Raw genomic sequence first — 143,197 nt, 5'->3', positions numbered from 1 at the left:
TGCCTTCCTAGGCTGACGAGTCCCATCTACCCGGTGGCTGTTTAGTCGCCTCTTACGACAAGTACAGCCAAACTGAGGGCCTATTCTTGGCCCCCAGCCCCCAGGGGTAATGCCTATCTAGCACCTATCTAATGCCTATCTAGTGCCAATGCAACACCTATCTAGCACCTATATAGTGCCTAACACCTAACACCTATCTAGCGCCTACATAACACCTATCTAGTGCCTATATAACACCTACTTAACGCCTACTTAGCGCCTATCTAACGCCTATTTAACACCTAGCTAACGCCTACATAACACCTACATAGCGCCTACATAACGCCTATCTAGCACTTATATAATGCCTAACACCTATATAGTGCCTGTCTAGCACCTATCTATCACCTATATAATGCTATATAACTCCTGTCTAGCACCTATATAACATTTGTTGATGACACATTGCTGATGCATTGATACATATGAAAAAAAATGTATTTACTTTACATCAAAGCAAGAGGAAAGATATGCTAGTCAAATACAGTCACATCATTAGAGTACTAGTTTTTTTTTTACAATATTCATTACTTTTAAAAAGCAAAGTACAGCAGATCTGAATTTACTGAATCTACCTGGTTGAGCCGAATCCTCCCAGCTTTCTGAGAGTTGAATCTCCTTAGAACCAGGGATGGATCCAGTGTCTGTATTTGGGAGAGGGCTGTGAGCACTACCTTCAGAGCCCAGGTCAACCAGGCAGGTAGACCCAGGCTCTCGACTTGGAGCCCAGGTCTACCAGCTGGGTAGACCTGGGCTCCCGCTTGAGCTTATCGCCTCTGTAGCCATTTGCTGAGCAGGCAGACTTGGTTCTGGGCTCCCACCTGGACTTGGAGCCCAGGTCCACCTGCTTGGGTAGACCTGGGCTCCTAATTGAGCTTATAGCCTACATCAGAACATCAGAAGAGCCCTGCTGAATCAGGCCAAAAGCCCATCTAGTCCAGCTTCCTTTATCTCACAGTGGCCAACCAAATGCTTCAGGGAGCACAAAAGACAGCAAGACACAACCTGCATCCTGGTGTCCTCTCCTGCATCTGGCATTGAGGTAGCCTACTTCTAAAATCAGAAGCTTGCACAGACCGATCATGACTTGTAACCTGTGATGGACTTTCCTCCAGAAATTTGTCCACTCCCCTCTTAAAGGTATCTAAGCAAGTTGCCATCACCACTTCCTGTGGCAAGGGGTTCCACAGACTAATTACACACTGGGTAAAGAAATATTTTCTTTTTTCCGTCCTAACTCTCCCAACACTCAATTTTAGTGGATGTCCCCTGGTTCTGGTGTTATGTGAAAGGGAAAAGAACATCTCTCTAGCCATCCCTTGCATAATTTTATATGTCTCAATCATGTCCCTCCTCAGGCCTCTGTGGCTATTTGCTGGGTGGGTCGACCTGGGCTCCAAGTCCAGGCAGGAGACTTGGAGCCCAGGTCCACCTTGGGTGGGTAGACTCGGAGCCCAGGTCTAGCTATTTGGGTAGACCTGGGGCTCCTGATCGAGCTTAAAGCCTCTGTGGCTGTTTGCTGGGTAAGTAGACCTGGGCTCCCATTCCAGCCAATCTCCTTGACACCCACCCAAAGGGTGTTCCCTGACACCTGATTTTGCTCTCCATCCTGGCAGGCACCCTTCCCTGCTGACAGGACAGTTGGGGGGGGGGGTTTGCACCCATGACCTCCCCCAGATCCGTCCCTGCTTAGAACCTTTCCCACAGTCAAGTTCTTGGTTCTCTTTAGCTCAAATACTTTCCATGTTTTCTCCCACCAGAAAAAGGGTCTCCCCAGCCCCCAAGCAGCAGCCATTAATTTTAAAAGTATATCTGAAAGGCAAGAACCTGCCCCCAGGATTTCTCCAAACAGAAATATCTCTCCCTGTCCCCCCCCCAGCAGTATCATGATAGTAATTAGCATGTTCCACAGTAGAAGACACAGCCCCCTCCCTTCCCCCAGCCAGTACAAGGAGAAATCTCTCCCCACCTTCTTGTAGCTGCTCTTGACCAGCCCCTCTCTGGATGGAGACAGAGTGACCAGAGGTCATAACCAGAGCCCCCCCAGGACCCTGTTCTACACACGTGAAATCTCTCTCTCCTCCCCAATCCCTGCCAGAAGCACCTTCCTGTGCACAAAAAATGTGGCAAAAAGGGCTTCAAATCACCCCCAACTGACGCCAGGTTAGATAGAGGACAGGTTTGGAAAAAATGCTGGAGGGGGGGGGAGCAAAGTGCTGGCTCATGCTGGTCGGTTTGCTGTGCCAACACAGAACTCCATGGCCACAGAAGTCTCCCAAGTTCTAGCTCACCACAGTTCTAAGGCAGAAAGTCTAAATGACAGCAGGATTGTCCAGTCTCAAGGTTAGACCCAAAACTAAGGTCTGATTTGGGATTTGAGCTTCCTTCTCAGAGTCTTCAGGAGAAATATTGTGAGAAAGAGAACCCCCCCCCCCCACACACACACACACACTGTTCCCTCCACACTATACATGATTTTATAAGTCTTGGGCTGAATCCCAACTAAAGCCTCCCCAACCAACATAGCCCTGGGATGCATCCTGCAGGAGGGCAATCTAGAGGTCTCCTCAGGGTAGCATTCATTCCCTTTCCTAGAGGTAGGCCTCCATTACTCCAATGGGTCTCCTCCGCTCTGCACAAGCTATTTTTCTGGCACAGAACCCGGAGAGTAAAGGAGAGGGAAGGGAGGAAGGAGGCTCCAGATACCAGGGTTCGCAAGTGCAGCTGGTAACCGCCTCCTCTGTTCCACCCCCCTCCCCACCCAGATCCCCCCCAGTCCTTCTCCATACCTGCCTTCGTCACCAGCTTACCTGTGCTACTGGCAGGAAGCCTCCCCACCAGTCTGTGCATGGTGCCGCCAGCCATCTGAGCTGGCAGCCTTGTCACACGTGCTAGCAGAACATCACTTCCACCGGTGGAATGCATGTTCCACCAGTGGGCAGCCCATTCGGATCAGGCTGTCATGTCTGCCCAAGGTTGCATATATGCAACAGGGACCAAATGTGTACACCTGTGGGCCCAGCAAAAAAACGGGCTAATTGCCTTCTTTCCAAACCCAGGGTGACCAGATACAAGAGAGGACAGAGTGCCTGTACCTTTAAGCATTATATAGAAGAGGAAATTTTGGCAGGCAACTTTTTAAACCCTTCCATGTTGAGCTGCACCTGTCAAAATTACCTCTTCTGTACAACGGTTAAAGGTACACACACTCGGACCTCCACTGTATCTGGTCACCCTGTCCAAGTGAAAAGGCCCCAAATGATGGCCTTTTCTTACAAGGAAGGCGCTCCTCTGATTGCGTTGTCTTTTCCAGCTCTACAATATCCTCTTGGAGGTGTAGTGCTGCAATGAGGCTGAATTGGCACTGGAACGTTGGGTAGGATTGAACCCTAAGACACACATGCTCCCTTTCTGTCTGTAGTGGCACAGCCGAGGCACAGACAGGCCATGTCTGTGACAACTAGTCCTTACTCACCCTTCTGGGAGTTTTGACAGGGGTGGGGGAGGCATAGCTGAAAAATTGTGGGGAGCAACACTTGAGCCTCCCCTAAACAGCTTTGCTTCTCTCCTTTGCGGAAGACCCATTCCTGAGAGCTGGAAAGTTACTGAGCGCCAAGTGAATTGAGGCACACACACATCCCTGGTCCCAAATCCCCCCTGCCCAGGTTGCATTAGTGTGCTTCTTCCTGGCCCAGCTCTACTCGGCCCCCCTACCCCGCCTGCAAGCAACTTCTCCTCGGATGCACCACACCACCCCTGCGGTGCGGTTCCCATAGGAAGAAGCGTCCCAGGTCTGACAACAGCGGGGAGTGACCCCAGAAACGTGAGATGAATATGCAAAGGGGAGTCTTGATTGTAATGAGCACGTCAGCAAAGCCCCCTCTGAGGGCTCCTGGCTGCCCCAGTACATCAGCACGGAGACATTTTTCGTCCTCCAGACGCAATTATGAAAGGTCACCTTCCCTGCTTCATTAGAAAGAAATGAGACACAGAGGGGGCAAAAATACTCACGACTGAGCAGAGACAGCCGGCAGAACAGCACATCCAAAATGCTCTAGATTGGCACGGAGGGAACGGAAGAAGTTACGGGCAGACCATTAAGGAAGGTATTCATTTTAAGAAGGAAAAAATGAGGGAGCAGATGAGAAGGTAGGGAGTGGGGCAGGTGCTGCTGCTTGGGGAAAGGCTGGTGTAGATCTATGGCGTGCAGCCCCCCAGCCCAGCAAGAGAGAGCTGCACCCAGAGGTAGAGAATCCCTTGCTGGGTGGAGAACTGCAGGCACAGATTGGATTGGGAATGCTCGAACGCGGGATGACCCAGTGAAAAGGCTGGCAGTGGTTCCAGGCGGCCACAAGAAAGAGTATCTTCGCCTACAGGCATCCCCCGTGTGTGTATGGTAAAGGTGTGCGTTTAAACAGACATCAACGAAATACGAGGTCAGTTCTTCTGGGACTGTGCATGGGTTGGTTCTCAATGGGAACTGCATATGGGCTCTGAATGTGCCAACTACACAATATGCACAACCTCCTGTATATGTACAACCCCAGATCTTACCTCCATGCTATCATACCTTGGTTGGCAACCTTCAGTCTCGAAAGACTCTGGTATACGCCTACAGCACCCGGTATTCCCAGGCGGTCTCCCATCCAAGTACTAACCAGGCCTGACCCTGCTTAGCTTCCGAGATCGGGCATGTGCAGTACCTTAATCATGTTCTAAGGCTGAGCTTGACTGAACATGGTTTTGAACATGGCGATTGAGCTTGACGTTCAAGGACTGAACACGAACACGATCCTGTTCGAGAACTGAGCTTGGATTTGGAGACGTCAACAGGAACCCTTTGAAAGAACTTGTTGGATGTATTCTCCCAGATGCCTTTGTGAAGACAAAGTTGGCTGAGGGATTCAAAGAGTTGCCCACAATGCCATCTGATACCTCTAACAGTAGTGCCACCAGTGATGGGATGTGCAGCACATGTTCCTCACATATTAAATCCATATCTGATGTGTGTCCCAAAAGTGATGTGTCCTTCACCATAAAGAGACCATTATGCAAATTTACTCCTCAGGATTCCATGGACTTCAGTGACTCTTTTCTGCCCCATCTGGGCTGCGTGAGTTACTTCCGGATGTTTTGCAGACATCCATGTGCATTCATCTTCTGCCTGTTGACAGTGCAGCATTTTTTACACTGTTCCTGCACTAGAAGGTGGTTTGGCTCCTTCTCAGACATCTGGGGGGAAATGAGAGCTGGAGCTGTCATTGTCACAAACAGTGACATTAAATTATTGCCACTTAATGTTCCTGCAGTGGATGAAGTTAGATGAGAGAGAGAGAGAGATCTTTGGCAGTTCCAACAGGGCATTACTGTACCTGACAAGTGGCTGAGAGATCCATTTGACAGGGAGATGGGGAAATTAATAGACATTACTCCTGAAATTGTTTCTCAAATGTACTTTCACCATTTACATCCAAGAACACTGGCCTTTTTTATTTTTTAAAACAGCCACATACATCGAGAGGGAAATGGCCAAAAAACCATATAGGTGGCATTTCTAGGAATTTTACAGTGGATGGTGGGGTGGCAGCGGAGACGAGAGGTGCCAATGAGCACCCATGTCACCGTGACCCAGGAATAGCACTCCACGGCCGCCTTGAAGCAGAATTTCCACTGCACTTTCTTCAGGATGACACTGATGCCAATGGGCAAACATCTGTTGCAGGGGCCCCATCCAGATTGGGAGGGGGGGCTAATCCAGCTGCTACTTATGGAATAAAAAACAAATTCCAATCATAAGCCTCATGTAAATCCTCGACTCTTCCTTATTGATCCTTTGAACGTAGGAGTTGCTCTGGGTCACTGATCTCCACGCAGCACATCACAAGTACCTAAACTGAATAAACGGCTCCTGGGAGCCCAGATAACCCATTCCTGGTGGGAGGGGTCTTCCCACTGAAATGCATCTGGACTTTAGTGCACACGCCTGCCAACTAAAGTTCTTATTTATATCTCACATCCACACAATTCAGTGGCGTAGCTAGAGGGGGTGCAAAGTACTACATTTCGCAGGGAGCCTCTCTGCAGCATGCAAGTGGACTCTGCCCCAGGAAGCTATTCTGGGTGGGTGGGTGGGAACAAAACAGAGCAAACGCAGGATGGAGAGCATGGGCGGTCAAGGTGAATGCCCCCAGAATGGCTCCAAGGTGAAGGGTGTGCTCTTGCAGGCTGCGGAGAGGCTCCCTGCAAAACTTAGTGCTTTGCACCCAGATCTGATGGTCAATCTGTGCAGACAGGCAGACTTTAGGATTTTTAATGTCAGTTTAACTTATTTGTTTTAATGATTTTACATTGACATGGTAGCTGTCTTGGGGTCACGTGACAAAAGGCAGCTAAACATTACACATACATTTGATTAACAGTTATACACGCGTCACGTCCAGTGTATGTGCACCAGGGTCCAGTCCAGCGTTGACTTTGAAAACTGACGCATGTTCAGTCATTCACACAGAAACATCTATGTGTTCTGACACTTGTATGTGCATCCAATGCAACATGCTAATAGCCCTAATAGACAATGCAACATGTCTTCTCGTAAAATGCCCCAGAGTGCCAAGACATTCCTTTCACTTCCAGGCCCTAAAGTGCTTCCAAGGTAAGTACCAGAGCTTTAAATTATGCTCAGAATTGGACTGGCAGACACTGACGGGCATGTTTTCAAACCTGGCACCCTGTATTCTCTAGGGTCAGTCTCAGCCTAGTGTCTGTATTCTGAACGACTTAACATTTCTATGGGCCTTAGCGCTGGCGGTATGTTTGTACCACCGCCTCGGGTGTTCCAAACGTGCCCTAAAGCACATTAGTGGCACCCTGTGAGCAAGTAGCACTGGCGGGAAGGCTACAACAGCGCCACAAAAGAGGCCTCGGCCCCCACCGGCAATAAATTAAGCACTTGCAGGCATGGGGGTGTGAGGAGGGTGGCAGGAGGGTGTGGGGGGAGGTGTTCCTAGATAAGGGGAGGGTGGAATGCGGCAGGGAGTAGCCCAGGAGGGGATGGGTCTGGCAGAGGCCTCCTCTACTGGATCCTACACTCTGTGTTGGGCTCGGAAGCCTGACATAGAGCTTCTCATCTGCACCAGTGATTTAGCGGGCACAGACTTGAGTAGCCCTGTTGTGGGGGCTGGGGCTTTACTCAGGGTAAAGGGACAATTGTCTGCTTCCCTCCAGGAAACCTCCAGCTGCCTCCCAGACCCCACAGGATATAGCAGTGGCCATTTCAGTGTGACTGTCGCCAGCAGTGCTGGGAGGGATAGGATTGGGCTACCCAAAGTCTTCAAGGTCAGCCCCATGTATAACATATTGCAGCAATCAAGATTACTACAGTGTGTGAATCACTGTGGCCATTCTTTCCAAGGTAGGAGACACTGCAGTTGGTATAAGCTTGTTGCCTATGTAATGAAATGTATTTCTATGTGGTTTTCAGTCTGACCTGCCTCTGTGATTAACTAAACAAAGGAACAAATGTCAAAGGTTAAAACAACTCTAAGATCTAGTTATCTTCATCTTAGAATATATCATTTTCTGCCAGTCTTCAATGGAGACTCCAACCCTAAAGTGCTGGCAGAGGGTATCGTTAAAGTGCTGTAACGCACGTTGTGACACCTGGAGAGTGGGCAGCACCGGTGGGGAGGTCTGTGCCACCCCACCAGCACTGTGTCCACAGGACCAGTTGCTGCTGGTGGAGGTAAGTACACTACCAAGCAATGCCTGGGTTTGGGGAGAGTGACAGGAGGGTGTTCTGGAGGTTAGGGGGGTGGAATGGGGGGTTGGAACAGTGAAGTGGGCCTCTGCCATATCCTAACCCCCTTCCTAGAACTTGTGTCATTACACCAGGCCTTCCGGATTGAACCAAGGGCAGGTTGGGGCTTTACCCTATGTAAGGGGAAAATATCCCCTTATCCCAAGTAGACCTTTAGCCACCTCCTAACGTTTGCTGCTTACAGCGCAGGCCATGCAGTTAGGTTAGGACTGGGCTGCCTGTCAGTAAAATTATGATGGAAACAGAGAACTTTTCTCTCTAAAGACAGCCAGCCCACCAGGGTCACTTCTCCAGATTACTGTATTTTAAAATTACATTAGCAAAAATTATCCACCCTCAAGCAACTCAGTGTCTGGCATGATAATACAGGAATAAAAGATTAAAAGGCAATTACGCACTTTTAAAGTTGGGGAAGGCTAATGAGCTGTTTTTCAAGTTGGGGCGGATTCGCACACCCAGCATGGAATCGCTTAGTGAAATCAGCCAACGTATCAGCTCAGGCGCAAAAGGCATCAAGCGACCACGAAGCCCAACAGAGAGGGCGGCAAAAGGGCAGCAAAATTGGAGGATCCAGTTTGATCATCGGACCACAGCTTCCTGGGCAGTGGCTGTGAATGGTGCCAACAACCACCTTAGGGGCTTAGTTTCTCAGAGAGCTGCCCGAATGTAACCTCCTAGGGCAATGTTGCTTTGGAAGCTGGAGATGCACGTAAACATTATGAAGCATGAATAGTGGGGCGGACTCTTTCAATTCTGATATCTCCAAATTCTTACCTGAAACCCTGGAAAGCTGCTGCCATTCAGTACCTGCAATCCTGAGCTAGATGAACCCCTGGTCTGAAGACAGCTGCCTATGAGCTTCTGACTGGCAGAGATTGCACTTTAAGAGCTGCTATAGACCTTACGGACAAGACACACCAACAGTCTTGACTCTAAACAGGGCCCTTCATACCTTCCTGTAATAAAGTAGCTGAAGAGGTGTGCTCAGCAGGGCACAGAAGAAACAGCCATCCAGCCCTGCCCTGCTAACATCACATTTCCTTACGTGGCACCAGAATGGCACCAGGCTGCTCTTAAACATGCTGTGGACGAAGAGCCACTTCACACGGCTGGTGTTACTACTTGCCCTCTGCCATGCTAGTTGCCTGCACCATCTATATAAAGTTCCTCTCCTCAAATTATTCCTCCATTCAGGCAGATGAGTAGCTGTGCGATGTTCTGACTTTATCTTTTTCCCTACAAAAATGAGAAGTGCAGAAAGCAGTGTTGTGTGTTTTATTATAGTAAATTATACAGGTCTATATGAAACCTTTCAGGTGTTTCAGGTGCAGTAAGATGTTTCAAGCAACAGGCTCCCTGGTAGCAATGACTTCATGCACTGATCAAGAGACTACAGGGACCTTGGTCTGATCAACAGGTCTTGTCTGATGTTCTTATGCAATTTAATTTTGACCCTATCCAAAAGCAGGTCTTTGATCCTATCTGTGAATCCCTTCGCCCCTCCCCCAATCACGTCCTTAATGGGGGTTCCAGAGAGAAACGGTTAGTCTGAGGAAGGCACCATTAGCAGCGTAAGTCAAGAAGCAACAATAGGGGGAAAAAATTGCAATCGAGGAATTGTTCCAACGATGAGGGGTTCATTACCTTGACATCACAGTTTGGGCCACTGATTTCTTGTGCACCAGGCAGGCGTGCGGTCTCCATGTAACAGCAAACACATCTAATCTCGACATGCCCACATAGGTAAAATGTCATAACTGAGTCCACCTCCGAGGTTTTATTGGATGTGTCTGAGGAGCTGCATTTTACTTCCCCTTGCGCCAGACACACAAGCAAAATGGAACACACCAATTGAAAGCCGGAAAGAGATCTGTGATTTCTGACCATACTTTTATTAAGGCTTAATTTTTTTATTCGCCAGACAGGGGGGGTGAGCTGACCAGCTCTGTTCCCAAGCTGCACAACAGAAATCAAGAGGGACAACATATCCGATTGCACCACTAACGGACATCACCACAGCAGCACGGTCCATGCATCAACCAAGTGCTCCTCTCTCCCAGGCAGTGACTTGGTCTTCGGAACAGGCAACCTCTGTGCTTGTTTTCTGGGTGCTTAGATGGCACATGGGGGATACCCCTTCCCATCTACTTTTCACTATAATAAAGAAAGCTCTCTTATTGAACGGACGACATGGGAGGTGGGACTTCAGCTCCTCCACCCCCACAAGAAGCCATATATGCTTGGGCCACTTGAAAGATGGCAAAATAATGCTGCGCAGTTACATGTATGCCACTTTTATATATAAATGCGCTTTTTTTTAAATTAGAGAAGCGTTATGGCTTTATTATCCTTTGATCGCTTTAGCTCTGGCACAATACTACAGCCCCATCCTTTCTCTCTAAGGGCCAAAAGTCCTCTTCAAAACCTGACAGTTTCCTTTAGCAAGGTTATATAGGATCCCGTCCTTGTACGACTCAAAAGGATGATGAACAGTCGCATCTCGTCCTCCTTGGCCCCCCTCAGCTCGTGCACTTCTGATCACCCATTCCAGAGACAGCGTCACAAAAAAAGGTTAGAAATGGACCCTCATGACATCATGCGTGGCGACCAACCTTTTACAATTCATACACAGTATCGATAAAGACTTCTGCTTCTCAGCCAAGCAAGGGCGACACACAAGGTGGCCGCAAGGAAGCTGGTAAACAGGCTCTGTTTTGAAGTACAAAGAAAAGGTCCGACAGCAGGAAGAACATCCTTGAGGGTTGCCACTTCTGTTGTGCTCTGGGGGGAAAAAAGACACACACACAGAGGGAAGACATGCCTGTGAGTGTCCACAAAAACATTAGCTATGCATTCAGCTATAGTTACTGTCAGTTATGTATTCCTGGAGACTGTCCTCCATGGTGAGACCCCTTCCCAAATTAGAGAGGGGCTATAGTTCAGGTCCAAAGCATCTGCTTTGCATGCGATCTTCCACATCTCCAGGAAAGACCTGCCTGAAACCATGAAGAATTACTGCCTCTGTAGACCAGGGGCTTCCAACAGGAGGATAAGATTGGGCCCTAAGCTACCCCTCTGGAAGAAACCTTAAAGCCAGAATGATCTGTGTAGTCTGGTACTTTTGTAGTCAGGCAAACTTGCAGAAGACAGAATGTTCAGCAGGGTCAGGGGATGGCTACCTCTCTCATTCGGTTTCTCCTCCTCTGGGGAAGGTGAAAAATGCATAATTTATAGAATAAAGTTACCAGTCACAGGATGCGGTGATAGCCACTGGCTTAGATGGCTGTTAAAGAGGGTTAGACACATTCATGGAGGACTCGTCTGCCAATGGCCACCTCCAAGTTCAGAGGCAGCCAGCATACACCTGAGTATCAGTTACTAGAAGGCAATAGCAGGAGAGGGCTGCTTGTCTACATGACTCACTTTTAGGCTTTCCAGAGGCAGATGTCTGGTCACTTTTGAAAACCCTGTTTTAGCTGGTTAATAATTGAAATGATCTCATCCACTGAGACAGCAGGCCAGTCTGGGAGGTCTGGCGGGATGGATGCCTGAACAGCAGAGGACGATTTGGATTCATAAAAAAAAAAATTGAAAACAGAATGCTAGACTAGGTGGACCTTTGGGCTCTTCTTATGGATGGACAGTGGGAAGGAAGGAAGGCAGACTGGCCAGCTCACCACTGCATGTCCCAGTGAGGCAAAGCCCCACATCCAGCTGTACTTGGGGACGGGGGCAGGAAGATCCATGAGGCCGTGTATGTTCCTCCCCCAACCTATTACACAAAGGACATTTCAAGAACTTTTACAAACCCACAGCTTGAAATGACATTTTTAAGACATGTGTAGGATGTTACAAAGCCGGGGAACCTTCATCTACACCCTGCTCCATAGCTCTGGGTTCCTGGCCTCCTCCAGAAACAGAAAGCCTCAACTGGCATGCAGACCAAGATCCCCTAAATACACCCTGTCTTTTTACCATGTCCGCTGCTGGCATTCCAGGGGCTGCTGCAGCTGCTGCCACCGTGTGGTGGCTGTTGGCCTTTTGTCAGGCTAGCTGTGAACAGTGGCATAGAGCTGAGTGCAGAGTTCAAGGCGCTATCCAAACTCTCTGAAAGCCTTTGTTCGTGAGAAACCAAATCTGCAAAAAGAGATGAAAAACCTAGAAAGACATGCTGGCTTTTATAAAACATTTTCAAACCAAAACTCAACAGACAATTCAACTGTGGGAGGGTGGGTGGGGGATATCACACACATTTTAATAGAAAAAGCCCACAAATACCTCACTTTCTCCCTCACTGAAATCCCTAACCATTTGGATTTTTCAATTAGTTACCTGTGATATTCAGCACAGGTCACAGGTGCAAAACTGACACAAATGCAGCCCTCAATTTTGATTAGACCACTCCCTCAAGCTCAGCATTCTGGTTGCAATAGCAGCCAGCCCAATGTTCCTGGGCATGAAGCGCCAGCATCGGACACTCCAAGGAATGCCTCAGTTTTGCTTCCACCACCCGGAATGGCTCCAAGGAGGAGGGGCTGCTTGCATGCTAAGGGTGAGGCTCCCTGCAAAACTTAGTTCTTTGCACCCCCCTCTAGCTATGCCACTCCTTCTGTCTGAACATGGAAGCTCGGTGTGGTCAGCATGACTATACAGACCAATCCTCTCTTCAGCAATCCTGTGAACTGCAGACAGTCCTCTACTGTGGCAGATGTGCATGGAGACAAACTGGAACTGAACTAGCAAAGAAGCCCTCAGGGATTCGCAAGCAGCACTTCACTGCAAGGCATTTAAAGACAGATCCCTACCCACTAGGAAGAAAGCAAACTTCTGACTCTTCCGTTTTCTTTCCTCCCAATGGTAGCTTTGGCACCAACAGTATTGTTATGTGGCAACTGTGTGCTTTACGTGCTTTGAAAAACATTTTTAAATTTCTGATGTGTTCAACATTGCTCTAGAGAAAAGTAATATCCGGCCACTGCCAGTGGTGCAGGCTGTGGGGGCAAACCAAAGAATCAGTGTGGGTAAGAGAGCCTTCCGTCCAGGCTACATTCAAATTACCTGCATGTAATCAAAAAGCTATCCAGACACCGATCAAAGGGTAATTACCACTGAAATTATTTCTCTGCCAGTACTGAAACAGCTGGACAGTGAATCAGAGTCAGTATGCAGTCACGTGAGGCATTCCTTCCTTTCCTACACAGCTCTAGCAATGACTGCTGAAGCTCCGAAATACTTTTAGTGAAGGGTATGTTAAGGACTCTGGCTTTCAAAGGGCAATCCTTTCTTGGCAGAACTGGAAGAGGCACTTACTGCGGCCACCAGGGGAAAGATTCACTTCAGTCAGAAAATCTGCTGAACTAGTCTACAAGGAGAGAGGGGTTAAATAAAGACTGTGATGTACTGATTAGGGCAACTAGCTACAGAGCAATACTGGAAAGAAGTGCATAAGTTGGTTGGAAAATACTCTTGGCCGGTGCTGACAAAATCATAAACATAAAATGACTGGATTATGATGCTCCAAGGAGCCTCTCGGCAAATGCACACATCATGCACGAACAGCTCCGAAAAGATAGTTTAGAAAAATGACTTCCCTGAGTCCTTCAGTAAACACTGTTCACAGTATTTGGTCTGCAACAAGGAAGACCAAATACTTACATCTGCAGAGTTCTCAGAAAGTCACAGCTGAAATTGTAGACCAAATTCCATGCTGCCCAATGCAGAACCAACAATGCCAGGAAATATCAGACATAACTAAAATTAACCCCAAATTAGGCAAACGGGTAATGGAGCAGTACATTTAACACTGGAACAGAAAAATGAAGACCAATCCAGATGGAAGTTCATCCCATGAAGTCAACACAGGACGACCCTGTACTCAAATCACCTCACTGTGGCAATGATGCAACTATTCCCATCCCACCTAACCCTGTGTGCCTTGTGAAGAGTCATGTGGTTCTGGGTAGCCAGTCATCTGCAAATGGTTTCAAATATATAACATAAAACAATATTAGCAACCTGGTTGTGGACCAATGGGGGTGGTGTGTGTGGGGGGGAGGCCTCCTGCTACAGATTAAGAGAACAGAGCAGTCCAGGTACCTGTTGAGCAGTCCATTTGGGAGGAGTTCGACTCGCACTCCATTTTCATTTTTTTAGCTCGGGACTCAGAGGTAGACGAGACTACAAAGTCTGCTGCAGAAAAGTGGAGCGGCTCCACACTGTGGTGGCTGCCAGGATTCTGTTCCATAAGGTCTATTTTCCTTTTGAGAGAAGACAAAGCTATAGAAGAGGCTACCACTGTCCCTAAGGCCTGAGCCCTCCCAAGTAGGTTAGTGCCGGGAATGCTGTGCTGGAGAAGGAAGTGGTCTATCCTTGCCTTCAGAGAAGGGTGGGGAAGGGGCTGAGAGTGCTGGCTGAAGGCCACCCCTGTGAAAGGATCGCTGGGCACTCGCCCCCAGGAAGCCTCACTCCGGTTGCATTTCTCCAGGGTGCCTTGGTCGATCACCTTGCCTGAAGGCAGCAGCATGGGGAGAGTCATTACCTCAAGAGTAATGGGGTCCAAGAACTCTTCCGGGACATCCTGCATGGCTTCCACCAGCTTCTGCTCCTGGCTGTCTGGGTTGCCAAACGGCACAATGTCACTCTCCATCGGTGACGGGAGGCTGGCAGCCTGCCCCCCAAAACCCTGCATCGAGGATTCCAAGGCGACCTGCAGCACGTCATCGACAACCTCGTGAGAACAGGATTTGGCTGGCTGGCCCCAAACCTCTACTTTCTTAATGCATGGCAGACCACCACCTGCCACATGGGTGATACAGATTTTTAAGTGTGAGACGCTGCTCAGGGAGGTGGGCCCTTTATTCCACAAGTCCAGAGATGCAGACCCAGAGAAAGAGGAGAGAGTGTCCATCTGATGATGGAACGGAGGCCTTGGTTTGAAGCCCCGGTGGCTGAAGGTCACTTTGCTCTGATTCTTCAGCACAGCTTTGCCCACCAGCGTGAAAACCTCTTTGTCCAATGCAGGCTGGCTAGCCAGATCTGAGAACGGAGACTCTGGGCTGTTCGAAGAAGCTTTACTGGATGAGGTAGATGTGCAAATATCCAGCCCAGTGATGTTCTGAGAGCCACCTGAGGAGATGTCTATATTAATACGGCAGATTTCTATGTTGAAAGGGAAAGAGAGAGTCACATGGATTGGGGGCTTGATGAAATATTCAGAGCGGAATCCCCGATTCCTCTTGGCAAGATCTTCTGAGATCAGGTTTTCTACTTCATAACCATCAGCAGAGATCTAAAATTAAAAAAAAAATTGACACCATTCAACTGTTTTTGTACGTCAGTGTAACGAACAGAGGGGGCTAGAATCCTCGAACCAAGAAAATCAAGGTATTCTGCTAAGGGTCAGAAATGTGACTTGTGCTAAGGTTGTCAGTAGCTGCTCTCAAATGGATTTCTAAATTGTACAAGGTTACATGTGCACACATTTCTGAGGTTATGAACAGAGCAGTAGCACTACTCAAGACCTGAAAGAACCGCTAACACAGGTAAATATTCCTCCTCATGACAGCCTTGAACTCATGTCCCAGCCAACATCCCCTTTCAAGAGCAGGTCTGTGAGCTACGCAAGAAGACTGCTGGACTTATTCCTGCAGCATAAATCCACCTGCCTATAAGGGAACCACTGAGCAGCTATAAAGTAGCAGGCCTATTGGCCTGTCCTCCTAGCACCCTGGTTTCTGGTCTTCATTATGATGTCATCACCCTGCCAGCTGACTCTGCCAGAGAAAAAGGGAGAACCACAAGGAACAAAAAGATCCTCAGAGTAACTTTTGGTGGGTCCATTTCTTGGAAGACCTTTGCTCATCTATGGATGATTAAAAATACCATTTTTGGCTATCTGATCAACACTACTGATCAGACATGGGGGGAAAGGGGCACAGGCCAATCCAGTTTTACACTGGCTATTTAGCAAACTGGTTTTATTTTGCAATTGTGTGATGCTTTTGCAGTACAGGATGTCAAAATTCAACTGCCTATCAAGGCGGGATCTGCTGGGAAATACTGCTGGATGACACCTGTTGAGAGGCATGAGTCCTATTTCTCAGAAAGGATTTGCATAAGCAGCAGGGAGCCCAAGTACATTAGCATCAATGATTTTGTCTGGCAATGAGCTATTGAGTCAAAGAGTTGGTTGTTCCCTAGAACGTTAACTTCTTCAACCCCAAGTTGCTGCATTGAGCCACAGCCTGCTGCTGCTTTCATCCCAGGTGAAGTACCTTGCTGCAGTGAATTCTTGGCTTGAATTGTGGGAGGCAGACATTTATCACCATCTTTATGGCTTGACGTGGAGATCAGCTTCCCAACATTCAATCAGGTTCTTAAAAAAAGAAAAGACAACAGCTGTAAAAAAAAATTGTAGTTAAAAGAGACTCCACATCTAAGACCTACTAGATGCTCCTGGGACTGCTGTCATAGCAGCAGCATATCAATTTATATGACCTTGTTTAATCCAAATAGTTACTCCACAATTTTGGGCAAGCCCTGGTAGCTAGCCATAATGTGTAGTTGCTCTGATACTGCTCAACACAGAAGTCTCTGAAGAATGGTCAGTCTCGCTTGACAGCAGGCATCAAAAGAAGAAACTCAAAAGGAGCAGCCAGAACAGTTCTTGCTGCTTCCAAAGCCTCCGGAACATGGTGTGAAGTCCGCGAATGACCTTTACCTTTCCCCGAACAATTTGAACAAGCCGAAAGACTCAGAGAAGGAGGTGGAAACCAGAAATAATGGCTGGTTTAATATGGCAGCCAACACTTGCAAAGCCCATGCGTATATGAAAGTGCACAAAAAAGACGTACCATCCTGAACTACTCCTAGATAAGTATTTAAGGTCATTTTAAAGTTTAACCATATTATTTTAAAATTACTCAAAATAGTTATTCACATGAATGCAGCAACGAGTTGTATTATTGCACATGAGGAACTGATAAACCCAATAGCTATCCCCCTTTTACTTTTCCTTAAGAAACCATATTCTGTTGGGTGGGTCAAAGATGTTGAATCTAATGCAAGACCAAGACAAACTTGAATCCACAACCAGAGTCGGTTAGCAGAAATGCTTCACTTCTGTCTTCAGGGCTGCATTTCATATCATATCGTTTATAGTTAACTCAGACAATTAGGGGCCAAAGCGAAGCACGTGCATGGTATCTGGAGGGTTCCAGATTCAGTTCCTGGTATCTGCAGTTGAAAAGTTCCCAGGAAGGAGAATGGGAAAGCCTCCGGCCCAACACCTTGGAGAGACCTAACCAGTCAGAGACTAACAGGCCAGTACAGTCTACAAAGAACAGTGGACTGACTCAGTACATTCCAAATCATTCATTTCTGCAGCTCATGAGGATATCGTATTCGTTCTGCACAGTTTCCTGACCAGTTCATTAATTATGTAAGAGAATCCTTAATGGTTCAGATCAAAGAAATCCAGCACCCCATTTTCCACATCAACCAACAAGGTGCCTCTCCACAATAAAGACAGTGTATACCACCTTTTTGCCTGGGATCCCATAAACATTTCACCAACAGCCTCCCATTTAAGAATCTGCAGCCATTATTAACAAACAAATGGCCCCAAGATTGATACAAGGGATTCTATGGGTTATTTCCACTCCCAGGTTGGAAGCCTGCCTTTTAATGTCCTCCAACTCCTTCCCTGTAACAAGGGTCCTACTCATTGTGATGGGGGTGGGGAGAGAAACCACAGGGTCCAAGAAGTCAGGTATGTGCTGTTATATGGGCAGCTGCAAGACTCCAGCAGGTGAAGAAGGATGACAGACAACAGCCAGGTCTCACCAAGTATTAGGAGCAGATCTTGGAAGGTTTCTGAATGGTAGCTCAGAAATTCCATGAGACTGCAAGGGAATGGGGAAGCTGCTGAGGTTGTGTATTGCCATCTTTAAGAGGTACTGAAGGCTGGGGAAAGGGGAGCTCATATAGAACACGGAGAAAGGTCCACGCTGAGAGAGCAGGTTCATAACCAGGAAAGCATCCTCCCAGCCCCCATTAGTACACAGAAAAGTTCTTCAGAAGAATGGAGTATTGTATTTTCCATTCGGGGCTCAGGGGGAGAGAAGGAAGGATGAAGGTCCCCCAACAGGGCTCCTCCCTTACACTCATACGTACCAATATTTATTTCCAGTTTGAGCAATAGTTTCTTGTGCGGTGCTGAATCAAATATTTCATTCAATAGTTATCTATACGGGCTAAAATCTACCTTCTAAAAAGCCACATCTTCTCCAGATAGGATATCAGGTTAGGCTGGCATGACCTACCTTTCCCATGTTGCCTTATTACATGGCAAGAAGTCATGTTACAATGATGAGGGACACACAGTGGCCAAAACTATAGATTTACTTGCACATCTCCAATTTCCCTCCCTCGCCAAGTCATTTGTATGATTGTCTGTTGCAGCCCCAAAATGAGTCCCATGAGACTGATTCAGTAGAATTTTCTTAGTCCTACAGTAGAAGATGCCATGGTAATTCCCCCAAAGTTATGGCTACCCATTTCCAGCTGTTGAAAGCCCGAGGAGGGCCAGAGACAGACAACAAGATTCTGTTCTGAAAGTTTTTGGGTGTATTCATGAAGCATCACAGTTTATGACAGAGATTATTCCAAGCAAGGGCGCAATCCTAACCCACTTTCCAGGACTGACATAAGGGCAATGCAGCTCTGAGGTAAGGAAACAAACATCCCCTTACTTTGAGGAGGCCTCCGTGAGTGCCCCCCAACTGCAGGATGCAGCACATGTCCCATTGGCACAGCTATGCCAGTGCTGGAAAGTGGGTTAGGATTTGGGCCTTGCAATACATTTATAAAGTATTCTAACCCACACAGAGTACTTTACTCATCTGCACAAAATCACCCAAAGGTCCTTCCCATATCAGATTGTTTCTCAGGCATTACTGTATCAAAGCTAAGCGTACGGTTTAAGACAGAACATTTAAAGTGCCAATCTCTCTCACTTGCACTTACTTACAAAACCACTCAGTGTAAACCTTATTTTAAAGATGGAGAACCAAGAGAGTGGTGGTGGTGGTGGGTTAAATGATTCTGAACCAAATGCAGTGAATCATGGACCTGCACTTCTCTTTCTCACACGTGGGAAGGAGAGTGAATGCTTCCACATCTGGCTTTGAATAAATCAACAGTTTTCTCTTTTACCCACAGTTAGAAAACTGTGCTTTATTGCAGCTGCATTTAATTCAAGCAACCCAAGATGAAACAGTGGTCCAGATCCAGGTTTGTCTGAACTAAACATAGTTGAGTTTTGTGTTTATTTTGAGTTTCAGACATACCAGGGAACTGTGGCATTATTTATCTGAGAACTGAAGTGGAAGCTTTCAATTTCCTCTCCTTGTGAAAAAAGGTGATGGAGTGGCAATGGGTGAACTGAGATTTAAATCTAGACCTTGTCACTGGAGTACACTATCATCAATACTAACACAGGCCTACAAAATTGAGGGTCAGAAAAGTTTTTCCCAAACTCTATGATGGTTTGATATGAATTTGGGATGCCGATTCCAAAAATGGCATCCGTTTTGCCCTATATCACGGCTAGTTTTGGAGATATAGTATAGCCTCTTTAGTGAATGGTTCAAGCAGCTTCCTCATGAGGAAGCCATGGTGTAGGCTTCCTCATGAGGAAGCTGCTTGAACCATTCACTAAAGAGGCTATGCCGTGTCTCCAAAACTAGACGTGATAGGGCAGAACGGAAGCCATTTTTGGAATCAGCACCCCAAATATACCCAGGAATTGGTGTAACATTTAAGGAAGCAAAATGTGTGTTGGCCTGTGTAATTGAAGGGTATTACCCCAGCCTGGTGACTTTCATAATAGTTGCCGCTTTAGTAAAAAAATCAAAAAATAACCTTATGTTAGAGGAAATGTTTTATTTACAAAAGAATCACCAATATAGACCTAAATAAATTAGCAATTAAGCAGCTTAGGGAACGTGTCAGTTTATATCCAATGGGAAAAAGCAAAGTATATGCTGCCGCACAAAACATTGTTGGGTCCACAATTTGATCCTGCTTGACATTTTGGTTCTTTCCTACGCCACAGAGTCAAACACCTTGTGGTGCAAATAGCTCAGTTTTTCTGAGCGGCTACGTCTGAGCAATAAAAACCATTCCCAGAAGGGCAGCTCTATCACTGTGTATCCAAGCTGGTGCAGTTGCCTTCTTTTCAAATGGTGGAGCCCCAGCAGGGATTTCGAGTTATAGCAGTATTGGTTCCTATTTGTCACCTGAATGGCCAGCTTCTTGACCTGAAGATGCTGCCCCTTCAGGGGATGCGCGGGAGTTTCACAAGAGGTTGTTGAATTAGTCAGTGCATCCAAAATTTTACCAGTGAGCTGAACTCCACTGGAAAATGCAGAATGATCCCAAGTAGGCCCAGTCTGCTCCTGCCGCACTGCAATTTTCTGGAGGCACATTTCAACTGGGCTTTCACAAACATTCAGAGGGGATTGGTTGCTAGACTTCCCCTTTAAAAGTTGATTCATTAAGTCATCTGTTAAAGACACTACATTCTCATTCAGTTCTAGTTTTACTTTTGGAGCAGCTTCTGTATTAAATGGCAACGGTTTTTGGTTTGGATCTAAATGAATCTCCAGATCAATTGATCGGGTATGGGGCAAGATCATGTGGCTTTTGACATACTGGGGTCCACCCAACATGTGTTCCAGTAGACAGACTGCTTCTGTGACTTCCGGCTTCAAACAGATCTCCTTTTTAGCCAACTTCCATAGCATCTCAGTTGCCTCTTGCCTAAGCTGTGGCTCAAGGCGACAGCCAGTGTACTGGGGACATTCAATCTCCACTGTGCCATCAAGGGTAAACAAGTCATTTAGGAGATCAAATTTACTCTCTCTAGTTAATTTGACAAACTCAGGGCTCAGAGCATAATCTATCAAGTCATTTGGGAACCGCTCTGCAAATGCCAGAGCCAACAAGGAGGTGAGGAGATGCTCGGGGAATTTCTGAAATTCCTGCATCCTCGTGGGCATCTGTTTCTCAAGGCTGGCATAAAATTCCTCCGCATTGGGTGGCTCATAGTTCAGGCATCCAAATGACCACAAGAACTTGGCGATGTCTTTGCTCCGGCAATAAGCTGTCCTGGAAGGCACAGAGGCAGCAACGGCATTCATAATTCTTTCATCAAGGTAATGCAAAGCTGATAAGGCCAGCGTTATGTGCATGACACCTTGGGTACCTATAGCTGGTATCCGTGAAGGGACAATACTCCCAAGTTGCTTCAAAAGGTCAATATGATCAACGTGGGTGAAACGATACATCTTGAGGACGTTCACCAAGGCATAATTGCTCATTTCTGCCATGCGGGCACACACTTTATCTCCAATTTTTCGCATTGTGTGTTCTGAAAGTCCACTGTGTGACTTGAAGAACCCTAAGCAAATGGCTCCCACTTCCTCTAGGTTGAGAGAATCCAAGTACTTCAGAACCAAGATGTCCAGTTTCTTCATTAAATCTTCAGGGGCTTTGCGGCCTTCGCCAATGATGTACACTAGCTGAACCAGCTGGGGTAAAGTGAGGTTTTTCCAATGTAAGTTAATACAGCTTAATGCAATCTCTAAATATCGAGGGACACTGCGCCCTAAACAACGCCACAGGTCAGCCACCAACAGCTGCTGATCCAGGCTCATGTCCCAGGCTCGATGGCAACACTCCGTTTCAAACACATTCAACATGGAATGAGTGGATGGAATAGTTAAACCCACAAATGCTTTTAAAACCATAGTAAGCTCAGAAATATCAAACAGCTGGACATTCTCCACTCCGTAGCGACACAGCATAGCAAATTTGGTATTGGACCTCAGGCTTAAGTGCTGTTCTGCTGGTAAGCAGCTCAGCCTAAAGAAATACACTGCAATCATTCCTGGTTTAAGGCTACGTTTGAACACAGTGACGTTCTGTAAAATTAGATCACCTTCCTCTAAGGAAAGGGGCTGAAGGGGCTCACTTCTGTTATAACACAGAGATTCATATTCTGGCCTTTGCTTCTGGAACACTCTGGGGTCTTCCTTAGTATTGTAGGCCTCCACATTAGCTGCCTGTCCATCACCTTCCATAGGGTGGCTGTGGAATTTAGCTGGCTGTATCAAGGCAGCCTGGGGGGAGATGGCCTTTTTGCTTTCCAAATCCAGCAGTACGTTCTTTGTGCTCGAAAGCCTTCGCGAACAGGTAATGCTGTACGTGTTCTGGATCTGCCTGGCACCAACTCCGGAGTAGTCACTTTCAGGTGATCCTTCTTCTAAACCTCTTACCGCTTCTTCACTACATTCACATTTTGTCCCAATGTAGGCAGATGGATTAAGAGATACCTTGTATTCTGGAGGATTTGAAAGTCTGAGTATGACAGCAGATTTAGCTCTTTTGTCTGTCTCTGGGGAATTCTGGTACTGTTCTGCTTTACTGGAGCACATCCTCTTGTCCGCAGCCTTCACTGCAGTAGAATATGCAGCTGTCCTATATGATTGTCCTGCAAATCTTCGGCATAGTATCCCCATAGCCATGGTCACAACTACTGAGTCAGAACTGGTTCCAGGTACTGAAAAAAGGGCAGATGAAGAATGAGTGGCTTTGACAGCTTCTCTTTTCTTTTCCTTTTTTAAATAATTAGCCCTTTAACACTATAGTAAGAAAGGCAACATTTACATAGTGCTTCAAACAAAACACAACACCTGTGCACTGGAAAGCTGACTAACTTAAACAGCAAATCTAGCCACTTACCTAGAAGTAGACCCCACTGTACTACTTACTTCTAGCAGACACTTGTAGAATCGCACACCACACAGCCAGCTAACAGTCCCCTCCCCTGGACAACAACAAGAGATTATTCACTCAGTACTAGAGGTTGCCCTTACAAGACTAGAAACATACAATATGTTTTGTGCACATACAATAATGTGTAAGCATGTAGTATTTGTGTCTTAATTATATGCTTGAATAATTAAGTGTTGAGCAAATCTTTCCTGTGACTGAGGACATAATAAAATAAGAGCAATTCCACCTAACTGAGTAAGACCTAAACCAGTGGCTCTCAAACACTGTACTGAAGAGATTCACCAACAAGATTCAAAATGACCTTGTTGAATCCAACTCTTTAAGTAAAAGTTCTATGAAGTAAAAGTTCTGTCCTAATCTCTGGCAACACAAATGATTACAATCCAACTCACAACTTTCATAACCAACAATCTATTTATTTATTTTATTAATTTTTATCCCGCCTTTATGCTCAAAGGGCACACAAGGCGGCTTACAGCAATAAACAATACAACATTAAAAACAATAATTAAAACAATTTACAAAAATCTAAAAACAAACCCCGTGGACTCTCATATAAAAAGCAAGGAAGCCAGCCAGCCTGTCAACAATTAACAGCTTTTTGAAATAAAAAGGTCTTCAGTCCACGCCAAAATGTTAGCAAAGAGGGAGCAGTTCTCAATTCTAAGGGGAGGGTATTCCAAAGTTCGGGGGCCACCACCAAGAAGGCCCTCTTCCTGGCCGCCGCTCTCACATCTCTTGGTGGTGGCACAGTCAAAAGGGCCCCTCCAGATGATCTAAGAGCCCGGGCAGGATTGTAAGATAGGAGGCGGTCCCTCAAATACCCCGGACCCAAGCCGTAAAGGGCTTTAAAAGTCAAAACTAGCACCTTGAATTGGGCCCGGAACAGAACCGGCAGCCAATGTAGCTGCCGAAGCAACGGCTCGACAGAGTCAAACCAACGTGCTCCAGCCACCACACGAGCAGCCGCATTCTGTACTAATCATAATTTCCGGACTGTCTTCAAAGGCAGCCCCAAGTAGAGCGCATTGCAATAATCTAATCTAGATGTCACTAAGGCATGGGTTACTGTGGCCAGGTCCGCACAGCTCAGGTACTGTCACAGCTGGCGAATCTAAAAGACGTGGCACAAATGGGCAGCTATAAAGAGCTTTTAACTAGAGCTGTCACCTGGTTAAAGATACTTTATCTGATGGATCAGTATTTTGCATGCAAGTAAAGACATTAGTTTTGGAGTAATTAGTGCATTTTTAAAATGGTTTTCATGTCTGTTGTAGCAGTCATCACCTTGACATTATGTAATACCTCTCTTAAGGTGGTGTCTGCCATATGTAGTTGTTAAAAGTACATGTATAGAAAATTACATGTTTAGAAAAATATGCCCAGTTAATCAGAGCACCTTTTTAGTTAACCAGAATTCTGATAATTGATTAAACATTGCTTTTTAGCACTTTTTGATTTTGCATTTATTTGACTGAGCTGAGAATAGTGTAGATTTTTAACATCTGCATGAAGCTGCTGGGAGAGGTCATCTGGGGGTTTGGAGTGGGTTGCCATCAGTATGCTGATGACACCCAGCTTTATCTCACTTTTCCCCCTGATTCTGAGGAGGTGGTTGGGGTCCTGGATCACTGTCTGGAGGCGGTTAGGGGCTGGATGTGGGCGAACAAGCTGAAATTAAATCCGGATAAGACAGAGGTGCTCTTTGTTCGGAAATCCACAGCTCAGGTACTGGACTATCGTCCTGCTCTGAATGGGGTTGCACTCCCTCTGAAGGAGCAGGTCCGCAGCTTGGGGGTTCTCCTGGATCCACAGCTGCACCTGGAGTCCCGGGTGGTGGTGACGGCATCTGGCCTAGATGCCTTTAAAAGGGGATTGGACAAGTTTCTGGAGGAAAAATCCATTAGGGGTTACAAGCCATGGTGTGTATGTGGAACTTCCTGATTTTAGAAATGGGTTATGTCAGAATGGCAGATGCAAGGGAGGGCACCAGGATGCAGGTCTCTTGTTACCTGGTGTGCTCCCTGGGGCATTTGGTGGGCCTGGGGCATTCTCTCTCACATAACACCAGAACCAGGGGACATCCACTAAAATTGAGTGTTGGGAGAGTTAGGACGGACAAAAGAAAATATTTCTTTACCCAGTGTGTAATTAGTCTGTGGAACCCCTTGCCACAGGAAGTAGTGATGGCAACTTGCTTAGATACCTTTAAGAGGGGAGTGGACAAATTTCTGTAGGAAAGTCCATCACAGGTTACAAGTCATGATCGGTCTGTGCAAGCTTCTGATTTTAGAAGTAGGCTACCTCAATGCCAGATACAGGAGAGGACACCAGGATGCAGGTTGTGTCTTGCTGTCTTTTGTGCTCCCTGAAGCATTTGGTTGGCCACTGTGAGATACAGGAAGCTGGACTAGATGGGCCTGTGGCCTGATCCGGTGGGGCTGTTCTTATGTTCAGCAATACTTAGCCTGTATCACTTACTGGAAACAAACACCTCTAGAAATAGGTTAAAATGCCTTTTACTGGTTCACTCCACAAAAAGTTGTTAACTTTCAAACTTTGCCACAGTCTTCTTCAGACAGAGATGTTTCAAAAAGCAGGATAATAAAATCGAAGGCCAGCTAGATGTCCCAGAACACTGGCAGGATTGGACAGGCAATGATACTGATTCAGTTACAGTCCATATGGCTCTGGCAAGAGCAGACAGTTTTGGGTTCATGCCTGAGGAATCAACTCACAGTATTCAGAAACATCCAGCTTTTGAACAAACTGGCTGTTCAAACAAAAAGTATTCTTCCAGCCAAAGTGCTGTGACTCTAGAAGTGGCAGAAAGGAGACTTCCAACCCAATCACACATTTGCCGCAAAGGAGTTTGCTACAGGTCTGACTCAGAAGTTACGTTTTCTGATCTCCAACCTAGAGTTTGATAGAGACCTTTCCACAGGCATACCTGCTACCCTGTCATCTCCTTCTGTGGACAGATTTCTCCCCACCTTCTGCTTTGTGATAACCATTACTAGCAGCTCTGTTGAAGTCACAGTTTATGAGAGCTGGTGCTAGCCAGAAACAACTCCAAGCCATGATTTCAAACTATGGTTTGAAGGGGGTTTTCAAACCATGATCCAGGGATATCCTGGCAATTGCTAACTCCAATTCAGACATGAGTAGCATTATAGCACAGCACAGGAGGAATCCATAGGTGAGGGAGGAGGACCAGAAAAGGGCACATTCCCAATTTCCAACGTAGGGATTGGAGATGAGGAAACAAGACATATGAACTGGACCCACTTTGGTAAAAGCAGCAGGAAACGTTCTGACATAACAAGGTTTTCAGCTGGTTTTTTAGAACTGCCCTTACTCTAAGAAAGAACTTTTCAAAGTCACACCACTGAAAAACAGAAGCACCAGAGAAGACTGGAAATGTGCAATATTTCTTAGAGGCCCTACTGCAGGGTTTTTCAAACTGGGGTGTTGTTTCGCCCCAGCCAGAGAGCCCTGGCCACTTTCCCCTTAAGGGGAGGGGGTGGGGGGAGACAGCAACATGATCCCCAGGATCACATCGCTAAGGGGGCTGCAGGGATTGGGATGTACTCACCGGTCCCTGCAGCAGTCTGTTGGGGGTGCAGGGAGACCTGTGCAACCTTCTGCAGGGCTCCCTGCAGCTTAAAAAGTGAAAGCGCAGCGATCACGCTCCATTTCTGGTTTTGCTGCCTCCCCCCACCCCTACAAGAACTTACTGCAGTTCAAACTTTCCTAGAGAGTTTGAAAACCGCTACCCTACTTGGGCCAAAAGTTCATCCTACATCCTGTTTCCCAGAGTGGAAAACCAGAACCTCACAACAAAGACAATATCCCTCTCCTGGTACTGAGAGGGGGAAATTGCCTCTGGATCTGAAGGGAGCATATCATCATCATGAAAGCAGACATTTATAGACATGGTCCCCCAAGAATTCATCTAACTCTCTTTAAAGTCCTCTAAAGCTAGCAATAATTACCACGTTTTCTCTCTTACAAAGCCTAATTAGTCTGAGGAAAGAGCTGAATAACTGGCAGTTTATCAAGAATAATTAGTAAGGTAAGAATGAATGAAAGGTAATGACTATAGCATAACCAGAAGACTCGTTCCCTAAATAATGAGGGGAAAGAATAAGTCACTATTCTAGGAAGGGGTTGCAGCCCACACAGAGTACAGAACTTGTTTGCAAAAGGATCTCCAGGTTCAATTCTTGTCACCACTAGTTAGGGCTGGGACAGGCCCTTTCTGCCCCAAAGTCTGAAAGCTGCTGCCTGTCAGTGTGGAGTGAGAATAACTAACAGTCTGGTTCAGGAAAAGAGCACTTCTGATATTCACTAGAATGTAATTCAGAACTCCAACAAGGTTGTGGGGAGAATAAACTGGGACAAGGAAGGGAAGAAAAATGCACACCAAGCTGAGTTCCTTTGAGAAAGGGTGGAATATAAACACGATAAAATAACACATTTCCCCTCACACTGTGTACCCAGTGAAACTCATCCCCTGCAAAGAAAAATGTACTGATCTTTTGGTAAAATAAAAAACAATTTGCAAAAAGGATTGTGGAACTTTAAAATGGACCTTGGATTAAAGAAGTCTGTTGCTGCCACCTGGTGCTTAGTAAGTGAAGTCACTAATGAGCGAGAAAGGCTCAAACGGAGCACACACTTTGAGGGAAATAGCTCTAGTTTTGAATTCATCATGCAGCTGACAAAGGAAAAGCATGTCAGCATGATGCACCATGCTTGGGCTTTGTGGATAAAACCTGTGGATTACCTGCACTCCCTTCAGTCTGGTTTCAGACCTGGTTCTGAGATAGAAAGGGCTTTGATTGTCCTAGTGCGGCAGTTGCCAGCCTTGCAACCGCTGCAGCTGGAAAAAGCCATCCTTGCTCAGACCGTTCCACTGCGCTGCTCACAAGCAGCTCACCTGATCTCTACTGAGCAATGCTCTGGGCAGACACGTTTGTAGCCCACTACCCCAGCAGGCTTTGCACCCAGATTTCCAGGCACAGGCAACTGAGAAGAGGGTCACTCTGCAGAAATCAGGTGTGCTGTTTGTTTCCTACCTTCGTGTTGTTAAACTGCACTGGTTGCAGACTTTTGGGGTTCTAAATATTTGTTGTAGTCCATGCATAGCAAAGGCCAACCCTGCCAACCTAAGTGGGAGGGGGCTACAGCAACACCTACAAGTTTCAGTAAACAGTCTTGCCCATGGTAATGCAACCTGCCTATTTTCTCATACTGTAGATGAATAAATCCTATGTCAAGTATCTGTGTGATTGTTTTAAAAGCAACTGCAATCTGACAGTATGCACCATGTTCTGAAGTTCCATTATTTGCTAGTTCACATTCATAAGCTAGTCTGGAATAAAAGGACATTCTTCCTTAAAGCCAAAGTGAACCCTCTTTATACGATACACCTTCTCCAGTTAAATTCTGCTTGCACAGGAGAGGCTGCACGCCAGTATGAACTCAGCCCTGATGAAAGAGTACGCAAAACATCAATGACAGAATCCAGTTCAGTACCAATGACAGGCAGATCTAATATAAACAGTGCGTGTGGGGAGAGGAAATGCGTTTGGATGCCGTACTCAGGGCAAACATAGTTGTCCTACAACTTTTAAGGCCTCATCCTATCCACTTTTCCAGCACCAATGGAGCTACAATGCAGCCCATATGTACGGAAACACATGTTCCCTTATCCTGAGGAGGTCTCTGTGACTGCTATTCACCAGAGGATGCAGCACACACCCTACTGGCACAGCTGCATCAGCGCTAGAAAGCTGGATAGGATTGGGACCTTACCATAATAGCCTGCAACTGTGACTGCAGTTCAGTGGCACTGATCTGATGAAGATGTAGAATAGAAAGGTGTTCCTCTTACCTTCCTGTGCTTCTCATCTCACTTAGGTTGTACACCTGAAGGCATGGACTATGCCTTTTACTTTATGTATAGTGCCTAGATTACAGAAGCTATTTCAAAGCACATTCTTCCCTCTTTCTCCACAGGTTCACTATATGGATTTTCACATTCATACTGTGCATATTGGGCACTTTGGGTGAACTCAGAATTGCTCTGGTATGAATTAGAATTTGTATCATTGAAACTAATGTAATGATTGTATTTGTTATTCATATTTTTGCCATAAGGCCCATTTCCGAATTAGGTAAGGAGAACGAAGTGCCCACAATTTCATTATCATCACCAAGATACAAGTTTGCTCACTACCCTCCCTCATAGCAAACGTGTCATCAACCTCAGGAGAACATGAGAAGCCCCAGCCTTCCTCCAATCCTCAAAGCCTCAGAGATCACCCTTCCAGTTGCACTGCACCTCTCAGGCCTCCTAAAGCCCAGAGCAACTGTGGGGGCAACACCTGCATGCTCCACAGTCCAGTGGCAGACCTGCCATTCACTTGATGGGGCAAATGCCCTTAGTGCGGAGTCTCGCATGCCTCTGGGACCATGTGGAAACCTCACTGAGGCTCTCAACACAGTTGGAAACTGTGCTTCCTGTTTGCCAGAAACACAGTTTAAGAGCCCAGGGAAGCTACAGGAGGCGTCCCTGGTGTGTCTTGGAGTCACCTGAGGTTCCGTGCACTCCAAGGACATGGGGGGGGGAAGGAGTTGCATGCCAGGGGGGGCGCCATCCTGTGGGGGGGAACCACTGCAAAACTTTGCCACGGGACTGCGGAGGTTCGCTACTGCTAAGTCCTTCTGGTTAGAAAAGCTGGCTGGGAGTTGATTGCCTGTCTTTATCCTTTTTACTATAGTGTGGGGTGGGAGGGACACTTTCTGAGCTCCGCGTTCACTGCATTAGGACCACTGCGGCAGCTTTTCGCTCCTTCACCTGGCCTTCCGTAAGAGCCAAGACGTGCTTGTCTGCTGCCCTACGCGCAAGTAAGTGCGCCTGGCTCAGCTCCACTTCCCAGAGAGCTCAACACCTTTTCTCTGCCAGTCATGAGCCTGTCAGTTAGGGTTTTCCGCCAAAAATGAGGTCGTGACTCACTGGTGGGTCCTGACCCACAGCTTGGGAAACAGGGTTTAAAATAAACAAATAAAATAATATACGTATAATGTAATATAATAAAACTACACATATAATATACATTATATACATATAGTAATATATATATTACACATAAATAATGTTACTATATATATTACACGTATAGATAGTAACAAATATATGGCAATGTTCCAGAACCACCATTCAGAGCGCAATACCACAGTCTTTCGAGACTGAAGGTTGCCAACTAATACTAACATATTGCAATAATGTATATGTACATTATTCATTCACTTTATATATATATATAAATATAAAATGTGCACACAGCATATAATGTATTGGGGGAAGGGGGAGCAGGAGCTGCAGGGAGAGGCACGTGCCTGACACCCATGACGTCAGCAGCGAGGGGCGTGGCCAAGGAGGGGAGGGGCCGCGCGAGGGGGCGTGACCTGCGAGCTGGGCGCGGCCGAGAAGCCCACTATGCCTGACGGCGGGAGAGGGGGGTTCCACGCGCCCTGCCCCCACTCTCAGGGGGGCCTGCCCCCTTTCCTGCCGGGGGTTCCTCTCCCCCCGCCCTCCCCTCACTCACCACTCGCCCGTCCTTCTCCGCAGCGGCTCCCAGCGAGCCTCCTTTAACCCTCTCACAGGCACTCTTCCGGTCACATAGCGCCACCCACTGTCGCACTTCCGGAATCAGCCTACGGAAGCCGCGCGGGGCCAAACACCTTCACGGAAGCAGAAAGGCCTTCCGCAGACAGGGAGGAGGAGCAGGGGCTGCGCATGCGCAGTAGGAGGCAACGAAGACCGCCAGGGGGCGTCGCGCGCTGACGCGGCTTTTTCTTGTTCCCAATGCGCATGCTCCCAGTGAAGCGCGGGGCGGGGCGGCACCCGCTGTTGCCAGGGCGACGCTCCCTCGTGCTCTTGGCAGGGAGGTCTTTGTGGAGGCCAGTGGCCTACCGTGCAGGGCTGTTGTGAGGAGCAGGGCTCATGCAAATAAAGGCACTACCTCCACCCAAGCTCCTTAGAGACCCATCCTGTGCATGTCTACTCGGAAGGAAGCCCCATTAGAGTCAACGGGGCTTACTCCCAGGAAAGTGTGGACAGTATGTTAGCCTAAGTGCTTTAGCGCATCAGAACAGCCTCCTTTCTGGATCAGGCCGAAGGCCCGTCTAGTCCGGCATCCTGTGGCAGGGTGTTCCACAGGCTAATCGCATGCTGGGTCAAGCAGCATTTCCTTTTGTCTGTCCCAACACTCAACTTTAGTGGCTGTCCCTGGTTCTGGGGTTGCGTGAGAGGGAAAAAGCCTCCCTCCAACCGCTCCATCCAGCCCCTGCATCATTTTGTGCGTCTCAATCATGTCCCCCTCAGGCGACCTGCCTGTGGAACTCCCTGCCACAAGACATGATGGCACCTGAAGTCCTGGGTGCCTTTGAAGAGGACTGGACAGATGGATGGAGGAAAAGTCCGTCCCAGGTTACAAGTCGTGATGGGAGTGTGCAACCTCCGGGTTCTGCAAGCAGGCTGCCCCAGAGTGCCTGACGCAAGGGAGGGCACCAGGATGCCAGTCTCTTGTGCCTGCTGTGCTCCCTGAGGCACCTGGTGGGCCACTGTGAGATGTAGGATGCTGGACTAGATGGGCCCCCTTTGCCCTGGTCTAGCAGAGCACTTCTTTCTGATCACACGCTGGGTAAAGAAGTAGTGCTGAATCATGCACGCACACATCTGTGGGCCCAATCCTATCCAATTTTCCAGTGCTGGTGCAGCTGTGCCAGTGGGGTTTGCGCTGCATCCTGTGGTGGAGGGGCAGTCACTGGGGCCTTCTTAAGGTATGGGAACATGTGTTCCCTTCTCATGGGGCTGCATTGTGGCTACAAAGGAGCTGGAAAGTTGGATAGGATTGGGCCCTGTGTCGTGAAACCAAAAAAAGCTCCTATGCACAGATGGGATGTGCTCCTAACACCCCTGACCTTCTGCCACTTTGCAATGCTCACTCACTCCCACTGTTGCGCGCAGCTGACAGCTCTTTGCTGTAGATGGTCTCATTCACCCTGCCTGAGTCTGGCCTCCATGGACTGACATCTTGTAAAGCCGAGATGTTGAGACCATCTTTTGGTAAAGATGTACTAGGAAAAAAATTGCGTTTATATTCCCAACAGGTGAAGAATGGCCTCAGCAGCTGCTTCAGGGTGTGAAACGGCTCCCATGTTTGTGCTCAGTGTGGCAAAAGGAGGAACAACTATGACATTTAGAAACCGACTCCCCCCCTTTTCTCCAGTCACATCCTGAATTTGAAATTCTCAAGTACTGGGGGATTTTCGTATATGCTGCCACCAGGTGGGGGCCTTTTAATATTACAAGAGCCAAAGGTGAGCCCCCCCCCCCAAGCAGGGCTTCCAGTAGGACCCCACAGGTCACTGTTGACCCAGCCGTCTTTTAGAGCTGTTGGCAAAGCTCTGCCGTGGTTGCAAGCAGCCAGCCAGAGAGGGGATGATGAATAAAGCATGAAAAAGAATTTTATTCTGAACAAAACAGGGATGGGGAAAAGCTGCAAAATGTGCCTTGGGTCACACATATGCCAAAACAAAGCAAAAGAAAGCAAAATATCACTGATGTTGTGACTGTTTCACCCCATTAGTCAAGGAAGGATCCCCTGACCATCTTTACCTGGCTTCTGACCTCTGTCAGGTGAGCAAGGATGCCCAGCTAATGCCCCCACAGGATGTAGTGCACACTCTGGTGGCACGGCTGCTTTGGCAAGGGTGGGATTTAATTAGAATTGGGCTGGAAATGTATGAAAGTATCAGGGCACCTTAAAGGTCAATTGATTTAAAGGCTTTCATGGATTAAAGGCTAATGAGCCAAGATGGTGTAGTGGTATAGGAGTTGGACTTAAGACCTGGAAGATTCAGGTTCATGACCCCTGCTCAGCCATGAAGCTTCCTGGGTGATCTTGGGCCAGTCAAACCTACCAGCCGAACCTACCTCACAGGGTTGTTGTGATGACAAAGAATAAGCCATTAGTTGTTGGTTTGATTTTCTCTGTAAACCGCTTTGTGAACTTTCCGTTGAAAAGCGGTATAAATATTGTTAATAATAATAATTAATAATAATATGAAACCCTGAGCTCCTTGGAGGAAAGGCAGTATAAAACTGTGGAAAATAAAAATTTACTGTAGCATCCACTTTTGGGCCCATGATGCTTATGCCATAATATATCTATATAAGGTACAGCAAGACTCCTTGTTATTTTTAATGCAGGTTAGAATCAAACCTCAACACTGATCAGCTACTAACAGCCTCCTTAGCAGCAGAAGATACATATGAAATACAGCGAAGAGAGAGAGAGAGAGAGAGAGAGAGAGAGAGAGAGCATCTCCACCCACATTGCATGCTTGCTGATCACATCAATAACGATGAAGAACAGCAGATGAAGGGAATGAACTGGAGGACAGATGGCCCAGGTCACTAGTAATTCTGAAGCACTGAGGACGTGGTTCAGCACGCAGGCGCTTCTGTTGTGGACGGGATAAAATGACGAGGAAAACCATGCTGAATTGGACCAAAAGCCCATTTAGTACAGCATCCTGTTTTCAGCTGCAGCAAGCCAGGTGCCTCTGAGAAGCCCGTAAGCAAGACCTGAAGACAATAGCTGCCCTCTCTTTTTCCCCAGCAGTGAATATTTGGCAGCAGAGCAACACTCAGGGCTGGTGCATCCACAAGCACAACTGAAGCAGGGGTCTCAGGCAGGAGGCACCCCCCTCCACATACCTGCTGGCATTCACTCCTCCTCCTGTCTTCCTGGATTTGAAAAGAAAGGAACAGAGTGTAAGAGGAAGTGTGGCAGAGCAGGGAGTTGGGGCCAGAGCATCTCAAACACTTCAGCCCCCCTTATTCCTCTCCGCCACGCTTCCTTCTCTGTTCCATTCCCCTTCTTCCTTCTCAGATTCCAGGAGGAGGAACAACTGTAGATGCAGTTATTGGACAGAGGTAGACACTGTCTCAGGTGCTGGTCTTGGGCTGGCTCTGGCTACACGGCTCCTGAAGGTGACGGTTTCATTCCGCTCTATCTATTGATAGGCCTTTGTCACATCTTACGTGTCTAGTTCCTTTTTGTGGCAGTGATTTCTGTGCTTTAAAAATGTGCAGTGTGAAGAGGCAGAGACATAACTAGGGCAGAGTCTGAGGGGCACCTGCCCTGGGCGCTATGCCAAGGGCGTGCGTGTCTGCCCTTCAGGCTCTTTCCTAGTGACACCCCAGTTCCTCCTCCTCCTCCATGGGAGAAGGGGAGAATCCAGAGGAGGAGGTGCTGGTGGCCTCGCACCCCACTGTCCTTCAAAGGGGAGCCTCTGCAGTGAAAAGCCACTGCAGCGAGTGCTCCCTTCTCTGGGGAGAATCCAGACTGCCTTGCAACACGAACAGGAGATACTGGTGGCTTTGTGCCCCATTCCTTGTCCTGGGGAGGTTCCCCTTCAAGGAAAGGGGTATGTGAAACCACCACAGTGAGTTGTTCCTCCTCCAGGGAGAACCTGGAAGTGATATAACATGATGGCTCCAGGGCAGTGTGTTTTACCTCTGAGAAGAGGTATTTCCTATCTTTGCCTGTCCTGAGCCTACTGTGGGCTTGACTGAGCATTCCCAAATTCTTGTACTACGCGAGAGAAGGAATAATCCCTTTGTTTCTTAACAGTATACATTGTTTTGGATCCCTCTATGCCTCCCGTATCATCTTTTCTCGTAAAACTAAAATCCCCCAATGCTTTTGCTTTTCTTTGTCGGGAAAGTCATTCAGGTGTCCTTTTGTAGTCTTCCCATCTCTAGAATATCCTTTTGGAGATGGGGGTGAACAGAGCTGCACCCAGTTTTTCAGCCTCGATCACAGCATGAGCCTGCACAGTGTACCACTTCAACAGGAGTGTGATGGCAAGCCTGTCCCTGCTCCCACCTGGCACAGGTCTAGTCTGCAGATGGAAGGCCGAGGATTCTGGCACAGACGCTCTCTCCTTTTGATACTTCCATTGAGGGTAAAATAATTCAGCAACTGGGACCTCCTCTCATACAGAAATGCCATGCAGGGAAAGTCTCTGTGTGTGGGGGGGGGGGGGTGGGTCTACTCTGGCCTTCTCCAGAGGCATCCAACAATCCTGCATTTGACGCTTGCATGGAGAACCCTGTACCTGCCTGTGTAGCCCAGAGCTTGCCAAAATGTGACTGTCTTATCTATGGTTTCCACATTCTGCAATCTGGGCAATGCCGTGTCAGGAGCTGGGGTGTGGGCAGCCTGAGTGAGCCTGGCAGCACCTTCTGCCAGGGCCAAGTAGGCAAACAAGCATAGTCAACTTTGAATTTTGTACAAGCCTGATTTTGTAAGTCTTGGTATGTGGGAATGAGGCACTGACAAGGGTGGAGAATCCAGGGGGAAGATGTGCCAAGGCAGGGATCAGGCATAAGAAGAGCCGTGCTGGATCAGGCCAAGTCCAACTGCCTGTATCTCACAGTGGCTAACCAGATGCCTCCGAAACCACTCAAGATAACAAGATGCCCATATCCTGTTGCCACTCTCTTGCATCCAGCATTCAGAGACAGGTCACTTCTCTGAATTCCAGGAAGTTGCAAATACCCATCATGGCTTGTAACCTACCTCCATAAATCTGTCCAATTCCCTTTCAAAGGTAGCTAGGCCAGGTCAATCAATAAAACGAGGAGCACTGGTTAAGATGTACGCAAGACTTGATACACAGCAAGAAGGTCCTTCTCAAGCTGCCCTGTGTTTGTTTGGGGGAGGACCCAGAGGAGGGCTTCTCATGATCCAGTCCAGGCATGGAGCACCCTAGGCAGGCAACTGGGCTCATTGTTGAGTGGCAAGCCTCAAGAGGTGGTCTAGTGTATACACAGGGATACACAACCATTCATCCAACTTTTTTCTAATAGCGCCCGAAAAGGATCAATCCAGCAGAAATTCATTTTCCACTTTTTTAGGTGCCACCTAAACCCATTCACTATGAAGTAAACCTTGTTGAAAACAGTAAAACCTATATCCGTGCAAGTATACATAGGATTGTGCTGTTTGGGTTTACCCATTTCCTATACAGATGCTCCCAGAAAATAAAATGGTCCTTTTTTAAATGCATGCAGTGTTGAGACTCAGGAGAGGAAGCCTGTTCTGGGGTCAATAATAATAATAATAACTAGGTATTTATAATCCGCCTTTCTGGTTATCGGATTACTCCTCTGACTTTATTCAAGGCGGTTTACATAGGCAGGTGTTTCTAAATCCCTCAAGGGGATTTTTACAGTCCTAGAGGTTCTCTCTTTCAAGAACCAACCACATTTCAGAATGGATCTTCCTGGTTTGGTCTCACTTCTGGCCTCCAGTTCTCCCAGGCAGGCTGAGAAGCAGCTCCATCTCTCACATGGAGGGCAGCCAAGACGCTTCTTGCTCACACCAAGAGCAGGTGGAATCACTCAGCTGGGCTTGTCATCTGCTTCAAGGTCTCGCCATTCTCAGTCGATCAGGGAGCTGCCGGTGTCCTCGGACTGGCGACCTTCTGATGTTATCTTTGGGCTAACGGAGGCTCTGCCCTCTAGACCAGATCTCCTGCCCTGTCGGCAGGAGGTAGAAGTACCTTTCGGCCTCCTGACCATTGCTCTGGTTCCACAAATGGCAAGCTGCTAACAGTCTATCCACCGAACCCAGCTCCGCACAAGCATACAGCCACAACTGTGACTAAATGCCATGGAAATGCTTAGGCAGCCCCCTTAATTAAATCAGCTGTTTAGCAAAGGCTTTAATTGGGCTGTGACAAGCTCCCTGAACAATTGTGACGGGAGTGATTCCTCCACTGTTTTTCTTATTAACCACCACTTCCCCTGAAGGGCGGCAAACTGCTAGAAGCATTCAGAATTTAGGAACAGCCCTGATGGAGGAGACCAATGGCCCATCGTTCTGTTTCCAGTGAAATGCTTCTGGAAAGCTTACAGACAGGGCATGAATACAACAGCCCTCTCTCGTGGTTTGAACCCAGCACCTGGTGCTCACTGGGATTTTGCCTCTGAACCTGGAAGTTCCACTTAGCCAACATGTCTAGTCAGAGAGACCTCTCCTCAATAGAATTCTCTCCATGAATGTGTCTAATCCCCCTGGAAGGTTATCCCTGGAAGGTTATCAATATCCTGGAAGTGGATACTGCTGCATTTAGTTAATTATGCACGGGCTGCTTTCAGATGTCACAAGAAGCCAGGGTTCATTGTGATGAGAATGTACCAGTGTGAGCTTCAAGTAAACATGGCCCAGCCTCCCCTCCCTCCCTCCTTCACATGAGGGTCTATCCCTCCAAGCTTTGATTTCACTGTAACAGCATTCTAAGAACATAAGAACAGCCCCACTGGATCAGGCCATAGGCCCATCTAGTCCAGCTTCCTGTATCTCACAGCGGCCCACCAAATGCCCCAGGGAGCACACCAGATAACAAGAGACCTCATCCTGGTGCCCTCCCCTACATCTGGCATTCTGACTTAACCCATTTCTAAAATCAGGAGGTTGTGCATACACATCATGGCTTGTAACCCATAATGGATTCTTCCTCCAGAAACTTGTCCAATCCCCTTTTAAAGGCGTCTAGGCTAGACGCCAACACCACATCCTGCGGCAAGGCATTCCACAGACCGACCACATGCTGAGTAAAGAAATATTTTCTTTTGTCTGTCCTAACCCGCCCAACACTCAATTTTAGTGGATGTCCCCTGGTTCTGGTGTTATGTGAGAGTGTAAAGAGCATCTCCCTATCCACTCTGTCCATCCCCTGCATAAATTTGTATGTCTCAATCATGTCCCCCCTCAGGCATCTCTTTTCTAGGCTGAAGAGGCCCAAACGCCATAGCCTTTCCTCATAAGGAAGGTGTCCCAGCCCAGTAATCATCTTAGTCGCTCTCTTTTGCACCTTTTCCATTTCCACTATGTCTTTTTTGAGATGCGGCGACCAGAACTGGACACAATACTCCAGGTGTGGCCTTACCATCGATTTGTACAACGGCATTATAATACTAGCCGTTTTGTTCTCAATACCCTTCCTAATGATCCCAAGCATAGAATTGGCCTTCTTCACTGCCGCCGCACACTGGGTCGACAGTGGATTCTCAAGAACAGCAATTGGGTTGATTCTCAAGAACAGCACTTTCTCCATAAGTGGCAACCATTCACTTGTCTTATAGGGAGGAAGTAAAGGACTCCATCCGGGCACATCCGAGATCTGGAGCTTAAGCTGCTTCCTATTGAGCATCAGGCCAACTCCTGTCTGCATCACCAATAGTACTGGTACTGCCATGTGATGGGATCTTGGGGTCTGTGCCTTTAACAGACACAAGACAATTCACCACACTTTTATCCTGTCTGTTCTCCAAGGAGGTCAGACTGGCATCTATAAAATGGGATATCCCCGCCACAACCCTGTGAGGTAGGTTGAATGCATGGCTTGTCCAAGGCCATCTTGTGAATTTTTTTGGCTGAGAGAAGCCCACTCTCTCTAGCATCAGTCCATCAGCTTCACCTCACCGGCTCTCCAAACCGCAAAGCAATTCTGGGAATTTGGGAATCTGAAGCGGCTTTCGATTCAGTCATACCGTGAGTTCACATCTTTCCATCAATGAAAAGATCACAAGAGCATCCGGTTTTTAAAGGGGTTCTTTCTCCATTTTTATTTTTCCTCAAATAAAAACCTTTCACAGTCAGATGGAGATATAGACAGATAGATACATGTATAATGTATTTATATATATATATGTACACACACATATATACACATAGTCTATACCGATATATATATGTACACTATCAAAAAAACCACCACCCCCCCCAAAGGCAATAGCTTTTCCTTGTCTTTGTACCCCAATGAAGATGTACAGGAGAATCAAAGTCGAGTGTGGAATGTGCCCTAGGTTGAAACGACAGATTTTTTTTTTTAATGATTACATCTCTGCTATACAAAAAGAAAGTGATCTGGAAAAAAAAAAATACAACAACCAGCAAGGCAAGTTGATAGAACAATGTCTGAATGCAAGAGTAGGAGAGGAGATGTTAGGGTGTTAACTTGGAAAAGTTCTTTTTACCCCTTATTAAAAATTGTGTGTGTTCCACTCTCCCTCTCTCTTTTTGCAAATCTCAGACATAGTTCAAAGAACCATCAACAGTCAACGCTTGACAAAAAAGATTAACAGTTTTGATTCAGTACACTTCTGGCTTGAATTCACAGTAAAAGCAGATAAATAAAGCGATTGAGGCTTTTTTTAAAAAAATAAAAATTAAAAACATCAAGGCAGTTTTGCTTCCAAAGTGCTGACCCAGGGGCCAGTCTAGTTGTGTCCTTGTGTGTGTGTGTGTGTGTGTGTAGTTTTTAAAGATATAACGTTCAGTAAATCTGAAACCTGTTAGGCTGGCAGAGTTATTATTATTATTGCTGGTGAAATCACTACACACCGAGTTTCAACTGTTTCAGAAGTGCAACTTCACGGGCATTTTACTCTGACCTGCTTTTTAAATAGTCACATCTGCTGTACTCCAATCCCTTGCCATCCCCCCACCAGCTAGGAATGATTTCCCCCTTATCCTGTGAAGCTGGGACTATCCTGCCCATGAAACAGTGGCCAGGAGATAGTGGTCTCAGGAGGCAGATTTTGGGTGCCACTAAAGGAAAGGCCTTGGTTGTACCAAGCAAACTATTTCTGGTGGGATAGGAGGTACTGAAGTCATTGCACTGAGCCATGTACAATAATAATATACCAGCTGAAGTCCTACTTCTATTCATTCTCCCTGGAACAGCTGCAATACACACATCAAAAATGAGCAAGGTGCATCCATTTCATTTTAAAACAAGTGTGAGCACAACTCAGATGAAGTCTGCTGTGGCTCACTGACTCCTTCCCTGGGAGTTCCTTGCTCCCGGAGCTATGAAAGCCTAAGCCTTTCTGTGCAAAAGAATTCCATATCCCCGAATTCCACAAGGCCGGCAAGAAAAAATGTCCAGGGGGGCCCTTTCCGGCTCTTTTTCCTCTTTGGTAACTCACTGACAACATTAACTGGGGATAAAACCCCAGTGCAAATTGCTTGTTATCAACTGTGACCAGGATCTGGGCAACAGTATGCAGGCCAATGGCGTGTGCAAATATGGTTGTGGATGTACAGCCATCTGAGATTTCAGTGGTCAGCAAATCATCATTGTGGTTGTTAAAAAATTCCTCCCAGCTCCCTGGTTCATGCAGGGATGAGAGCAGCAGCCCCTCTTGCAGGGGATGGGAATCTTTTCAGGCAAAGGGGCTGGACGTCCGACGATGACGTCATCATCAAACTTCTGGGGTGCTGAGCACCCGGAAGGGGCTGTGGAGAGCTCAGTTTTACCAAGCTCTGTGTGGGTCAAATGACTTTGAGTGGTAGGCCGGATCTGGCCCATGGGCTGTAGGTTGCCAACCCCTGCCCTACTGAAATGTCCTTCTATTCAACTGCCAAAGACAGAGGAACACAAGCTCTTTTGCACCTGACCACTAACTAGGGGCCCGATCCTATCCAACTTCCAGCACTGATGCAGTCACAACGCAGCCTCAAGGGAACAAACGTTCCCTTAGCTTGAGGAGGCCTCCATGATGGTCTCTACACCACAGGATGAAGCACACACCCCATTGCCATGGCTGCATAAGTTCTGGAAAGCTGGATAGGATTGGGCCCAAAACTAGGTCTTTCATCAGCACTATAAATGTGTCTTGGTTTCCTGCTTCCCCCCCCCAATTGTGGAACGCACATTTGCAGACCCTTTTATAGGGCTAACGCGCAGCAGCTAATCCTACTTGACTTCTGTAGCAATGACCGTAACCTCATACTCTAGATCTTGACCACAGTGCCCTTCCTGCTTCTTCCTTACTTTTCTGAAGTACCATAGCACTGAATGTTGGGAAGCAACCTCAAACCTCTCTAGGGGTTTTCGCCCATAGATCAGACTGGTAGAGAGTTCCACCACTTGTGAGGACATTTTGGACCTGTTCTATCACACACACTGACCCTTTGGAGAAGCTCTAATGGTACGGTACCTATTTTTGCTGGGGATACTTTGAGGAGGGGGTTCTGGGTGTTGGGCTAGGGTTTCACCTGACTCCCAGAAAGAGGATCACTGGATAGTTTCATAGCCACTGGTTATATAGGCACATGCCTTCTTGCCTTTGGGTGACAACTGAGGAACTGGAGTATGCGTGATGTGTATATAGAGTATAACCAGTGGCTATGAAACTATCCAGTGATCTCCTTTCTGTGGGCCAGGCAGTGGCATAGCTAGAGGGTGTGTAAAGCACACCTCCTGGTGTGCGAGCAGCCCCTCCCCCTCAGAGCCATTCCAATGTATGCTTCCATTTTGCTCCCCTGCCTGGAATGGCTCTGAAGGGGGGGAGGGGGCCACTTGCATACTGCAGGGAGACTCCCTGCAAGGCTTTGCACCCCCTCTAGCTATGCCCCTATGGGACTATAGCTGACCACCCAGGTTTGGCTCTGTAGGCTGCTTATCTCACTCCAACCTTCATGGAAGAAAAAAAAAAAATCTGCAGGCTTCTTATATCCTTATTCCTTTTTACTAGCAATCTCTGCAGAAACTTCCTCCAGGTGAAATCCTGAAACACCTCTCTGAACACAGTAACATCCACTCCTGAAAAAAAGCTTATGGCTGCCACTTCTGAAACAATACCATTTTCTGAACTTATAACCAAAAATACCACCTTTCTCTGACCTTGCGACTGGATCCTTTGACCAAGAGCAACACAACTGACAACAGAAATACAGTGAAAGAAATAGTCTATCGTTGTCCCCAAGTCTCTTGTACACCCACATCAAGTTGTGTGAGGCAAACAAATTAAAAGGCTCGCTGTCCACTTAAGCTCAAATCACAGTGGTTATTCCCCAGAAACAGGTATTTTGAAACAGTGTCATACTTGTAGCTTCCAGATTTAGCAGTTGTCCCCAACTGTTTAAATCTAGGAAGAGTCTATTATACTTTGGACCAATTCACATGGCACCTATATGGGCTGGACATTGGTTTTTCCAGCCCAGACAGTGCTGTGTGTGTGGCAACACAGGCCGTCTGAATGAATAATTTGTCACCAGCTCAAGCCACCCTTGGACAGAGTGCCACAAGCCTTGAGTGGCCCGCAGACCAACTGGAGGTTTTACGGTCGTGAAAAATGATTCCGATGGGCCCAGTCTGGTGCAGCATCTGACTACCTGAGAATTTCAGCTTTTGCTTGAAAGAAGAGTAAGCTATTAGCCCTCATGGTCATGAAGAGAAACAATTGAAAGCAGGCAGGCAGCATCTGCCCGTGTCTCGGCAAACAAGAGAGGCTAATTGATCAGAGCTTGAGAGGGTGCCCTCACAGGTGAACTGAGAGAGCGTCAAAGCCAGCAGCTGTTATGTCGATCAGTAAGACGTCATGGCCCAGAATCCATGTAGTGCCACACAAACGTGGAAGAACACACATTTAATTCCTTATTAAAATTTTAGAGCTACCCACATTACAGCAGCAGCATGAACTGTCAAGATGTTTCCAAACACATCCTAAGGGACCTCCACTCAGGTCTTTGGTCACATTGGCCAGGAATTGGAAGCAAAGATTATAAAGTGCCATTGCAACAGAGGGATCCTCTTGGCTCATTTTTCGTTTTCTCGGCTGCTTCAGTCAACAAGGCATCTGCCGGAAATGGTCATCTCTTCTTGGGGATTCTTCCAGGCACGGATGCAAATGAAGCAGGGGGCAAGGGGTCTCCATGCCTTCATTCAAGTGAACTTTTCTTTAAAGTCACAAATCAAAGAAACAATACACTGACATTTCAAAATAGATCAAACCCTCAGGTCCCCCACAAGACTATCGACGGGTAGACAAAACAGACACCAAAACAAGACTGCCATGTTTAACCCTGGGAAGGTACACAGTGACCTCAATTCCCTAAGAAGTCTGTGGGGCTTTTGAAAATCCCCCCCCCCCAAGATTTTGTGTCCTTGTCAGAAACTCAGTTCTAAACATCTGCTCTCACTGTAAAACCCAGTCACTAACAGTTCTCTCTCTATTTTTTTTTGTTCGTGTGTTTTGCTTTAATAATCATATATACATATACAGGACAGTTATTTACATCCAAGTACACTTGTCTTTGTATAACTTAGCAGCATATAAGTAAATGATTTGCTTCCTATTTCAGTTTTTAAGCACTTTACCTCCAGAAAACCTGGCAGTAATTCTCCTAGGTTGCTGCTAGCCATGGCATTGTGTGGTTACTGGCGCCAGCGCGACCATTAGGCAGAGAGGGCAACTTTCACAGGTAGCAGATCCTGGCAATCATTAGAGTGGCAAATTGTTTGCTTTTTAAAAAAATTCATGATTATTTTTTATACTCTGTGATCTGGTTCAGGTGTAACAAAAAGCCTGGTTTGTTATGAGCAACTAGCCAGCATGACCTTTAGGTTCACACATTTTCTCCTCCCCTTCATGTAACGTTCCTGCTCTCGATTTGTGATGAATGGGCAGTTCCCCATTCTGTCTGAGCTCAAGAGTGGCTTGTTTAAGGATCAGATCCTGGTTTGATATCATGGCTTGCTAACCAATTGTGGTTTGCGCAAATCAGTTTCTGAATTTGAATGCCACTGCCATTTATAAAGAATCTGGATCAAGTTATAAATGGGCTAATGTGTGCTTTTGAAAGTGTAGCTTCAGCTCCGGGCATTAAAATGTCTCAGGACCAGCCCTGTATCTTGCTGCAAGGTTTACAGGTTGGGAAGTCTTGTGGAAGGGGAATAGCAGATTTTGATTATCTAAATGCAAAGGCGTGCCATGTTGTAAATCCTTAATAAAAGCATCACGTACCTCCTATTCTAGAGGCGAGTCAAAATGTGGATGTTGAAAAGCTACCAAAGGAATGGCCTCTAAAACATTCAAATTACAGGATCCAAACAAATATCATAAGAACATAAGAACAGCCCCACTGGATCAGGCCATAGGCCCATCTAGTCCAGCTTCCTGTATCTCACAGCGGCCCACCAAATGCCCCAGGGAGCACACCAGATAACAAGAGACCTCATCCTGGTGCCCTCCCCTACATCTGGCATTCTGACTTAACCCATTCCTAAAATCAGGAGGTTGCGCATACACATCATGGCTTGTACCCCATAATGGATTTTTCCTCCAGAAACTCGTCCAATCCCCTTTTAAAGGCGTCTAGGCTAGACGCCAGCACCACATCCTGTGGCAAGGAGTTCCACAGACCGACCACGCGCTGAGTAAAGAAATATTTTCTTTTGTCTGTCCTAACCCGCTCAACACTCAATTTTAGTGGATGTCCCCTGGTTCTGGTAGTATGTGAGAGTGTAAAGAGCATCTCCCTATCCACTCTGTCCATCCCCTGCATAATTCGTAGTCACTGATTTGTTGTGGGAGATCTAGGGACACATCTGCACTTCAAATATAAGCCATCAGGAAACCAGATAAACTCTCATGTCTTCTCCTTATATCATGGAAGGGGTAGTTTTGTAGACCTGCACGTAAGAGTCCCCTATTCATGATACAAAGCTCAATGTTTCTCTTTTTCTCATAAAAGAAGAATTAGGGGTCCAGCATTGGACACAAATTAAGGAAATAAAATTGATTTGCAATTCTAGCCAACTTTCCAGGGCTGATGCAGCCACAGTGCATCAAATGTTCCCTTACCTTGAGGAGGACTCGGTGACTGCCCCCAAAGCAGGATGCAGTGGACCTGTTGGCATGGCTGCATCAGCGCAAGAAAGTTGGAAAGGATTGGACCCATGTAGCACAATGTATCATTATGGAATTCACTGCCAGAAGATGTGGTAATAGCCACTGGCTTTTAAAGTGGATTTGAGCATTCATGAAGGCGAACCAACCTATCATCAATTGTTTAATCATGTCAGCTAGATGGAACCTCCATGCTACCTCTGAATATTCGTTGCTCCAGAAGGAAAAACGGGGAGAGCTCTTGCCCCAGAACCTGCTTATGGGCAGCCCACAATCGGGTGTCCACTGTTGGAAAGAGGAGGCTGATGGATCCTTGCCCTGATATCAGAAGAGCCCTGTGGTGTCTTCTCTGATTTGCTGGGAGCCACAATAATTAAACTGACTTGAAACAGGATTAGCTTTGAGAGCACAGCTGCTCTAAATATCTTTTTACCAGGTACATCTTCTATTCCAGGCAATGTCACATTTTCTCAGTGCTCACTTGGCAATATTTACTGGTGGGAAAAATGGCACTCTCTCTGCCACCCCAGCTAGCACCCCACTGCTAACATCATCCTTTAATGCAAACCCAGAAAGGATTGATTAGGTCTAAGGAGCTACTTTGGGTAATTCTTCCTTGGTGTAAGTTATCAGAGTTCAATTTCTCTGCTATTTGCATTAAACATTGTTTTTTATCAGACCGGTGTAGCCTACATTCCTTTCCTGCCCTGGGACTGATAAGAAGGACCTTTAGGGAGTGTGGGAAAGCCCAGACAGGGGAAACTAATGCTGGTCAGCAAAACATGACCTTGATCAGCAAGTCCAGGCCCACAGACATGGATGCTCAACAAATGGCACTAAGACATAACTGGTGATTTAACTTTCTTTCTCCTTAGTCCTCTCTCTTGGTTGTATTGACCAGATCACTTTCCACTTAAAATGGTGACTACCAGTATTTGGATGAATCATTTCTCAGCCATGAAATCCCACTGCGTCCCCTTTTCCTGCTTGTTTGACCTTTGGATACAGTATACTCTTTGCTGACTCAAAACCTAGTGATACCCTCAAGCTGAAAACTGTCTATCCAGGGCCATGATCAACAGGGCTTCCAGCAATGGGCACAGAACCAAAGGTCCAACTAGCTGAGGGCAGCCACATTTGTGTATTAATATTTTTGTCATCTATGTACTGTATATATCAGTGGTTCTCAAAGTTTTTTGACTGGCAGCTCCCTTGAACTATGGGGCCATTGGCCACGGCTCCTATAGGACAGTGGGTGTTTCATGAGTAGCCCGCGGCTTCCTGGCTGGTTTCCGCGGCTTCCCAGGGAGCCACAGCTCATAGTTTGGGAACCACTAGTATATATGATAGATAGAGAATGGGGAGGGGGGCAAAGCTGGACCACCCCCTGCTTTCATGCACTTTGATTGTATCAGACTTTGCCCTGCAGGGCTCTGATATCAGAAGTGAACCAGGCTGAAGAGAAAAGCACTTGAAACAATGAAGCATGGGGGGATAAGGCAACTGTTACCCTGCACATGCCCAATCTTGTCTGATCTTGGAAGCTAAGCAGGGTCAGGCCTGGTTAGTACTTGGATGGGAGACCGCCTGGGAATACCGGGTGCTGTAGGCTTATACCATGATCTCGGAAGCTAAGCAGGGTCAGGCCTGGTTAGTACCTGGATGGGAGACCGCCTGGGAATACCGGGTGCTGTAGGCTTATACCATGATCTCGGAAGCTATGCAGGGTCAGGCCTGGTTAGTACCTGGATGGGAGACCACCTGGGAATAGCGGGTGCTGAAGGCTTATACCATGATCTCGGAAGCTAAGCAGGGTCAGGCCTGGTTAGTACTTGGATGGGAGACCGCCTGGGAATACAGGGTGCTGTAGGCTTATACCATGATCTCGGAAGCTAAGCAGGGTCAGGCCTGGTTAGTACTTGGATGGGAGACCGCCTGGGAATACCGGGTGCTGTAGGCTTATACCAGAGTCTTTCGAGACTGAAGGTTGCCAACCATTTTTACCTGCACCTGTGCTTCCCTTTTGGTGTAAAGATTAGACCTTCCCTGCCTGCTTTATATGTGAATGGGAAAGATGGAGGGGGAAAAAAAACATAGCTGCCCCCATCACTTCTAGTTTGGCCCCAACAAGTAGGTTCATTATCTTCATGCCATCTCCAGGCTTCTTCACAGTTAGTCTCTGAACAGGCCTCTGCTATGCTTAACTGTTTATTTTAAATTCATTTTCTCTCACAGAGCTTCCAGCAACAGCACAGACCCAAGATGGAAACACTGGGGCTGAGACCAGTCCACATCCCTTTCAAATTGCTGGGATCATGAAGTTATCTATTGTGTGCTTATCCTACCCAAGTATGTTTATTCTGAAGCTTAATCCTGAAAGCAAGAAAGTACGTCCAGATGTTTTCCACCCCCCATATTTCAATAGTCCAAATCCAGCTACAGCTGCGTACATCAACGGCCTGAGACCCTTTCAAATCCATTTTACAAGGCAGATGTATATCAAGACGTGCCCCTGCAAGAAAAACCACACACAGATCTAGAAACTTTACTAATTCTAACCCTTCTGGGTGGACTAAGCCATCTTCCCATGAAAAACAGGAGAAGAAAGTTCTATGCCTAGCTGTGTTCTGGGAAAAACAGAACAGCATTCACTACCTAAGCAAATTTCCATGGTCCTGCTACCCAATCCATTTTGGAGGCAGCAGATATTTAGGAAGAAGGAAGCACAGGGGGTGTTTGCAGTTGGATTTTGTGTCTCAGAATATCCCTTCTAAGTGCAGGAGATCCATGGTGCTTCCCTTCCTACAACCACACTTGCTATTTCACCCAGGAAATGAGAACTGGGGCGGCGGATTTAATAAACAATATTAAATAGTGGTCAGTGTAACAACTATCTGAATGTTCATGGTCCTTCTGGGCCAACAATATATGCCAATTTATGCCACCTGAGTTCAGGATTCCCCTATCTGGAAATGGGTCACATCACGTTTGTGACAAGGGAAGTGCCCCTTGTCCTCATATGCACTCCCCCCACCCCTGCAATCCATAGAACCTCTAGTATAACTTGAGCCTGTGTGGTAAATGTTGAGGTGAGCAGGTCTCACTTACAGGCTTCACCTGTTCTAGCTGTCCGCATAGCCTACGCACCAGGGTGCCATGTGAGCCAGAATTTATCCAGAAAAGAGACCCGCTGAAATAAAACAGGACTTGATTCTGAATAAATAGGATTGGTCTGAATGGGGTACAAATGAAACCCATCTTTGTGGATTGGAACTGGCTTTTAATCCGACATATATCACATTTACATTGGTTTAACTGTCATGGTTTCCTGCAAAGAAACCAGGGCATCATAGTTTCCTGACTGTACTGGGTCATCTTCTTTTTTGAAATTTCTAAGTCCCATCACAAAACACACAGGGCTCCCTGTGGAGAAAGAACTGCTATTTAGCCAGTCTCGGATGTAAACATGACCAAGGATATGGCAAAGATGAGGCAAACTTGCACGTGACACGGCTTTGAGAGCTTCATCTTTACTAAGCAATGTGGTTCAAATGTCCTGGTCAAAGATGGTTTGGCTGCCTGCAGGAACAAGGTGGGATTTGGAAGTTCCAGGATTTAAATCCTCAACATTTTCCTCTTTTGCAAAAAGCGGTCATGGCGTTTAGGGGCTTGGATTGGGGCTGTGGTGTGGAGGGAGGGGGGTCTAACCCTTTCCACAGACACTACAGTCCTAATCCGAAACTGCCTCCCTTCCCTCCCAAGGTGCTATTAGCTGTAGACAGGGAAATGGATGGACGTGGTGTCCATTTGTTTTCTCCTGCACAGCAAATAGCAGTGGGGAGGGATTCAAGTCCGAGAATCACCATGGGGCAAAGAGTTAACCATTTTGTGGGCCCAATCAAAACTGCCTCAAACTGCCCCCCCCCCAGCGGCTCTTTTAAAAAGATGTCAGGAGTTCTAGGGGAGGGTAGTAACAGCAGGATCTGTGGTGCCCTTGTCAGTGGAGCAAGCAAAGAAAGTATCCTGATATCCAATCATCCCTAGCACACAAAACCACCTGTGGCTAATCCTTTTTTCTTTTTTCTTTTTAAATAACCTGTAGAGCACTGACACACATTGGAGGGGACCAGTGCAAAGGAACTTACGCTGCTGGTTCTATAGCACATTGTCCTTAGGAAGATCACCGGCTGAAGTACATGCACAGGAGTTAAAAAAAAAGGCGTACTCTAAATGCCTCGGTTATTTTCCTTAGATCTCTGTAGACTCTATCCTCTCCAGTCGGGATGGAGTCCACGTTTTTTTCTCTTCGGAGTGTGGTGGGCTGGTGGCCTTGCTAGACATTTCATTCACCTTGTGCTCCAGAATCTGGTTCTTCTGGTACATCTCCACATAGTTCAGCTGCAGCTGCTTCTGGTACTTGATGACCTTCTCCTTCTCTTCCTGCCATGTGCGGCGCTCTTCCTCAAAGTCCACTACCTGTTGCTCTCGCTGCTGCTGCTCAGCCTTCAGCTCTGCCTGGAGCCTCTCAACCTCCTTCTTGAGGGCATGAAGGCTCTCCTCGTTCTGCCGTTTCATCTTGGCCTCATCGCTCTCACAAGCCAGGGTGTCCCTCACAAGCTTCTCAGTGAGCTCTGCGTTCAAGTGGCCATGATGTCCCTCTAGGTTGCTCAAGGTCTGCTTCAGGTTAGAGACCTCCAGCTCACACTGACTGAGCTTCTCCCTCAACATCTGCACCTCACCCATCTTCCGCTGAAGGTCATTCTCACAGATCTCTAGGCTGACGCTTTTGGTGCTAAAGGAGTCTTTTAAAGTCAGGATCTGCTCCTCCTTTTCTCGGAGGAAGCTCTTACCCTCCTTCAGCTGGGTCCGCAATCCAACGATCTCGTTCAGCTTCTGGGAGACATCTGCTTGGGAGTCCTTCAGCTGCTGCTTCAATAGAGAGATCTCTCCAGCCTTTTGGCACACCTGGAATAGAGATGTGCTTGTAAGGCAATTTCAACACCAATTATTCCCAATTAGTGCTTTAAAATGCTGCATCAGCCTCATTGAACAAAAACATGAAATGTCACAGGGATTCTACTCCATATTCCGCACTCTGTCCCTTTAGAGTTCTTACATTCATGTGCAGAAACACCTCCCACACCTCTGGCTGCAAACACCTGGCACTCCTACCTCTCAAGGTTGACTCACACCAAAAGAGCACAAGAGTATATTTGTATCTCCCTCAAGTTCTGTTGGAGTGCTGAAGAAGCCCTTCCACCAGCAGCCACTACCAGCAATTGGACAGGAGAGGCTTTGTGGGGGATTTCTCAGCTACGGCTCCTGTATGCCAATCAAGGAGAAGTCTGTTGAGGCTTCCAAATGAGGCTGTGTCCTCAGCCAGACAACCTGACAACATTTCAGTTGGATCTGAAGTGCAGCCAAAGTCCAGGATGGTCTAGGAGGAGGAGATGACAGGAAGGCCGCACTCTATGGCTGGCACAGTGGAGACACTTTGTTTCCGACCAGGAAAACCAGCTATTTCAGAGTTGTGTGTGGTCAGGAGCTCCATGAAGTCAGTTCATAAGGTAGCCAAGCCTCAGCCAATAAAGTTCAGCCTCTTTCCAGCAGCCCAGAAAGTAAGAAAGAGGGTGAAAGCTTGAGAGGAGGACGCCTCAAGGTGATTGAGGTGCCACAAACATGCTTTATATGTTTGCAATACCCCATGTGGCCGCTGTGCCAGGACAGCCAGTGATTAAGACTGGACTGTTAGCGTACTGCCATTTTAAACAAAGCAAAGGGCTGCTCTTGTTTTTTCAAAGGACATCAAAAAAGCCCTGCTGGATTGGGCCAAGGGGCCATCTAGTTCAGCTTCCTGTATTGAGTGGCCCACCAGATGCCTTGGGGAGCACAGATAGCAACAAGAGACCTGTATCCTCTTGTCACTCCCTTGCATCAGGTACTCAGAGACAGGTTACTTCTAATACCCAGAGGTTGCATACCATGATTTGTAACCTGTGATGGATTCCTCCTCCATAAATCTGACCAGTCCCCTTTTAAAAGATGGGGCTGCTTCCTGATTCCTCTGGGTAAGTAAGGCAAGCCAAGACAAGCCAGTTCCGCAAATCATCTGCTTGTTACGGCATACAAGGGTGTCTGCTTCTTTTTCCAGCAGTCCACACAGACTGAGGGCAATCCAAATGCATGCCTCCCTGCACTGAGAGTCCTACCAGTTTCCCAGACCCCTGGATTAGTGCCAAAGCATCACGAACACCAAGACTCCTATAGTCCCATGCAAAATTAGCCCTTCCAAAACAACAGCCGCACACCTTGCATTGACTTAAGCTACGTTGTATTCTCACCTCCCACTTAGTCTCCTCAATCTTGGGAAGAAACTCAGCCTGCTCTTTCTTGAAAGCGACAAATTTCTTCTCCAGCTCTTCCCGTTGCTGAAGCAGCTGGCCGATGTCATCCTGGAGCTTCTTCTTCTCTTGCTGGAGCTTAAAGATCTGGAGCTGCAACGCTTGTTGGGCCCTCTGGGCCTTTTTGGAGACCTGCTGCAGTTTATTGGCGTAGTTTTGCCGGAGGTCCTCCATCTCGCGTTCCCAGATCTTTTGCTTCTCTTCAAAGACCTGATAAATGGCTGCTTCGCTCTTATCTAGGTTTCTCCTCATCTGGAGAACCTCCTGCTCTTTCTCCCACAGTCTGTCCTCCAAGTCCTGAATGATGTCATCTGTCGAAGGAGAGTGGAAAGGCATCGTTTCGTTGAGGTGGTTGAGCCTATTGAACGAAGACGTGCTTTTGCTCGACGACCGTCCGCTGTCTGAGGTAGATATCCCGTTGTATCCCACAATGTTCTTTTCGGTGTAGGTCGTTCCTATGCGGTTTATGTGACTGGTTGAAGCGCTCATCGGGCCAACGTGCTGGCTGTAGCCCGTGCCGTAGGTGGGCAAGCTGGTCAAGGAGTTGCGGCCGGAATCAGAGAGGCCACCTGCTTGGGTGGTAGTCCTGTTAAGGCTGGGCTTCTCCAGGCCGCTTTTGACGGTGGAAGGGCTATTGCTGTTGGCATGGCTCAAGGTCTTTCGGCACTCCGTGACCCCGTTGTTCTGGGGTGGACACAGATTCTGCATGGAATGGAAGTTTTTAGGAACGACAGGCTTAAAGGCTGAAGGTCTAACTAAGGGCTCGTTGCTCTGTGGCGAGAAAAGAAAATAGGAAAGCAAACTATTAATATGCAATTGGATGAAACAGAACAGCTGGATTTGGTGGGGCTTGGCAGGATATTGGACTATAGCTTCCCAAAGTGGGGCCCACAGAGGTGTCCAGAAGTGCCTGCCCGCCCTCCTACTGCTGCTTTCACTGTCCAGCCTACTCTGCAGGGTTGATTTATTATCATCATCAAATTTATATACCATATTTCCAAAAGCACTCCATGCAGTACACAACGCAACTGCAATTTAAAAAAAAACCCATGAAAAAATACAACAATTTTATTTTTGTGAAGAGCAGAGGAGAGAAGCAAGGAAAGCGTATCACCCGTCTCTAGCCCACTCTCACTTTTCCACTTCCTTGCTCTCAAAACACAAGTGCTTTTGAGCCAGGCAATGATTTCAAAGAGCAGCGTGCTGCGTTGGAGAGCAGGAGAAAAGATGAGGCAACCGCAGCGGCAAGGCCCCTGGCAAAATGGCAGGAAAGTGCATGCCTGGATGGGTGAGTGGATACGATGTATGGCTGGATGGAAAGTGGGTGCCTGTGTGCGAGACTCAACCCCTGCTCCCTGGGCAAAGAGGAACTATTTAGAGTGGGGGTGCCCTTATGTTGGCATATGGAGGGCAACTGTCTTTACTCTGCTACTATGTCTTATCTGGTGGCTATTCACTAGTGCTTCTTCTACATCTTTTAAAAATTGGGAGCCCTTTGGGGACAGGGTCCCATTTATTTAATTTGCCATGTAAACTGCTTCGCGAACGTTTTTTGTTTATATACAGGTACATGCCACTGAATGACTGGGATGCGTTCTGCCAATCCCATAGTTGGCACATCCATCATTGTCTAGACAATCACGCAGTTGGGTCCATTCCCCCAAATGCCCTGCAACACCCCAGAATACTTGTGGGGCTCAGAAACAGGAAGGAGGCAGCTAGCTGATGAAAGCGTACACAGGAAGTGTGCAAAGCACCAGTTGGCTAGTGAAGCTGACAAGGAAGGAGCGAAGAACACTAGGCCAGTGAGTTTGGCAGGATCACCGTCATAGATGTGGTCCGTAATTCACCAGAATGTCACTATGCAGTGCATACCGGTACTGCTCTTACAACAACCCTGTGAGGGAGTTTAGGCCAAGATATAATAACTGCTCCAAGGTCACCCACTAAGCTTCATGCCTGGGCAGGAGTTCGTACCTGAATCTTCCTGGTCCAACGTTCTTACACCACACTGGCCCTACCCCACGGCAGCTATTTTGCTGTGATACGTATCATCCCCTCTCATATACTACACAAGTTTGGGGGCACCGGACTGTCGGCTCTTTATTGGTAGCTCTTGGTGGTTCCAAGAAAGGTATTACAGGTGAGAGTACAGATATCTCTCTCTCTCTCTCTCTCTCTCTCTCTCTCAGCATCCAGTTTCCAGCAAACACAAGCCTCTGGAAAGCAAGGTGGTTGTGAAGGCAACACCCCCCCCCCCTTTCCATGTTAATTATTCTCCTGCATTTAGTACTCCAGTGTGAGTTTCATTTAAGCTCTCACAATTAATCACGGTCAATGGCTGACCAAAGCACTGGAATTTGTCGCATCCATCAGCCTGGACTGAAACTATTTTTACAATATAGATGGCAAGAAAGAGAAAAAAGGGGGGGGGGGGAAACACACAGTGTAAGTGCAGAGCTGAATGGAAAAGGATGCCAAAAGATTCCGGCTGGCAGATGCAGTTTCTAGGATATTGGGGAGCTGACTTGATATTCTTTGGGGTCTACAACTGCCACCATACAAACAAGCTTGCTTCTCATCGAGTCGACCCGCAAATTTGAAGCCAAGGTGTTCTGCTTTTTGCATTTTACCAAAAAAACTTAATTCATGGCTCAATCCTACCCAACTTTCCAGCGCTGATGTAGCCGCAATGCAGGCCTGAGGTAAGGGAACAAACATCCCTTTACCTTGAGGAGGCCTCCGTGACACCCCCCCCCACTTCAGCACACACCAGCCAGATTACTCAAGTGGCAGGAACATGTTACTCCCATCCCGTTGGATCTAAAGGGGTTTTCTCACACATTCTAGGGTCCAATTCAAGGTGCTGATCATTACCTCTAAAGCCATAACAGCCCCACTGGATCTGGCCATAGGCCCATCTGGTCCAGCTTCCTGTATCTCACAGCGGCCCACCAAATGCCCCAGGGAGCACACCAGGTAACAAGAGACCTGCAAGGCCTCCTGGGAATCGTAGTTAAGAACATAAGAACAGCCCCACTGGATCAGGCCACAGGCCCATCTAGTCCAGCTTCCTGTATCTCACAGCGGCCCACCAAATGCCCCAGGGAGCACACCAGGTAACAAGAGACCTGCAAGGCCTCCTGGGAATCGTAGTTAAGAACATAAGAACAGCCCCACTGAATCAGGCCATAGGCCCATCTGGTCCAGCTTCCTGTATCTCACAGCGGCCCACCAAATGCCTCAGGGAGCACACCTGATAACAAGAGACCTGCAAGGCTTCCTGGGAATTGTAGTTAAGAACATAAGAACAGCCCCACTGGTTCAGGCCATAGGCCCATCTAGTCCAGCTTCCTGTATCTCACAGCGGCCCACCAAATGCCCCAGGGAGCACACCAGATAACAAGAGACCTGCAAGGCCTCCTGGGAATTGTAGTTAAGAACATAAGAACAGCCCCACTGGATCAGGCCATAGGCCCATCTGGTCCAGCTTCCTGTATCTCACAGCGGCCCACCAAATGCCCCAGGGAGCACACTAGATAACAAGAGACCTGCAAGGCTTCCTTGGAATTGTAGTTAAGAACATAAGAACAGCCCCACTGGATCAGGCCAAAGGCCCATCTGGTCCAGCTTCCCGCATCTCACAGCGGCCCACCAAATGCCCCAGGGAGCACACCAGATAACAAGAGACCTGCAAGGCCTCCTGGGAATTGTAGTTAAGAACATAAGAACAGCCCCACTGGATCAGGCCATAGGCCCATCTGGTCCAGCTTTGTGTATCTCACAGCGGCCCACCAAATGCCCCAGGGAGCACACCAGATAACAAGAGACCTGCAAGGCTTCCTGGGAATTGTAGTTAAGAACATAAGAACAGCCCCACTGGATCAGGCCACAGGCCCATCTAGTCCAGCTTCCTGTATCTCACAGCGGGCCACCAAATGCCCCAGGGAGCACACCAGATAACAAGAGACCTGCAAGGCTTCCTGGGAATTGTAGTTTAAGAACATAAGAACAGCCCCACTGGATCAGGCCAGAGGCCCATCTAGTCCAGCTTCCTGTATCTCACAGCGGCCCACCAAATGCCCCAGGGAGCACACTAGATAACAAGAGACCTGCAAGGCTTCCTTGGAATTGTAGTTAAGAACATAAGAACAGCCCCACTGGATCAGGCCATAGGCCCTTCTAGTCCAGCTTCCTGTATCTCACAGAGGCCCACCAAATGCCCCAGGGAGCACACCAGATAACAAGAGACCTGCAAGGCCTCCTGGGAATTGTAGTTAAGAACATAAGAACAGCCCCACTGGATCAGGCCATAGGCCCATCTGGTCCAGCTTTCTGTATCTCACAGCGGCCCACCAAATGCCCCAGGGAGCACACCACATAACAAGAGACCTCATCCTGGTGCCCTCCCTTGCATCTGGTGCCATCCCTTGCACCAGCCCTACACAGGTTGGACCTTCAATACCTGAAGGACCACCTTTTATCATATGTAACTATTAAGATCTTCAAGAAATTCTATGCTTCATGTGCTGCCCCGGAGCGAGGCTCACATCCAGACATAACAAAACTTTCTCCATGACAGGCCCCCTGCTGTGGAACTCCTTGCCTCGGGGAGTTTGAAAAGCTTCCTCTTTGTCTACTTTTAAAAAAGGAACCTACAAACCTTCTGGCTTGTGAGCTGCTGTTAAAGAATTTTATTCTTTCCTTTTTAAAAAAAATTATTTCTGTAGATCTTATATCATTGTAAACTGGTTAGGTTTAGCCTTGGGACTATTTGTGAAAGACAGGATTAAAAAAAAATGAATGAACGAACAAATAAAAACAACCTTTGACACTCCCTGTTCAGGGAGATTTGCCTGGTCCTCTTTCTGCTGACTTTTTTTGAAGATGTTCAGACAAGCTTTCAGTCAGGGGTTTCCTATGACTAACTGCTCTATTCCCCATGCTCTGGCTTGTTTTTTCAAGTATCTTTTGTAAGGTGCTTTGGTGTTTTGAAAGCAGAAAGGTAAGTTACACATTTTTTCAACAAGCAGGCAAGCACACATCCCTTTAACAGAGTGCTGCCCTCTTCTCTTTGCTTGCCCCATAACCTTTAGTTCATTTGTCATAGTGACTATTGAACTGGCGATGCTTTCCAGCCATCAGAGAAGGGTTGACACTATACGAGAAGATACAGACACTCACCTGGTCTAATTTACCAGAGATTGGCAATATCTTTGGTGGGTTACTGGGTTCTCTGTACTGGGGAGGAGGCAAATTTTTCTCATTGTTGGCTGCAACATTCCCGCAAAGGTCAGCTTTCACTTTCTCATTCTTGCGCAGGTCCCCATTGATGTAGATGGAGTTGGAGATCTTTTCCAACTTGTAGGTCTTCTCTTCCCCAGAATAGCGGTTGGAGAACTCCCGGGTGGAGTAGTTATTCCGGGATCCGTCAACCTGTCGGCTGCTGTTCTGAGTCCTGGTGCCCACGCTCTTCATGGCAAACTCTTGTTCGTTGGCCACTCCGCTTCCAACACTTCCCATACTGCCCTGGGATGTGGGTTCAGAGAGCCTGGGGTCGAAAGAGTGGAATGATTCCTGGCTGTGAAAACTGGGGTCGCTGAGGACAGGGATGGTCTCTAATTTGGCCATGGCAAGATCTGGAAGTTGAGGCACGTCAGTGGCACTAGAAGAGAAGGAAAAGTAGATGAGACAACCTGTTCAAGAGAGACTTTGGCTTCCTAATGTTTCAGTATTAAGCAACAATGGACACAAGAGAAGCACAACAAATGCAAAGGGGAAACCAAGGACAGGAAAATTCCTTGCCAGGCTGGGATAAGGGGCTAAACAACTGCTGCAGCTTTTGCCCACCCTCCAAAAAAACCCAAGGATATGAGAACGAAACAGGCAATGAACCAGCATCTTCCTGGTTCCCCCTTGGAATGAGTCATTTGAGACCAAAAGTGGTCTCAAGGAGTTTTGATGGAGAAGCAGTTTTGTCCCGAACTTACAGGGCAAGAGGGGAGAGGAACAGCATGGAGTGAAAACTAGGAAGACCAGAGGCACACTCCAGAAGGTGCTGCAACCATTTTTGGGAATGTATAAAACGCTCCAGTTTGCACTGGGATAGTTGGGATCTTTGTGAGTGTCCAGCACTCAGTGGCAGAGCCCTGCTTTATATGCAGAGGCTTAATCTCTGGCTGGGAACATCTCCCATTAGGGCTGGGAAGCGGTAGTGTAGCTACAGGGGGTGCAAAGCACTAAGTTTTGCAGGGAGCCTCACCGTAGCATGCAGGTGGCCCCTCCCCCTCGGAGCAATTCCTGGTGGTGGGAGCAAAACGGAGGTGTTTGTTAGTAGTACTGAAGCTTAGTAGTGAAGCTGCAGCACTTTGCGCATGGTCTGAGGCACTCTCTATTTTACTGCTTCACATTTTCCAGGCTGTGTCCATTCAAAAGAACTGCCTGCAGGAATCAACCCCTCGCAAAAGGGAACGGCCACCGAGCAGAGCTAAGGCAACACTTTCAAAACAGCACAGTGCGACAGCCTCCCAAGCTAATGGCTGAAAACGGCACAGCAACCAGCCTTGCACCCAGTATGGCAGAAACACAAACACAGCTGGCCCACAAACAGCTACGGGGCACACCCACTTCACATTCTCATGCTTTCTTTCATTCCAAGACGGAACCCCAACCCACCCCAACCGTACCACAACGACGCATGTTCAAAGACACCACACACACAGACCTTCCAAGAGCAGCAGGCATTTTCACCACAGTAGTGCCACACGCATGCCGCAATGACACAATGCACACAGCAGGCAACGCCACAGCAAGTGTGACTGCACAGGGCAGCTGAAAATGGCAAAGAGGGACCAAAGATGTTGTGACTTTTTTTCCTTCTCAACTGTGCCTCTGAGAGCAGTCGGTGAGGCAGGGATTCAACAGGCGCAGGTTTCCCCAATGCGAAGATGTGCTGACGAAGAAAACATAACCTGTTGAAGCTCTGCCTCCCTGCCAGAAGAAAGGCAGCCAGCAATCATACATTGTGGGATTTCGTGCGAGAACAAAGTGTTCCTTGCATACCACAACTATCCAACTGGGCACCTGTTTTCTACACTCTTGAGCATTTGGTTAGGGGACTGTCAGTCCTAGAAGGGGCACATTTGGAGGTGGGGGGGAAAGGGAAGGAATTGGAGAAGAAAATGCAATGTTTTCTTGGGGTAGCGGGATGGCCTTCACGCTCCCTCCGAGGATGGTCACCATCTCTTTCGCCCTCCCTCGCAGAAGACAGCAGAGCGGACTTATTTACTTGACTGAGCCGGATCAGGTATAAAACGCCAACTCCACACCGCACCGCCTAGGTTCCCGAATGCGCCCCATTCATTCACGGGCTCAGCTATTGGTGCTAAAAATGGAATGGAAGAAGATAAACAGGTTAAAACAAAGTTCCTCATTTGGAAAGGTGTTTTGTTTCCCCCCCCCTTTTTTTTTAATGAAATCCCAGTTTGTCCTCTTGCACCAAGGTTGTTTGTCTCCTAAGATCCCTGCAAAGGGTGCCTCTGGGCATGCCAGAGCCAGGAACTGCGCATGGCAAGTCAGAGTGTGAAGCTTTCCCAGAGCCTCAGGGAGCACAGCAGAAAACAGGAGACCTGCATCCGGGACCTCCTTGGCTCAGGATATGAAACTCTGTGGCTCCTAACACACTGGGGCCATGGGATCTGCAGATCTGTTCCAGGATCCTTGTAGATACAGAACTCCACGAATACTGGAACCTGCAGTGGTGGCAGCATGGAACCGCAATTACTCACCTGGAGGCCACACCTGGCCCTCTGGAAGTCACACCAGCCTCTTCAGATCACCTCCTGGAAGCAACCAGAAGTTCTCAGCACAAACCAGAAGTGGCTTCTGGCCACATCTAGGAGGCCTCATCTGTGGATGCTCAAATCCACAGGTGCCCATCCCATAGATAAGGAGGGCCTACTGTATTCACCTGCAGGGCAAGGTGAGCCCTGCATCCCCAGCGTTCTTCTCCAGGTTAGATTTCCATCCAAAACAGGACTCCTCTCTCTTCTGTCTCCTCCTCCTCTCTCATGCAGGAGGGAGTGTCTCTTAAGGCAGCAGTTTTTCCATCTGCACTTTCTACAAAGTAGCTTCATTAAAAATAATTTGAAAACATTGCGCTGTGCTGCTCGAGAGGGCTGCAAAGCCTAGCGAAGGAAGTGGCAGCTGGAGAGACGCAGCCTCGGGCCTGCTGCGATGGCTGAGCAGAGGCGCAGCTGATTTGCCACACCGTGTGAATCCTGCAGCTGGATGGGAGTGTGACTGAAACTGGCAGGGGGAAGCCACGTGAATGGCATTTTTTTTAACCAAGGACAATTTGCTGGCCTCTGTCACTCAGGGCGCCTTTTCTCTGGCCAATCAAAATGTTTTTAATTGATCAGAACTTGGGTTGCACTATCAAAAACATTGTGGCCTTAACCACAGATTCTGAATGTTCCTCTTAGAGGATGCCTACTTGGAAGAGTTACCAACCAGTTACTGAGTCCCTGCACTGCCTCCAGAAGTTCCTAGGCTCAATCCCTGCCCAAACGTTGGGCAGAAATGGCTTAACTCAACAATGAGGAAATGGGAACAGTTCAGGATTTCATCTTCCTTGGATCAAAAATTGTTCATGATGGCAGTTCCACACCTGAAATCAAATGCAGGATAACTCTAGGCCACACTGCAACGGTCAACATGAATAAGATCAGGAAAAGCAAAGATCCCGCCCTAAATACAACAGGCAGACTAGTTTGAACAATACTCTTCCCTGTAATGATATATGGGTGTGACAGTCGAACCGTAAGAAAGGTTGACCAAAGAAGAATGGATGCACTTGAATTGGACATGGTTGGCAAACTTCAGTCTCAAAAGACAATGGTATAAGCCTACAGCACCCGGTATTCCCAGGCGGTCTCCCATCCAAGTACTGACCAGGCCCGACCCTGCTTAGCTTCTGAGATCATGGTATAAGCCTACAGCACCCGGTATTCCCAGGCGGTCTCCCATCCAAGTACTAACCAGGCCTGACCCTGCTTAGCTTCCAAGATTAGACGAGATCAGGCATGTGCAGGGTAACAGTTGCTGTGCACTTGAATTGTGGTGCTGGCAAAAATGGTCACATTATTATTATTATTTATTTATTTGATTTGTAATCCGCCTTTCTCCCCAGAGGGCACCCAAGGCGGGTACATATACCATGGACAGAGTAACCAACGGAGAAGTGCTGGACCTTACAAAACCAGACACATCATGAGATGGCCAGATTCTGACACTACGGCTGACTTACTCTTGGCCATGTCAAGCGCGCAAATTCACTAGAGAAGGCGGTGATGCTAGGATGTGCTAGTGGAACACGAAGGGGCAGGCAAAGAACATGCTGGCTCGACACCATCAAAACAGACACAAAGATGAAAATCCAACCATTTGAAAGAAGCCGGGCTTCACAGGCAGCGTGGAGTGCTCTCGCTTATAGAGTCACCAAGAGTCGGGCACAACTGAATGGATAAAGAAGAAGAAAACTTCAGAAGCCGCCCATCAGCAGGTTCACTCTCAATGCTATACAAGAGAGTCTCATTCAACAGGGGGACAGAGGAAAGGCTGCTGACATTTGAGACTGGCCCCCTGAGGCTGGTGTAATGCTAACAGCACTGAGCCCTAAGCACCCATCTTATATCAAATCCAACCACTGGGCCTTTTAGCCTGGCAGTGCCTGCTAGTGACTCTCAGGATCTTGGCTACCAAGGGTGCCTGGGCCCATCTGTCTGCAAAACATGTTCTCTATCGCTCAGCTATGGTTCCTCCACAACCCTCGTCAACTGATATTGCCCTGCAGTTCTCCCTCCCACTGAGCTTAGGACGGAGACGGCTGGGAATCTGAAAAGGGAAGGGTGGGGGAATGCTGCCAATCACTGCCAAAAGAACTGGCAGGCACGTCGGTCTCACCAGCTAACAATAGCCTGGCAAGTTCCCTAGACACTGAGAGAGAAATTGCCAGATGTTATTTCTGATAAAGTCATGTTTCCAGGAGGGTTAGGAAAGTCTTGCTGGGGGGGGGGGGGCAAGTAATATCCAAATAGGCTGATGGGGGGGGGGGAGATGGCAATATTCCTATTCCAGTTGGCACGAGTATATTGTGAGGAATCAACCAGACAATTCCAGCTTTGCTATTACAAGAGGAAAGCACCAGAGAGAATTCCTAGAAATACGGGCACCTTTGCAGAAAAGGGATTCTGCTTGGGCAGAAGGGAGCACACGGGCTGCACCTGCTCTATGCGTGATCCAGCTCTATGTGCTTTGGTTCAGTACAGTGGTGTAGTTAGAGGGGGTGCAAAGCACTAAGTTTTGCAGAGAGCCTCATCGCAGCATGCAAGTGGCCCTCTCCCTCCCTTTCACAACCAGACGTATGCCTCTGTTTTGCTTTCACAACCCAAAACGGCTCCAAAGGGGGGGACACTTGCACACTTTGGTGAGGTTCCCTCCAAAATCTAGTGCTTTGCACCCCCTCTAGCTATGCCATTGATGCATTTGCTGTCACCGCCAAGCTGTCTGCACTCCCAAACCTGGAGAGCTGCTGTAGGGCCAAACAGCAAATACTGGGTCAGATAGAACAATCATGGTGAACCCTTGCTTTACAATGTCCAGACATACCATAATGCTGTGAAAATATTGCATTGTGACCCCAACACCCCATTCTTTTTTGGGGAATTCATTCCAAGACCTCAAAAGTCAAAGTTTCTGCCACAGAAACCAGCCTATTTCCCTCTCTAAAGGGCAATTTAAAAAGGTCCCTACTGTGCTCTTTAAAAGCCACGGGTATCAATTTACGCTACTTGTTCCCCACCTCTTTTTACTTGTGTTCCACTTGGTAGCCCATTTCTATTTATTTATTTTATTTTATTAATTTATACCCCACCTTTTTGCCCAACGGGCACACAAGGCGGCTTACAATTTCAAAGTACAACATGAAAAACAATCATTAAAAACAATTTACAATAATTAAACAAATCTGAAAACAAACAAACCCCGTGGATTTTCATATAAAAAGCAAGAAGCAAGAACGCCAGCCAGCCTGTCAACAATTAAAAGCTTTTTGAAATAAAAAGGTCTTCAGTCCACGCCAAAACGTTAGCAACGAGGAAGCAGTTCTCCGTTCTAAGGGGAGGGTATTCCAAAGTTCGAGGGCCACCACCGAGAAGGCCCTCTTCCTGGCCGCTGCCCCTCTCACATCTCTTAGTGGCAGCACTGTCAAAAGGGCCCCCCCAGATGATCTAAAAGCACCGGCCGGATTGTAGGGAAGGAGGCGGTCCCTCAAATACCCCATTCATTTCTATAAATTGTACCTTTCATATTAGCTAAATGTTTGCAATTAATATAGTTGCTGCTATTTCAAATTAATACACTGTAACTGTAATTAAATGGCCCAATAATGGGATTTAAAAGTTTTCAACCACTGGTCCATATCTGATAGCACACGAATTGAAAAATTTAAAGCTTAACTTAAAATGGGAACAGAAACTACCCTGTGTAGAGAAGACCCAGAAGAACTCACTCACTGAACACCGCTCACTGACTGAGGTGCTTATATATACACTGGCACTGGTGCGACAGTGTTCACCTCCATTTTGCTCTTGCTGCCGGGAATGGCTCCGAAGGGGAGGGGGAGAATCCCCTTGCACGGTCCATTCAGGAACCTGCAAAACTTGGTGCTTTGCACCCCCTCTAGCTATGCCACTGCCTGGAAGCTTCCAATCCACATCCCTTTTGCAAGTTCCTTATTACTACCCCTGTCCGGTATGCATTTGTTATGTTTGGCTGAACACTGGCAGGATTTAGTCGACAAAACTTAGCTAAGCCAACAGTCAATATTTAACCAGCTCCTCCCTCCCTACTCCAAAGGCATTTGGTTTCCTCTGCTGAAAAACTGTAAATTAAGAGATTTCACACAAATACAAGACAAAAAACTTTGCCATCACCAATGCAGATCTAGTTTTCTATTTCCGGGGAACCAAATCCCAGCTATTTGTTTCTCTAATTCCTTTCTTTCTCCTTGTTTAAAAGAGGATGAAAAAAAACCCCTTTGTCTTGGTAGGATTACAGGCCAGCAGGCCTCTCTGTAAATCCTCCCTTTCAAAAGGTCTACATACCCTCATGTAGCCGGTTAATGCCATAACAAAACGAGATGTTCCAATCCCAGATGTTCTCAAACAGAGAGTGACATCATGCACGGAAGCCTAGAGTTGTACTGACACAGGGGGTTGCCTCTCTACCGCTTCTCACTCACTTCCGCATACCCTGACCAGGTTACAAGCCACAATGACTACAGGTTACCTCTAAAGCCTGTAGGTTGCATCTGCTGGGCGACTGCGAGATACAGGAAGCTGGATTAGATGGGCCTTTGGCCTGATCCAGCAGGGCTCTTCTCACGTTCTGAACCACACGATGACAATCTGCACAACCCATTCTCTCCTTCCACTCAAGCAGGCCCATAGCCAGGATTCTAGAGGTGGGAGGGCAACTATTTTTTCAAGGGGGGTAATGATGTCAGGTATCTATACTGGTGGGCAAAATGAAAGGATAAGGATGGAGAAACATCAAATACCCTCAACATCAAATACATTACTTTTATATGTCTCTACCATGTCTCCCCTCAGGCCTCTGTGGCTATTTGCTGGGTGGGTAGACCTGGGCTCCCACCTGGACTTGGAGCCCAGGTCTACCTGTTTGGGTAGACCTGGGCTCCTGATTGAGCTGAAAGCCTCTGTGGCTGTTTGCTGGGTGGGTAGACCTGGGCTCCCATTCCAGCCAATCCCCTTGATACCTGCCAAGTGGGTGTTCCCTGACACCTGATTTTGCTCTCCATCCTGGCGGGCACCCTTCCCTGCTGGCAGGACAGTTGGGGGGGGGGGGGAGGTTTGCACCCATGGCCTCCCCAGGATCCACCCCTGCTTAGAACCTTTCCCACACTCAAGTTCTTGGTTCTCCTTCGCTCAAATGCTTTCCATGTTTTCTCCCACCAGAAAAATGGTTTCCCCAGCCCCCAAGCAGCAGCCATTAATTTAAAAGTATATCTGAAAGGCAAGAACCTGCCCCCAGGATTTCTCCAAACAGAAACATTTCTTCCTGCCCCCCCCCAGCAGTACCATGATAGTAATTAGCATGTTCCACAGTAGAAGAAACAGCCCCCTCCCTTCCCCCAGCCAGTACAAGGAGAAAACTCTCCCCACTTTCTTGTAGCTGCTCTTGACCAGCCCCGTTCTCCATGTGCTCTGGATGGAGACAGGGTGACCAGAGGTCACAACTTCCAAAGAGCCCCCCCCAGACCCTGTTCTACTCACTCTACACACACGCACTCTCTCCTCCCCAACCCCTGCCAGAAGCACCTTCCTGTGCACAAAAAATGTGGCAAAAAGGGCTTCAAATCACCCCCAACTGACGCCAGATTAGATAGAGGACAGGTTTGGAAAAAATGCTGGAGGGGGCAAAGTGCTGGCTTGGGGGGGGGCAAAGCCCCCCTGGCCCTCCCCAGCTACGGCCTGCACTCAAGCCTGATTCATGTTAAGCTGCACCTGAAGCAAGCCCTTTCCCCCCACCTCTCTGATTAAAAAAAGAATGTATGTGGGTTACCCCTTATCCAAACATCCGAAATCCAAACTATTCTGAACTCCAGACATTTTTGTCTAGGTCTATTTTAAAATTTTCTGTAGTGTGAACACTAAATGGTCTTGTGTTCATTCTCACGTATAGTGCAAGTACAGGCTGTAAGCTCTGCTCTGTGGTGTGTACCTGTACAGACATTGTTGGAAAATGCCAAATGGGCCAGTAGATACCAGTATGGGTAACGGTGAAAAGAGCAAAAGGAATCATTTCTCATTATAACCTATGGAAGTATTCCAAAATCTAGACAAAAATGAAATCCAGACACCTTCCTGTCCCAGGCAGTCCGGATAAGGGATACTCAACCTGTATATTTAGTTACATGGGTACAATAGCACATATCCACCCCACTGCCACCTTCTCCTGTGTCAAGAATGGTCTGCAGGTATGCTGCAAAAGTTTAGGGAAGGGTCATTTATTACCATGGCCATTGAGGGATGCGAGCCTCCCAGAGGCAGTGCAGTGTGCCTTGTCAATTGCCCCAAAACTTTGGCAGCGATCAAGACCCCTTGTTATCATTCCTTTTCGGAAAGAGGAATTCCATAGCTCAAAAAGAGGATCATGTGAGCTGGCCCTCAACTGAGCAAACCCTGATAACTATTTGAAGATGAAATTCCAGGCAGATATGAATGTAAAATTAAGCTTGCTTTAAGTTCAGGTAGGTTAATCATTTAACATTGCATTCCTAAGCGGCAGTGTGAGAAATCCCCGAGCACTGTTTCACAGCTGATGCACCGGAGTTAAGATCAATCAGTGCAATCGTAGCGACAAAGTTGTAGTAACCAATGGCAAAAAGGTTCTGTGCATATCTATTATTTGATCTTCTTGAAACTAAGAAAAAAAATAGAGTTTTTACTTTTAAACACTGATTATTTCTGACACTTATAGAATGCAATCAAGTAAATTAAATAATAATAGAAAGAACAAGAAATGTGCGTAGCAACTGAAAAAAAGAAATCAAGGATGGAGATTGGCATATAGTACAACAGGGATTTTCAACGTTTGTCTTCTCATGGCACGCTAACATCTATGGTCTTCTCTATGCCTCTTGTGATGTCACTTCCAGGAGACCCTTCTGGGTTCTGGAGCTCTGTTTCTGCAGTCACAAATTGTCCCTCTTTGCCTGCTCCCTCTTCCTCCAGACCAGGGGTGCCCAAACCCCGGCCCTGGGGCCACATGCAGCCCTCGAGGCCTCTCAATGTGGCCCTCAGGGAGACCCTAGTCTCCAAAGAGCCTCTGGCCCTCCAGTGATTTGTTGGCGCCCGCGCTGGCCCAACGCAACTGCTCTCAGTGTGAGGGTGATTGTTTGACTTCTCGTGTGAGCTGTGGGATGAGGGCTTCCTCCACTGCTTGCTGTTTCACATCGATGATGCAGTAGCAGCAGCAAAGGAAAGGCCTGCTTTGTGCAAGGCCTTTTATAGGCCTTGAGCTATTGCAAGACCTTCATTCATTCATATAAGTTCATCTTTAATATATTCATTTATGTATACTTATGTAAATGTATTCAAATTTTAAATGTAAATTAATTCTTTCCTCCCCCCCCCGGCCCCCAACACAGTGTCAGAGAGTTGATGTGGCCCTCCTGCCAAAAACTTTGGACACCCCTGCTCCAGACTGACAATTCATTACTACAGACAGTTATCCTGGAAACAGAGCCACAGAACCTGGAAGAATTTTCCAGCGATTTTCAACCTCTGTGTTCCAAAGTCCCACAGCACACTTGCAGACCTTTCATGGCACACCAAGGTGTCATGGCATTCTGGTTAAAAATCGCTGCTGCATAGGTTGGAATGTAACATTGGTAAAAACAACAGACATACAGAGAAACTCTTGAGTGCTTCAAACCATTCCAGACCTCCAAGTATGCCTACTATACACTAATGGAGTTTAGTCAAAGGTGTGCAGGTTCTGCTGTGAAGAGCAAAAGAGCTACCCTTTTTCCAGAAGCGAGTCTTCATTACGTGGCTCTGCCATGCCCTTGAGCTGAGAAGGAATCCCATCCAAAGCAAGCACACCTCGTATCTGTTCATGCCGGTTACTAGTCTTTGGGATATTTGTTGCCGCACCTTTTCTTACGAGCAATTAAACTACAATCAATAACTGGGCAATTAACTCTGTACGTGGTGAAGAGACTGAATAAATTAGTGGGGATATCCACGTCTCCATGTTTAGGACAACAACAGGGGGATTTCTGAGCATTACCTCTGAATACCTGCAAAAGCTCAAGGGCTTTTTGATGAGAAGGAAGGGTTTGGAGCAAAAGTGGGGGTGCTGATGAGGCAATGGGGTTCAATACCAGTGAAGCACATTTGTGAGAAGGAGGATTAGGCCTCTGGTCACCCCTCAGTGGGCACCACGGGTCCTTATTTGTGCTAGTACAACCATACCTTGACTTTCATCCACTTGACTTTCACGGCTTTGCTCTTTCAGCAGTTTTAAATTAGAGCAGCGGTCTCCAAAGTGGAATCCGCTATGCGCTGGGAAAGTCTTCCCTGGTGCTTACTATTCCACTGGGGAGCCTGGTGGCTGCGGTGCCAATCTCCCCCGAACTGAGTCCTGGTTTTCTGCTTCCGGGTCTGTCAACTCAGCAACTCATTGCACCTGGATTTCTGGGGAGATGCAGCAAGCTGGGGCACAGCTCAGAGGGGGTCGGTGCTACAACCATGACCAGTCAGTTCACTGTGCCAGCAGAAAGACCAGAATCTCATGGTGGGACCCCCTGTTCTTCCTCCATGTGACCAAGTCTGACTGCAGGAAGCATGCAATACCCCTATTGAAAAGTAGAAAAGTACTGCAAGTGGAACCCCAACGGTGGAACAGATTTTCAAGACTTTCTTGCTCCAACTGCAATGTCTGTGTTTGAAAGGTAACAGCTCACAAGCCACTCTTTGCCTTCTGCTGCAAAATGGGGGGGGGGGGGAGAGAGAGAAAACACACCAGGCAGGCTTCTTTGTGTGCCTTTCATGGCTATAATGCGATAATTGTAGGCTTTTCTGTTCTGGAAGACAACAACCCCATTATGGGGGCTGCAGCGTCCATTTGCATAAATAATCGCAAGACTCCAAGACAATGAGATGAAAAGAAGAAGTGGCTGAACGACAAGCACAACTAACGAAACAAGAGAAGCAAGAACGTTCTTCCACCCTCCAAGCAGCCACCAGTGGTGCAGCTAGAAGGGGTGCAAAGCACAAAGTTTTTCAGGGAGCCACACTGCAGCGTGCAAGCAGCCCCTTCCCTTCAGAGCCATTCCATTCACCTCCATTTTGCCCCCCCCACCCACCTGGAAGGGCTCTGAAGGGGAGGTGGAGTGGCCACTTGAACGTTACAATGAGCTCCCTGCAAAGCTTCGTGCTCCGCTCCCCCTCTAGCTACACCACTGGCAGACATAGCAGCATCCAAAGTGCAGAAATAAGCATGGATGACATTTGGTGGCCCAAGGATGGGTTTGGACTGCCAAGGCTTAGAACGTTATTAATTTGGAGGATACTGTTCTTGCCACCAAGGGGGCAGCTCTTCCAGTGTCATCAGGCAACCTAATCGGATATCCAGCGACATCAACAGATCACAGATCAGATGCAATGATATCATCCTGGTCAGTCTGTGATCCCTGATTGGGTGGGATCTTCTGGAAGGAGGAAGCTGCAGCAACAAATGCGAGGGAACACAAAGACACTGGTCAGCATCCCAGATGCAAGGGAAGGCACAAGGATGCAGGTCTCTTGTGCGCTCTCTGAGGCATCTGGTGGGCCTGTGAGATACAGGACTCTGGACCAGATGGGTTCTGGGCCTGATCTGGTGGGGTTCTTCTTATGTTCTTATTAAGGAAACTATTCAAATAAAAAATCTACGTTTTGTTTATGAGAGTAAAGTTTCAATTGTGCCAAAATGGCTAATTGCAACGTGACGACAGGCACTGGGCAAAGCAATGATCGCGGATAGGAACACCAGTCAATTGACTCGAGTCCAAGTCATTAAAACACATGTTTGTGTGACTCGTGCGTGACACAAGCCATGCATCTCTATGACTCGGGACATAACTTGGGTTCTGGGCCACTGACTTGGAAATGAGTCCCCTTGCTTGCAGACACAGGTCTGTCTGTGTCTGGGTGTGCTTCCTTCCTTTTTTGTGGCCTCCACATTGCGCAAAAGGCCTTGTGTGGTGATCAAGAAGCCTGCATTGACTGGAGTGAGCAGCCAGATAGGTTAGTTTTCGCCAGGATGTAGGTTAAGGAGGAGGAAGGGTTAAGATTCTTGTTTTAGGTAACTGAATCAATAACAAGGTGGGGAAGGAGGAATGCAGGTCCTGTCAGTTTATGGGGGAGGGACGGAAAGAAACAGATGATCTATTGGACAGGTTGCCTGACTTTGTTTCTCAGGATGAGGTTGCTTGGTCATAGGAAAAAGTGGCTTTCAAAAACCCAGGGAGGGGAGAAGGAGGCGGGACGACTGGGGGGAGGCAGTTCCTAAAGCAATTTAAAATGGGATGCCTGGTTCATTTCCCTTGCATTCCCACACTTGCTCTCCGACTGTGTGACACATGAATCGAAAAGACTTGTGACTCAAGTCACGAGTCAGTAAAAGGCTCCGGACAAGTCCCGATGGCCACCTGTTGTGACTTCTGTATGAGTTGAGTCAAAAGGGGCAGAGACTCAATCTGGCCTTGGGTCTGGGGTAGATGCCTCCAGCACATCCCTGGCAATGAATTTTTAAAATTATAGGAAGGATACATGTACACTATGCACTTAAAACTGCTTCAGAAGGGTTTCATCTCATTTGGAATTGCAGCCTTGCCCTGGCCTCCTATTCTAAATACTTGGTTTTAACTTGGGCCACTTTATTACACACAAGTAATCCATTTTTAATGCATGAAACCTACTGAACCTATTTGCCTCCCTCGCTAGTCTGAGGTAGGCGAAAAAAACTGTCACCCACGACCAATTCGGATGATAGAAAAATATTCCTACCTGGTCCTCAGGATGAGCGACCAGCTAATCTCAGACTCTACAAACCCATCATGGCTTGTAACCTGTGATGGAGTTTTCCTCCAGAAATCCGTCCAACCCCCTTTTAAAGGCATCCAGGCCAGGTGGAATGTCAGGACAATACCACACAGTTTTAAAAACATTGACTGCCGGAGGGTTTGGAGAAGGTATTTAGACATCAAAGCCTTTCTGGCATTCATCAGTTTGACCTTGTGGTATAAGATGGCTTGTGCCAACTCTAGCTGGGGTTCCACTGCCCCTCCTTGGATCATATAACCCCCAAAATAGACAACTGGAAGGGAAGGCCCAAGAAGCATTGCTGAGTCAAATTATCGGAGGGGGGGAGACAAAGAGAAAGCCTGCACTGGTTCAGTAGTAACTGTAGAAAACTAACAAGACTGCCCTGCTTAAGACCTTTGGAATGGGCAGCATTGGGCTAGTTGATTGAAGGGTCCTCTGGACTGAGCAGTGGCAGATCTAGAGGGGATGTAAAGCACTACCTTTCGCAGGGAGCCTCATCACAGTTTGCAAGGGGCCTCTCTCCCCCCTCCATTTTGCTCCTACTGCCCAGAAGGGGAGGGGGGCCCTTGCATGATGCACTGAGGCTCCCTGCAAAACGTAGTGCTTTACACCCCCTCTAGCTACTTCCCTGATGAGGACACAGGAGAGGGGCAAGCAAGAAGGAGGCCTGGGTTGGAGAAGCCACAGACAGGGAGAGACGAAAATCCAAAAGAAGCACAATTTGAGCGTTTATAGTTGAGGGCAGTTCATTTGCAAAATCATACCCAGAGTAAGGAACTCAAGAGTCTTCCATAGAGGCTCCAGCAACCCTGAACCATATGTTGACAGATTGCCTAGGAACTTGGTGGGAAGAATTTCAAGGGCATCGATACAGCTCCCCTACACATAGTCTCCAGTACGCTGCTGGCAAAATTTGAAAAAAAAAAAATGCTAGTTACTCATTGGTGAGAGTCATGCCTAGCTCTGGAAGTCAGAGATCTTGGAAGTTAGTTCTGAAAGCACAAGTTCAGTTATGCAGAAGGAATTTGGGTTCCTCTTGATGCCACACAAATCTCCTGTTAACTAGAATATGTACATTCAGTCTTCCTCCACCCCATGCGCTCACAAATCAGTACGTCAAAATGGCTCTCATTTCAAATTTATTTATATCCTGCTCTACCTTTAAAACACACAAAAAGAAAACCGCTCACAAAACTAGAAACACCCAAAGCAGTGAGTGATAAAATGCAAACGTGTACCATAATATTAAAGACAAGCCAAAGCAATCATATAAATATTTGCTGATTAAAAAAAACAAAACAGCCTAACATTTCAATTCAGTATCTAGTTACAATGTTAAAATAATCAATGCAAAACTTCAAGCATTATATCAAATATTTATCTGCAATACAACATTTCAGTGAACCAGGGGAGTAAGCACACCATTAAAGCTAAGTTCATTGAAAAAAAACATATTTTTTTTTTAAATCAAGCCAGAACACTCTGCATGCCAGAAAGGCCAACATCAGTCCCATATATAGTTGACAACCTTCAGTCTCAGAAGACTATGGTATCACACTCTGGATGGTGGTTCTGGCACAGCGTCTAGTGTGACTGAAAAGGCCGATTCGGGAGTGACAATCCCTTCCACACTGGGAGCAAGTGTAGTGTTCCTGGTCTGTCTCCCTGGCTGTGGGCCTTCCTTCTTTGCCTCTTAGCCTCAGACTGTTGGCCAAGTGTCTCTTCAAACTGGGAAAGGCCAAGCTGCACAGCCTGCCTCCAAGCGGGATCTACTATTAAGTAATAAGCAACTCTAGTGTGCAAGTGTAAAATATAATATTGTAACACCCCCGAGTATGTGGGGGTTCCGTTCTCAGACCTCCCATGAAAAGCCTGCAATTCTGCAAGCAAGGGAACCCTGTTGCTGAATGTGTCATTCAAGAGACACTGTGCAAGAGAGACGGATCAGTGGAAGGCTTTGCGCAAGCCAAACAAGCCGTGCATCCTCTTGTTCAGAACTAGAGCTAAACACAATAACTAACCATTTTCACACACACACACACACACACACACACACACAGAGGAGGAGTCAACCTTCAACCAATGAGATGCAGATCTCCATGCATTGCAAGCTCACCTATGCCCTCTTGAACCAGCTAGCTGCACTTTTTGATGCAACCAGGATGGTGCCCAAGTTCATCTGGGACAACCAGCTGCATGTGACAAGAGGTGGGTCAAACGTCTTTGATGACATGGACTTTTCAGTTACCTTTGCTCTTAGTTATGTGCTATGATCAGAGCCATTCGATTTAATAATGGGGGAGGGAATCAAATTTGGGCAACTTGAATCCATTCTGCAAGTTGAGCCAAAATGCCTCCCTGGGCCTCTTTCATGCCAATTGTGCTTCTGCCAGAATTTGAAAGCATTTGGCTATCCTGGGGTTCCAAATAAAAGCCAAGGAGAACGAACAACTCTGTCTCTTGAATATCAGTGACACACATTGTACAGTATTTGCATAACGGTTGGCTATAAACAATTATATGTTCTTATGTTCTTATGTTCTTAATTGATTACAAAGGGTTGAGAGCTTAATTGCTTTGTTTCCTAACAAGGAAGGATACTTAAGTATTTGCCATTAGCATAGGTTTCTCTCTCTTTTCACTACAATTCTATTATGTTTGTGTTTTAACGTTTTCAGCCACTTGGGGCCACATCTGAGTGACCAATTGGTGGCAGTTGTTTGGGGGCTAGTGCAATAGCCAATCCTAGCGCAAACAAGAGAGTCCCAAGGCTAGGAGCGCCTCCTCAAGTTCTTTCTGAGGCCTGGGTGCATTGCGGGTCCTCCCTGTTCCTCTGCCCATGGAAGTGCTATATAGCCACCACGGCTACCTGATCCCCAAAGGCATTCCATCAACATGAATTTAAGAAGCTGGCTTATCCAGCGTCTGACCATTGGGCAATCCAGCCCAGCTCGGAAGATTTGCTGCCAGGTGGGATCTCAGCACCACTGCTATCTCAGGTTCCTTTAAAGTCAAGATGTTGCGGATTGAAGTAGCACCACCTGTGTCTTGCCACTATGAGCCCTGGCACTCCTTCCTTCCTATGTTCTGCTCCAGAAATAAGAAATGCCCTTTCTCACACACACCTTATTTGTTCCTAATGCAGTCCTGCTCAAACAACAATGCATCCTGCATGCACTTTTGCAGGGAGAGTGTTTTCGTAGGCCAGGGAACCTGGAACCAGCCATTCTAATCCAGGAGCACAAGAATAGTTTAGCCCCCAGCACTATTCAAATCCTACAAGTTATTTTAAAAATTCATACTCCACATATCCCAACTTAGTTCTCAAAGCGGCTCATAATAGGAACAACCAGGAAAAAGAACCTTTTTAAAAACCCTAAAACCTACCTACAAAGTCAGCTTTTAACCAGTCATCTAAAGCACAGGAAGCAGCACGGCCAGTCCAAGACCTCCTGATGCCTGACGCACCAAGGCAGATGCGCTCACTCTCAAATGCTCCAGTTCAGCACTCCCCTCTCTCACTCTTCCCCCTTTCCTTTTCCAATACAGGGAGTGGAAGGAGGAGAAAGAGAAACAATAGAGGCAAATAGGAAGGCAGTGATGAGCACATTACACAAATCTATTGCCTGAGGCAACTGCTTCAACTGACCTCATAGATGGGCCAGCCCTGGGAACTCAAGAAGAACTTCCAGGAGACCGTTCCAGGTTCTGTGGCTCTGTTTCTAGGGCAACTGCCCGTTGTAACAAAATGTCTATCCCTCTTATTATTATTATTTTTAACTTTATTTATATCCCGCCTTTCTCCCCGCAGGGACTTCCGTCAGCTCCTTCTTCTGCCAGACAGACAATTCATTACTACTTAGACAGTTGCCCTAGAAACAGAGCCGCAGAACCCAGAAGAGTTTTCCAGCAAGTTTCAACCACTGTGCTCCAAACTCCTTCAGCACATCTGCACACCTTTCATGGCACATCAATGCGCTGTGGCACACCGGTTGAAAATCACTGGACTAGGAAATGCTTCAAAAACTATCCCCAAACCTCCCAACACTTTGAACTGTGCCTGGTAAATAACTGGAAGCCAGCATCGCTCTGAGAACAGGCCTGGCACCTGCTCCCCAGACTTGCAACTGCCATGTTCCAGACCAGCTTGGGTTTCAAACTCCTCTTTAAGGCTGCCCCATTCAGAGAGCAATCAGAAGAATTTAAAGTTCAGCTGTGCTTGGAAGTTCTTGCAGAACCTCCAACAACAGCAGCTTGCAGGAGAAGCCGGGTCAGCACTGAGATGTACAACTTGAACATGCTGATTTTATGGAGAACAGGGATGTGAAAAGCCTCCCCACCAAAGTCCTTTGAAAAGCGCTGCCACCGTGTGAGATGCTCAAGCACACTCAAGCCACACGCTTGGAGAGGCTCTGCCTCACCTGCCTCCCCACCCACTGCACATCTCTGATGGAGAAGGAAGCCCCATGCAGTTCCAAGGGGTTGGCTCAGAATTCAGCGGACACAAGAGTTTGGTCTCAAACACCGAACCAGCAGCATGAGCCAAACGTGAGCCTGGCCGTGGCAATTTCCACGGTAGTGCTAACAGCAGATCTGAGAGAGGGGTTGTTCAGGCAGCAGGCAGGGTGTGTCATTAATTTTATATGTGCACAGCACATTTCATTACATCCGCTACTCAGAGTGATCACAGGATCGGTAGGGTTGCCAGCTTCTCCTCCTGGCACGCTCTTATGCCATAAACAGTTCCAATTTGGGAGGCAAAACCTTTCTCAGCATAGAGAAACTGAGTCACGGGAAACACCTTCCTCCTGCCACGCTGCTGTTAAAAATGCACAGTGTCCAGCCAGGAAACCCAACTATCAACATGATTTCACATGAGGTGGAGCCCGTCACATGTCCACGGCCAAGCGTTTGTCAAGACGTCAAACTGCCAGAGCAAAGTACAGCCCTGGAGTCTGTTCTGAGTACCCTTGTTATGTAGAGGACAAATGAAAAGAGGATCTCTGAGTATGTGCAGAGTGCAGCACACTCTTCCCCAGCACAATCATGACCTGCCCACACACGCACTGAGCATCTAAACCGAGAAGAATGCACCCTCCGGGCACACCTCAGCCTCTGCGGCTGTACAAACCGGCGACTACAGCACTAAAAGGGGAATTCACAACCACAGCCAGTGGCAGGTCTTTGGAAACTTCCAGTCAAACTTCACAGCCAACAGAGCCGTGACAACGCTTTTAGGAAGAGATGCATGCAATCGCCCCTCAGCCAACAGGATTCCCCCCCCCACCTGTCCAGAAGTCCCCCTTCTCAAGTTAGAAAAGACCTGGGCTGTCTGCAAGCGGCTTGTTTTCCAGGCGTGCTGCTCCCCTACTCCCTGGGAAGGTCCTGCCCTATCAAGAGGAAAGTTTCACATTACCCAGGAGAGGCTTTGGACCCAGGCCACTGCCATTCCTGGAGAAGTTACCTCTCTGCTCCTGGAGATCTGGCTCACATGGTTTCCCCAGATCCTCGCCTTTGATGGGCTTGACCTGCCTCCTCGCCTGCAGGGACTGCTTGAGAAAAAGAAAAATAATACCTGCAGTAAACAATTCATCACCTGTTGCCTTAGTGCAAGCTCAGAGCTGAACCTTTGTTCCTTCCAATTGGCCAATACCAGGAAGCGCTGGGCTTCCTCGCAGCCAAGTTCCATTAACTCTTTCCCGGCCAGGCAGCTGTGCCCAGCCACTTTATTACCCTGTGGAATAGTTGATTTTTTTTTTAAGAGGATCAAGCAAAAAAAAACTTTCATGATTTGTTTCTAAAATGATTATTTTTTATGTTCAGTCTTGAATATAAACGACGCTGCAATAAAACACAATATGGACACAGAAATCTGGACAAATTTAACTTTATGCAAGAGAAAGAAATAAAATGGCATTATTCAGCTAAATCCTTTTAACTGATTTTATTGTCATTGGGGACAGTTGAATTAAAATGCTTGATATGAATATTTTTCTTAAATATGCCATTATGTATTTCAAAACGTGTGCATTTTAGGACCAGAACCGGGCACTTGAGCCAGATTCGGGCCACCCTTTTCCTGGCTGGACTGTTCAGATCTGTACCACCTATTTAGATGGTGCAGATCCGAGTAGCCACATTCAGCCCGCTGACGTTCTACTTGGGGCAAGGGGAATTACTGCTGGCCAGCCTATGCTGCATCCAGAGGGTTGGGGCTGGCTGTGGCACAACTCGGGGCAAGGGAAGTGAGGGCCCAATCCTATCCAACTTTTCAGCACCGATGCAGCTGTGTCACCAGGGTGTGCACTGTATCCTGTGATGTGGGTACAGTCATGGAGGCCTCTCCAAAGTCGGGAAAAATTTGTCCTTTTACCTCGGAGCCACATTGTGGCTGCATCGGTGCTGGAAGGTTGGATAGGATTGGATCCTAATTCCCCCTGCCCCAAGTTACATGGCAGCAGGCCAAATGGAGCTACTCAGAGCTGTAGATCCAAACCACGCAGTATTAGGTCAGGTTGCCCGGTAGGGGGGTTAGAATCCTGCCTGCTCCAGGTCTCTAATGCAGGGGCATACCAGGACAACTGCTTTTAGATTGCAGTTGCTCTCCCTTCAGGTCCTTGGTGCATCTTGGGCAGGAGGTCTGGTCTAGAGGGTAGAGCCTCCGTCTGCCTGAAGATAACATCCACAGGGTCGCCAGTTCGAGGCCACCGGCACTGTGCGACCTTGGAGCAGCTGACAAGCTGAAGCCAAGCAATTCCATCTGCTCTGAGCGTGGGAGGATGGAGACCAGAATGTGAAGCCAGATTGGAATGAAGCACCTTGAATGTAGTCGTTCTTGAAAGAAAGAACCTTCTTTGAAATTGTAAAAATCCCTATTTAATAGGGATTTAATAAAGCCTGCCTATGTAAACCGCCTTGAATAAAGACCAAGAAAGGTGGTATATAAATACCTGTTATTATTATTATTATTATCATCATCATCATCATCTCTGGGCACCTTGTGAATAAGGCCTCACAAAGCTGCTTCTGAGAGCACAATTATGAGAAAGTCATTTTATTTGTTCTACTGTGGGAAAGAAACACCATTCTATAGCATCGGTAGGCAGGCTTTGCATCTAAGGGTTTCTTTCTTTTTTTTTTTGGAATCTTAAGGTCCATCAACCTGATCCAAAATAGTGGACAGGGTACAGAACTCCCCACAAGCCATCCATGGGAGTAACTTGTGGACCTGGCCCAAACTCGGGCCTCAGCAGCTATGAACATGCAAAATAAATTTCTATTTATTACATTTTTTCTTACCAAGGAAGCTGTGTGGAGCATTTAATAAAGATTTCCTCAGAGAAGGTTGGCCAGGACTGTCCCTTCCAAGGAAAATCTAATAAGCTCCTGTTGATAAAGGACTCTAGACTGGCTTGCTAATCAGTGCAGAAAGGGAGGAATGCCCCCTTGAAGGAAGGAACTGGGAGGGGAGGAGAAAGCTTCCAATCAAAAAGATTAAAGATTGTGAAAGAACAAGCATCAAAAATAATGTACATCAAAGTTACTGCATTGTTACTGAACTGTTGGTGAAAGAGTAAGAGGCATCAACCCTAACAATTGTGAGAATGTACCTATCCTGTTGTTGATTGATGCCTGCAGTGTGTATTTTGCACATCCTTCAGTCTTGGAAGACTATGGTATCGCACTCTGAATAGTGTTCTGGAACAGAGTGTCCTCTTCAGTGTGCGAAGCCTGGGTAAGGTAGATATGGAGGATAGACTGTTTCCCATGCAGCAAATCCCCCCTTTCCATGTCGCTGAAATGGTCCAATGGAAAGGCAGAAGCCAATACGGTTGGTTCCAGCGGCGTCACAGGAGTTGCCAGAATGTGACTGTGTTCAGCCATGAACTGCCTCAGGGACTCCAGCTCTGGATTTTGCCTCGAGGTTGGCTCCTGAAGCCTTTTCCATAACTGGATGTAGCCACAAGGCAGTGGAGGTTTGGGATCAGAGTTTTCCTTCTCTCAGATGAGCTGCCTTCCCAGGCTGACGAGTCCCATCTACCCGGTGGCTGTTTTGTCGCCTCTTAAGACAAGTACAGCCAAACTGAGGGCCTATTCTTATCCCCAGCCCTCAGGGGAAGTTTTGCACAAGAGAGTAAGGACAGGGACAATATGCAAGGGAGGAATTTGAGGAACCCTAACTCTTCTGATCCCAGTCCCAGAGCTTAAGGGCCCGATCCTATCCAACTTTCCAGCACTGGTGCAGCCTCAGTGTAGCCCTGAGATAAGGGGACAAATGCTCTCTTACCTTGAGAAGGGCTCTGTGACTGCCCTCCCCCCACAGCATGCAAGGCGCACCCTGTTGGCATGGCTGCACCAGTGTTGGAAAGCTGGATACGATTGGGTTGTAAGACAGCAGAGGAGGGGAGAGATGGAGTGGAGGAAAGAGAGAGTTTTGGCCCAATCCTACCTAAACCCTGTGCTGGCGGAACGTGTGTTCCACTTGTGCAGGCTGCCACAAAGCAGCCGTAAAGTGCTTTGGAGCAGCGCAAACTGCCGACGTGCTGGTGGTCTTTCTTCGTGCACCACCAGATGTCAGGAGGCCCACCAGATCAGGTAAACCCAGTGCTGGGGATGGAACGGAGTGGGGGTGTGCAAAGGGGGAGGAGATGGGGTGGGTGATGAATGGATTGGGCCTGGGAGGGGGTAGGTTCAGTGGCAGCCCAGTTGGTTGGCACCTTCAGTCTCGAAAGACTATGGTATAAGCCTACAGCACCCGGTATTCCCAGGCAGTCTCCCATCCAAGTACTAACCAGGCCTGACCCTGCTTAGCTTCCGAGGTCAGACGAGATCGGGCATGTGCAAGGTAACAGTGGCAGCAGTGCATGCTGAATCCAAACCCCCTTCCTGGGCCTGATCCACCTGCATGGGTCAATGAAGACTTGAGCCAGTGATATCACTGGTGCAGGTTCATGCTGACCCATTGCAGCTGCTGGGGCACAAATGTCTCCTTACCCCAAAGAGAACTCCAGCTGTCAAAACTCCCCCTGCAGGATGCAGTGTGAAATGCAGGGTAAGGAAATATAGAAGACAGTTCCATTTTTGGCCTCCTGCCCCATGTCAGTATTAAATACTGGGCCATAATATATGTGTTTAGAGCAGGGGTGCCCAAACCCCGGCCCTGGGGCCACATGCAGCCCTCGAGGCTTCTCAATGCGGCCCTCAGGGAGCCCCCAGTCTCCAATGAGCCTCCGGCCCTCCGGAGATTTGTTGGAGACCACACTGGCCCGACGCAACTGCTCTCAGCGTGAGATCGACTGTTTGACCTCTCGCGTGAACTGTGGGATGAGGGCTCCCTCCACTGCTTGATGTTTCACATCTGTGATGCAGGAGCAGCAGCAAAGGAAAAGGCCAGCCTTGCTTTGTGCAAGGCCTTTTATAGGCCTCGAGCTATTGCAAGACCTTCATTCATTCATATAAGTTCATCTTTAATATATTCTTTTATGTAAACTTATGTAAATTTATTCAAATTTTAAATGTAAATTAATTCTTTTTCCCTGGCCCCCCGACACAGTGTTAGAGAGACAATGTGGTCCTCCTGCCAAAAACTTTGGACACCCCTGTTTTAGAGCAACATGTAACTTGGACCCCAACATAAAGCCCAACATTATCCCCTGAGTGCTTAGAAACAAATCCAGAAGCATCATCATCTCAGTGACTGGACTAAATCTACGCTCAAGTCAAACCTCCGCCTTACCAAACATGAATTCAGGCTAAGAGTTCAACTATGTTCTGATGGCGCATGTTGAACACAGTGTAGGAAGCAATGACATGTATTTCTGTCAATTGAATGTGTTTGCTGAAAGGTGTCTGTGCTGGTTTAACACGAGTGGAAGGGAGCTCCATGTTCTCCTAGCAATAGTGGGCAGTTCTGCCCTCAGTGAAGGAACCTATGCTTCACTTGCAAAGGGTCTTGGATCTCATCCCTGGCATTTCTGGTCCTTGGAGAGCCACTGCCAGCCAGAGCAGACCGTACCATAACATGATCTGTCTCCAAGAAAGGCAATTGGATACAAGCTACACCTTTCTAAAGGGCCGTGCCCACAGTTGAAACAACATTAGCACGTGCAATTGGAGTGGGCAGAGAACATTTTACGCATGTTACAATTGTCCAAGCTTCTCTGACAACTTCAACTGAACATTTATTGGGCCTGCCAGTCAAAGATATCTTAGGCTGCAATCCTATGCATGCTTTCCTGGGAGTCAGTCCCATTGAACTGACTTCTGAGTAGACACACCTAGGCCTGGGCTGTTAGTTGATTATGTGTGTATGTCTGTAAACACAAGAGTTCAGGCGCATGCTTTGTCATTAGGTTATTTCTACATGTGCTGTTCAAACATCTTGGAAGATGCATTCTCCAAAATCCTGATTCTCTTTCAAGGAAGTCGCAACTCTTTGCAAGATGCTATTATTCCACTGCACTGGAACTTGGAACTCACCTTAGAACCCTCCATACCAGGACCAACTCCTGTATGGTCTCTGCCTGATCTATTCCACCCACCCTTGATTGCCCAGCCCTGTGCTGGTGAGGGGGAAGAAAGATGCACTTTGATATTGACAGGTCCCCACAAAATTGTATTTCCTTCTGTTCTGGGATGATTCAAAGAGGCTGGCTCAGAACGAGGCGGGTTTGTGCCTGAACTTCAAAAGATTGCCCAAGAGCCAGCCTGCCCAATCTGTCCCTCTTAGAACGGTGCTTCTCTGTCTTTGCTCGTCGATGCATAAAAATAGTCTCTGAAGCTTGCAAAGGAGGGGGGGGAGATTGCATTGGAGAATTGTTCCTTGGAGCTCTGGTGACAGAGCAGGAAACCCTGATGAGAACGCAAGATCTCCAGCATCGCAAGACTGACAGAAGCCTGTGTACATAATGCAGCACTGATGAATTCTGCATGCTGTGTTTGCTGACACGGCAGCAGGGAGCCGAAAGGAAGGGTCGGCCTTGCATGACTTGACCTGGCTGAGAGTGATAAAAGGGCAATGGAAACCCGGTCAGTAGTGCAAAAGGTGTGATATTTTTAAACACTAGTATCTCAAAGTCACCTCCAGAAGTGGGTGGAAGGAGCAGTGTTCAAAGTGAAGGAAGAAGCAAGGAGGGGTCAGCACACAGTGGTACAGCAGATGCTTTACATGCCAGATTTCCAGGTTTAATCTGAAGCATTGCAATTAAAAAAAAAAAAAGACTAGCTAGCAGATGATGGGACTTCTCTCTGCCAGAGACCACGGAGCAATGGTGTAGCTACAGAGGGGTGGTCTGCAAAGTACTGCAATGTGCCATAGAAGTGGCCCCTCCCACTCACCATCAGGGCCATTCCAGACAATTATGGCCATGCGCAAGAGCGCTACAACACCATGGTTGTCAAACTTTTAGCACCTGGACACACTTTAGAATGACAGTCTGTTACGCACCGGAAGTGATGTCATTAACCTGTAAGTCAGTCATTTTCAACCATTGTGCCATGGCACACTGGAGTGCCACAAGTGGTCCACAGGTATGCCACAAGAATATGGGGGAGGGTCATTTGTTAGTAGGGCCAATGGGGGATGTGAGCCTCTACTGGCAGCACGGTGTGCCTTGTCAATTGTCAGAAGACTGATGGCGTGCCTTGACAATTTTAATGCCTTGTCAGTGTGCCATGAGATGAAAAAGGTTGAAAATCACTGCTGTAAGTGATGTCATGGCCGGAAGTGATATAGTCAAGCAGGAAGTGCTTTCCTGAGAATGCAGAAATTGCCCATGGGAAGCACTGAAATTGTGCCATTTCCCCATATTAAATATTTTTGCTAATTTCTCTGGAGTTAAATACCATCTATAAAACATTTTATATAAATTCTCTTTAAAAGACACTGCTTTAGTTATCTTAATATTTATATTCCAAATTTGTTTCCAGTCGTCCATCAATATATTATATCCAAAATTTTTTGCCCAGCACACCATTGCATCTTTAACTATTTCATTCTCCATTCTTATCTCCAGGAGAAAATTGTACATTTTTTAAATATATTTCCCCTCATCAATCAAAAATATTTTATCAAAACTTATATCTTCATAAAAACCTATTTTTTGGTCTTCTCATAATCTTATTTGCATTTCATTCCACCAGTCCAATTTTATTCCTCTCTCTTCTAACTCAAACTTACTTAAGATCTCTCCTTTGATATTCAACAGATCATTATATGATTTATTTTGGTCTTTTAAAATCCAGTTTGGATTAGTTGCTATTTCAAGCAGTTTTATCCATCTGGGCAATTTAGAGTACATCTTGTATTTTATCTGTTCCCATATCCAAATTAAAGATCTTCTTAAAATGTGTTGTCTAAAATATCCATGCTGTTTGACTTTATCATAAAACAGGAATGCGTGCCAGTCTATTTGTAAATCATGCGCTTCTAAAATTAAAATTTTGGAATTTGGTACGAGTCCCCAATCTTTTATCCAGTTTAGCGCTGCCGCTTGATAATATAATTCCCAGTCTGGTAATCCAAATCCTGCTCTTTTTTTATCCTCTAGAAGTAATTTCCATCTTATTCTCGGTTTTTTACCTTGCCAGACGAATTTTGTAGTAATTTTATTCATTTCTTCAAAAAAGTTCTCTTCAAAATAATTGGAATAGACTGGAATAAAAACATTAATTTTGGTAATATTTTCATTTTCAATAGAGCTATTCTTCCCATTAGGGATAATTGCAGTTGATTATATTTCTCCAAATCTTTTTTTTTATTTCTTTCATTAATTTAATATAGTTGTCTTCCATTAATGTACTTGTCTTTTTGGTAATTATAATTCCTAGATATTTTACTTTGTTATTTGTAGTCCAAATTCTTTTAATCGTTCTATATCATTGTCTTTTATATTTTTAAGTATCATTTTGGTCTTCTGGTAATTTATTTTTAAACCTGCCACTTCCCCATATTCTTTTAAGTCTTCTATCAAAAATTCTATGGAGTTAAGTGGATCTTCCAAAATAAATACCAAATCATCTGCAAACGCTTGTAATTTGTATTCTTCACTTTTAATTTTAAACGGTTTCATTCTGTTATCTTCTCTTATTACATTATTCTACATTTCTAGTGTCAAAATAAACAGTGGTGAAAGTGGACAACCTTGTCTTACTCCTTGTTGAACGTTGATCTCTCTCATCAATTCTCCATTTACTCTTACCTTTGCTTTTTGATCTGAATATATTCCTTGATCATCTTAATAAATTTTGGACCAAAATGTAATTCTTGAAGACATTTAATGATAAAGTCCCAATGTAAATTGTCAAAGGCTTTCTGGGTGTCTAAAAACACTAGGCCTAATTTCTTATGTGGATGCGCTTCAAAAAATTCCAATATGTTTATTATAGTTCTCACATTGTTTTTCCAATTGTCTTTTTGGTAAAAAAAACAAAACAAAAAACCAGTTTGATCTTCTTTAATTATTTGATTTAATATTTTTTTTAAATCTTGTAGCTAAAATTGAAGCAAAAATTTTATAATCTGTATTTAAAAGCAAAATAGCTCTATAGTTTTTAATTTCTTTTTCATCTGTGTCTGATTTATGTATCAAAGTAATTGTTCCTTCCATAAGACTGGCATTTCTCCAGTCTCCCATAAATCATCAATCACTTTTTTGAATGGAAATTGTGCATTTTCCTGAGAACTTAGTTTTGCTTTCCATAGGGATCAATACACTCATTATCTTGGAGAGACTTCCTTTTCAGATTTTTTTTTTTGGGGGGGGGGGGGGGCTGCATTCATCTGACTGGGACCATTCTGGTGGCATTAGATTCCTCCTGCCCTGCCCTTCACAGTGGACCAAGACACAGCCATCTACTCACAAGTAAACACACAGAGTGGCTCAGTTTCACTTTCTAGAAGGCTCAATGCATTTTTCTTGCCAGCTATCAGTTTATCAACTGCAGCTTTGTGACCCATCAAAACCAGGTCACGACCCACAGTTTGAGAAACACTGCTTCAATGGAATGGCACTGATAGCAAGTTGGAGGGGCTGCTTACATGGCGCATTGCAACACCTGCGGTACTTACTGCGCTGCTGCCCGTAGCTATATCACTCCCATGGAGAACTGCTGTCAGTTGGAGCAGACAACATTGTTGTTGGCAACCTTCAGTCTCGAGAGACTCTGGTATCACGCTCTGAAAGGTGGTTCTGGAACAGTATCTAGTGTGGCTGAAAAGGCCAATTCGGGAGTGACAATCCCTTCCACACTGGGAGCAAGTGTAATGTGTCCCTGGTCTGTCTCCCTGGCTATGGGCCTTCCTTCTTTGCCTCTTTGCCTCAGACTGTTGGCCAAGTGTCTCTTCAAACTGGGAAAGGCCATGCTGCACAGCCTGCCTCCAAGTGGGCCGCTCAGAGGCCAGGGTTTCCCACCTGTTGAGGTCCACTCCTAAAGCCTTCAGATCCCTCTTGCAGATGTCCTTGTATTGCAGCTGTGGTCTACCTGTAGGGCGCTTTCCTTGCACGAGTTCTCCATAGAGGAGATCCGGCCATCATCCATTCTCACGGCATGACCGAGCCAACGCAGGCGTCTCTGTTTCAGCAGTGCATATATGCTAGGGATTCCAGCACATTCCAGGACTGTGTTGTTTGGAACTGTGTCCTGCAAGGTGATGCCGAGAATGTGTCGGAGGCAGCGCATGTGGAGAGCGTTCAGTTTCCTCTCCTGTTGTGAGCGAAGAGCGAAGAGCAGACAACAAGGGCCAGGTAAAATGACTACACTACAGAGAAGATACATCCAATTCTCAGTTCCTGGACAGGTCTGAATTAGGAGAGAAAGACAAAGGGAAGATGGCCCAACCCACCGCCAAGGCAAAACAGCAGGAAGGGCTCTTCCAAGCAGTCTGCAATTCTACAGTTACCCTCAAATATTTCATTAAAACCTCCAGAGGTGGAAGCCGTAGCCCTGTTCAGGATCCAGCACAACATCCCCAGGTCTCAGCAGCTTCTTGGGCTACAACAATTTGTAGGAAACCAACCCCACAAGTGAATACACCTTCACTCTCCATCAGAGACAGGGACCTGCCATCTCTGCCCTCCCCCAGGGCACTCTGACTCTGCTATCATATCTGTCTTACAACCTTTAGGATCTGGTAGTTCTTAACTGCTGCTTCAGGATGAGATCATTCCATAATGCAAAAGAAGGAGCTTCTTGAACTGTAGCACTGCTCCTTAAAAAGGCAGCAGCAGCAAGATTTTGAGATGACAAAGCAGATGCGTAGGCCGCCGAGATGGAAATTTTTCATCTCAGTGGTGTGATAGCAGCAGATTACATAACACATGCCTGGTGATTCTATGGCTGGCAGCTTGAGAGAGGAACAATTGGGGACAAAAAGTGTCATCACATCCTCTCCAAATCCATGCCAGGCTCTTGATCGCTTCTAAAGTTTGTCTCTCGCTGTGTTAAAACAGAGATTTAAAAATAAGTTGTGCTTTTCCAGGATACAGACCAGAGAGCGGCCATGTGCTCAGAGAAGAGTAGAACTAAGGAAAGGAAAGCAACATTAAGCAAAGCTTTGGGTCAAACTATGGCATGGCTTTTAAACACATATTTCCTTCTCATTCACGGTGTATGTGTGTATATGTTTTTTTTAAATTAGGAGCTGTGTCTTGTCAAACTCTCAATCTGGATCTGACCTGCAGTGGGTGCTGTGATTCCAATGAAAACCATCTCCCATTTCCCCCCCCCCCCCCAAGATATGACTGTATTTGCTAGGGGAGGGAAGCTGCTCTTGGTGCCTTTTGTACCCTAGAAAGCATTTCTCATACTCTGGATGATTAGACTGTAATCAAGACTTTTTTTCTGCTTGGGTTCACTTTGTAAGTGGCCTGGACAACTTCACTCAAGTCAGCAAACAACAGGGGCTTTGGTATCCATTAGGAATAGCCCACTGTTCACAGGGCTTGGCAGTCTCTGTTGTGCTTCCGGAACCTGCAAGGTTCACACAGGAGGGATTGAAGTGGGTTTTGAAAAGTTCCACCACCACTTTTTAAGTTTCCACCATTGAATCGTTTATTAAAAGTCACTCCTATCCCACCTTTCTTAAAACAAAAAAATTAGACTGACACTTTAAAAGGCACACACACACACACACACACCCCTCTACAATAAAAAATGATTCCTAAAGGGAAAGAAACAGCACCCAGAACAATACGAAAGCCAGCAATCTGTAGACGAAAGAAAGACCTGGAACAAGCAACAACATAAGTGAGGGCAATATGTAAAAGATGTTACTGGATGACAGGAAGCCATTCAGAGATGCGGCCATCCTCTGCATGCTGGGAATCCCAGGGTCTCTGCACATTCACAGTGAAAACCATCATTTGTGGTTCTACCACTGTGGAGGCCATGCAAGAGGATCTGTCTATCTGCTCAGGAGGCCCTGTGCAGCACCAATTCCCCTTCTCTCTACTAGTAGACAGGCAGTAACATTATCTTGAGAGAGGACGCATGGGGACTCTCCTGTGCAGTCTGCACTACAGCTGATCAGTACAAAGGGATCCAACCCCCCCATCACTGTTACCCAGAAAGCAGGATCCCCTCCCTGATGGCCTGGGCAAAGGGAGGGCGGTCCTCTTGTTGTTCCACTATTTGCAGTGTTATGGAAGTCAATTATATATTGGTTTTTATGTATCTTTGAGTGCAAGAAAGAAGACTGCAAAGCACCTCCAGTGCCCCAGATGTTTTGGAAAACACTAGTTTAAACCAGAAATGATGGCGGAGCACCATAAAGAAGCACACATGCTATGGGCTAGTGATTCTTTTCATGAAAGCAGGAAGCTGCCTTCTCTGTCCTATGCCAGATCACTGGTCCATGGACGTCAGTCCTGTCCACTTGAGACTGGCCGCAACTCTCCAGGGGTTCTTTCTAAGTCCTACCAGGAGAAGCTGCCAGGGATGGAAGCTGGGAATTTCTGGATGCAAAGGAGGTGTTTCTGAGCTGGTTCTCCAGTCTCTCTAAGGACAAAAGAGGGCAAACAGAAAGGCTGTTTCCATCTTTGCATCATTTTGGTCGGGTCTCATAAAAGTATCAGACGGTGACTTTTAAAGAGCTCATTTCCCTTTTAGGTAATTATAGTGCCGCCACGCGCCCCCCCCTGCTCTACCCTACTTCCCATCCTTAAGGAGACACGTCAATAAAAATGCATATCTGGGGGGGGGGGAGAGAGAGAGAGAAGACAGCTGAAATGATAAGCCTGCCAGTGAGCTCATGCCTCTTCGAGCTGCTGTGTAAATAACTTTTCCATGACTGCCTTGTAGACACTGAGCTCATATTCCCAGCGCTCCAGAACCACTTTGCGAGAGACTTTTAACCTCCAGCTAGCTGCCATTTCAAGAGCGTGTGGGAGGTGAAAGCAGAGCAGTGTGAGATGCCGACAGCCCTTCATCAGACAGTGAACAAGCTTTAGAAGGCAGGTTCACAACGTACGGTGCGCCAATGTGCGAGCCTCACCTCGCTCTCCTTAACAAGGAGTGTTCAGGCGCCTTTGTCTGAGATGGGAGGGTGTCCACACCCATCACTCTGTATCTCCAAGTGGGTGCAATAAGGCAGCTAGGAATGAACACCAGCACACAACCCCCCCCCCACACACATAATTCTTGCATCTTTGACTTCCCAAGTCTGCAGGTTAGTCACCAATGAATGAATGAGGGCCCAAAGCTCATGGTTGTGCACTCAGCCGTTGGATGCAGAGAAGGCCCCAGTTTTCTTCCTTGGCACCTCCACTCAAAAAAGATGTTACCGCAGAATTTGAGTGGCACCTGCTTTCTGAATAGGACGACTTAGGCTAGGTTGGTCCAGCTGGTGGATTGACATCCCAGACTGGACCACAACTGGAAAGGAAGGAAAAAGGTGAAAAAACGGGGGGGGGGGGCATATCTAGCTTGGGCACTGCATGCTCTGGTAGTATCTTGGTGAGATGACTGCAAAACTCTGCCAAATGTGGGTTGGCCGTAGCAACCAAGCCACAGTCACTGTTCACCAGGATTCTGCCCTTCAGTGCTATCATAGGCATGCTTACTCAGAAGGAAGCCTCACTAGGTTCAGTGGGGCTGTTCCATTGCTCCCACTACCATCCAGGAGGATGGAGCATTTATAACAAGCACCCATCACTGGTGACCCCCATTTAGAGTCATTTATCTCCCTAGCAGGGGAGGTGCAAATTACAGCCCATGTACACTTTATCCCATAGGTCTCAACAGAAGCCACCGGGAAGCAAGCCTTCTTCTGTTTGCCCAACCCCACCCTTTCAAGCACACTCTGACATCACACACCATTCCTCAGTTATGAAAGAGTACAATTCGAGGCCTGCTTGCACATCATATTGTACGCATGTCTGTGGGTAAATGTTTGTGCGATCCAAGAGGAATGCATGTACAGTCAAAGTTAAGGCAGGGACCAGCTCCTACCAAAGCAGAGTGCAAAGCACTATACATGCTTTGACCAAACTGTGTGAAACACCATATACACTTATAGCTTCAGATCTAAACAGCCCTCAAGGGGCAGGCATTATGAAAAGACTACTACACTGTTTCTCAGACTGTGGGTCAAGACCCACTAGGTCTAGCCAATTTCAGGTGGGTCCCCATTCATTTCAATATTTTATTTTCAGTATATTAGACTTGATGCCACCATGGTAGGTGACTGTATTTGGGGTGATCTGTACTTTTGTTAGGCTATAATTTATATGTTTTGAACAATGAGTCAATGGGGCTTACTCCTGAGTAAGTGTGCATAGGACTGCAGCCTAGGATTGTTAAAAAAAATTTTCCTGCTTCATGATGTCACTTTCGGCCATGACATCACTTCTAGGTTAATGACATGACTTCCAGTGGGTTCCAACAGATTATAATTCTAAAAAGTGGGTCCTGGGGTAAAAGGTTTGAGAATCACTGGACTATGGGTGGACATGACTTAGGGTGTCATGTAGAGTTATTTATTAAAAATTTATATCCCCACCTTTCCCATGCTAAAGAAAATGCACAAGGTGGTAGGGTCCTTCATGAACTCTGGGTTTTGAAAAAGAGATACAGTAAATCCAACCTAAACCCTAAGAAAGGGAAGAGTTTAAAAAAAAGATCCGTTTTTTTTCTGTATCCTTCAGAGACTCAAAAATTTTTTTACACAGTTTCATGCAAATGGCTCTTCATAACTATGAATATTGCAAATATAATGGATGCATCAAATCATCACTAACCCAGAGACTGAAGCAGGAGGGAGACAGAACCCAGAAAACAAACGCAAAGGATTTTGGCAAGCATTAAAACTGCTCATGTCAAAACTGACCCCACTGCACTCCTGAGTCGCTATTTTCAGCTTAAACCAGCTTCAGTTCTCTCACGTAAAGCTTCACAGCTCAGCACTTCATCTCCACCCTGCCCCCAATAAACAAATGTCAAAAAGGTTGCCCTGAAACTCCCCCTCACAAAACACAGACATCTTGGGCTGCTGTTTTGTTTCCAAGAAGGAAAACCACAACCACATTTGCAAATGACAAAATGAAAAGGACTCTGCTATCCACAAAAACCTGATGGATTTCACCCACTCGCTCACATAAATGTGTGCATGCAACTGTAGCTGGGTTCAGAAATAACAAGAAACTTTGGTTTACGTTAACCATAGTTAAGAATCTGCACCATGGTTAAGGCTCCCACATGTACAATAGACAAACCATGGTTTGGTGTTGCTTGTCTACTTTCATTTCAGAACTCCACTCCATAAATTCACTTCCATCTCCACAGCACATCAGTCTCCTCTTAAAGTTGAACATTGGCCCTCGCTCACCATGGTTTAGCAACAGTCTGTGCATTCAGACACAACTGGCAAACCACAGTTGGCAGAATTCATGAACTTGAATCCTAGTCCATCAGTCCGGAACAAACCATTATCTGCAGACTGGCTTGGATTCAGACATAACGTGAAACCATGGCTCGGCGAAGCAAACCATGGTTTTGCATCATGTCTGGCGGGTGCTTCCTGATAGAATTTCAAAAGGAGGGCTGAGCAGGGTCTTCTAATGCTCAGGAGTTGGAGGAAGGTGGCCTCAGTGTTTTGAGTAAAGCTGTTTACTCTCCAGTATCACCAATAGTGCAATTCCCTGACCTCTACCCCCAGTCTCCATGCCCAGTTCTCTTTCCTGTCCTTATGCATCTCTTATGTATTTCAACTTTTGTTTAGATCAACCTGGGAGAAGCCTCACTACCTTAATTTAATATTAATATTGTGTGAGTTGCTGGGAGAGTTTTCTTGGCTGAGCATACAGGGCATATAGTTAGGGAGGAATTAGCAGGATACACATATGTTAAATAGTCTCAGGCTGTAATCCTATACACATTGAACACAATGGGACTTATTTCTGAGTAATGCATAGGATTGTGCTTTCAATGGAAAGGCTACGGTGTTTGGGCCTCTTCAGCCTAGAAAAGAGACGCCTGAGGGGGGACATGATTGAGACATACAAAATTATGCAAGGGATGGACAGAGTGGATAGGGAGATGCTCTTTACACTCTTACATAACACCAGAACCAGGGGACATCCACTAAAATTGAGTGTTGGGAGAGTTAGAAGAGACAAAAGAAAATATTTCTTTACTCAGCGTGTGGTTGGTCTGTGGAACTCCTTGCCACAGGATGTGGTGATGGCGACTGGCCTGGACGCCTTTAAAAGGGGATTGGACACGTTTCTGAAGGAAAAATCCATTACGGGTTACAAGCCATGATGTGTATGTGCAACCTCCTGATTTTAGAAATGGGCTATGTCAGAAGGCCAGATGCAAGGGAGGGCACCAGGATGAGGTCTCTTGTTGTCTGGTGTGCTCCCTGGGGCATTTGGTGGGCCGCTGTGAGATACAGGAAGCTGGACTAGATGGGCCTGTGGCCTGATCCAGTGGGGCTGTTCTTATGTCCTTAACTACAATTCCCAGGAAGCCTTGCAGGTCTCTTGTTATCTGGTGTGCTCCCTGGGGCATTTGGTGGGCCGCTGTGAGATACAGGAAGCTGGACTAGATGGGCCTATGGCCTGATCCAGTGGGGCTGTTCTTCTGTTCTTATGTAATGTCTTAATAGTTGGAATAATGTTGGTAGCAAAGTAATGTTGAATGTAGTTGTTTTGTTACATACATTTCGAAAGCTACCGTTTCAAAAAAACATTCCTCTACCTTGAGGAGGCCTCCATGACTGCCCCACCATTACTGGATGTAGCACATGCCCCACTGACATGTCTGCATCAGTGCTAGAAATCTGGATAGGATTGGGCCCTATGTCAGTTCAAATTCTCCACTGATCATAAAAACTCATTGGGTTACCTTCAGTCGTTTCAGCCTTAACCTATCTTACAGGGTTGTTGCAAAGACAAGGAAGGAAGGGAAAACCCATGTACACTATCCTGAACTCCTTGGAGGAAAGGAAGGATAAAAGGAGAAATGAAACATCTTCCTAAATTATGGCAAAAAAAAAAAAAATTGAGACAATAGAGTAAGACATTTGCAACCCCTGACCCATTGGAGCTGCTTCCCTCCCTCTGCCCCAGGACCAAAAGGCAGCCCTTGCTAGATGCAAGAACATAAGACAACCCCTGATAGGCCCAGAGCCTATCTAATCCAGCTTCCTGTATCTCACAGTGGCCCACTAGATGTCTCACAAAACACACAGGCAATAAGATACCTGCATTCAGAGGCAGCCTACTTCTAAAACCAGGAGTTATAATGGCTTGTAACCTCTGATGGAATTTTCCTCCATAAAATTGTCCAACCCCCTTTTAAAGGCATCTAGGACAGGTGCCATCACCACATCCTGTGGCAAGGAGTTCCACAGACCTACTCATTGGATCAAGAAATGTTTTCTTACGTCTGTCCTAACTCTCCCAACACTCAATTTTAGTGGATAGCCCCTGGTTCTGGTGTTATGTGAGAGGGAAAAGAACATTCCTCTCGCCACTCTATCCATCCTATGCATAATTTTATACATCAGTCATGTTCCCCCTTAGGCACCTTTTTTCCCTAGACTGAAGAACCCCAAACACTGTAGCCTTTCTACAGTCTGGAAAAAAAGGCACCTGGGGGGACATGATTGAGATGAATGAAATTATGCAGGCTCAGGTTGGCCTTCTCTGTATATAACTTCCATCACCACCTGAAAACAAATTCTGCTCTCAACAGTTGTGGCTGGTCCCTGCTGATTTCTAGAACCTTTGCCAATTTCTGCTGCCATCACGACTTTATTATTATTAGGCTGCTTTGTGGTTTGTTTTTTTTAATGCTATATATATTTTCTGTGCGCTCCCAATGAGGAGAAAATGCAACTCGCACAATTCTATAAATAAAAGATGAAGATATGGTTTATGTATACACCTTCTTGGTACAGAATGTGGAATGTCTTGGCACAATCCTAGTTGTGGGGGTGAAGATGGCAGCAACAAGTTCGTCTGTAGGATGGAATTTGCAGGGTCTGTAAGGTTGGTCTGCAGGGTGTCTTGCGGGGTTTTTCCCCCCCAAGTATTTTGTAATAAGAGTAACCTCACGTGAGAAACAAGCAGCTGAGATTCTCCTTCCCTGCACTCATTCACGGGAGTCACTCTGCCGGCCACCAGAGGTCTACTTGAACTTTATCATCCTAGGGTAATTTATGCCAAATTGCTACAATCAGCTAATGAGAAAACAAGATCAACTCAAATGAAGTGACTTTGTCAACAGTCAGCGCAGAATGCTAGCGGAGCTCAGAAAACAGCCAGCAGTCCAAGCTAGGGCTGATTCAACCTAGCAGCAAAGAGGCAGAGATGTGAACCAGCAAGTTCCTTCCTTACGAGGAAAGGCTACGGCGTTTGGGCCTCTTCAGCCTAGAAAAGAGGCGCCTGAGGGGGGACATGATTGAGACATACAAAATTATGCAGGGGATGGACAGAGTGGATAGAGAGATGTTCTTTACACTCTCACATAACACCAGAACCAGGGGACACCCACTAAAATTGAGTGTTGGGAGAGTTAGAACAGACAAAAGAAAATATTTCTTTACTCAGCGTGTGGTTGGTCTGTGGAACTCCTTGCCGCAGGATGTGGTGATGGCGTCTAGCCTGGACGCCTTTAAAAAGGGATTGGACAAGTTTCTGGAGGAAAAATCCATTACAAGCCATGATGTGCATGCGCAAGCTCCTGATTTTAGAAATGGGCTATGTCAGAAGGCCAGATGCAAGGGAGGGCACCAGGATGCAGGTCTCTTGTTATCTGGTGTGCTCCCTGGGCATTTGGTGGGCCGCTGTGAGATACAGGAAGCTGGACTAGATGGGCCTATGGCCTGATCCAGTGGGGCTGTTCTTATGTTCTTAACTACAATTCCCAGGAAGCCTTGCAGGTCTCTTGTTATCTGGTGTGCTCCCTGGGCATTTGGTGGGCCGCTGTGAGATACAGGAAGCTGGACTAGATGGGCCTTTGGCCTGATCCAGTGGGGCTGTTCTTATGTTCTTAACTACAATTCCCAGGAAGCCTTGCAGGTCTCTTGTTATCTGGTGTGCTCCCTGGGGCATTTGGTGGGCCGCTGTGAGATACAGGAAGCTGGACTAGATGGGCCTATGGCCTGATCCAGTGGGGCTGTTCTTATGTTCTTACATGGTGCCTCCACTGACACTTTCAGTGTGTGGGGAGAGATGGTTAACAGCGGATGTCTGTATCTCGACTGCAGTACTTGGTGGAGGAACAAATGGGATAAAGTCACCATCTGTGGGGTTATGATAATGCCCCTTAGTTCTTAGTTCCCAGATCAAAGCTAGGTGACCTTAGACCAGAGGGAAAAAGAAGGCTCGAAGCTATTTAGATTGTGAGCCCTTTTGGGACAGGCAGCCATTAGATTTATGATTTTCTCTGTAAACCGCTTTGTGAACTTTTTGTTGAAAAGCGGTATATAAATACTGTGGTTGTTGTTGTTATGGGTAGGTGAATGTTCGTCATTTTGTAAATTAGGCTGCTGAAAAAAAAGAAAGAAATGGGAGGAGGGGTAAGAGGAGAACCAGGAGTAGATTGGCGTGTGAAAGAAAGAATCTGAGCTCCATTTGGTCCTGGAAATAGATTCTTGGAGACATCATGTGCTCAGAATCACCCTGGTTCTAAATCCTACATGTCCACCAATCCCCTGAGCCACTATTTTGAACCTTGCTCCAGCTGGTGGACCTTGAAGTTCTAGGAACAGATGCACAAGCCTGTCCACCTAAGCAGAACCAGATAAAAATTACTGACTGGACTAAGCAGGGCAGACCTGGGGTTGGACGTTTTTAAGAGAGACGTTGCACTAAAGCCCCAAACACAGCATGAAGGCTGTGTAGAAGACAGCGGAGTGGCACAAAACAGACCTAGTCAAGCAATAAACAGGCAGGACTAGAAGGCACCAGCTGGCACACTGTACCTCATTCACAGTCTAATCAGGCCTCGAAGAATACAAGAACAAACCCTCCACAGGGCTGTTCCAGAAGAAGATGCCCTACAGTCTGCTCTGGTGGACTAGACAATGCAAGGATGGTTTCTAAACTTCCCTAAGGAAATTTGCACCTGTTCATATATTCTGCCCAGGAACCCACCTGGATTCTGGGGTTCACACAACAGGCTGAGTAGCGAGTGTCACTACTGGGCCCACATTAATGGTGCGCACCCTAGAAAGGAAAAGAAAAACTGTCTCTCATCAGCCTTGGAGAGTGGAAAATCAACATAATAAAAAAGAGTGCCTCTGAGCAAATACAGAGTGGCTTTCTATGAGCACAGACTAGCCATGACCACCTCCTTTACATTAGGGATTGAGAGTGTATGGAATCAGAGCTTCCAAGACCTGCGCCATAAATTTTCTAGGCAGCTATGAGCCCTGGAACCTCTTGTTTTCAGAAATCAAGCACTGATTGAGCCACACGGCCCAGATTTCCCAGGGCTCAGAGCAGTGAACAAGGATCAAAGATGCCTAGACGGTCCAAGGAACAGTTTTGCTAAATGAGAAAGAAAGCGGGGGATGAACGGGTGGGCTGGTGAACATGCGCTGCTTTCTCCCTCCCCCCCTCCAAATCTGCTCCAGGAGAACAGAAGGCAATGTTGGACAACATGAAATCATCAAAGCGCTGCGCAGAGCCTGTAGACTCCATTCCAAGCTTTCAAGTTCTCCATTGAATATTAAACATATTAGCAGTGAGAGCAATTTAAATGCCGATTCTGGGACTGGACCAGGGCAAGGTCTGATATTCTGACTAGTTGAGCCCTGTGGGTCGCCTCCCCACCCCCTCTGACCCTACAGGCACCTGCCTGTTCCGAGCCCTGAACTCGGTGTCACCTTGGAGAACGCGGAACCGTAACAGAGACAAAAACAGAAACCTCTCTCTGGATCCGAAACCGAGCGTAACTGAAATCTAATCATAAACAGCGAAACTCCCTTTGCTGTTGGCAGCCAAGCTGGCAGCCTGCCCAACGTCTCTATTTTGCTCACTTTCCCCTTCACAAAAGGCCTCTGCGCGACTGAATGGGCTGCCGCGCTGCACGGCCTGTTCTCCCAGGCGAAGGTCGCCCGAGAACCTCTGCTTGCCGTTTCAAAGACAACGTTACGAGGCGCCCCGCCAAGATGTCAGCTCTCTTTAACCTCATCTCCCTTGCAAACGTCTCCTCCACTCTCCAGCCTTCGTCAGCCTGGGCTTCCCAGGGCAGTCCTTAGGCTGCTGGAACGTGATGGCAGGGAGGGGGGGGAAGGGGAAGAAAGACTGCAGAAGGACCCAGCAGTGGAGGACTTTCCACAGCTCCAATTCACCCTGAGAGGGAGAGGGGCAGAAAAGGGCTTTAAAAACAGCAAGAAGGTGGAGGCCAGTAGAAGACAAGCAAGGGAGGTGCACATTTATTTTGCCTCGAGCACAGAGGTCTTTAAGCTGAGGTCCTAGAGGGTGGCCATCACGGGCTTCTCAATAGGAAAATCAGGGACTAGACAGCATGATGGATCAATGGACTTTGCCCTCCAAGGAACGGGCACAAAACAGAACCACAAGCACATTCTAGGGCTTCTTCTTCATTCACAGAGTCAAGCTGGGATGTTCAGCACATCAGTCTGAAGGCCCCAGAACTCAACATATGAGGACTTCTTCCCATGCGAAAAGGGTCTCCAGGGCTTTCAAGTTGACCACTGTAGCAGGTACAACTCCCTGCCGCAAAGATCTCCACCAAAGACGGAGATTTCAGGCTATCAAGAGATTTGGTGGCCACATCAAACAAGACATGCACCTCTCTCCCTGGATCTCCAGAGGTGGCGCAAGTACGAGGAGACCCACTGGGGCTGCAGTGGCTTACCTTACCTCTGGCTGAGACATTTCGGAGCCCAGTCTTGCGCCGGATACAGCACAGGCCTCCTGGCCTGCCTGTTCCAGCGCAAGATAGGATTGCGCTGCACGTTATACAAAGTCTGTGACCAGGGACGGTGCGATTTGAGAGAGGCAGAAACCCAATCACAGCTGAGACAGAAAGAATAAGGCAGAGACAGCAAACCTCCCTGGGCCTAAAAGGAGATCTGCGGTTTTCGAGAGCTGCAGAGGTTTGAGGAGGAGCAGGTCGCTGGCCCAGTTTCTGAAGGTTTGCCCGTCCATGGACATTGATTCCCAGCAACCATTCTGGTACACACAATATTTAGGGTTCTTATTAGCTAGAAGTCAGTCCCACCAAGTTCTGTGGAGCTTATTTCCAAGGACATTTGCACAAGGCTGGCCTTCGCATTTGATGCAAAGACAGATTCATGCTGCTACCAGTATTTATTTACCAAAAGTTCTGTCTTTTCTTGGCGCTACTTCTTCCTTCTGCTGGATCAGACCAAGGTAGTGTCCAGCATCTTTTCTTCCTCTTTGTGGTCAACCAGAAGCCTCCAAGAACACAAGCAGGAGATATGAGCAAGAATGCTCTCTTGCCATCGCTCCCCATGGAGTTTCCCCATAACCCTCATGACCAGCAGCCACTGACCATCTTGTTTTTCATGCCTTTGTCTAATCCTCTTTAAAGCCATCTGTTGACACCAGCAAGCCTCCAGCTGCAAGAGAAGAGCCGTGACCTGTCTCTTGCAGACATGTGTCAGCCCAAGCCCAGCCTGTGAATGTTCTGAACAGTGCACAGAGAATCCTTTGCTCTCCAGCACATTGATCTTTCGCTCACAATGCAATTCTATGTATATTTACTCAGAACGTAAGAACCACTGAATTCCAAGAGGTTTACTACCGGGTGGAAGTGTATTTAGGATTGCACCCTCAGCCATGCTGGATCAGTAGCATAGCTAGAGAGGGGACAAAGCACTGAGTTTTGCAGGCACCTGAACGCGCCGTGCAAGCAGCCCCTCCTCTTTGGAGGCATTCCGGGTAGTGGGAGCAAAATGGAGGCAAAATGGCACATTCGGGGGGGGCCTGCAAAACTTAGTGCTTTGCACCCCCTGTAGCTACGTGACTGCACGGATCTTCAGTTTCATTGCCTAGCTTTATCACTCATGTCTTCAGTTGACAGCTACACTGCATTGCTAGTTCACAGCATGACGTTTAGGAGTATTTCTGAGGGTTAGATGCCGCTACAAAGTAAATTTCCTAGATGAACGTGAATTAGATCCAGTGACAGCAATGAGAATTTGGTTATATGTGTCAGCACAATTACATACTCAGCAGAACCCCCAACCAGACCAAGATGTCACAGATCACTCCGTGTTCAAGAATATTTTGCGCTCTTCAGTGTGACTGGGCTGATGAGACGAACACCGGAATTGTTATCCTAGAGACCTCGTGATGCTTTATTAGTCGGAGCGCCCTCCTCCTATCCAGACCCAACCTCCCGACTATAGCATTAGCTCTACTCCGGAGCCCCAATGGCCATTCCACCCAGGGGGACAAAACCAGTCTAAGCAGTTACACTTCCTGTTTCTCCTGCACAGGAACAATGCTTTTGTTGTCCAAACATCATAGCATGAAAAACGCAGTATCTTTTTTTTTTGGCATTGAGGGCGTTGTTCACACACCTCAGTGGATTGAGGGGGAAGGCAATAAAAAGCTTGTTGTTTCAGCAGGTCATGTAGCTGAATATGGTAGACTCTGGTTACACCACACCTTGGACTGTATCATGACAGCCAGAAGTGGCTGGATAGCTCAGGACAAATGCATGCACCTTAGCCGCTTCCATCGGCAGTTTGCTCACAGCAAGGATCGTTTGTCTACTGCAGTGTTTCTCAGCCAGTGGTACAGGTACCACCAGTGGTACTTGAGGTGGCGTCTGGTGGTACTTGCAGGACTTCTGCAGGTGGTGCGGCAGCAAGACCCAGAACGTGAAGCAACAAACAGCAGCTCGGTGGGTAGAGCTCCAAAGCATGCTTTTCTGTGCTCAGAAAAGCCCTTCCATCCACCTGGAGCCTCTTACTGGTGTTTGTTGCATCACACCTGGCCTTCCAACCCAGAAGTAACTGTCACTGCAATGAGTTACTTCCGGTGGTACTTTAAATAGGTGGACCACATGAAGTGGTACGGCAGAGGACAAACCTTGAGAAACACTGGTCTAATGTGCTTGCCATGAGCAGGCACCACAAAAGTGACACACCAGCACAATATTAGCTGGGGGGGGGGGTGTAAGTATGTATGTGAGAGAGAAATTTCAGTTTAGGGGCATTATCATAACCCTACAGATGGTGACTTTATTCCATTTGTTCCTCCACCAAGTACTGCAGTCCAGACACAGACATCCGCTGTTAACCATCTCTCCCCACACACTGAAAGTGTCAGTGGAGGCACCATGTAAGAACATAAGAACAGCCCCACTGGATCAGGCCATAGGTCCATCTAGTCCAGCTTCCTGTATCTCACAGCAGCCCACCAAATGCCCCAAGGAGCACACCAGATAACAAGAGACCTCATCCTGGTGCCCTCCCTTGCATCTGGCATTCTGACATAGCCATTTCTAAAATCAGGAGGTTGCACATACACATCATGGCTTGTAACCCGTAATGGATTTTTCCTCCAGAAACTTGTCCAATCCCCTTTTAAAGGCGTCCAGGCCAGTCGCCATCACCACATCCTGTGGCAAAGAGTTCCACAGACCAATCAAACACTGAGTAAAGAAATATTTTCTTTTGTCTGTCCTAACCCGCCCAACACTCAATTTGAGTGGATGTCCCCTGGTTCTGGTGTTATGTGAGAGTGTAAAGAGCATCTCCCTATCCACTCTGTCCATCCCCTGCATAATTTTGTATGTCTCAATCATGTCCCCCCTCAGGCGCCTCTTTTCTAGGCTGAAGAGGCCCAAACGCCTTAGATGCATACGGAACTGCCAGCAATGCCAGTGTCAGCTTATATAATGCCCAGACCCGAAGTGCGAGAATCTCATGCCAGAAAATATGGCGAGAAAAGGGAGCTTTAATGAGGGGCTAACGAGACAAGCAATGGGGCGCAGGTACAAATGCTTCTGTAGAGATTGGCAGTGCTTTTGGCAGGGCTACTCAGCCATTATGGCGAGTGCACAGGAAATAATGAATTTGTTAGCCAACATGTGTACCTCTTTCTAGCACTAGGTCTCTGTGCTGGAGATAGCTGCATCTGTTGCATTTCAGCCTGCCACACCTCTGCTAAGGCAAACGGAGAAGGAGGTGAAGGTACAAGCATTGGCTACCACCACTCAATTCCCTCCTGCCAAGGCTTGCACCAAAAAACCCAACCTTGCCAGCCCCAAAGGTTTGACCAAGCAGCCTTCGTCAGTCTGCCTTGTCCAGATTCTCATTGTCATGGTCATTTTCAGGAGAACATTAAGGTCAAGCTGGACAGACAAGAGGATCAAAAATCCTACTCTAAATAGCCCCAACTGGAAGTACGGCACCAAATCCAGCCTGGCTTCTTAATAATCTTTTAATCTACCACTAAAATGCCACTCCAAAAGCTCCTTAAAGTGCTGTAGTCCCACAGCCAGCAAGCTCTAGTCCGGCAATGCAAGATTATTCATCTAAAACTAATATACTGAATCCAGTAAGATTCCTTCTTCAGTAGCTTAATTCACTGTCAGGAACCAGGAGGCTGAAACCCAGGGAGGATTAGGTCCCTGCACAAGGCAAGTGGGATTGGTTAACAGTTCCTGCTTCCTCACTGGTGAACTGGGACTATAATAGATCTGGCTGTGACACTTTTCTAAAGCAGAAGTTGCTTAAAGTGCTGCTAAGGACTGAATGGGGATATTCGTATGAAGCCCAAGCATCTCTGAGATCCAGCGCAACACACCTGAATGCAGTCCAAAACTTCTACAGGGACTTAACCCAAAAGGGGAAAAATGTAATTCAGCTGAACCAATAACCCAGGGTGGATATACTACCCACTTGGGTGGAAAAATAACCAATAAGCACAGCAAATTTCCGTGGCATTTTACTTGAATATTTCTCTGAAGGCAGGCTTCATAGCAACAAAGGTCCACACACACCCCCTACACTTTTGCAAGCCTGTATCATCCTAGAACAGGGGTTCTCAAACTTGTTACAGCGACTCTCCCAAAAATATATAGAGCAGTGGCTCTCACAAATTTAGCACTGCAACCTACTTTGTAGAATGAGAATCTGTCAGGACCCACCGGAAGTGATGTCATGACTGGAAGTGACATCTTTGAGCAGGAAAATTTCTAACAATCTAGGCTGCAACCCTACCCACACTTACCCAGGAGTAAGTCCCATTGACTATCATTGCTAAAAGAATAGACATAGTAGCTTGTTAAAAGTACAGGTCTGCAATATTTCCCCAGATGCAGTCACATACCATGGGAGCATCAAGTCTAATAGATTAAAAATAAGATATTGAAATGAATGGGGTCCCACCTGGAATTGGTACACAACCCACCTAGTGGGTCCCAACCCACAGCTTGAGAAACACCGATACAGAGATTTAAACAACCCCTTATTTTACAGCTAGTCACAACCCACATGCGAGAAGCACTGGAGTAAGACAATTGGTCCATCTAGCTCCACACTGCCTATACTTATTGGCTACAGAATTCTGGGGTTTTGGCCAGGGGTCTTCCCCAGCTCTACTTGGAGATTCCAGGGAAGCTCTTCCAAGCTGATTTGAAGCTGCTTGCAACCACACTGCAAGAAGCCCATCCTAAAGAACAACCTACTAGAAGAGTGTTTCTCAGACTGTGGGTCAGGACCAACCAGGTGGGTCCCAGGGCATATAGGACCCACTGGGTCACAGGAGACAACAGTAGGGCACCTCAAGCTCTGGCATCAGTGATGCCAGCCTGACCCAAGAGGCCTCAGCAGGGTTGTAGGGGAAGAAGATTACATCACCTGGGTCCAGGTCCTTCTTCCCCACCATCTAGGACCCTCACAGCCATAGGCTGCTTTGGTTCATGGGCTAGCCAGCATCTGCTCCAGCCAGTAGCCTGGTCAATTCTGCCTTCATCCCAGGCTGGGCTGGGTTTTATGCTAGGGGCCAGCCCTCGCCTCCACCCCTTCCTCCCTGGGAGGGTTATAATGCTGGCCACCTAAGCCCTCCCTCCCTTTTCTCACTTGTGCCTCTCTCTCTCTTGCTCTGCCTGCCAGCCAGGCTGCAGGGACTGCTGCCACACTCTCGCCCCTGGATGGGCTAGGCTTGTGGGTGGTGCTGCCCCCACAGACCAGCAGGTATTGGGGACACCGGTGAGCCCTGGAGCTTTGAGCAGTTTGCCAGAGGCCTGCCTAGCTGGTCAAGAACTGGCTTGGTCCCCCACGACCCCAGTGCCCGGCTTGGGAACTGGCCAGGTTTGCTGCTGAGTGCCTGGCTGTGGCTTGTTGGAGCTTGCTCCCAAGAGTCCGCAAGCCAGTCCCCTCTGGCCTTGCTATTGTTCTCCTGGCAGGTGTGAGGATCTGCCTGTGGCTCCCCTTCTCCTGTGAGCTACAGGGTCCCTCTCCTTGCTGCTGCTGCCGCCTGGCCTGGGGGCTGGCTCCCAGGTAAGTCAGGGGAACCCTGACATCCCCATTCATTTCATTTCATTTTTAATATATTGTACTTGATGCTACCGTGGTATGCGACTGCATTTTGGGAAAGGTTACAGATCTGTACTTCTAACAGGCTACAATGTACAGGTGGAGCCTGTTTATCCATTGATTTTGCATCTGCGGATCTGGATCAACACAGGTCCCCCGGACTAGCGTTGAACTTGACTTGGGTCCACCTGAACGTCCAAAGCACAGCCTGCACCTGTGACTGCCTATGGCCTCTGCAGGCTTTAAAATAACCCCATAGCACAAAAAAAATGCTACTTTGTTTTTTCTTTGGTGAACACCAAAAGTGATGTTTGTATGCATTAGGAGGACTGGCGAAGCCCCAGACCTGGTCCCCTTTGAAGGGCTTAAAAGGACAACATCCATAGATTTCCTTATCCATGGTTTTCAGTATCGCCTGGGGTGGGGTCCGAGAAAAGAACCCCCCATGGATACCCAGACCCCACCTGTATAGGCTTTTAACACAGATAGGCAATGGGGTTGACCCTATCCTGGGTGTGGATAGGACTGCAGCCTTCAGGCTTTGGGGGGAATTTTTTTTTAAAACAGATCAGCAACTGCTTAGAAGGGTTAGTTCTTTTATTAAATAAATTTTTTTAATCTTATTATAAACTTAATTTACTTAATTGATTTGGTTTTGTTATATGGGGGGTGTTAAAAATTTTCCTGCTTGATGATGCCACTTCTGTGACATCACTTCTGGTGGGTTCCAACAGATTGTCATTCTAAAACATGGGTCTTGGTGCTAAAGAGTTTGAGAACCTGCACTAGAAGGGCCATTTTGCCTCTGCCCTGCTCATCTGGGCTTGAATCACTTCCAGGCTGGATACTGCAGTGTTTTACTCTCGAGACATGCCTGGAACATTCCATTGATCCAAAATGCCTCTCTGGTATATTAAGCAGGGCTACCTGGACACACCATTTAACTCAAGAAGTCACTCCATTTCAGTTTTGTTGGTTACTTACCAGGCCCAACTCAAAGTGCTGATTTGTACCATTGGCTAGAATCAGGTTACCCAAAGGATCACCTCCTCTTCTATCAATCCTCAAATCACCACCAGAGATTCAGAAGGCAGGTCTGAAGGACATTCTCTGCCATGGTAGCTCACCTGGGTCCCTCACTGCTCAGTTCTTGTCACTTGTTGAAGAGGGGGATTTTGGGGACAGGTTCTGGCAAAGGTGTAAGCAGGCAGATGTGGAGGAATTTTTATTGCTGCTGCACTATTTAAAAGATTTATATCCCACCTTTCCATAAAAGCCCAAGGTGGCTAACAAAATTCATAATACAGAGTAAAATTAAATACACAGTTTTAAAGGCAACTCAAAACTATGAACCAATAAAATACAGATAAAAACCAGCACACAGCTCTGACAACCTGAGTCAAACCCCAAAGCAGCATAGAGAGGATGCCATTAACACAGCAATATAAACTATGAAATCAGGAACCCCAGATAAAAAACACAATAAGAGCAGTAGTTAAACAAAAACCCCACTAATAAAAGCCATAAGTGGCACTAGTAAGAGGCAGCTCATCCCACACCACATACACACACTCGGAATACTAGTTGAAATAAAAATGTCTTCAGCCACTACTAGAGCGTCACTAAGGAGGGGGCAGTTCTCAACTCATCAGGGAGTAAGTGCTCCACTTGCGGTGCCACTACAGAGAAAACCCTGCTTCTCACATTGAAATTGCCCAGTTGTGCAATTTTTTTATTATTTTAAGCATTTTTACGATTGCTTCATTGTCCATTAGCAGCTCTGATTTTTCTTGTAACACAAAAAGCAGGATTTTAATTTTGAGAATGAATGAAACGATGTCACAATCAGCTGCGACCAATGTCCCGAACAGAAACAGGGTTGGCCCATCCATGAGGCCTACTGAAGCTGTCACATCAAGCAGCAGCTTGATGATGATGATGATGGTGGAGGAGTGCCCATCTCTGTCTACCTTCTTGCCTCCACTGCTCCTTCTCCTTTCACTTCCTGGATTGGAACAGGAGTGGAGGTGGGTATGGCATGGCATGGGCACATGCATGCAGCCACAAGCGTCAGGAGAACTTGGGCCAGCCCTGCAGAAAAAGGTACCCAGATGATCCTGGGCAGAGTCCTCATTACTATGCACGTACATACCTTCTACATGTAGGAGAAGAAGCAAACCCCAAACATCTCTCTGAAGTTCACTCTCCAGCTTCCTGGCAGCTGACTGCAGCCAGCAGTTGTCACCATGAGCCAGCGACTCCTTTCCTTGGGCACATCTATGCTACCAAGAAAGGATCAGCCCTGGTAGACTTGCCTGGCTCCTCTTCTAGGAACCCTAAATGTTGCCAGACTGGGACCGGAGCTGGAAGCCTCATGCCAGCAGAATCCTCAGCACCTGAACCATTTCTTGGCATTCTCTCAGGAAGCCAGGAGGGTGTTAAAAACCAGTTTTAAGCCGCATCAGATCTCTAGCGTGGCTTTGGCATTGGAAGCAAGCTTACTTGCCGAGGCCTGGAGAGCATACGCAAGGCTGCCGCCGAATGCTTTTTAAGTATTTAAGCATCTACAGTGCTAAAGGTTCAAAACAGAGGAAGTCTTAGTGTCATGGACGACGGTCTTCCTCTCCCCAAACAAATGTCAGGCCTCCAAAAGATAATGCTTCTGAAAGCAGAGAAGCTGGTCCATGTGCCTCTGAGAAAAGCAGGTTCACAGTCATGGAAAAGCCATCAAGAAGCATTGCTGGGTCCTCCTCCTGTCTGATCTTCAGGTGATGATTGGAACAACCAGAAGCTCCAGCTCAGCTTTGCACACAGACAGGTTTACTCTCAAGCAGCAGGGCTCAGAGGCAGGCTACTGGCCACAGGAATGAATGGTTATCACTGGACTAGATGGATCAGTGGTCTGATTGGGTTTAAAGGGAGTGTCAACCATAGGTTTTGAGGATGGGAGATGTGGCTATACTCATGCCTGCTTGGCATGAGGAAGGCCCCAAGTTCAACCCCTGGCACCATCTCCAGGTGAGTTTGGGAAGGACCCTTGCTGAGTTCCTCCCCGAGCAGGTGTGTCTGTCTATATGCAGTGGTGCAGCTGAGCTCCATAAACATGAAGTCTTTGACTGCTAGAGGATACTCAATTTATTGGGGAATTTGACCATTTCTAGCCTGACCCTCCCCCCTCACTCAAGCTGCTCACTGGGAAACAAAATGCCCCCCTGAGAAAACAGGTCATTCTTCTTGCTGCACCCCACAGGGTGTACCAAAAGTTGAACACACCCATGCTTCAAGGCACGTGTGTGATCAGATCCCCACCAGGCTGGGTTCTATTTAAATTAGCTGCAGTATACAGTATACCAGTGGCATAACTAGAGGGGGTGCAAAGCACTAAGTTTTGCAGAGAGCCTCACTGGGGCATGCAAGGGGTCCCTTTCCCTCCCCTTCCGAGCCATTGCAGGAGGTGGGAACAAAAATGGAACTGCCCAGAGTGGCTCTAATGAGGATGGGGAGGGGCTCCTTGCATGCTGTGGTGAGGCTCCCTGCAAAGTGCTTTGCACCCCCCTCTAGCTATGCCACTGCAATATACAGCTGCAGCATCCAATTTGCTGCCAGGGATCCAGTATGGGGGGGGGGCTAGTATGCAAAGCAGTAGTCCTTCCACTGACCCACAACCCCTCCCTTATTTAACTAATGTAAATACTGTTGTTTTTGTGAGCTGCTTTGGATACCATTTTGGGGGGGGTGTGGAAAAGCAGGGTATATATGCCTAAAAGCAACTTGATAAGGGAAAAGCAACTTTGCTGCTGTTACTACCTTACTAGATATATAGCACTAGGCTCCAGTGTGTCTCAGGATGGGTCTCCTGGCGCACCCAGTTAAAGTCCCCACCCAGCTCTGAAACTTCCTGATAGTGTACTAATGGCTGTTCCTCAGCCTGCTCAACCTCACAGGGTTGTTGTTTAAGGCTAAAGAGGTAGGGAAGTACCTTGGTGACTATTCCCTGAGCCCCCTTGGAGGAAGCCTGGGATAGGAATTAATGGTTCTTTAAGAAGCCTGGGATAGGAATTAATGGTTCTTTAAGATGGGAACGAGGGCAGCACTCGCAGCAGCCTTGAGCTGGGCTCTGACCTCCATCTGGAGGATGCCCAGCCAGATTGGATCAGGCCCTGGATATTATTACTGGTGGGTGCAGTGGCGTAGCTAGAGGGGGGGAGCAAAATGGAAGAATTTGTCAAAGGGGAGGGGAAGAGGCTGCTTGCACACAGTGGTGAGGCTGCCTGCAAAACTGAGTGCTTTGCACCCCCTCTAGGTACTCTACTGGGTGGGTGGCCTTGGCATCTTCCTGCTCTGCTTCTGGGCCTTCCCAAAAGCCCCTCTCCAGCCCGTGGGCCCTGAGTCACCATGGCAAGGCCCAGTGCAGAGCAGCCTTTCCAAGGGGCCCAGCACTCCAGCCTCCTTCCAGTGAGGCCTGCAAGCTCCAGGGGGGAGGAAGAGGTGCTGCAGAGCCCCCCAGCCCATGCCTGGGCAGCAGTGGGAGGAGCCCACAGGCCCACTGCCTGGGCAGTTCTCCAACCCAGCCCTGCTGACTGAGGCCTCCAAGCCTTGGTGGGGGGGGGGGTGCAGGAGGAGGTCTGGGAGCCACATTGACCTGGCAGTAAGCCCCATTGACTACAGTGGGACTTACTTCTGAGTAGACATGCAGAGGGTCCTTGCAAAAAAGACAGCAATCCTAGGCACATTTACCTGGGAGTAAGCCCCACTGACTACAGTGGGACTTACTTCTGAGTAGACATGCAGAGGGTCCTTGCAAAAAAGCAATCCTAGGCACATTTACCTGGGAGTAAGCCCCACTGACTACAGTGGGACTTACTTCTGAGTAGACAAGCAGAGGGTCCTTGCAAAAAAGACAGCAATCCTAGGCACATTTACCTGGGAGTAAGCCCCATTGACTACAGTGGGACTTACTCCTGAGTAGACACACCTGGAATCCTTGCCCCAAAAGCAGCAATCCTCCCCCCACGTTTACCTGGGAGTCAGCCCCCTTGACTATAGTGGGACTTACTTCCGAGTAGACGTGCCTAGGCGAGGCATGGAAGGAAGGCAGGCAGCCGCCGGGTTCGCCCGCCTCTGCTGCAGTGCAGCGCCCGCTCGGGGAGCCGCTGCTGGGGGCACTGGCGCTCCGGGAGGCTGGCACGCCGGGTGACCCACTTCTCCAGCGGGCCAGCCCCGGAGGCGGGCGGGGGGAGCCCCTCGCAGCCCCCGCCCCCCGCGGGGCGATGCGGGCGGCCGTGCCTGGCGGAGGAGGGCTGTGCCCGGCGGTGGCGTAGCCGGAGGGGGGGCGATGCCTCCGCTGTGCGCCCTCCGCCCGGAACGGCTCCGAAGGGAGGGGGAGGGGCCGCGGTGAGGCTTCCTGCGAAACTTACTGCTTCGCCCCCCCTCTGGCTACGCCACTGGTGGAAAGACGGAGGGGCGGTGGGGGCAGAGGGGGTCGGGGGGCACCCTTCTTCCCCCCCTAGAAAGCCGCCCTTGGCAGACGTGGGGGGGGGAGCCCTGCACACCCATCTCCCTGCCCCACATGAATGGGGGCGGCAGGACCGGGAAGGACCAGCCTGGGCTCCGGCAGCCTCCCCGGGCGCGATCGCCGGGCTCCAGCCCTGCCTGCGCACCTGGGAGGCGAGAGGGGGGGCGGGGGGGTCCCTGCATCTTTGCCCAGCCGAGGCGACGAGCTGCCCTCCCTCCAGCCCGCTGCAGCCTCCGGAAGGCAGAGATGACATAATTGGGCAGCCATGCCCGCGCCAGCGGCACCCTCGGGGATGCCCCCCCGCTGCTGACGCCCCCCCCCGCCAGAGACACGCCGATCCAACCCCCCACCCCACCCCAGCAAGAGTGGGTCCGTTTCTCAGCAGCCCTGGGCAAGGAGGGTGGGGGAGGCCATCTCCCTCCCCAGGTGAGACCCCCATTTCGCTGCCCAGGTTGCCACTCCGCTCCCCCCATCCCTCTTCCCCCCCCTTCGACCTCCAGGATGCAAACGAGACATACCGATCGCGAGACGCAGCAAGGCTTCGCCGCCCCCAAATAACAATCTTCCTCCATGCAGTGGCGTAGCCGCGGGGGGGGCAAAGCACTAAGTCATGCAGGGATCCTCCCCCTTCCCTTCGGTGCCAGGCGTTTGCTTCCCCCAAGGGCCCCTCGCACGCTGCGGTGCAAGACTTCGGCTGCAATCCTAGCCACACTTTCCTAGGAGTAAGCCCCACTGACCATAATGGGGCTTACTTCTGAGTAGGCATGCATAGGATTGTGCTCTTAGGCTGCAATCCTAGCCACACTTCCCTGGGAGTAAGCCCCACTGAGCATAATGGGGCTTACTTCGAGTAGACATGCAAAGGATTGGGCTCTTAGTGCTTTGCCCCCCCCGGCTACGCCACCGCCTCCATGCACCACCCCAAAAATATCCTCCCCCCTCCTTACTCTTTGCAGGGAAGGGCTCTGGATGCGGCTTCAGGAGGCTCCTGCTGCGTTAATCCTTTGGGGGGGGGAGACACGTGTAGAGTAGTTGGGGGGGGGCTTTCCCCCTCTTTGCAACCGATCTCTCTCCCTCCTTGGCCAGCGGTCAGGCGTGGAAGCGGTGCCCGGCCGGGGCTTGGCAGCCGGCAGCTCCAGGTAGGCTGGCGCCTCTCATCGCCGCCAGTGTCACTGGTCCACACGCACGCATCATCCCACTACACGCATCTTGCCCCTTTTCTTGCGGCAAACGGCAGGCAACCCCCCCCTCCTCCGGCCACTCCCCGCTTGTCACACTCCCAGCCTATCAGAGAGCAGGATCGAGGCGGAGGGTGGATCTCCGGCTCTCTTTAACCCTTCACTCCCCACCCCCTCCAGCCTGTAGCCTTCTTAGGGGAGGGGAATGGCACTAAGGTAGCTTTAGACTAGCATGTGTGTCACATGGGGGGGGGGGATTTTCCACTACTATGAAAAACAAATCTCCCTGCAAGTAGAAAGCTAATTCAGCAGGGAGGAGTGTGAATTTGAACCTTTCTCCCTGATGTGCTCTGGCTTTTCTAGCAGGGAGCATTAAAAAATGCAACATGTAACCCAGTGGTTCCCAAATTTTTTCGACTGGTAGCTCACTTGACCAACTGGGCCAACGGCCATAGCTCCCCATCAGAGCTACAATCCTATACATTGTATAGGGTGGTGGGTTTTTGTGAGGGTTCCACACCTGGGGACAGCTGATTTCCATGGTTCCCTGAGGAGCCACAGCTCACAGTTTGAGAACCACTGCTGTGGCCTAAAGTGAGGCAACCCACTCTGCCACCACGTCCTGTTTTATGGGCACACCAGGCCATAGATACTCAGGTGAATATCAAGGGGCAAGGCTTTTCAATGGACTGGATTGCTTTAAATTGCACACCAGAGAATAACTAGGGCTTGAAGGATTGAAAAAGTTCTCTCTTGCACACTAAAACCACCCTGTGCATAAAATTAGGGTAAACTAAAAGCTTATCTCTGATGAGCTAGCTTTCTCCATGCAGGGTGATGCAGCTTTGTGTGGGGGAAAGCATTCAAATGTGCAATTCCCCTACACCCAGTTTGGAAAGGTGCACTTCAGGAAAACCTTGCCACTTGATCTGAGCCACACTAGATATCTAAATGCATGAATTCTTGGTGCCAACTGAACTATTTTCCCTTGCCAAAGAGCTGTTGTGGGGAACCCAGTTGGGATGGGGGCTGTGGTAGAGGGCAAAGTGGTGGAGGACAGAGTTAAGGCCCCTTCCCTCTGTTGCCACAGTTTTGATCTGCACAGGCCAAGATCTATTTACATTTTTAAAAGAGCAGCTAAGGCACCAATCCTATAAACACTTTCCTGCGAGTAAACCCCACTGAACAGAATGGGATTTACTTCTGAGTAGGCATGCTTAGGATTTTGTGCAGTCCTTCAGTCAAGCTAAGCATGTGCTTCCTGTTTTGACAGTTGACTTTTTCCTAGCCAAAAGATCCTCAAACACTTTAGCTTTCTTTTGCAGGGAAGGTGGTCTGGTCCCCCGATCATTTTGGGTGCCAATCATTCAAACCTCTCCTACCGTTATAATATCATTCTTGAGGCTGGTGATCAGACTGTCACCCCATCTACCAAATGCAACCACCCCACAATTTGTATAGAAGTGTATAGGATAATATTAGCTGTCCTGTTCTTGATTCCTTTCCTAATGATCCCTAGCATGGACTTTGTTGTCTTCACAGTGTGAACACAGAATTATATGGATGTAGTCAGAGTTAACTAGTGGACTCTTTGTTGCTGCTTCTGCCCTGTGCCAAATTCGGTGCATGTGGAGGATTCATGTGCCGCTTGTGGCTTCACCCACATACTTCTGAGCCCTTGCGACGGACTTTGTGAATCAAGCCGACTCAGGTTGTTCTGTTTCTCGAACTGATTTGATATCTCTTGGGAATGATGCGAACCACTGCTGCTATAGAGACGGGGTTTGCAGAGGAAAGACAACCCCCTAAGCGGGCCCAGTGGCATTTGAAATGATGATACAATGGCCGGCTGTCAGAATTGCACAGTACTATTTTGTTCAGGGGATAATGACATGATATGAGCGTTTCCCAAACTGTGAGTCATGACCCAATTTTTGGTGGGTCACAAAACTGACAAGACAGATGAGGTTATGTGCATCAAGGGTTAAACAAGCTGCTACCGGGGAGGGGAGGATCGCTGCCTGATCACCATTATCACATACACTCCTTGGTGGATTCCAGCTTCCGTGGCCTCTGTCCTGCAGTTTTTAGGGGCTACTGCAGCCTTTGGAGCAGGCCAAGGGGAACACAATGCCACCAGATTGGTCCCAAGCTGATGAACGTAGGCCCCAACAAACTCTTCAGAAGGAAGTCCCCTTCTATTCTCAGCTTTTAATTGCCTCTACTTATATTAAAGGCCAGGCAAGGGGGAATGCAAGCCCACTAGAATGCTCCCAAACAGGGATGCGCGGTATGGGAGTGGCAGGTGAGGCATAACCGCCCCACTGGACTTCTTCAAAAAGTGTGCCTCTACCATGGGAGGTATGCAAACACCCACAACCCACATGCTCTGACCAGTGGCTGGAGTACATAGGTTGCGAGTGCTTGAACATTCACACCAGCGGCGGTGATGGTGGCACTTTTTGAAGAATTCCGGTGGGGCAGCTCTACCTCACCAGTCACCCCCCACACCACATGCCCCTGGTCCTGATCTGATGAACATGGAGCTCAACAAACACTCCAGAAGGTGTTGTCATCCCCCTCTCCACAATAGTAAAAAGGATAAAAACAGAGGCTTGAGCGGCTGATTAAGTGAAACCCTTTTTTTAGATTCATAAAACTAGGTGGGTTCTGATATAGTGTCTTTTAAAAATGTGCATCCCAGTGCTAAAAGGTTTGGGAATCAGTGCACGATATAATTTCTCAAATGAGATGTGCTGGAGCTCAAATCTAATGGAATCCCCTTGACCTGCACACGTTAGCTTCCTAATTTCAAGGCGTATGTGGGAAGGTAAGCTATGCGTGCTTTGGAAAGAAGTACTGTATGCAGAATGCAATGAAAAAAACCCATATTGAAATACGTGTATTCTATCAAAGGTTATAGCCAAATAACCAGAAAAGGAAAACACAACTGCTTTATGTAACAAAAAGTGGATTTCTTAAACTCCAAGCTGACTAATGAGACTGATTGTTCCAAGAGCCTATGAGGGGCTATGACACAATAAGGTGTCAGCATGAGTCAGCTCTTACTGTGTCATCAAGTTGGCCACTGGTTTTTTGGTAACTGATTTGTTGGGTGACCTGGACTGTTATATATAATATATTGAAATAAATAAAATTATTGGGGGTGACACCAACCCTAGTGATGCCACTGCATTTAGGCTGTGTGTATGATTTTGTAATTTACTCTGTGTGGTTTGGTACGGAAGGAGATCTATCACAGAAATGACACAATGAGCTTTCACACCAGGTGACACAAATCCTAGTGATGCCTCTGATTGTCAACACAACAGAATGACAAGCCAAACCAGAATGCTCCCTTCTTGGTATTTCCCAGCCCTGCCTGGAAAGGCCAGGGACTAAGCAGCGGGTTCTTATTCCCCATATGCTCTGCTGCCTGTAGCCTTCTGCACTCAGCCAAGCTTCTCCAGCTCTTGATACTTCTCTCAGATCAGCCCATCTATCTTGCATGGACTGCAGCACTCCAAAAGCAGTGAGCTTGGAAGGGTCAATGCTTTCTGTCACGGGTGAGAGTTTCTTGCTGCTGCCCATTGGATCCCAGTAAGAAAGGTGCCAAATTTAACACATGGTCCTGTGTTTATTTTTTATTTTTTTAAAGAAGGAGGTACCCCTTGGAACAAGGCCCTGGCTGGGAATCTGCTTGTTGGTGTGATGTTGCCAAATGAGGCTTCTGAAATGTGTTTTGTTTTCATCAAGCACAAGGATTTTTGTAGGCGTTGCAGAATCTTAGATGCCCAGGATATGGTGGGCTGACTTGCTGAGAAGTTAGTTAGTTAGTTAGTTAGTTAGTTAGTTAGTTAGTTAGTTAGTTAGTTAGTTAGTTAGTTAGTTAGTTGCAGGCAAACATAAGAAACCACAAGAGGTGGGCTTCCCTTGGGGTCCGAACCCATTTCTGGGCCCCACTGTGACCTATTCTTAGTGCTCAAATTACAGGGTGACGGGAGAGGTTGCTGTTAACTGTTTTTAGAAGGTGATGGTTGTGTGTGTGATTTGGCTGCAATTGGGGGAGTTTGAGGATATAACTTGTATTTATGGGCCCCTCTACCTCCATTACCCCCTCCGATAATTCAAACGCTACCTGCACATCATACAGAATTAGATGGAAAAGAGAGGGCTAAGCTACATGTAGCATGTTCTAAACAGCAGCTGCAAGGTGTTTGATCAGGGCCACAGCATGGGAGGCGAGGGGATTTCTCTCTGTGCCCCTCTTGCAGTCCTGATCCAGATCTCTGCCCCCCCCCCGCACAGCTGCTATTCAGGAAATTAGGAAATACATTTATTTAGGAAGCAAAAACCAAGCCCATGAAGGCTGGTGATGGGCTGAACAGATCCCTCTGCCTTGGTTTCCTTTGAAATGAAAGAGCATTCTGGTATCTTGGTAACATTTGCTTTATATAAAGCAGAGTGTATTGGCAAGTACTAGGCCCTCTGTGAAGGAAGCCGGGGTGCAGAATGGGAGCAGTGCCCCCCCTTTTTGTATAGCCAGTGGATGTGCCCCAAACTTTGCCTGGGCATTTGGTCATTTGGGGGAAAGTTGCCCGAGTTTCTGAATCTCCCGCTCTTGAACATGGCCATTGGACTTCATGGTCCTATGAGCCAACTCAAACTCAAGGTTTTCTTGTTTCCTGGTCAGGGAGAAGGAGAAGTTGCTCTAAGGAAGAGCAGTGTCCTGAGATGATGTCTTTTGTGTCAGGATGACTCAGCAGTCTTTTCAGAATACAGGGGCATCTCAGAAGCTGCGGAGGGCGGGTTAGAAGGGTCTAAAATAGGGGAAAACCAGGGATTCTGCAATGTCTACAGAAATTTTTGGAAAGAAGTTCCCAAAGGGACAACTTGTGCTCATCCTCCCTGCCACTGCCCATCTAGTCCTAGGCAGCAGCTCCCTCGCTCTCTTTTCTCCCCTCCCCCATTTAAAAATGACAAGCTACCATGTTTGGGGGGCTTTTCTATTTTTCCATTTTGGCAGGGGCAGCACTTTGCTCCAGCATCTGATGGGCACTTTCAGAAAGCAGGCAAAAGATCCCCAGCTATGAGGAGACCATCTCCTCCGGTCCTGAGCTCTTATGGGTGAAACATCAGCCTAACGAAAAAAAAAAAATGGTCTGCAAGCATCACAGCAATGTCTTCTGGAAGCTACACAAGTCACTGCATTATGACAGGGTGACCAGGTATACTGGAACATCCTGTCTGTGTGTACAAGAGAGAATTCCTCTTTCCTTCTTGTCCCTGCATATGATCAGGTCAGAATTCCTCTGCACAACTTGTCAAGCTACCAGAACCCTATCCTCTGCTGCTGCAGACATGTGTTTTATGCCTGAGAGTGAGTAGGAAGTTTTTTGTTGTTTTTTTAATCTTGTTTCAATGATTGATTTAAAAAAAAAAATTATGTAAGTGTTAAAACGTAATCGTGTTATGAGTCATTTTGTGCTCTTATGCAAAGTGGAGAGCTGGCTGAGTCCCCAGGCTTAGAGTGGCCTCCCTGGCCGTTGACAGGGGTCAGCAATGACCCTCTCCTCTGGAGGGTGGGACACACCTTCCCCCTGGGATAGAGGCTCCAACATATTCTGTTTGGCAGGATGGAGAGGAGCAGCTTTGGTCTTGAGAAGACGAGACTGATGTGATTGTGAATTAATTTGCGCCTGCACCTCTGTGATACCTTCTCAGTCTGCACATTGGTAAGGGAATGGGTTATTATAAAGATGCCACAGCAGGTCTGTTCGTGATGCTGCTCTCCTCATGAAGGAAAGTGACCTTGTTGAAATTTTTCTGCACATTCTGCTACTCGGGTAGGGGGGAGTCATCAAGCAAAGGTTTGGGAATGTTGGTACCTGCCCTGAGGTGTTATCAATGCGCTCTCTCTCTCTCTCTCTCTCTCTCTCTCTCCAAGTGGTGGGGCCAAAATGGAGGCTAACACCTCCATTTTGCTCCCACTACCCAAAACGGCTTCAAAGGGGAGGGGGGAGGGGTCACTTGCACGGCGTGGTGAGGCTCTCTGCAAAACTTAGTGCTATGCACCCCCTCTAGCTATGCCACTGCGCGATGTTCATAGCAACTTGAGTGCAAGATGTGTTATTTATTGCCTCAATGTGACTGGATCCAATTTGATAGCATTTACTCATTGCGAGTGGGCGCATCTCTCTCATTCTCAGCATATAGCACCCGTCTCCATGCAAGGATCCAAGGAGAAGTAAGAGACTTAAGCAGATGGCTTGAGGAGGCCGTGGGCAATTTCCATCAGGGTTTGTTAACCCAAAAGGATGTTGAATGGCAGGTGCCTTCCTTGACCAAGACCACTGAAGTGAGGATGGGGCAGATTTTCGGAAGGTGGCACACTCAAGATGCCTATATTGGAAACCTGCTAATGTACACGTTTATCTAAATTGAACTGAGTAACTGGGAAGAGGGCTGGTGATGTATTAGCTAAGCCTGAAATCCTGTGCAAACTTACTTGGGAGAAAGTCTCACTAGACTAAGAGCAACTGGGTTCCAAGTAACCATGCACAGAATCCGATTGTAAAAATGCACTCCTCGATTGACAGTTTCTAAAGTGGGTCGACTGCTAAAGTGGGCTCCTAACTGGGTTCCACCCCTAAAGTGGGTTCCTAAGGCGGGTCGACCTTATATATCGCTCATGTTTACTCCAAAACAAATTCCAGTGGGGGGGGGGGGGAGAGATCAGAGCTTTTGCAAAACACAGAACTTCCACGCCGCATCTCGTTTGGTTCGCAGAGCCTGGCTACATCAAGCTTTATACGGTAAGGCTCCAGTAGTCCAGTGCTACCGGAGTCTTCTTGAACGTAGCTCCTTTTCACGTAGTGAGTGCAATGGAGAGCAACTCTTTTCACCCTCTCCCCTTTTCCTTGTCACTGTCCAGTGGGCCGACAGCTTTTCTAACTAGTCTCCTGCGTGTAACGTATTTGAAAAAGCTTTTATTATTTCCACTGAATTTTACCAGCAAGGCACTCCTCAAAATCTTTCTTTGCCTCCTGTATGTTCTTTTTACGTTTCTTTTGCCAAAATTTGTGCTCTTTATTCTTCTCCTTAGGGTAAGACTTCCATTTCCATACAGAAGCCTTGCCCTTTATAGCTTCTCGGACTCTGCTTATTAACTATGCTGCCACTATCCTAGGCTCAGTTGAACCCCTCCTCTTTGAGGGGGAGGACGCTCAGCTGCAGGACTGCTGGACAAAACAAGAGGAGGAATTGAGGCAACCCAGTACGGCAAGGTCCATTGCTCTGTCGAGACCTGTGCCATGTCTCCTGTGCATTCTCTTCAGCTGCCAATCCAGTGACGTGATGGGAGGACAAACGGGAGTGCCACAGAGGAAGAGAGGAGATCTGTGGACATGCCAGGCTGCAGTTCCTGCTAGCAAGGCAGGAGTACATGTGACCAGTCAGATGGCTGCATAAGAAAATGGGACATACTTGTCAACGATGCATTAACTGTAGTGTGTAGTTGGGCCTTAAGGAAGATGATAAAGAAGGGATGGGATGGACCACCCAGCGGCCCTATAGTTATAAAAACATAAGAACAGCCCCACTGGATCAGGCCATAGGCCCATCTAGTTCAGCTTCCTGTATCTCACAGCGGCCCACCAAATGCCCCAGGACCCACCAAATGCCCCAGTCCTAGCCTGCAGTCTTCTTGCCCTGCCTCCAGAGTCTCCAGGATATTCAATGGTAAGAGCCCAGTTTACACTCATCACAAGTAGCCCTGGCAGGTCCTATTGCCAGATCCTCTCACTGATGAATGGGCCTTGCTGCTGGCTTCTGTCTCTTGCGGTACCGGTAAAGCAGCTACCACGTTTTCCAGACTCACAAAGAGAGTCTGGTCCAACAAGAAGCTGACGGAACATACCAAGATCCAGGTCTACAGAGCTTGCGTCCTGAGTACACTTCTGTACTGCAGCGAGTCATGGACTCTTCGCTCACAACAGGAGAGGAAACTGAATGCTTTCCACATGCGCTGCCTCCGACGCATCCTCGGCATCACCTGGCAGGACAAAGTTCCAAACAACACAGTCCTGGAACGTGCTGGAATCCCTAGCATGTATGCACTGCTGAAACAGAGACGCCTGCGTTGGCTCGGTCATGTCGTGAGAATGGATGATGGCCGGATCCCAAAGGATCTCCTCTATGGAGAACTTGTGCAAGGAAAGCGCCCTACAGGTAGACCACAGCTGCGATACAAGGACATCTGCAAGAGGGATCTGAAGGCCTTAGGAGTGGACCTCAACAAGTGGGAAACCCTGGCGGCCCGCTTGGAGGCAGGCTGTGCAACATGTCCTTTCCCAGTTTGAAGAGACACTTGGCCAACAGTCTGAGGCTAAGAGGCAAAGAAGGAAGGCCCATAGCCAGGGAGACAGACCAGGGACAGACTGCACTTGCTCCCAGTGTGGAAGGGATTGTCACTCCCGAATCAGCCTTTTCAGCCACACTAGACGCTGTTCCAGAACCACCTTTCAGAGCGCGATACCAGAGTCTTTCGAGACTGAAGGTTGCCAACTACTGTCTCTTGCAGTCTGACCATTCATACCTTGATGCAAGTGGATGCTTCTCCCTGCCCCCCACCCGGACCCACTTGCCCACAGCCACTCAACAAATCCCCCAGCTTGGCATGCAGCCTTACCCAGCTCCCACACACCTAGCCTTTGAAGGGAAGAGGTTTTATGCGCAGCTTCTTTTGCCCAAATTATACTTTCAGCCTCCTCCACCATCCATCACTGCTGGCAGTCAGATCTTGGTTTTGGCAGCTTTAAGAGATGTTTTGGTTTGCTAGAATCTCTAGATGGAAAAAGTACAGCTGGGTGTGTTTTCTCACTTGTTCTAGACCTTCTTATTTGGCTTAAGAGGCTCCTGTGATGCCTCAATATCTGAAGGGGCTGATGAATCATACAGATGCTGTAGCCATGTTTGCCCAGCTGTTGCGATTGTTTGCCTTTCATCTTCATCATTGCCTTCTTCATTTTCTCTTCCCACCCCCCATTGACCAGTAGGTCAAGAACGTGACTTTGAGTCAGTCTATTGGACTCATGATCCCCCAGAATAAGAATGCCAAGGACTCAGGCGACCCCAAGTAACTAAGCCCACAGAGAAAACTTGGTTAACACCCATGAATTGCTGTACACAGAATCAAACACCCTCCTGTGCACATTCACCATGGTCACTCATCCAAGCAGTGTGTTCTTCAGCAAGGGTTGTCTTCATGCCCAAATAGATGTGGGTGTATTTGGATAAGGGGAGGAGGATCGGGGTGGAAGCCAACTGCCTCCCAGCACACCTTCCCCCGCAGGACATGGGAGAGTGCTCTGAGGCAACCCTAGGCTGCCCTATAGCAGTCTTCCATGTCTCAAATCAGTCTGAGCAAGGGAGCAGACCTGTAGTTGAGCCAAATCTTCCCACTAGACACAAGCTGCTCAGACAGAGAAACAAGCGCTGAGATGAGGGCTTGGTGGGGCTTGGAGAGGCGTTCAGGCCTGCTGGTACTGCAGCATAGATGGAACCTCGGAAACACCGTTTGGTCTGCAGTAGAACCACAGTGTCAGTGCTGCAGGAAGCATGGTGCTAGGGCCACACAGGGGCTGAACTGCTGCACACTGCAGATTAAGGCTTCCATGCCCACCTTTTCTGCTGCCTTATGGAGTGGTTGGCAACCTCCAGTCTTGAAAGACTATGGTATAAGCCTACAGCACCCGGTATTCCCAGGCGGTCTCCCATCCAAGTACTAACCAGGCCCGACCCTGCTTAGCTTCCGAGATCATGGTATAAGCCTACAGCACCCGGTATTCCCAGGCGGTCTCCCATCCAAGTACTAACCAGGCCTGACCCTGCTTAGCTTCCGAGATCATGGTATAAGCCTACAGCACCTGCTATTCCCAGGCGGTCTCCCATCCAAGTACTAACCAGGCCCAACCCTGCTTAGCTTCTGAGATCATGGGATAAGCCTACAGCACCATGTATTCCTAGGTGGTCTCCCATCCAAGTACTAACCAGGCCTGACCCTGCTTAGCTTCTGAGATCAGACGAGATCAGGCATGTGCAGGGTAACAGTTGCTGTCGAGTAGGAGCTGTAAAATCCCCAGTTCAAATGTCATCTCAGCTACCAATTGCTTTACACAAGTCACTCCTGCCTCCGTTTCCGCTACGATCTGGTCTGGCCTACAGGGCTGTTGTAAGGACTGTGGAGATCATGTCTGTCGAACATGTGAAATGCACTGTACAAACACTCAGTATTTATTATCAGTAACAATAGGTATTGGGGCAGCAAATTAGATAGGAATTCCAGGCAAAGAATTTGCTGGAGAAACTTGGCAGTGCAGTGGCATCACTAGGGTTTAGGTCACCCGGTGCAGGAGGCTAGCACTACATGATGATGATGAACTCCCCATGATGAATCTCCTCCCATGCAGTGGACATGGGAACACCCCAGGACACCCCATGGGCGCAGCAACACATCATCACCCCAGCCTCCCAGGTTTTTTGGCTATAACTTTCGATAGAATAGAGATATTTCGTTTCATTGCATTCTGCACGAAACTACACATTGAATGTTATATAACATGATGGTATTAGTCCTAAACACTGTGATTTTAATAATTCTGGCCAGTAGTGTTGTTACTCCCCACTTATCACCCGGTGTGACCCACACCCCTCTAGTGAAACCACTGCAGCCGTGTAGCAGTGAGTGTGTCTGAGACTCCCCAAGTGACCCCTATCTTCTGGGCAGGTGAAGGTCGGGGGCAGGGGAGGGAGCCAGGCCTGAGTTCCCCGAATAAGCATAAACTTGAGAAACAAAAATGTGATGGGAACAGATTCCACTTTCTAGGACTGGCAGACAAATCCAGCAGGGCAGAATGGAGATCCATTTGCCACTTTCATCCTGTTCTTTGCCCTTCAAAGCTCCATGCCAGCATTCAGAAGACAGAAACTCAGAAGGTTGGGAGAGTTAGGACAGGCACAAGAAAATATTTATTTACCCAGTGTGCAATTAGTTTGTGGAACTCCTTGCCACAGGATGTAATGATGGCATCTTGCCTGGATGCCTTTAAGAGGGGATTGGACAAATTTCTGGAGGAAAAGTTGATTATGGGTTACAAGTCATAGTAGGTATGTGTAAGCTCTTGGTTTTAGAGGCAAGCTGCCGCTTGCCAAATGTAGGAGAGGGCACCAGGATGCAGGTTGTGTCTGTTGTCTTGTGTGCTCCCTGGGGCATTTGGTGGACCACTGTGAGATACAGGAAACTGGACTAGATGGGCCCTTGGCCTGATCCAGCGGAGCTCTTCTTAAGGTGCAGATTTCCCCATCACTGTATCTCCAGGCTGGGGTGAAAGCTGCATCTGCTGAATTTCTTACCTTCTGCCATGCCTCTGTGAAAAAAGAGAGGAAAAATTAGACTCTGGGACAGCAAGATGAGAATTAATGTTCTGCCTTGTTCCTGATGGACATCAGGGTTGCAAATGGCATTATGCACCGAGAGGAGGAGGAGGAGAAGCTTTATGACCTGGTGTAGGCAGCCAGATCTGATTGCTGTTATAGTGTGCAAATGAATTGTTTAATGCAGGGGTGCTCACACTTTTTTTGGCTTGAGAGCTACTTTGAAACCCAGCAAGGCCCGGAGATCTACCAGAGTTTTTTTTACAATGTTCGCGCCATCATAACATATAACATTTATGTGTACAATGTATGTTGGTGTACCTTCAGCCCCACTGAGTATAACAGGACTTACTCCTGAGTAGACATGCCTAGGATTAGGCTGTGAGGCTGCAATCCTAGCCACACTTACCTGGGAGTAAGCCCCATTGAGTACAATGGGCCTTACTCCCGGCGTTTCCTCCCAGATCTACTCCGCGATCTACTCATTTTGCTTCGCGATCTACCGGTAGATCGCGATCCACCTATTGAGCACCCCTGGTTTAATGTATTGATTGCTGCAGACATAGAAAAATTAAAATGTGTTCCTTTTCAGGGGCCAACTGTGAGAGCTCAGTACATATGGAAAGGTCACAAAACCCAAGTGGACAAGACGTGATTAATCAGCTAGAGAGTCTTGAACCCATTCAACTGTCCTAGAAAGTTCATATCATCCTTATTTGACCAGGTCAGGATGAACCCCAGCCTTGAGTGACACTGTCGGAGCTTTGGTGAAGTCAGTTTGCAAATGATGTGCAGAACAACAGCCACTATTGTGTCACCTGAAATAGTGAAAGAATTACATTATCTTATTAGTGGCATAACTAAGGCACCCAGGAACACAAAAATTGTTAACATCTCCCCCCCAATTTTTAATATTCCCCCATGCAATATCTTAGAGGCTTCCTAAAGGGGGTATCTTAGATGCCACTTCGGTGTGGTTTTTGGTGTGGTACCTGGGGCAATTTACCCCCTATCCCCCCTTAGCTGTGCCACTGGATCTTATGAGCCCAACACATCCACCCACAGGAAAGGCTGCCCATTCTTCCCCTCTGTGACTCACCACTTACATCCTTCCAATCAGCGGAGGCTTGGTAAACCCGCCACATCTCTACCACAGGCGCTATTGGATAGAACTAGCCGACCTCACAGGAAGTGCCCTTAGCATCTCTGCAAGCCTGAAATCAGCACATGACACTTTGCGCAGCTGCCAGGGCCTCTGCAGGCCCCGCCACTGATGTTTGCCATGAGCCCTTTTTAAAAGGAAAAAGAAAAAGTAGTGTTCTGTTCAGTGCCATGTACCTTAGAGTTACTATTTTGCTTTCTCACAGTGCCTGGATACTGTGTAGTTCTGGGACACTGTAGAAAAAAAATGGTTGCTGCCACAAAAATAGGGTAGCCCCCACTGCTGGGGACCATTTCCTCACCCCCCCCCCAATGCTTCAAAAAGATGCAACATCTGGGGCATTTTTGGATGCTCTTAGCTGCCATCTGGTTCTGGGGGAGGTGTGACTGGTGGCGAAAAAGCCTTCACAACCACTGCCACATAAAGACCTCCCCCCCCCCCCCGCGCGCCACCTCAGCATGCAAAGAAGCGGAAGTTTAAATTCTTGTCCATGAGTTTCACAAGCCTTAGGGCACCCACCAGATAACACTTTGCCAATGGTCTCCTCAGCCTGGGAGCCAATCTTGCATTGATGCTTGGTCACTCACGGGGCCAGTGGCGTAGCTAGAGGGGGTGCAAAGCATTAAGTTTTGCAGAGACCTGAATGCACCATGCGAGCACCCTCTCCTCTTCCCCTTCTCAGCCATTCTGGCTGGTGGGAGCAAAACGGAGGCGAATGCAGGGAGGCAGGGGGGGTGAATGCCTCTGTTTGACTCCACCGCCTGGAATGGCTCGGGGGGGGGCGGGCGCTGCTTCCTTGGCACATTCAGGCATCTGCAAAACAGCATGAGTACCCACTTAGCTACACCATTGCACTGAGTTTTTCTTTCTCGTCTGATCTCGGAAGCTAAGCAGGGTCAGGCCTGGTTAGTAATTGGATGGGAGACCGCGTGGGAATACTGGGTGCTGTAGGCTTATACCATGATCTCGGAAGCTAAGCAGGGTCAGGCCTGATTAGTACTTGGATGGGAGACCGCCTGGGAATACCAGGCATTGTAGGCTTATACCATGATCTCGGAAGCTAAGCAGAGTCAGGCCTGGTTAGTACTTGGATGGGAGACCGCCTGGGAATACCGGGTGCTGTAGGCTTATACCATGATCTCGGGAGCTAAGCAGGGTCAGGCCTGGTTAGTACTTGGATGGGAGACCGCCTGGGAATACCGGGTGCTGTAGGCTTATACCAGGATCTCGGAAGCTAAGCAGGGTCAGGCCTGATTAGTACTTGGATGGGAGACCGCCTGGGAATACCGGGTGCTGTAGGCTTATGCCATGATCTCGGAAGCCAAGCAGGGTCAGGCCTGGTTAGTACTTGGATGGGAGACCACGTGGGAATACTGGGTGCTGTAGGCTTATACCAGAGTCTTTCAAGACTGAAGGTTGCCAACCAATTTGGTAGCCAAATTCAGATCAGTGACTAGTCAAAAACATAAGGGGAGGATAGTCTCCTCTGCGGAATTCTTAAATTTATTCTCTAGGAAACTTTTTTTCTGGAGTTAAGAGGAAAGCGTTCATCCCCATTTCATTCAGAAAAACCCGGCATCCCCACAATTGGACGTTTGGGAAACATGGACGGAGGAGGTTCAGACTCAACAGCAAACCAAGACTGTTATAATCTCCCCAGGCCATTTCCTTCAGAAAAAGCCACTCTACCACCCAACTTAGCACCATGGTAGAAAGAGGCAGAACAAGCTCTCCGGGGCCCCCAATTGCACAATCAAGTAATTTCTATCAAAGGTGCTTTTAACATATTATCTTTAAATAGAATTCACATGGAACTAGGCTATAATTACTGATAGCTTCTAATTCTAGGAAGCAGTTTCAGTTCCCTGCAATTTTTGTGTTATTATTATGAGAATAATCTTTATTACTCAGTCTCCTCCAAACGGCGTTTGGGCCTCTTCAGCCTAGAAAAGAGGCGCCTGAGGGGGGACATGATTGAGACATACAAAATTATGCAGGGGATGGACAGAGTGGATGGGGAGATGCTCTTTGCACTCTCACCTGACACCAGAACCAGGGGACATCCACTAAAATTGAGTGTTGGGCGGGTTAGGACAGACAAAAGAAAATATTTCTTTACTCAGCGTGTGGTTGGTCTGTGGAACTCCTTGCCACAGGATGTGGTGATGGCAACTGGCCTGGATGCCTTTAAAAGGGGATTGGACAAGTTTCTGGAGGAAGAATCCATTATGGGTTACAAGCCATGGAGTGTATGTACAACCTCCTGATTTTAGAAATGGGCTATGTCAGAATGCCAGATGCAAGGGAGGGCACCAGGATGAGGTCTCTTGTTATCTGGTGTGCTCCCTGGGGCATTTGGTGGGCCGCTGTGGGATACAGGAAGCTGGGCTAGATGGGCCTATGGCCTGATCCAGTGGGGCTGTTCTTATGTTCTTATGTTCCTCAGCTTCATCTGTTCTTTCTTTGACTTACAAACGAGAAAGAGATGTGGTTCTCTTCCGTTATCACCATGTGTTCCTGGTCTTTTTGCAACAAACAACATTTGTGATGTGCTGGAATGAGCGGGGGGGGGGCAAGTACAAACATCTGCCTCTAGGACTAGTGCCACTGTCTGGGGAACCCCCCCCCCAGGGCAGTTGCCAAGGGCTCAGTGCCCCAGGACATTCACTGCTGATGCCTGCTTTGCCCCCAGTGTGCCCAGCCAGCAACCAGCACTTGGCAACTTAGTGCCCGTCCATGCCTCTGCAGTGCACTGAGTTTCTATCTGCTTTGGCCGAAGAAGAACAAATATTTTTCTAGCTGGCAGAAGCACTGCACCTCCCATGTCCTACCGCCCTATGCTGTCCATCTCCTCAGCCCCAGTGGCAGTGCCTAATGCCCCCGTGGGGCAGGCTAGGGGCATCATGGAGGGTGCAATGCAGGGCTTTGCCCTCGCACCCAAGCAGCCCAGGCTTGACATGAAGCAACAGGGCTAAGAGAGATTTCTGCTTTCTGTCTGGGAGAGCTTCCCCCAGTCACTGCAGTCAACAGTCCTGGGTTAGTCAGGCCAACGATCTGACTCAGTTCAAGGCAAAGTTGTGCTCATATCCCTGGCAGCATCAGAGGCCATGCTGTATATGCAGAGAGACCCAGGTTCAATCCCCGTCACCACCATCCAGTGAACGGATGTCACAAAACAGGGCTAGGTAGGACCTCTCACCACCTGAGGACTTGGAGAGCACCCAGCAGTCAAGAGACAGGCAGGCAGGCAGAGTATTCAGGTCAGGGGGACTATGGATGGGCAACTTGCAGACCAGGGACAGGGTCTAAAGAACCAGGTTTAAATTCTGCTGGGAGACCTTCTCACTGATATTACTGGGAATTGCTTCTCAAGAGAGCCTCTTCAAACCATGTCTTAGCTTCCTTAAAGACTACTTTGCTCTGTACACATACTCTGAGGTTTTCCTGCCAGAGAGCCTAATGGCAAATGTATAGGTTTTCTGAGCAGCGGTTGAATTGTTTCACTCAGTGGCATAGCTAGAGGGGGTGCAAAGCACTAAGTTTTGCAGGGAGCTTCACCGCAGCGTGCAAGTGGCCCCTCCCTCTCCCCTTCAGAGCCATTCCAGGTGGTGGGAGCAAAGCAGAGGCATATGCCTGGCCCCAAAGGGGAGGCACGCTGCATTGAGGCTCCCTGGAAGACTTAGTGCTTTGCACCCCCTCTAGCTACGCCACTGAGTGGGAGGCAGAAACCCTGGCCATCCTTCTACAAATCCCCCAGAAATCTGCCTGTCGACCCCAACCTTAATTTTGCCCACCTCCTTCCTTTTCCAGCAACTCGTTCCAAAGCCAATGAACTCCCAGTTAGGATTTTTTGTTTCTTTCAGGTTGGTTGACAACCCTGCTTAAAACACAGGGTGGGCAGCATTCCCTGTAACAATTCCTGCTGCTGTGTGAAGCCCTTGCATAGCTGAGTGGCACTGGGTGCAGCTTCCATGTATTTGCCGATGTCGCATGTCATTGCCAACTTCTGGGTAGCCGAGCTCCAAGCTGCGTGAAGCTTACCTTTGAGCTGTGTGCCCAAGTAGCTTGAAGGGAGGCAACCAGTGAAAGAGGGACAACTTATCTTCAGATCCTTGCCAGGCCTACTGACTCTCCAATCTAACATGGCGAGTGGTCTGTATATATTTGAGCTGGTTGCTTGCGAGCATATGGATGGCATTTCATCTCCTGGCTTATTTAGAGCTTAGTGTCCATTTGATCTGTTTCCCAGCAGATGTTCATTTCATCATATAAGGAGATTCCCAGCCCCAGAAGAAATCATGTGATAATGTGTCCCAGGACTAAAATATATCCCAGAGAGACAAAAGACTGTGCAAAATTGCAAAGAGACTGTTTCTGATGAGCTTCCTGATGGAACAAGGTCTCTTTCCTCTTCCATCCTCCAAATTAAGGAAGGGGGTGGGGGGTAAACTAGACATGACATGGAGAGATTGCATGCCAGTGGCTTAGTTAGAGGGGGTGCAAAGCACTAAGTTCTGCAAGAGCCTCACTGCAGCGTCCAAGCAGAGGCGTACACCTCCATTTTGCACCCACCACCTGGAATGGCTCCGTGGTGGGGGGAGGGGGCCACTTAAACCCTGCAATGAGGCTCCCTGCAAAACTTAGTGCTTTGCACCCCTTCTAGCTACACCACTGCCCAAATCTTTTTCTTTTTCAAAAATCACTAATGAATAATTAGAATTGGGGTCATAGAGCAAGGATGGGTTAACATTTTGCTCTTGTGCAAAACACTTCCTCACAATTCAGATCTTTTCCCTTTCCCCCTTCCCCAGTCTCCATCCTCTTCCTTGCTTCAGCTTATGCCCAAATGTTTGGATTTGTGCCCTCAAGGGAACCCCTCCCCCCAGTTCCGGAAATCCCAATGATATCTTATAGCAGTCAAACACCTTCTCATGAAGTTCCCTCCTTCCCTTGTTGTTTCACCAGTTATCATATATTGCATGCCATCCATCAAATGCCATGACATCAAAAGCAAATACCACTGCACACCCCTCAACATTCCATCATATACTACATGCCGCTGCATGTTTAAATACTGTTAGATCCCAAAATATTTAATGTATTCATTGAATTTATATCCTCCTTTACCGCAAATCACAACCCAATCCTCTTCGCCGGCTATGCTAGCCACCATAGGGTGTCACAAATGTGCCATAAAGCACATTTGCAGCACCCTGGGAGTAAGCAACACCGGGGGAAGCCCGAGCCACTCCGCTGGTGCTGAATCCAGGACCATTGCCTGATGTCCAACTCCTGCGACGCCGCTGGAACCAACTGTATTGGCCTCTGCCTTTCCATTGGACCATTTCAGCGACGTGGAGAGGGGGGATTTGCTGCATGGGTAACAGCCTATCCTCCATACCTACTTTACCCAGGCTTCGCGCACTGGAGAGGACACTCTGTTTCAGAACCACCATTCAGAGCGTGACACCATAGTCTTCCGAGACTGAAGGATGCCAACAAGATGCCTGATGTGAAGTGCAATGGCAGAGGGAGGGCAGGAAGGGGGTGCAAGGGTGGAGGAAGAGCAGACATGGGACAGATCAGGCCCAGGAGGGGGTGGGATTGATGGCACTGGCCTACACCAAATCCTATTCCCCCTCCCAGGTTTGAAAGCCCATCACGGGGTTTCTCAGTCTTGTGCTAGCAATTTTGCTGACACAGATCTGAGTAGCCCCATTGAGTAGGCTAGGGCAGATGTTCCTTTACCCCGAGGAGACCTCCAGCCTGCTCAGTCCCAGCGCTGGGTACTGCGTGGGCCATGTGGCCCGCTGTGCCAACACTGGTTAGAACTGGGCAGCCTGTAGACTATTTGTTGTAAAGCAGTATATAAATTCAGCAAATAAACAATACATTAAACGTAATTAACTAAAAGCAGCACAAATTAAATTTGAAATCCAATAAACCACAGAAAAGAGCAGCAACAAATGCAAAGCATAAAAGCTTGATCCAATATCATGGGGGGGGTATCAAAAACAAATAGCAAATAGAAAATATTGGAACATTCATAGAGCATTAATATTTACAGATGAGAAAGTTTGGGAAGTCAGTCGCTTGAAGCTCCAGGTGATAAACTGGGAGATCAAAAACTACTGGACATCATTTAGCAATGCTCTGAAACTGGGATAGTAATGAGGCCTCCATTGCCAATCTAGGCGCTGTCTGGTTCTGAAGTACTGGGTACTGAAGCGTGATGGTGACATGGGGTGACAAGGTTGCCAGAGCAGAAGGCACCAGCACTAATCTTCTTGATTATCTGGCCGATCCCATAGCCAGAAATGTCTAAGTGTCTAAGAGAGAGGAAGCCGCAAGGCCCCTCCGCTCCATACATCACTGTATTAGCAGCTCAGTGGACCAAGGAAGTGCTTCTGTTGGTTGCTGCAGATGTCAGTGAAAATGTCCATTGCGTGACTCTTCCACTTCCCATGAGGATGCCATACTGGTCAGAAACACTATGTAGTCACAGGTGGGCCAGAGACGGGGCTGTGGTCCAGCTCAGGCAAGGACTGAGATGCAGGACAGCAACCTGGGCTACGAAATGGTCCGAATGCTTACAGTCAATAGGGAGCTAGTTCTGAGGCCAGGGGTTTAGTGGGTGAGGTGTGCCAGAATAGCTCACTCACACCAGCTGACCGGATGCTCAGGTTGGTATAGCAACCTAGATGGTGCCCATGGGATCCAGGGTTCAGTCTCCCACTCAGAAGAGCATGCTGTTGGCACAGGAGGAAAGGCTGGCAAGCCTGGTTTGAGATAACACCCCCACCTTAAACCAGTGCCTTAAATCGGTGTTTCCAAACTGTGGGTTCGGATGGGACCCACCAGTGGGTCATGAGCTGATTTTTGGTGGGTCGCAAAAAGTTTTTGACATTTATATTTGATATTTATGTATTGAAAAACTTTGCAAGCAGCCTGGCCTGATCTGCAGAAGAAAACTGTTAGCTGGAATGCTAACCTGCGATGATCTGGTCTAGAGGTCTGGAGGGCAGGAGGGCAGGAGGTCTGGTCTAGAGGGTAGAGCCTCCGTCTGCCTGAAGATAACATCCACAAGGTCGCCAGTTCGAGGCCACCGGCACCGTGCGACCTTGAAACAGCTGACAAGCCGAAGCCGAGCAATTCCATCTGCTCGGAGCGTGGGAGGATGGAGGCCAGGATGTGAAGCCAGATCGGAATGAAACACCTTGAATGTAGTGGTTCTTGAAAGAAAGAACCTTCTTTGAAATTGTAAAAATCCCTATTTAATAGGGATTTAATAAAGCCTGCCTATGTAAACCGCCTTGAATAAAGTCTTGAATAAAGTCCAAGAAAGGCGGTATATAAATACCTGTTGTTGTTGTTGTTGTTGTTGTTGTTGTTGTTGTTGTTGTTGTTGTTGTTATTATTATTATTATTATTATCTCCATACCCCCAAATTAAAATGTCACTTCCCCCCCCCCGTTTTCCCCATTTTTTGTTCCAATGCCAAGTGGGAGGGGCTGCTTACATTCCATTGCTTTCCTCCCCTTTGAAATAGAGAAGGAAGGAAGGGGGAGATTGGAAAGGAAGGATGAAATTGGAGGGGTGCTTTTAATTGAGAAAACGAGAAGGGGGAGGGATGGCGGTTGTGACACTGGTGCTCGGCTCCAGCAGCAAATTCTCATGGACCGGCCCTGTGCACACCTCTGTTTTCCAAAACATTTGTCAACAATCATGTGTGCCATCTCATTTATTTATTACCTGTTTCAATTATTGATGAGTTCTGAGTGCAAGAGTGTTCAAGGCATCGTACAGCAATAAAAGCAGCACACCAACCAAAGGTGAACAGTTCAGACCATTCAAAAAAATCAGGAAGAGGTCAAGAAGGCAAGCAAGTGGCAGCTACACTCAACAACAGACCAGATAATTAAATGACCAACCTGATAAAGCGGGAGGCTATGAGGGCTGGCTCATCCATGAGGCCAGTTGTCTCAGGTGGTGGATTGGTGGAAACCTGCCTGCAGTCTGTCTTTGTCCATTACTCACGTCCACCTGTCTGAGGTAGCCCACTAGATCTCAGCCACATGAGATTCCCGGTCAAGCCTTGGAGTGTCTGACAAGGATTTGTGGATTCCCAATTGTTGCACAAAGAGTCTCTGATACATTAGGTTGGGGTGCCCAAACCCAGGCCCTGGGGCCACATGCGGCCCTCGAGGCTTCTCAATGCGGCCCTCAGGGAGCCCCCAGTCTCCAATGAGCCTCTGGCCCTCCGGAGATTCGTTGGAGCCTGCACTGGCCCGACATAGCTGCTCTCAGCATGAGGGCGACTGTTTGACCTCCCACATGAGCTGTGGGATGAGGGCTTCCTCCACTACTTGCTGTTTCATGTCTGTGATGCAGTAGCAGCAGCAAAGGAAAGGCCAGCCTTGCTTTGTGCAAGGCCTTTTATAGGCCTCGAGCTATTGCAAGACCTTCATTCATTGATATAAGTTCCACCTCTAGTATATTAATTTATGTAAACTTATGCAAATTTATTCAAATTTTAAATGTAAATTAATTCTTCCCCTCCCCTGGCCCCCGGTGTCAGTGTCAGAGAGATGATGCGGCCCTCCTGCCAAAAACTTTGGACACCCCTGCATTAGGTTATCTGGAATGGGAAAGGCTTACTCCTTCCTGTTCACTTACTTATGTGTTCATCCTCCACCCCTCACAAAAAGGGCCGTGTTCAATGAAATCACCTGAAGCTTATTTGTGATTGACTAATGAGAAATCAGCATCCGCTCTGGGGTGAACAGTGGCATCTTGGGAAAAGGTGAGCCCTTCTCAGCTGATGATGGTGCAAGCAAAAATCAGAGTAAGGGTATGCGGAGTTTGTGTTCCTGCCCTCTCTTAAGTGCACTCTCTGAGAACAGTACCGGAATTTCAGATAAAGCACATTTAGCCTCTGAGACATGGGAGGAAGCAGTGACATAGCTAGAGGGGGGCAAGGTAGTATGTTTTGCAGGGAGCCTCTCCACAGCACGGATCGGCCCCTCCCTTTTGCTCCCCCCACCTGGAATGGCTCCAAAGGGAATGGGCTTGCTTGCAAGCTGCGGTGAGGCTCCCTGCAAAACTGAGTGCTTTGCACCCCTTCTAGCTACGCCACTGCACCTGGTTTCTGAACAGGTTGTCTTAGGCTAAGTGTTAGAGCAAAGTGTTGTAACATACCCCCCCCCCCCCAAAAAAAAAAAACCTTTGCAAGGCTGGCCCTTGAAAGCAGTGTCTTGACAGGGAATCACATCCAACCCTCTCCCTTTCCACCCCACCCTTTTGGTTGGAATACTCCATACAGATGCCCTGGTGTGCAGAAAGAGCTGAGTTTTAGCTTGCAATTCTTTCGAGTGTCCTCTTATGCGTCAACAATGTGTGACGCGGTGGCCACAAACAGTGACGTTTAAGAATCACTGGCCTGTGCTATAGGATTGCTAGCACATGGCACATGGGGTGACAACTGCACCATTCATTGGGCTGGGAGAGGGAGTATTATCCTGCGTTCCTCAGAAATCCCGGATGTGTTACTGATGCATCTACTAAATTGGTTGCATAACCACATTAAAACAGAATCTAATACGCACTGGTATTTTTAGCTCTCTTATCCATCCAGCGAGCGCATACAGAAGCAGATGGCTCTTTTCCTTAGTAAAATGCTTAGTAAAAGACTTGGGAACACTGAACTTTTTGGTCCTAGCGCTGCGCAGCTCAGAGAGACGACACTGCCATTTGAACCCAAAGAAGGTCAAGGGCAATACAACTCCATGTGACTTTTAGAAGGGGCATGTGCATGATACAGCTATAGCCCAGGGAACAGATCTGAGGCCAAAGACTTCCTGTTCTGGGGAAAACTGGAGTTCCTTCCAGGCTTATCAAGGGTTGCCCAAAGGGGAGCATAAGAATTGCAGGCAAGAGTTCCTGAGAGACTGCCCCCTACTGATATTCCCCTACTGGCATCAGATTTTGGGGCTTCTTAGTATTGCCCCATAATGGTGTTCTGGAGGCTCAGTCCCCTGGTGCTGCCCTGTGATGGTGGACTAGATGCTATCACTCCCACCACTACTGCAGGTTCAGGGGCTGGCCCAGCCAGAGGAGCCTTCTGAAGGGTGGGCTCTTGGCCGGTGCCTGAGCTGGCTGACCTCTGAGGCCTCCCCAGGCCACGGGAACACGCTGAATGTTCCTCTAGGTTGTATTTTCAGGTTAAGCGGGCCAACATGAGAGCGCAGCTCCAAAACCTCCAATGGGATTTGCCTCCTCTTGGGCCTCTAGCCCTGGTTACCGCTCAAACGGTGCAGGCCTGAGCCTCAACACAAAACAGCAGTTGTGGTACCTGTTGCAACCTACCTGAGATCAAGCTGCAACCCACTCCCGAGTCCCAGGCCACCTGCTGAAGGCTTCTGAGGCTGACAGCTCTGGCCTGGATGGATCAATGGTCTGATCTGGCAGGAGGCCACAGCCTATGTCGTTTTCCAAGGACCTCCAACTTAGCTTGGAAGCTCGGCCGTGCCACTTTTTGCTGCGGTTAATCAGATTTGTTTTTTTGTTTTGATTGTTTTAAATTGTACATATATATATATATTTCTGACATGTGGCACTTAATGCTTTCAGTGTCACAGTCTTTTTTCTTCAAGCATGCGCTCAACCCCTAATGCGCAACGCCAGGGTGCAGAAAGGGCCCGCATCATGTGCAAGCCCTGTCTTGGATGTGCGCTGGGCTCGCTTGCGACAAGGACCCTTTCATCTCTTAATGGCACCCTGTGACTCACACACAAAGAGATCTGTGGCTCTGGTGGGTGAGCGGACTTCAGTGCCCTCCCCCAAGCTGCGACAACCCTTTCATTTTGCACAGCGACTGAAAGCGTAAATAAAGCACAAAGGTGCGATGAGATGGGGACCCCGGGTGCAGATTTGCAGCCCCGCCACAGGAAGCGGTTGTGAACTAATGCAAACAGTTGCTTGCGAAAATAATGTAATTAGCCCTTTCAAGGCTTGAACGCCAAAGGCTGCCACCTGAGCCATTGGCACTGCCTGAGTGGGGTCAGATGTGAAGAGGGCCCTTTGCAGCAAATAATGAGATGATCCAGGAGTCAAGGATAAGCCAGTTAAATAGCTGCCAGCTCGCCATCCATCGGCTCTCCATCCCGCCCCCCTGCCATCTTCTATTCAAGACCCACATAAATAGTCACCTAGAGCAGGGCTGCCCCTCAGCTCTAATCTCCAGTCATCTCAGTGGTATCGCAGGCACACATGTTGGAGGCATCACCAGCAGTGTAGCCAGAGTGGGGGGTACGGCAATTCCTGCAAGTGTCACAGTGTGCCATGTAAGCAGCTGCCCCCCCCCCCACTTGCCATGGGAGCTATTCTGGGCAGCGAAGGCAATACGCAGGTGCTCAGTGAACCATTGAGAATTGCCATCACTGCCCAGAATAGCTCTGACAGCGAGTGGGAGGGGCTACCTTGTAATGCCTGCATTACTCACTGCATCCCCCTCTGGCTACGCTACTGGCCACCACCCCTTTCTTTCCTGATGACCTCAAAGTTATTTAATGGGGAGGGGTCCCAGATAGTCTTGCTGGTCCCTGCCATGAGGTCACCCTGGTTTCAGGCATCGGACCCCCCTCCCCCAGCCCTTTCCCCTAAGGGTCAAATGACTTGAGGCACAGGATTCACGTGACTGAAGTCTCTGGTGGTGCATTGTTGTTTCCCCGAAAAGAGCTTAAAGAGAACATTTGGATTGGGGTTTCTAGAGGCCTAAACTTTTACCCTTACACTGGGGTCCTAATGCCCAAATGCACCCCCCCAACTGGTTTTAGATGTGTGTGTGTGTGGGGGGGGGGATTTGTGTTTGATCTTCCCTTGCCTGGTTAACAACAGCAGGGGCATGTGTGAAATTGGAGCATTGGCAAGGGGGCAAAAGATTAACCCCTCTCCCCCTGTCTGATGGCCCTGATCCAAATTGGGGGACCCCACCCTGGATGCTTTATGAAAAAGGAAAAGACACCAGCAGCTCCAAACATGGAACTTCCACTTCACATCTCATTTCACCCTGGGTTCAGTGGCACAGCTAGAGAGGGTGCAAAGCACTAAGTTCTGCAGGGAGCCTCACCGCAGCGTGCAAGGGCCTCCCCCCCCTTCGGAGCCAGGCGTACACCTCCATTATGCTCCCCCTCCCAGAATGGCTCCGAAGGGGAGGGGGAGGGCACACTTGCACAGCACGGTGAGGCTCCCTGCAAAACGTAGGGCTTTGCACCCTCTCTAGCTACTGCCTGAGGTCCTTTGAGGTGTCAGGAACCAACCCCTGGCCCTTCTGGTTGTATGCAGAACATGAGCTCTTCACCTGAGCTACCCCCTGGGGATAAGAATAGGCTCCCCCTCCCAGAATGGCTCCGAAGGGGAGGGGGAGGGCACACTTGCACAGCACGGTGAGGCTCCCTGCAAAACGTAGGGCTTTGCACCCTCTCTAGCTACTGCCTGAGGTCCTTTGAGGTGTCAGGAACCAACCCCTGGCCCTTCTGGTTGTATGCAGAACATGAGCTCTTCACCTGAGCTACCCCCTGGGGATAAGAATAGGCCCTCAGTTTGGCTGTACTTGTCGTAAGAGGCGACTAAACAGCCACCGGGTAGATGGGACTCGTCAGCCTGGGAAGGCAGCTCATCGGAGAGAAGGAAAACTCTGGTCCCAAACCTCCACTGCCTTGTGGCTACATCCAGTTATGGAAAAGGCTTCAGGAGTCAACCTCCAGGCAAAATCCAGAGCCGGAGTCCCCGAGGCAGTTCATGGCTGAACACAGTCACGTTCTGGCAACTCCTGCGACGCCGCTGGAACCAACCGTATTGGCCTCTGCCTTTCCATTGGACCATTTCAGCGACGTGGAGAGGGGGGATTTGCTGCATGGATAACAGTCTATCCTCCATATCTACTTTACCCAGGCTTTGCGCACTGGAGAGGACACTAACCACCATTCAGAGCGCGATACCATAGTCTTCCGAGACTGAAGGATGCCAACTGTACTGTACAACTGAGTTACAGCATCTCCCTCCCACACAACTATCAAAGGTATCCGACAGCCCTAAGGAGATGCCTTGTTCGATCCAGGCTTAGTAAAGCTTGACGTAGTTCCTTCTAGCTGAGCTGGACCAGCTCTCTGATTCTGTGACTGAGTTGCAATTTCACTTCTACGCATTCCTATTCAGGCAAGTGAGCTGCAGAACATCAAAGATTGGGGGGGGGGGACACATTGCCATAGCAACCCTTCCTTGTGAATTGATGGTTTGCTTGCATCACAGGGCTAGGTGAGCGGTGGGTCATTCAGAGGTGGCACCTTATTTTGCCAACAGGTTTTTTGTAAGAGCCCTTCCTCCTGATGGTGCCAACAAGCAACGCAAGAAGGCATTATAATAAATTAAGCTCTTTTAGCTCAACTTTGGCCACTGTTTCCTGCGCAAATAAAAATATCTGATTCAAGGGAGAAATGAACATGTAGACAGAGCCCATTTCTGCACACTCCTGGTTGGCAACCTTCAGTCTGGAAAGACTATGGTATAAGCCTACAGCACCTGGTATTCCCAAGCGGTCTCCCATCCAAGTACTAACCAGGCCTGACCCTGCTTAGCTTCCGAGATCAGACGAGATCGGGCATGTGCAGGGTTACAGTTGCATGTTCAGTTTTCATATGGGATGATCTGGGGCACTGTCTTCTCATGCCCCCCCCCCCCCGGTCTCTTCCAGCCTTTCTCAATTCTGCACTGGAAAAACTCGATTTCTGCATTCAAAAAGAAAGGGCAGGGCTTTCCGTGGCTGAATGTTCCATGGCTGATGGAGGGACAGGAAGCACCATCTCCTACTGTTTCCTGTCCTCCTGCAAAAGCCAATGACAGTGAAACATAGTGCTTTCACCTCTCTTGCATGGCAGTTTTATATATGCTGGGTTTTCTTAATGCACTGTTTGGAAATTTGGAGATTTGGGTGGGGGGCAGGAAAATGATCTGGATAAGGTCCACTATGGGAGATGAGGCATAGACTGGTGCTGGGCCAACCCACCCGTGAGGCCAGGCCTGTAGCCAGGATTCTAGAGGTGGGGGGGCAACTATTTTTTCAAGGGGGCCAATGATGTCAGGTATCTATACTGGTGGGCAAAATGAAAGGATAAGTATGAAGAAACATCAAATACCCGTAACTCCCCCAAATTTCAGGAAGAGAAAATTATGTGGGTTTTTTTAAAAGATGCATTCATTATCTGTAAAGCAACGTAACAATAATTTGCATAGAATCAATGCATCTCTGCATGCAACATAAAATGTATTGTCTACACAGAAATAACATGCAACATATCCTTTCATTTACACACCAGTGCAATACATAGGCCTGCAATTCTGCAAATGTAAAACATATCACTGTGATGCAGGTAGTATTTACTTGTATTGAAAATGCCTATCTAGCACCTATATAGCGCCTATCTAGTGCCTACATAACACCTATCTAGCGCCTACATAACGCCTACTTAAGGCCTACTTAGCGCCTACATAACGCCTACTTAAGGCCAACTTAAAGCCTACATAGCGCCTATCTAACGCCTATACAGCACCTATTTAAAACCTATCTAACACCTATCTAGTGCCTACATACCTATCTAGCACCTACTTAGAGCCTACATATCGCCTATATAATGTCTATCTAGCACCTATCTAACACCTATATAGCGCCTATCTAGTGTCTACATAACACCTATTTAATGGCTATATAACATTTAGCGCCTATCTAGCACCTACCTGACACCTATACAGCACCTATTTAACACCTATCTAATGCCTATATAGTGCCTACATAACACCTATCTAGCACCTATATAGCGCCTATATAACGCCTATCTAGCACCTATATAGCGCTTATCCAAAACCTTCTAGCACCTATCTAGCGCCTATCTAGCGCCTACATAACACCTATTTAACGCCTATCTAGCACCTACCTGACACCTATACAGTACCTATTTAACACCTATCCAACTCCTATATAGCACCTACATAACACCTATCTAGCGCCTACTTAACGCCTACATAGCGCCTATATAACGCCTATCTAGCACCTATATAATGCCTATCTAACACCTATATAGCGCCTGTCGAGCATCTACATAACATTTGTCGATGACACATTCATTGCTGATGCATTGATACATATGAAAATAAAATGTATTAACTTTACATCAAAGCAAGAGGAAAGATATGCTAGTCAAATACAGTCACGTCACTGGAACACTAGTTTTTTTTACAATATTCATCACTTTTAAAAAGCAAAGTACAGATGATTTGAATGTATTGAATCTACCTGGTTGAGCTGAATCCTCCCAGCTTTCTGAGAATTGAATCTCCTTAGAAGCAGGGGTGGATCCAGTGTCTGTATTTGGGAGGGGGCCATGAGCACTACCTTCAGAGCCCAAGTCAACCAGGCAGCTAGACCTGGGCTCTCGACTTGGAGCCCAGGTCTACCAGCTGGGTAGACCTGGGATCCCACTTGAGCTTATCGCCTCTGTGGCCATTTGCTGGGTGGGTAGACCTGGGCTCCTGGCTACACTTGGAGCCCAGGTTTACCTGCTGTGTAGACCTGGCCTCGCGCTTGAGCTTATGGCTTCTGTGGACATTTGCTAGGCAGGCAGACCTGGGTCTGGGCTCCCACCTGGACTTGGAGGCCTGGTCTACCTGCTTGGGTAGACCTGGGCTCCTGATTGAGCTTATAACCTACATAAGAAGAGCCCTGCTGAATCAGGCCAAAGGCCCATCTAGTCCAGCTTCCTGTATCTCACAGTGGCCCACCAAATGCTTCAGGGAGCACAAAAGACAGCAAGACACAACCTGCATCCTGGTGTCCTCTCCTGCATCTGGCATTGAGGTAGCCTAATTCTAAAATCAGGAGCTTGCACAGACCGATCATGACTTGTAACCTGTGATGGACTTTCCTCCAGAAATGTGTCCAATCCCCTCTTAAAGGTATCTAAGCAAGTTGCCATCACTACTTCCTGTGGCAAGGAGTTCCACAGACTAATTACACGCTGGGTAAAGAAATATTTTCTTTCTTCCGTCCTAACTCTCCCAACACTCAATTTTAGTGGCTGTCCCCTGGTTCTGGTGTTATGTAAAAGGGAAAAGAACATCTCTCTAGCCATCCCTTGCATAATTTTATATGTCTCAGTCATGTCCCCCCTCAAGCCTCTGTGGCTATTTGCTGGGTGGGTAGACCTGGGCTCCCACCTGGACTTGGAGCCCAAGTCTACCTGTTTGGGTAGACCTGGGCTCCTGATTGAGCTGAAAACCTATGTGGCTGTTTGCTGGGTAAGTAAACCTGGTCTCCCATTCCAGCCAATCTCCTTGACACCCGCCCAGTGGGTGTTCCCCAACACCTGATTTTGCTCTCCATCGTGGCAGGCACCCTTCCCTGCTGGCAGGACAGTTGGGGGGGAGGAGGTTTGCACCCATGGCCTCCCCAGGATCCACCCCTGCTTAGAACCTTTCCCACACTCAAGTTCTTGGTTCTCTTTAGCTCAAATGCTTTCCATGTTTTCTCCCACCAGAAAAAGGGTCTCCCCAGCCCCCAAGCAGCAGCCATTAATTTTAAAAGTATATCTGAAAGGCAAGAACCTGCCCCCAGGATTTCTCCAAACAGAAATATCTCTCCCCCCCCCCGCAGTAACATGATAGTAATTAGCATGTTCCACAGTAGAAGAAACAGCCCCCTCCCTTCCCCCAGCAAGTACAAGGAGAAATCTCTCCCAACCTCCTTGTAGCTGCTCTTGACCAGCCCCTCTCTGGATGGAGACAGAGTGACCAGAGGTCATAACCAGAGCCCCCCCAGGACCCTGTTCTACACACTCTCTCTCTCCTCCCCAACCCCTGCCAGAAGCACCTTCCTGTGCACAAAAAATGTGGCAGAAGGGGCTTCAAATCACTCCCAATTGATGCCAGATTAGATAGAGGACAGGTTTGGAAAAAATGCTGGGGGGGGGCCAAACTGCTGCCCCCCCAGCTATGGCCCTGCATGAGGCCAACCAGTAGTGTTGCTGGGGGGGGGGCGCACGGTAAGTATTTCATGTTCCACAGTGTGTAAGTAGCCCCTCCCACTCACCATCAGAGCCATTCCGGGGAAACATCTTCCTCCTCCTCCCTAGATTGGAAAAAGAGGGCTGGAGGGGAACAGGAAGTGTGGAGGAGAAGAGAGTGCTGCCACCCAGGAAGCAGGAGGGACAGAGGCCAGCACATCAACAGGTAAGGGGAAGCATCTTTGGCACATCTGCTCCAGCTCCAGCAGGTCTTTGTCCAGCTTTGGGTTTGCGTTCTGGTCATACCATTTGTTATATTCTAATCCCAGGATTTAATTCTGTCCCCAAAAGTTTGGTTGGCCTCCTTCAGTCTCGAAAGACTATGGTATAAGCCTACAGCACCCTGTATTCCCAGGCGGTCTCCCATCCAAGTACTAACCAGGCCTGATCTTGCTTAGCTTCCGAGATCATGGTAGAAGCCTACAGCACCCGGTATTCCCAGGCGGTCTCCCATCCAAGTACTAACCAGGCCTGACCCTGCTTAGCTTCCGAGATCATGGTATAAGCCTATAGCACCCGGTATTTCCAGGCGGTCTCCCATCCAAGTACTAACCAGGCCTGACCCTGCTTAGCTTCCGAGATCATGGTATAAGCCTACAGCACCCGGTATTCCCAGGCGGTCTCCCATCCAAGTACTAACCAGGCCTGACCCTGCTTAGCTTCCGAGATCATGGTATAAGCCTACAGCACCCGGTATTCCCAGGCGGTCTCCCATCCAAGTACTAACCAGGCCTGATCTTGCTTAGCTTCCGAGATCAGACAAGATCAGGCATGTGCAGGGTAACAGTTGCTGTCAAAAGTTTAATGTTTGGACATCGTAATTCCCATTCATGTGAATGATGTGTACCAAGGGACTAGACCTCAACAACAGGTCTTTGCGTGTCACTGATTGCTAGCGGGGGGGGGGGGGTTATGTTTGGAAACAGATACCTTAGAAATCAATTTTATCAGCATTTTTCTAATACGGGTTGGGTATCCCTTAACTGACTTGCTTGGGACCAGAAGCATTTTGAATATTGGATTTTTCCATATTTTGGAGGCAGCAACTGTTACCCTGCACATGCCCAATCTTGTCTGATCTTGGAAGCTAAGCAGGGTCAGGCCTGGTTAGTACTTGGATGGGAGACTGCCTGGGAATACCGGGTGCTGTAGGCTTATACCATAGTCTTTCGAGACTGAAGGTTGCCAACCATCCATATTTTGGAATACTTGCATATATGAGAGATCTTGGGGATGGGGCCAAAGTCTAAACACAAAATTCATTTATGTTTCATATATCCCTTATACACATAGCCTTATACACATATTTTAAATAACACGGGCCAACACACATTTTGCTTCCTTAAACGCTACACCAATTCCTGGGTATATTTGGGGTGCCGACTCCAAAAATGGCATCCGTTTTGCCCTATCACTTCTAGTTTTGGAGACACGGCATAGCCTCTTTAGTGAATGGTTCAAGCAGCTTCCTCATGAGGAAGCCTACACCATGGCTTCCTCATGAGGAAGCTGCTTGAACCATTCACTAATGAGGCTATACCGTATCTCCAAAACTAGAGGTGGTATAGGGCAAAACGGATGCCATTTTTGGAATCGGCACCCCAAATTCATATCAAACCACCATAAAGTTTGGGAAAAACTTTTCTGACCCTCAGTTTTGGAGGCCTGCGTAATTTTGTGCATGAAACAAGGCTTGTAAATGAAACACAGTTTGCGATTTTATTTCTTTAAGCAAAAATGTTTTTTAAAAAGTCATGTTGGCTGACTGTTGACTTCTGCCAATGCAAAGATACTAACGCTGGATTATCCTACCAGCGGTAAAACATTTTTAACATTTGGTGGCAGGGACGTGCAGTGAGTGGGGAGGCAGGTGAGGCAGAACCTCCCCACAGGAGTCCTTCACAGCCATGTGAGGCACGCAAGCACTCACAACCCACAAGCACTCACATGTGCTCTGCGCATGGGTTGTGAGTGCTTGCATGCCTCACATGGCGGCGGCGGTTTTTGAAGGACTCCAGCGGGGAGACTCTGCTTCACCTGCCTACCCACCCACCACAAGTCCCTGTTTGGTGGTGATGAGGTAGAGACACTTGAGCAGTGATATGGGAGGGGGTGGGATGCACAAGACATATGGAAGTTTGTGAATCGGATACGTATAATCCTGGGGTCCTATTACTAAGCATGCAAGTTCTTTGCTTAATTCTTCCAGAGGGCTATTATCCTTGGCTGGATCTGTAGGTTAAATATCTCGTCTTTCCACTTTACTCTTTTTCATTGCTTCATTGTTTAGGGTTATGCCTCCATCTCATTGCACACAATGGGGGCATTCATGTGAATTGTTTGGTCGACCAAAAAAAAAAAAAGAAAAGAAAGAAAAGCCAAAATGAAAGTGAATGAATAACTTTGAATGGGGAAAGAGTCATTGGAACACTCAGACATTCAATCCATTGCCTGGAGAGGTTCGGGGTGGTGGGGAGAGAGGGTAGGACAGCCATTGAGGGAAGAACACGCACAGAAACTGGAAAGTGGCGTAACTCGGGGCAAGTAAACCATCTGTTTTAGAAGGAGTCATGGGTCTTTGCGCAACCCCGCTTTTGCCCTCCAGCTTGTACATGGTTGCTATGGCAATGTGACCCAGGAATACAAGATCCACGACTGCCATCCCCTGGGCAAGCATTGGATTGCCCTTTTCAGGCCAGCGGCAGCCTGTTTTAGAAGTGCGGCTTCATGCCTTAGCTCAGAGCACACCTAAATCGTGGCCCATCCCTGACTTGTCAGAACGGACAGGTGACACTGCCTTCTGGAGAGCCCATCTCGGCTAGCATGATTGACATCAACGAGCAGTGGTTTGGTCTCAGGCAGGGATTCTTTTTGGCTGTACCTGGAGATGCTGCCAGGGATTGAACGGGTGCTCTACCACCGAGCTCCAGGCCCACCTCTCATGCAAGGGGCTCTTATGTATCCCAGGCATCTCCTGCTCCTGAGACCCACTTCATGATGCTGTGGGGTGCATAAGGCAAAGGTGTGGGCGGGACCTTGATGTTGACCTGCTCGCTTGCACAGAACAGACACAGGTTCACGGGCAGTGCAAGGAGGGCTGCAGACCTTCGGTGTGCGTCAGCCCCCGCTCAACATTCCAGCCCTTTCTCTGGTTGTGGCGTGAGTGGGAAAAACAGTGAAACAAAACGGCAGAATTAAGTGGACTTTTAATGGTTAACACAAAGGGTTATGTGGGGGGTTTCTGTTTTTATAAAGAGGGAAGAAGATGCTGATGCCTCTGCACATCTCTCTGAATTAAATCGCACCCGCTGTTTTAATCTGCAGTGCAGGACAGCGGCAGGCCGGTTATTCTGAGATGCAAAACTAGAAGCAGAACACAGAGATCAAATATCATTTAAGGAAATAACCACTGAACGGTAAGATGCCCAGAGAGCCGATTACAAAGCATGCCCGAGTTACGGTGATTGTGTGGTTATTTCCCATGGGAAAAGTCCTGTGACCAGCCTCATCCACATGGTTCAGCCATTAGACAGTCTCTCCCCCTTGGGATTTGCTCCCTGAAATGCAGTTTCCACCAGCTGGGCGACCACTGAAGGGGCACCTGGGCATGGCAAAATTAAGGGCACGGCTCAGCAAAAACATCCCCCTTGCAACTAAAATGGGCAGCAGTCACAAATTCACCATTCTGTTGTGCCACACACACACTGAGTCTCTTTCTCCTTGAGGATGTCCGTGCCGAGGAAGTATCTACCGGACCCTGCCATAAAGCAACCATTCATTGCTGTTGCTTGCACATAATTCATGCCAGGGATACATAAGCACCTCCGGAGAGGCATTCATGCCCACTTGCCCCCAGGCAGTGGCGTGGCTAGAGGGGGTGCAAAGCACTAAGTTTTGCAGGTGCCTGAATGCACCGTGGAAGCGGCCCCCTCCCCTTCAGAGCCATTCCAGGTGGTGGGAGCAAAATGGAGGTGCATGCCGGAGAAGACTCAGCAAAGAGTTGAATTCCTCCGTTTTGCTCACCACCACCTGGAATGGCTCTGAAGGGGAGGGGGGCGCTTGCACAGTGCATTCAGGCACCTGCAAAACTTAGTGCTTTGCACCCCCTCTAGCTACGCCACTGCCTGGGGGCAAGTGGGCATGAAGGCCTCTCCAGAGGTGCTTATGTGGTTCACCTCCCGGACTTCGGCCCAGAGGATGGAGAGAACCAAATTCATGTTACTTGCTCCACAGCTGCTCAATAGTGCCTCAGTTTCCCCGACTCCCACTTAGTTTTGCAACAAGCAGCATAGCCTAGCAAAGAGGTATTGCAACAGGGAGAGAAACAGAGCCTGCCTGCTTCTGAAAGGTACTAGTGACTCCAGGGTGGTAGCGAAGGAGCTGCCTGTCGGCCTAAGTCACATAAATGCATTTTCTGAGCCACAGCCTCACCTCCTTCCTTCAGGGTCTTTTCCTGCACTGCGCCACCCGTGTCACCCCCTCCTGCCAGCTGACCAATTTGGATCTGGGAGATGCCAGCCAGCTTGGAGTGCCACAGTTCTGTTGCGGGTTGGGGTGAGGAGTCTTTCCATGGTTTTTTGTCATTTTGTGTTGAGATCACTTTGACGTGGCCCTTCGTGGAGAGCATGGTGGTTTGCACAGTGTCTGCCACAAGATGCTCATGCACGACAGTGGGATTCAGGTTTCGCTCTGGACTGTCTGCATTTCTGGGATTGCCTCCTCTCGATCTGGTTCGTCTTCGCTCATTGTCATTGCCTGGCAACTTAGTATGACTGCGATGATAGCGAAAGCCAGGGCCCCGAGGGAGAGATAAAAGCTTTCTCCAAGGATGATGCTCAGCTGGAACTTCCTCACGTCCACCTTGTGGAGCCACATGTTGATCGTCAGGAACCACCACCAACATATCGAAATCAGAGTCACCAGAAACAAACCTGTAGGGAGCGGAAGGAAAGGCCATTATCGAAGCTTGTTATATGAAAACTCTCCTGTTGCCCCATCGAACCAGAAGGAACGTGGTGTGTGGGCAAAATGGCACTTTGGAAACCCATGTCTGTGCCCAGAATCTGGAGGCAGATTGAACTGGGAAATCCAACTGACTTCTAAAGCAACTCCATCTCTAAGGCCTGATGAGACTGAACCGTTTCGACAAGGCTTTGGAATGCCTGTAATTTGGGGATGGAGTGGACTTTGCAAGGGGAAGGGAAGTCCCAAGGCTGGTGCTGA

General features: G+C 47.9%; 3 protein-coding genes and 6 pseudogenes across 4 annotated transcripts; 2 read left to right on the top strand and 7 right to left on the bottom strand.

The window, feature by feature from the left end:
• Positions 1–9,741: 9,741 nt before the first annotated feature.
• Positions 9,742–30,411, bottom strand: UBOX5 (U-box domain containing 5). Of its 2 annotated transcripts, none has more exons than XM_066632453.1 (5): positions 30,331–30,411; positions 16,129–16,229; positions 13,952–15,143; positions 11,831–11,992; positions 9,742–10,636 (listed from the first exon to the last, which is right to left on the bottom strand). In XM_066632453.1, exons 2-5 carry the CDS (start codon positions 16,180–16,182, stop codon positions 10,428–10,430), a joined length of 1,617 nt encoding a protein of 538 aa, XP_066488550.1. In that variant the 5' UTR covers positions 16,183–16,229; positions 30,331–30,411; the 3' UTR covers positions 9,742–10,427. The 2 variants fall into 2 exon arrangements, with proteins under 2 accessions (XP_066488550.1, XP_066488551.1); XM_066632454.1 differs by lacking the exon at positions 30,331–30,411 and adding an exon at positions 22,252–22,294.
• On the bottom strand, positions 19,779–30,410 carry FASTKD5 (FAST kinase domains 5). Its single transcript, XM_066632452.1, has 2 exons — positions 30,331–30,410; positions 19,779–22,478 (listed from the first exon to the last, which is right to left on the bottom strand). The coding sequence occupies exon 2, from the start codon at positions 22,441–22,443 to the stop codon at positions 19,960–19,962; it is 2,484 nt and encodes an 827-aa protein (XP_066488549.1). The 5' UTR covers positions 22,444–22,478; positions 30,331–30,410; the 3' UTR covers positions 19,779–19,959.
• Positions 30,412–45,996: 15,585 nt separating the features above from the next.
• LOC136656632 (5S ribosomal RNA) lies at positions 45,997–46,116 on the top strand (annotated as a pseudogene).
• A 129-nt stretch (positions 46,117–46,245) lies between these two features.
• On the bottom strand, positions 46,246–108,274 carry LZTS3 (leucine zipper tumor suppressor family member 3). The gene is made up of 5 exons (XM_066632208.1): positions 108,038–108,274; positions 58,194–58,289; positions 56,090–56,570; positions 50,846–51,676; positions 46,246–49,469 (listed from the first exon to the last, which is right to left on the bottom strand). The coding sequence occupies exons 3-5, from the start codon at positions 56,534–56,536 to the stop codon at positions 48,753–48,755; spliced, it is 1,995 nt and encodes a 664-aa protein (XP_066488305.1). The 5' UTR covers positions 56,537–56,570; positions 58,194–58,289; positions 108,038–108,274; the 3' UTR covers positions 46,246–48,752.
• Positions 59,896–60,015, bottom strand: LOC136656151 (5S ribosomal RNA; annotated as a pseudogene).
• On the bottom strand, positions 78,326–78,445 carry LOC136656460 (5S ribosomal RNA; annotated as a pseudogene).
• A 9,995-nt stretch (positions 108,275–118,269) lies between the features above and the next one.
• On the bottom strand, positions 118,270–118,389 carry LOC136656506 (5S ribosomal RNA; annotated as a pseudogene).
• A 16,040-nt stretch (positions 118,390–134,429) lies between these two features.
• Positions 134,430–134,546, bottom strand: LOC136656283 (5S ribosomal RNA; annotated as a pseudogene).
• Positions 134,547–139,012: 4,466 nt separating this feature from the next.
• On the top strand, positions 139,013–139,129 carry LOC136656741 (5S ribosomal RNA; annotated as a pseudogene).
• The last annotated feature ends 4,068 nt before the right edge of the window (positions 139,130–143,197 follow it).

The sequence above is a fragment of the Tiliqua scincoides genome, chromosome 6 (genome assembly GCF_035046505.1).
Source record: "Tiliqua scincoides isolate rTilSci1 chromosome 6, rTilSci1.hap2, whole genome shotgun sequence".
Classification (NCBI taxonomy): Eukaryota; Metazoa; Chordata; class Lepidosauria; order Squamata; family Scincidae; genus Tiliqua; species Tiliqua scincoides.
The sequence above is the reverse complement of the archived record's forward strand: the minus strand, read 5'-3'. Positions and strand labels throughout refer to the sequence as shown.

Excerpts from the sequence above, each read along its gene's own strand:
- UBOX5 (XM_066632453.1), bottom strand. The coding sequence starts at position 16,182 with ATGGTGATAAATGTCTGCCTCCCACAATTCAAGCCAAGAATTCACTGC. Across the intron at positions 15,144-16,128 it reads CAAGAATTCACTGCAGCAAG|ATCTCTGCTGATGGTTATGA; the intron begins GTACTTCACCTG and ends TTTTAATTTTAG. Across the intron at positions 10,637-11,830 it reads GAATGCCAGCAGCGGACATG|AGCACAACAGAAGTGGCAAC; the intron begins GTAAAAAGACAG and ends TTTTCCCCCCAG.
- FASTKD5 (XM_066632452.1), bottom strand. The coding sequence starts at position 22,443 with ATGGCTATGGGGATACTATGCCGAAGATTTGCAGGACAATCATATAGG.
- LZTS3 (XM_066632208.1), bottom strand. The coding sequence starts at position 56,536 with ATGGCCAAATTAGAGACCATCCCTGTCCTCAGCGACCCCAGTTTTCAC. Across the intron at positions 51,677-56,089 it reads TCTCTGGTAAATTAGACCAG|AGCAACGAGCCCTTAGTTAG; the intron begins GTGAGTGTCTGT and ends TTCTCGCCACAG. Across the intron at positions 49,470-50,845 it reads TTGAGGAGACTAAGTGGGAG|GTGTGCCAAAAGGCTGGAGA; the intron begins GTGAGAATACAA and ends TCTCTATTCCAG.